Source organism: Manis pentadactyla, chromosome 2, assembly GCF_030020395.1.
Source record: "Manis pentadactyla isolate mManPen7 chromosome 2, mManPen7.hap1, whole genome shotgun sequence".
In the NCBI taxonomy this organism is placed as follows: domain Eukaryota; kingdom Metazoa; phylum Chordata; class Mammalia; order Pholidota; family Manidae; genus Manis; species Manis pentadactyla.
In genome coordinates this window covers 221,010,370-221,138,847 of record NC_080020.1, presented here as the reverse complement: position 1 = coordinate 221,138,847, position 128,478 = coordinate 221,010,370, and the positions used below count along the sequence as shown (strand labels likewise).

The window sequence follows — 128,478 nt, the reverse complement described above, 5'->3', positions numbered from 1 at the left end:
TGGCTCAAAGCTTCACACAAACCCGGTACTCAACAGTTGTCCAGCTGATGGCAATTTTTTGCAATTTTAATGTTCTCTCTTTTCTTTTTCTTATTTTATTTACCAAAGAAAAGCAGTGAGTAAACAGATTAGATTTTTTGAGACTAACACCTATTTGGGTGGATCAAATGAAAACCAGTCATTTGGCGTCCTTAATGTTGGGGTTTATTGGAGAAAGTATTGCTTTCTTCTTCTTGGCCATCATAATAGCCTATTTCCCTTTTCTCCAATCCTTTGGGGTTTTCTTTCTAATCTCTATAACATATGTGAAGAAACCGTGAAAGGTAAGACGAGGGGATAAAAAACACAGAACAATGGGGCAGGTAGCACAAAGTTTAGACGGTTAAAAACAAGTCCAAATGTATCAAAAGCACAATAAATTGAATTGTTCTTAATTTTCCTTTAAAAGATTGTGATTGTCAGCCTGGAAGAAAAACTCAGCTATGTGCTTTTTCCCTGGGCACACCAAGAAAAAAGCATATGACAAAATTGAAAATCAGAGAATAGGAAAAGATAGATGAGGGAAATTCCTCCAAAAGAAAGTTGGTGCCAGACAAACTATATTTTTAAGACAAAGAACACTAGAAAGGATAAAGAGAAACATGATATAATGTCAAAAGGTCCGGTTCACCAGGAAGATAAAACAATTCTACTCTAATATTAATATATAATCTGATAACAATTCTCACACTCATTTAAATAACCTCAAAATATATAAAGCAAAACTGAAATGAACAAACTTGGCATACTTCCATCAAGACTAGCAGTATATCAAGCACTCAAAAAAGAAAGATTTGAAAAAGTAATTGAGTGTGATTTCATAAACAGCTCATTCTTGAACAACATGGGCGTTAGGGGTACTGAACCCCTGTGTAGTCAAAATCTGAGTATAACTTATGACTTCCCAAAAACTTAACTACTAATAACCTACTACTGACCGGAAACTTTACTGTTACATAAACAGTCCATTAACACATATTTTGTATGTTATATGTACTATACATTGTATTCTTCTTTTATTCTTACAATCAAGCTAGAGAAAATGATTTTTAAGATTGTCTCAAATATCCAAAAAAATTTCCCAAAATATTTATTGGAAAAATATAAATATAAGTGGACCCAAGCAGTTCAAACCCGTGTTGGCCAAGAGTCAACAGTACTTACTTAGTATCGGGAGCTAGCACTCCGTTGGTCTCTCATGCTTCTGCAGATCCTGTGAGCACAGCTTTTGTTCTGGGTATCTGTTCAAGGATGCTTTTGTAGTGACCACGATATCAAAACAGTATCTCCCTCCAAGCTGAGGGAAAATCCATACATTGTCTAGTATAACAGAAATTGTCTAGTACCCTAAAAATAAATGTCTCCCTTGAGGGCAAAGTTTGAGCAGTTTTGCTTGCAGCCCACTATAAGAAATTGGGGTTTCCTAAGTTTGGGCTTCCTCAGTTGTGAAACAAACCAGCTGCGTGTCCAGCATCCACCTGGGCCTCCACATCACCCTGTGGGACCTGAGGGACCAGGAGAACCAGCGTAACCATGAAGCTCATGCTGCCTGCTGTGCGCAAGTAATAAAGGCTTTGCTTCTGTTCCAGGAGTCTTGGGTCTTCTGTCAGCATCCACGAAACTGTAGCAGGCAAAGTTTCTACATTGTGATAGGCTAAAATATGAGACGCTTGACAGTTCTTGATAGGTAGAACCGTGCACCCAGCAGTAGACAGTACACCATCTGCTCAAGAAATACAGGAATGTGTACAAATTACCTTGCATGCTAAGGCCACATGAAAGACATTCAATAAATGTTAGTTCCCATTCCCTCAAGCTCTCCCATCCCTCTGGCTTCCTTGAGTATCCAGCAGCCGCAGGGAAGGAATGAAGCAGGTGAACGGAACTCACAAACAAGTGCTGACACCACCTGAGAGATGGTTCTGTCCATCCCTAGCATGAAGACCTTAGGGAACTACAGTGATACAGCACCACCCCTTCTGTGTTGGCCCAGAAGCCACTGTGTGACTTTAATATTTGGTCTGAGGGAGACCATTCCCAGGAAAGCAAATATTGCATATTGATAATTAAATGTCAAGACACTTTCCTGAGGTCCCATACATATTAAATCTACATTGTTAACCTTTTCCTTTTAGCTTATTATTTAGCAATAATCTGGCTTACTAAATCATTTATAAACTCTTTTCTCCATCCTCCCTCCTTCTAGAGCTACAAAACTTAATTCATCTTGGATTAGCTCTATTTTTCCCGAAACTGGCTTCTTCAGTTTCTGTAGCATCGTCTACCACCTGTACGCTCAGACAGGGAGGAATCAGGTGTGGAAGAGCTCTAGCCTATCCCCGAAAGCTCACCTGAATTGACTGGAGCAGGTCCCCTGGTGTGCGAAAGCCTAGGCGTCTACAAAGCGCAAGGTCTGACCCCAGCTCTGCAGCCGTGCTCCAGGGCAGAGGGGGTTTAAATGGGCCAGGCTTTCAGTGGGTGGAGAGCAGGGGGCTGTTTCTCTCCTGCTGTATGTACTTTGAAAATCAGCCCAGCCCTGTGTAGTCCAGTGACATGGGTCCCTCAGTGGCTCACTGACTCTGTAAATCTTCACTTGATTGAAACAACTTTGTCCAGTTGTCACAGGATCCCAAGCTGATCTATACCACAACTCAGACTTGCAGAGAAAAGAGCTTTTTAAATTTTCTAGAGAATAGATCCAACCTTCCTCACAAGCTACTGTCTGCTGAGTAGACAGGAAAGCAAAATGCCTCTAGTCCAGTCCAGAGGCTTTGTCTGCTGTACTTACTCAGATGATTCCTCCAGACGTCCCTCAAGCAGCTGAGGCTCAGCTCTCGGCCCCCTCCTCCTGCCTCTCTGCGGCATGGCATCTGGGGTATGGATTGGAGTGGATCTGTAGCTGGTGTCCCCAGGGCAGACGGACAGGCCCTCAGACCTGCCAGGTGGCTCTGCTCCCCCCTGGTCTCACTGGTTTACCTCTGTCCTGGTCTGGCCTGGCTCCAACCACTGGAGTTCAGTGAGGTGGGGGTATGGGGAGCCCTGGAGGTCTGAGTCCAAGGCAGCCTTTGTGAGTCAGGCCTCTGGATGGCCAGGTGTTGCTAACTGTTTATTTTGCAAAGCCCAGCTGGGGCCTGTGCTGGGTGGTCTCTGATGGAGCCTACACCCAGCCTGATGTCAAACCAGAAGTCAGCTGGGCCCAGCAGCAGACCCAGGGTCCTTAGAAGCCCCACTGTCACCGAGGAAGAAGGGTATCTGAGCGGCCCTCCTGGGCTTCCTAAATCGGCTCCTTCAGCCCACCGCCACCCCCTTCCCACCCCCACTACAATCCACCTCAGAACCCCTGGGCTTCTGGCCCAGGGCATCTCAGAGCTGGTGAGTGGGCTGTGGCCCAGAAGAAACCAGCCAAGATCAGGCTGGTTCTGCCAGTTGTGGCCCTGGAGCAGAAATCCTGGCTCTCTTAAGGAGCAGAAGGTGTTCGTGGGCCTGAGTGCCATCTGGTAGGAGGTCCTCTGCCCCCAAGAAAGCCCTACCCCAGCCCCACCAGCTAGTACTGGACCCCACAATAAAGAGATGAAGCTTGTGTGTGATCATCAGCAGAGCCAGAGCACATGCACAACAAAGACGGTGGGAGGGGGAATAGAGAGATGAACAAAATCATCACACGGTCATCCCAACTCTCTGGCACGTTGCACTTGGGCTTCAGGGCCTTTGAAGGTCCGAGTCAGGCACCTCACACTGCGCTCCCATTCTCAGAAGCTCAACACACCGCAGCAGGTCTGCAGCCTCTGTCCCATGATTTGTGCTGCCTAATTCACGCTCCATTAACTCGTCTGAGCAATGCCCTCTGTCAGGCCGGCTCAGATGCTGAGAACACAGAAGTGGGTAAGACGCGGTTCCTGGCCTCAAGGGCCTTGTAATCTCACAGGGGAGACACATATACAACCAACAGTAATTACAATAATTGCTATTTTTTGTGCCAACCCTTTTACATTACATTATCTTGATTCTTTACAATGCCCTTGCGGGGTGAGTGTATTTTCAAGTCATCGATGGGGAAACTAAAGCTCACAGTGGTCAGGGCCGCTGAGATTCAAGTGGACAGCTGCCTGGCTGCTCTACTGCCTGGCGCCTCCTGGAACCACAAGGCTTGGGGCACCCTAAGGGTCTCCTCCCAGCCCTTGAGGCCTGTGGGGGAGACTGAGTCTATTCAGCTAACACTCTCAGGCACAGGCCAAAGTGGGCCCTGCCCTCCGCAGGTAACCCTGGCCTCTTGAATCATGAGAGGCCTCCTCAGGCCCCCGTGTGTTGTGCATTGGGGGAGATGTTGGGGACGGCCTCTGTCTTCTCACATGCTCGTAGGCAGAATGGGAAAGCACCTTCCCCCAGGTCTGAACGCAGCTCGGGAAAGCACAGGCTTGAGAGCAACCGGTGCCGTCCTTGGAAGTTATCTGCCCACAAAAACGTATCTTGTCCTTGAAGACGAGCCAAGACTCCTCACTCTGAAAATAGGGAGACCTTGAGGATGTGTGAAAACACCGCCCCTGCTTACCAGGCAGCTTCTAAGAAAATCAACAAGGTGCTCTGGCCCGTCCCCCCCTGAGAAGGGAAAGATGAGTATAGCACTTGGCTGAGGTCCGAGAAAGGCAGTATAAAAATAAAGGTGCTGCGCCACATCGGGGCTGCAGCCATTGTCTGTCTGCCTGTGTTGTCTGTGTTTTTTGTTCTCTCATTTCACCCAAAGAAGATGAGTGGCACGTTACACCTGGCGCCCAACGTGGGGCGTCCTCTCAGAGTGAGTTGTACATTTATTCAGCTCCACGCCTCCCCTTCAGACTGTTCGACTTCGACGGCAGGCACCGTCGGGGGGGTAGCGGCCGGAGTGGGGGAGCGCCCCGGCGGACCAGGGTGTGCTCGGGGCCTGGCAAGGCTCACCCTCAGTGAGGGGCAGGCAGAGAACCGCGGTGGGATGGGGAGGCTTGTGTGTGGACAAGGGAGGAAAAGGAAGACAGTTTCCCCCCCAAAAGACTGAATACAGGGTACAGGTAGCATTAGGGGAATTAAAATGGGGTTACCAGATTTAGCAAATAAAGAAAGGATGCCACGTTACAATGTAAGTGTCATATAAACAATGAATAATATTTTTTTGTTTTTTATACTTGATTTATATGTGAATCCCACATTTCTCCCTTATTATTATTATTATTATTATTATTTTTAATAAAATGCTGAAGTGTTAGGTAGATGCAAGATAAAGGTAGAAAACATAGTTTAGTGCTGTAAGAGGGCAAATGTAGATGATCAGGTGTGTGCCTATAGACTAAGTATTAATCCAAGCTAGACAAGGGCAACAAAACATCCACGGATGCAGAAGATTTCTCTCAAAACAGGGGGTGTGAGTTTCTAAGCCTCCCCTCTGTTGATCCCCAATTTCTCACCTGATGGCCCCCCTGCAACTGTGCCTGTCTTAGGTTGTTCCTCCCTTGAGGAATCTTACCCGTCTCTGGCTAACCAGCCGTCTTCTGGGGCCATACAGGGAAATGTAAAGTTGGTAAGTGAGAGAGAAGCAATATTCTTTGAAAAGGTTAGCTTTTTACTAATGAATAATATTTTTAAGTTAAATACTTACAGCCCTGATATTTGGGACTTACTAAAAACTCACACGTTATTTACCTGAAATTTTGCAAATCTAACTGGGCATCCTGTATTTTTTTTCTGGCAACACGAGACTAAGGACACCCAGGACTAGACACAGCAGACACCTAGGCCAGGAGGGCCCATGGGAGGGGCTGCCCCCTAGAATCTGGTAGAACTGGAGCCCCCACAGGTAGACAAAGGGCCAGAGCCAGAAATCAGCAAGACAGGAAGGAAAAGGCAGAGGTGTGGGCAAGGGAGGAGTAAATACCCACTCTCATCTCTGATCCCGACCTCAGATCTCCACTGTACCTCCCTTTAGCAAGGGTATACCTTGATGCAATATGCTGGGGGGCCTTGGCACAGAGCAGGACAGAACAGATCTAGGCAGACAGACAGACAAAATATCCAACACAGCTCACACACAGAGTGTGTGTTTCTACCTCCTTCTCTCTGGACATCAGCTATTTGCATTAAGTGAGTTACTACATCCCCCCAGTAGGACATACCAGGGCTCCCACCGCCTACAGCACCAAATCAAACCCTTCAGCATTCAAGGTGTCTTTGCCCTCTCATCTCCTGAGTGCAGCCCCTGCTCAGAGAGCTACTCCTGGGTGAACAAGGAGCTCACAGTGGCTTAACACAGCCTCAGGGGCTTTGCTTAAACTACTCTCTTGGGCAGTCGGGGAATTTAGAGCTGGAAAGGCCCTTAAGGAATCTGTTCTCACACCCATATGCGCCAGGCAGGAAACTCATGCTTGGCAAGGAGAAAGGACACACTTAAAGATACACCATCTCCAGCCAATAACCCTCCCTGGCCTTTAATGTGCAGCCACGATCTGGCCAGGAGGCCATCAAGGGCTGCCTGACCCTCATGTGGACCCGAGCCAGGGCACTCCTCTCCCCACAGGCTGCCTCATTCCAACTTGCTGCCTGTCTCCATGTTCCTTTTTGCTGACCAGCATACAAGGTTCTTTTCCTAAGCTGTGCCTTCAGCACAATGCTGGGAAAATGAATGCAATGATTTTCTTGTAAAATTATATCCTTTGATTATAGCTCAACAATTTTATCACAGTTATTAAACTAAAGATCTGCCTAATTTGGTAATTGCGGTATAATGACAAAAAAAGCAGGCTTTGGAATCAGATAACCTGAGTTTATCTTTTTTGTTTGTTTTTTTAAATGAATCTTTGTTAAATTTACTCTGGTGAAAGAAATTCTTAGTACTGCTGGAAGTGTCACACAGGATCAGGGACCCAGTGCCTGGTCCTGGTAGAATGAGGACCTTTTTGATGGATGTTTAAACTCTTGCTGTCTGCATCACTTCCCTTAAGGTACACTTGACAACATTCAAATAAAATGAACTTTTCAATATAAAGTTTGTCAATGAAAAATACAGTAAAATCACCTTGAAAATAGTTTTATTTGAGCCGGAATTTGGATGTAGACTTGGGATGATAGAACTACAGTGGGGAAGGAGATCTGTTCCAAAGAGCCCAAGTCATACAAATGTTTTATATCCTCGAGGGGACAGGCAAGAGAGATGTAACTGACAAGGGGTTTATTTACATAAAACCTGTTATGCAAAGAAAAGAGGTTGGGGCAGGGAAATTAAGGGAAAAGGAAACATTTTGCTTCTCCTTTAACAGGAATGCAGATGCAAATTGCTCAGTCTTTAACTTAATTAACAGATGATTTGGTTAGTGGGGTTTTGGTGTTGTTTTGTTTTGTCTTGTTTGGTTTTACATGGGTGTCCACTTTGAGACTCACAGATTAATGTAACCTTCAGTAGTTAGAAGTCTTCGGTGCTCCCTAGTATAATGGTCAGCTTTTCTTTGTCGCACAAGTTTATTTTAAATAAAATCCAGATTACTGAACATCTTTTTCATTTGTTTTTCTTAGAAGGAGTTGTTGATTCAAATGATTTAGAGAAGAGAGTTTTCCATGGGAGAGTTTTCTCTGGTTTTTGCTGTTCTTAACTTGGAGTCTCTGGATGACTTTTAAGGAGTCTGAACTCTTAAAACAGTACAGAGAATACTGTGTTTTGGTGCACTCTGCCGCCACCTTGGCCTCTTCCCTCTGCCCATCTGGCACACCCCGAGAGCGCGTCCCCACTGCGGCCTGCCAGCGGTCCCCACGCATGTGCCAGAGGACCAGCCTATGGGGGGAGGGTTAAAGGCACACTTTGCTGACAATATGTATCTTACATGTACCAGTTATTAATTTATGCTTGTTGATGGCGCAGCTTTCAGAATATTTCTACTTTTTAGAAACAGTTCTTTTGCTTCAAAACAGTGTTATGCAATTATCTGTTAGTGTGTATGTAATGTTGATGTATACTGAATTTCATATTCCCGAAAACAGAAGCTTTTTAAAAAATCACAGAACATCTGGTGCAGTATGTCCCCGTTTCCTAGTTCAGCTTTCACCTATTTGCCTCAGGAACAATAGTCAGGGCACAGTGGGGCCACCCGGCCTACGCCTTTCCAAAAGGTTATCTCTTCCCTCCCTCCTTCTGCACCCCACCACCACCCACACACACACATCAGCAGCTTTGACGACAAAGTTCAGATGCACCCATACACGATCCTTGATGCGTTAATAGCATTCCAGTTTTCCCCAAGAAAATATTATATTATAGGTAACCATATTACATTTGCAGGATCTCAATGTCCTTTTTTGGTGCTGGAGGAAAGAAGGGAGGGGTGGGGGAAGGCAGGCAGGCTCTGTGCTAAAGGTGAATTGAAGCTTTCACCGCCGGTATCAGAAGCTGCTGGCAACCCTTTCCTGGTGGGGAAGTGGGGAAGCGTGCAGGGCTCAGCCTCAGGTGAGCGCAGGAGTGTGATGTCTACATGTGAGGTGTACGGGTGGGACCTACCTGGGCAGGTCCCAAGGTTCCCTCTGCTCTGCTCGGGCCGCCAGCCTCCTCCTGCCCTTTCCCCCTCTTGAGAGCCTCATAGTGCTCCAACCCCACCTCCTCCTTGGGGCTTTGTCTGACACTTCCCTTCCTTCCTCTGTTATGGTCACTTCCTGTCATCTGCTGGGACCTTTAAGATGACAGACGGCAGGCCTAGCCCTGAGACGGTATGAAGGATGTTGTCAAGGGCAGAACAAGTGAAGGAGTATATTATAGGGCCCATACTGGGAAGGCCCCGGCTGGAGAGGAACCACAGATGGCAGATCGCTGGCAGCCAGCGTAAGTATCACGTGACGGGCAGCTGCAAGGAATCAGAGCAGCTGCCCCGCTCAGGCAGAGGGAAGGGACTCAACGGTGCATTTCGGCACACTGTGATTTTTTTTTTTCCTGAGGTTAAGAATGGACAGAGGAGATGCTCAAGAAATATTCTTGAATGGTTTTCTAGAGGCCGGGGGATTTCCAGGCGCTGTGAGCACCAGGAATCCAACACACAGCGTCTTGTGAAGAGAAATGGAATTCCCTCATCCAGGCTACAGAGAAAGCAATAATGTTGTCAGCATAACGTGTGTCACCATGGCCAGGGTCCCAGGCTGGTGAGGGGGTGGCTGGGTGGCTTGGCCCTGGCTTGGCCAGCAAGACTGAGCATCCATCATCCAAAGGCAGGACACTGAAGGACCTTCTCAGTCTGATTTCACTCTGCATCAAATTTTCTGAGGCTTCACCTGCCGCTTCACCTGCCACTCCCCCCCACCCCCTCACCTTCTCGCCATCCTCCCATTCTCTTCTCTGCCTGTCCTATGGTGTCTCACCGATGCCCAGGGTCACTGTCCAAAAGTACCCGGCCTCAGAGCAAGGCTGAAGTTCACCTTGAGCCCCGTGAGCCAAGCCCCGCTGCAGACTGGAAGAAGGGCGCCTTTTCAGACTTCAGCTGCCCAGACGGGACTCCTGTTCTGACATTCACGAAAGTACTGTGTGTGCCACCCTGAGGCCAGGCTGGCAGTATTCCCTGCGGAGCCAGGCTAGCTAGTGGTGCTTGCCACTGGCACCGTGACCCACTTGGGATGTGTTGTCAGAAAGGTTCAGCTGCCTTTGTCAGGCAGCCCTGCCAGTGCTGGACGCCCAGCCATCACTCCAAGAGCCCACCAGACAGGCTCTCCATGAGGCACGGTTCCAAAACCACATTCTTTCAGAAAATTGCTGTTTGCCACATGCTTTCAAATCCTGAACCTCAACCACTCAGAGCCATGGTGATCATTCATTCTATTTTAACTATGGGATTAATGGCGCTGCTGAGGACTTGGGAGTCCCAGGCAAAGGACTAAATCTGAGGGCCAGTGCTCTGCTGACCTTCAGCCGTCCCTCCTCTGAGGGCTGAGGGGTTCTTACTGATTCACACCGGCCCTGCCTGGGCTGTCTTCTTGAGGAACTAATTTGCCTCAAGTTGGAATGAGCCCAGAAGACTCCTCTGCCTCCAGGCGGACAAATCTGGGGCCCTTCCCACCATTGACCCAGACAGACCCACCCACATCTGCCCCCAGTTTAGAAATAGCCTCTCGGTGTCACTTTTACAATCACAAAGAACAAGTCGGTCTTGTTTCCTTTCTCTCTTCCTTTCAGATTAAACGGTAACAACAAGCCAGAATTCTCAAGAGCACATGGAAACGGGTGTGAGCAGACACTGGCGGCTTCCTAACCAACAGCCTTCTCTGTGCCCCTCTTTCTTCCATCATGGCCAGATGTCATGAACTCAAGGACCCCTTCCCAGCCTCAGACATAAATCTTAATTCGTTTAAATCATTCATGGTCATTTCTTTCCCCTTGCCAGTGGCCTCAGCACCTCCTGACACCTGGTCTCCTAGAGCCCAGCCCGGGCACAGTCTGTTCCAGGTAGGCCCTGAGACCGTCGTGGTTCAAATGGCTCCCCTGATTTGTGTGTCTTTAATTCTTCTAAATCAATTTAATCTACCCCAAGCACTCTCACACACCCCTCCCTCCCAGAACCCCGTGGGAGCTTCGGGAGCTTACCGTCATCAGCCACCGGTTCCCCTGCTGTTCACCACTTGTTCACCCACTGACTCAGGTAATCCAGCATGGACCCTTCAGGACAGGTGGTTCTGGGATTCTGTACAATATTCCCAGTGCAGGAGTGCCTGGCAAGGCGGGAAGCCCCAGAGCCTAGGGTTCAGGGGGCCCAGGTGCACCTTGGGGCTGGTCTTTTTTCAGAGGGTTCAGGTGATCTTCTGAAGTCAAAAACATCGCGCCTCCACGCTGCTCTCAAGGGCGCCCCCTGCGGGACACTAGTGCAAGCTCTTCGTGAGCTCGGACTTTATTAATAAAGATCCATCACGCCTGCTTCACAAAATTCTCTTAGGCAAGAACATACCAAGGGTCGGGCTCCCTGCTTGAAGGGGGGAGGAGGAAACACGGGCAGAACACATTAATATCTCAACAGATTGTCCCTCTACCTTTTCCTTGGAAATCTGACTTGTTCTGTACCTGAAGGGCCCCCACCCGTAAGATGGCAAACGTCCTGCTTCTCTTCCGGGTCTTCGGTTCCCGCCGGCACCACCCGAGGCCCAATCACCTCTCGCCACCCCCCCCCAATCCCAGCACCTGGCCAATAGCCACCAGTCCCGTAGAAGTGACACCTCAATCAGCTTATGTCCCTCCCTATATAACCTAGTACTTTTCCCCAATAAAGTGGAACTCTCCGGTGAATTGCTGCTGTGTGTCGCTCCTTCCTTTCAGTACCAACTTGCCTTCTAATGAAAGGAGTGTTGTTGGGCCAGTTAGTGGAGGGCATCTTGTTGGCCAGGCCAGCAGGGTCAGAGGGCTGCCTTGGTCCTGAGGGAAGAGGAAGCCACAGTCATTTATCTTCACGTGCCAGGATTTGGGTTTTTGGATCTCTTAGGATCCCCCTACATATTCGTCTGACCCCGATGCCAAGAGCTGAGATTCAGCAGGCCCACTGGGGGCCACTCTGTGTTCCAGTGGTCCTGAGCCCTGTAGGAGAGCCTGACCTGAATCGGGATCTCTCAGGATCCCGGGGACTGCATGCACTGGTACGTAGACTATGGTGAGTGGGTGACCTCAGTAGTTGACAGGAGACCGATGGGGGACAGCATCTGAGACAGAGGTGACAGCTTCTTGGATGGGAGATATAATTGAGGCTGAAACATACAAGTATGTGGGGAGATGATGGGTAGAGGAAAATAAGCTTTGAAAAACAGCCTGTGGCCAATCACCAAGAACACTGAAGGCTGACAGAGGTGGGTGTATTTAACTTCCCATGAATTTTTATCAGTTATAATGCTCCTAAAAGGCCCTTGTCCCCAGGCCCAGCTCTCACCTTCTCCCCAGGCTTATAGCTGGTTCTTTTAGTATTTACCGCCATGCCTCTATTACATTTGTACTGACACTGTGTGATCTTCTAATTTTTAATAACATTCACTGAATTTCCACTATAGAAGATGAGGGTGCCACTCCTTCCCATTATGCATAAACATATTTCCTATCCTATGAAGTAGTCATGTTAAAATTTTAGTTAGATCAATATTTTGCCTTTACATTATTATTACTGTATCAATGAAATTGAATTATATAGTATACTGTGGTAAGTTTTTCTTTCGTATTTTTCCATTTTTTGTGAAATTAACCACTGTCCTTTGTTTAGGTTTCTAATAACTTATCATTAATGAAACCCCTAAGTATAAAATTAAACCCCAGTTTTATAAATTCTGGGGTAATTCAACCTCAGGTATCTAAACCTCCTCCCAAGATGTTCAGAAGCCCCTGGTCTCCCGCCAGTTTGCCCTCCTGGGACGACAGCCGGAAGCCCTGTCCTGCCCAGAAGACTCCCCTGGAGGCCAGTGCACAGCCATCACTGGCAGGTTGCCTTCGCCTTCTCTAGTTTAGCACTCCCTTATCTTCCCCATTTCCCCCGTATTTTGGTGAAACACATCCCCCCCCCCCCCCACCGTAGCTTCTGAGAAAAAGTACATTAGAGGTATATTTATTGACATTTGAGTATCTGGTAAAGTCTTTATCTTATCTTTGCAGTTGAGAAGTATGACACCGTTCTGATTTCTGCTTCCTTTGTACTTGATAGGATTTCCCCTCTCCCCCTCTCTGTTTCGTCCCCAGTGTTCTGAAATTTCACATTGACTCGCCTTGCTTAGGTCTCTTTTCATCCACTGTACTGAAATGGTCCCTTTCAATGTGGAAACTTTTTCCTCAGGTCTGGGAAACTGTCTTGAAATATTTCACCGATGATTTCCTCTGACAGTGAGTATTTTTTCCTACCATCCGTGTATAGATGTAAGTACCATTTCTCCCAGAACATAACCAGATTTTGTGGTCCCAGAATGTAACCAGTGAAGTGAGATTTGGGAGAAAAGCGAGTGAAGATATTCAGGTAGTTCTGTTGAAATAGGAGTCGAAGCATAAGCTTACTTTGGAAAGGAAGATCTGTGGTCTGCCTTCAGCTGCTCCTGAGGTGCTTCATGTCAGCGGGGTGTCTGGAGCCCATCTGCAAGTCCCACCTTATCAGAGCAGCGTTCCCTGAGTGGCCCATCTAAGGTATCACCCTGTCTCAGTCCATTCAGGCTGCTATACCAAAATACCAAAAACTGGGGTGGCTTATAAACAACGAACATTTGTTTTCTCACTCCTCTGAAGGCTGGAAGTCCGCGATCCCAGCACTCGGCACGTCAGTCAGGTTCTGGTGGGGGCCCTCTTGCAGCTGCATGCTGCTGACTTCTCGCTGTGTCCTCGTCTGGTGGAAGGGGCCAGAAAGCTCTCTGAGGTCCCTTTTATAAGAACACTAATCCCATTCATGAGCAGTACCCCCTCATGACTTAGGTCTTCCCAAAGGTTCCATCTCCTTTGGGGGTTAAGATTTCAACATATGATTCTGAGGGGACACAAACAGTGAGGCCAAAGTACCCCCCATCCCATGGCATTTTACTCCGCTTCATTCTACTTGCCACATTGTAGGTAGTGAATGTTTGTTGAATTGGGTCGGCTTGGATTATTTGAGCTACAACATCTTTAAAATGAGGGTTTGGACTAGAAATCTTTGGGGCCTACTAGTTCTAATGTCCCATAACTGCTAATGTGCCTGTGTGGGAGAATGACTTGTAAAACAAGAACAAAATAGAATATATAAATGTATTTGTCTGCCTATAGTTAATAAATTATTTAGCATAATGTTTATGGGAGCATGTGTCCATCAGCTGGAGGCACTAAGGGCCCCCCTGAGACCCCTGAGGGCCTGCCAGTCACAAAACCTGCACCAGGAATGGATCAACCTAGAGAAGCCAGAGATGGTGAGAAAAATGACTGCCACCTTCAAGGTCGTATTACTCCTTCCCCTCAGACCCACTGGGAATTGGCCCAGGCTATTCCCATCTTAGCCCCTCCCACTCCCATCTAGTCAGTTATCAGGCCTCCTGCATTCTGCTTCTGAGGTTTCTCCCCACCCTCGCCCCCTGCCCTCCATCCCTATGGATAGCTTTCAGCACCTCTTGCCTGACCTCCAATAACTGCTTCCTAACTCATGTCTTCCACCATGTTGTCCTCCAAAAGATCTTTACCAGCTTCAAGAGAAACCTCACACAGAAAACAGACTATCCCTTCCTACTGAAAACCTGTCGCTGCCCGCCCTCCAGAGTAGGAGAGATAAGAGAATTCCATAAATATCCACACTTCGTATGTTAGTGTCTTATGACTGATGATGCCCATTGCACCACTGTGCCATCTGATTCTCATAACAGCCCTCTGACCAGGTGGAGGTACCCTCTGAAAGATGAGAACCTGTGGCCCAGGGGACACACAACTGACCAGGGCACTCCAGGAAGCATAGGTGGAAGTCAGATCCCTGACCCAGCCAGTCCTCTTTCTGGTGATGCTCCCCTTCAAAGACTAGGTCTAATTAGCTGTTATAAAACAGTCTCAGGTATGTGTAACCACAAGGATGGGACAGATCAAACCCAAGGAAAACAGCCTGTGACATCCCAAAGCAAAGTGCCAGCTGTCAGTCCTGGCTGGTGGGGGGCCACCATACACTGGCTTCTATGGGGGTTCCATGTAGTAAGAGCATCCTTCCACCCTCACCACGACTCCGCGGGAGGTGTCAGATGCATGATGTGCCTTCCTGACCCCTCCTGAGGAGCCAGAGCAAGTGTGATCTGGGGGTGCCTGACCCCAGGCAGGACTCTTTGCCAGAGAGAAGTTGATAAACATCAGGTAGCACAAGTCCATTGGAGCACACATTGAATCAGAGAAAACACGAGAGGTAAAAATTGCATCCTTATGGACAAGACACTAAATTTTTTTTTAATATGGTGAATAAAACTGGTATTTACATGGGTAATCATGGTAACCAGCTCTAGAAAAATCTGCTGATTGGTAAGGGCGCCCTCTTGTGTTGCTGTGGTGTAATGTCAAGTTGGTGTTGGCCTTCCCTACACACTGCGTCCCTACGTTTGTCTCCTTCACGCTTGCCTGTCAGCCCACTTTGTAGGCTCTGCGGAGCACAGGCTTCTTTGGTTGGCCCTTCCTAGTTGGAACAGAAGCAGCTAGGTCTCTGAGCATGAGGGCTCCTCTGGCCAGACCAAACGTTTTGTCCCTTTACACTCCACACATTTACCCTCTTAAAAGTTATTGAGGATTCCAGTATGTCCATGTGGATTATAACTATTGATGTATACTAATATTAGAAACTAAAACTGAAATTTAAAAAAATATTTATTAATTCATTTAAAACAGCAATAATAAACCCATATTAACACAATGTTTTAGTGAAACTTGTAAAACAAACAAAAAAAATGACTTTAAAGGGCAGCATGTTTTGCAAATCTGTTTACTGCCTGTCTTAGAAGAAGAGAGCTGGGTTCTTATATCCACTTCTGCTTTCAGTCTCTTGCCATGTCACATGTCATGTGGTTTCTGGAAAACTCCACTGTGCTCGCATGAGAAAATGAGAGTGAAAAGTGTAAATAATATCTTAATATTATTATGAAAACAAATTTGACCTGGGGACCCCAGAAAAGATCTTGGGAACTTCTAAGGGACACACACCACTTTTAGAATCACTGAACTAAGAATATAAGCCTCAGGCCTGGGTACATATCTCAAGCCTAACATTTGTGTTAATGGCTATCTCTGACATCTAGTTTCCCTTATCTTTGCTATCCAATGAGCATATGCTGCACTAAAATGGGCTGGGTTCAATCTCCTGGGTCATTCTTTCTGCAGCCCTCAGCCCTGGTCTACTCTCCCCAGGTAGTGACTGGAACTAATTTCTAAGTCAGTTGTGTGACGGCTCTGCTTAACACCCTCTAATGGCTTCCCGTCTCACCTAGAACAGAACTTAAGTCTGTCAGTGGCCTTCTAGGCTGTACAGGATCTGCCCCAACCCCTCTCTGACCTCACACCACAGCCCTTTGCACCCCATGGCCCAACTGTACTAGTCTCCTCCTGTTTCTTCAACATGGCATCCTCTGACCTCAAGACCTTTGCGCTTACTGCTCCCTTTGCCTGAAACTTCTCCCTCCAGTCATTCCATGACTTATTTCCTTATTTTCTTCAGGCCTTTACTCAAAAGTCTCCTTTCAACGGAACTTTCCCTGGATACCCCATCCGTCACCTGACCCTGGCATCTTACCCTGACTGAGTTTACTCACCACATTGTAGGTGCTCAGTATTTGCTGAATTGGATTGAAAGGGATTATCTGGGCTGTAACTTCATCTTTAAAAGGAGAGGGTTGGACTAGAAATCTCAGGGTCCTACGAGTTCTAATGTCCCATAACTCTTCTTACATTCCTGTGTTGGAAAATGACCTGCAAATGAGAACAAAATAGTATCTGTAAATGTTTTTCTGTCCCCATTTACTGAATTATTTAATACCATGAATGAGAGCCCTGTTCCAGGCTCCTGACGCAGCATATGGTCCATCACAGGCACATGAACCCTAGCCATCTTGGTGTGCTGCAGGTTCTTTGGATGAGCAGAGAAAACAGATCCTGAACCTCAAGAGACAGCCCTTTACAAAAAAAAATGTAGGTGCTAGATCTGTACCCAGGCTCATGTGACCCTATTCTTAATTCAGCAGTTCTCAAAGTAGTCTGGGGCCCCTACGGAGTGCCCAAGAGCTTTGCAGGAAGCCCAGGGGCTAAAACAGGCACCAGAGGGGCTCACCTCCTCCTAGCCCTGGCGGCGGACCCTGACTCCTTTCCATGACTGCTGGCCTTCTCCTCCATTGGAGCAGCCAGACTGATCTTCATACGCTGCCCTGGGGCCTCTTCTCGCTCCCCACTAAAGCCTTCCCCTCCAAGGACTCCCTAGGGCTTTGCTGGCATTTCCATAGATTTGTTTTCAGGGCATGATGGACACATTGATGTCCCTGTACCTGGGGACACATCCTGAAGCCACCCACTACAGTTCAAATGGAACGGAAGCCTCCTGTTTCAGGTTTAAATGCATGGGGATTTTACATTACAGGTTCCAGAAGATACCCGTTTTTAAAAATCCAAATTTATGTATTTAATTATGTACCTAAAGCAAACTCAGGAAAGACAAAATGTTTATCTTGTTGTGGCTTTTGGGATTTCCCTCTGGAAGCAGAGGTGCCACCGGCCTTTCCTTTGAGAAACAACAATCCCAGGAAAAGTCCCAGCTTCTTGGTGGGGCCCTGCAGGTGGCCCTGCCCTGGACCCAAGGCCTCAGCCCTTCCACCTGAGACCTATTCTTGCTCTTCTCGGCCTCTGGAGGGCTCCTGTCCTCTAGGGATGGGACCTCCTGGGTCTCTGGTACATTCCCCGGAGAACACCCCTCTCCAGCCGCTGCCCATATTTGGCATCAGTCACTATGCTACCATTCTGTCACTTGACTCCAGGTTTGCACCGGTGACAGAGCGCAGCGCGGAAGGAAGCTGCATTGCTCAGGCCTGTGCGAAAGAGGTCTGCACGACCTGCGACCTGCGACCAGGGTGCTGCAGCGAGGAGGGCCCCCAGGGACGCGCAGTTCCCGCTGTAGCCACATGAGGGCGTGCTGGGAGAAAACCTTCGCTGCTGTGAACGCCCTGCGGGCCTCATGCTCTCTGTGGTCTGCCCAGCCACTGGACACCTTCCTCCCTCTGGGAAAGGGCTACCCTGGGTGGGCCCGACACTGCAAAGAGATAGAGCCCCTGGGGCAGGGTCCTCCCTAGATGGGACCCAGCTGGGGACCTGTGTGATGCCTGGAGACCCTTATATTTTGTCCATGCCTTCTGGAACATGGGCATCTCTGTACATTTCCAAAATGTGAGAATCTGTCCCTCTGTTGTGGGGCAGCTGCATCCGGGGAGGTCTCTCCGTGTGAACTAGGTGAACCTCAACCTGGAAGGGGTAAGTTTCTTGACTCTGGTGTACGAGTGTAGGTAACGAAGGAATTCATTAAAGTGAGAGTGGCAGTGAATGGCAGCAGCCATGCAGGCAGCAGAGAGCAAAGAAGAACAGAGGGAGGAAAGGGAAGCTCACTGAACTCCTGCTCAGCACGGGGCAGATCCCTTGCCAACTCCTGAAGCCAGGGTCACCTGGCATCCAGGGTCTGCTTGAATCTGCATGGTGTGGGAACCAAATACCTACCACCCCAGGATTTGGGGGAGCCACAGAGCACTGGGTGGAGTGAGATTACATTCTGAGAACTTCCCAGAGGCAAAGAAAGGAGGTTTTCAGGCAGGCTGCTAAAGAGCCTGATCATACAGCTGCAGACCTGTCCCAGTCACCCAGGCGACAGGAACTTGCAAGCCCATATGAGACACCTCAGTTGCCCCTCCCTGCTTATCTGAAGTAAATTAGAGAAAGAAGAAGGCTAGTGCTTAAGTCGAGAAAATTGAATGAAATGGCAAAGTAACAAAGATGCTTACCACTGGAAGAGCACAGAGACAAAAAGCAGGACGTTGAGCAGTGAGAGGGCTTTATTGGCAAAGTACATGCTCAAAGAAAGAGGAATGCAGGCAACCTCAGAGATGAAGCACACTTAAAACTTAGAATCTGAGTCTTTTGAGGATTTCAAGAATGGGGTAAGGGCAGGAGGCAGGGGAGTAAGTATAGGCTTGGCATGAGATCTCATGAGGTCTCTCTCCGAGAGACATTATGTCATTATTCATAATCAGCCCTCTAGATATTCCGTAAGATAAACTTAACACAAGGAATTTCTTGATCCTCTTCTTCTCCAAGGTAGTGGTTACCCTTACACAGTGGAAACATACCATTTAGAAGTGCTTGTCCTGCTTTAAGATAGGATAGGTTATTGACTGATTACCATAAAATGTGTTAGGAATCTTACTTCCTAACTCCCTGGTTTTTAAAATGGAATCTTTGACTTAAGATGGGGTCCCTCCTGTTCTTACTATACTATTTACATCTCAGCGTTTTTTTCATCATAGGCAGGAAACATTAATCATGATGCTTGATCCATGTCCCTGCTCTGCTTCACCCCCACCCTGGCCCTGTGCTTTGCCACTTAGCATCTGTGTGACCCCAGAAGAGTGACTGCACCATTCTAAGCCTGGATGGCCTCAACTGAGCAGAGATGCAACCATCTACTGAGAGGATTCAATAGAAGGTGAGGGCTGTGCAGCAGGCAGTGTGGGCACACCGTCTCCCCTGCTCTACTCCTGGAGGGTGGCGGTCTCTGGAGCAAGGGCCGGAATCCCCCACTGATCCTGCCTCACCAGAATCCCTAGCAGGACCACAACTGTGCAAGTGTAGTGAGTTGCCTGGTAGGCCATCAGAGCACTGGGGCCGGGTGGGAGGGAGCCAGGCATTCCGGGGTAAGGAGCATAGATCATGCACTGATTATCTGAGTGCCAGCAATGTCAGGGCATGCCAAAGGACCTTCCAGGGCCTGCCTTGGGAACTGGGAGTACCGCATTTCTGGGGACATCTCTAGCTTGTCCTCCAGCTAGATTGCTTTGTCAGGGAAGGGGCACAGGGTGGGGTTTGGGAGAGAATGACTTCTCCAGGCCTCCGAGGGCAAGTCCGAAGGTGCTCCATACTGGTCATAAATTTGAAAAGAAAACTTTCTCTTTTGTTGTGTGTGCAAGAGGTGTGTGAGTTAGTGCATTCTCAGTTACTGTCGTTTGAAACCAACTTCAGGGTTATCAAATGAGAGGCTTCCTGTTTACATTTCACTTTGATAATTGCCTGTTACAACAGGCTGGAGTGACCAGGAGCCCCAGCCAGAACCCTGGAGAACGTGGGTGTCTGCAGGCTCCCTCCCCTCAAAACTAGCTCTGTCTGAGCTCAGCCTGGGCAGATGCTGGGGGAGCCGGCACCCTCCCTGCTCGGCAGATGGCCTCTCAGCCCCTCCTCCTTTCCACCGGTAAGGCCTTCACAACTGGGGCTCGCCCAGGCCCAGCGCGGACTCTGCCCTCCTGTCTCTGGCCCTGCCAAGCCCTCCTCCACCGCCCCTGCTCACTTCCTAGTGCTCTCCCACCCCCGCCCCAACTCCAGATCCCCTGGAGGAAGGCCCACTCTTCATCGGCCAGCAGTCCTCAGGGGCTCCCACTGCACGTCCCTACCTACCCATTCCCCATTTCTCTAAATGGCCCTGGGCTGGCTTTGCCCACACCTCACTCCTGCCCCATTTCTTTGGAAGCTGAGCCCTGCCCGTGTTAGCTGTGCCTCCCGCATGTGCCCGTGCAGGTCTCCCTGCAGCCTTCCCTCCTGCCTGCCCTTTGCCCTAACAGAGTGGCCACGTGGGGCCACAGCCATCCCGCCTGTACCTCCAGCCTTGCCGTGTGTTCCCTGACCTTTCTGGGCACCGACCTTTACTCCTCAGCCAGACTGTGAGCTTCCGAAGGCAGGGGAGGCTTGGCCTTCATAGCAGACCCTCTGCTGCACTGCCTGGGGCCCGAGCACATAACATGGGCCACTTAGAAAGTGCTTGCCAGGTGGACCTAAGGAGGCTGGATATGGTTAGATGGGCGCAAGGCGTGGACTGAGGCCTGTGACTGAAGGAGCAGTGGCCTCAAAGTTACATAAGTGAAAATAAACACTAATTGCAGGCAGGAAGAGAAACAGTCCTGTATAAAAAAAAATTCTTTTTTAAATAATTAAATAAGAAGGTCACTGATAGGTCGCCAGCTACAGTAACACCTCCCCCACTGGGAGCTGTTGAAATCCACGAAGGGAGCACAAGGGGGTCTCTGAGTAACCAAAATTGACATCACAAGCTCCATGCACTTTAAAAAGCTCATGCACTTCACCCAGAGTTGAACCCCTTAGTTCTACATAAGCAGGAAGCCCTGCTTCAGCGAACATGTCCAACAAATGCAGGCATCTGGTTTGCAAATCCACAACAGATTAGGAGCAACAAATCAAAGTGTCATTGAACTGCTTTGGGCTGACATTCTGACAGTACCGAGAGGTGGCAGCTGACAGCTTTAGTGCGGGATGGGACTGATGATCTATAAAGGGCTATCGTAAGGATTCACGAAGCCCGCAGCCCGGGCCACACAGAGTCACACTGACACAAGGCAGCGCCCTGCGGCTCAGTATGGCAATGCTGTTCATAGTGATTAACCCTGAGTCACGAAGAAAAGTAAATGATGTTCAGATGACTTTAAGAAGGTAAGGAAGCACCTTACTCATTTTAAGTTAGTTTCCCTCTGAAACAGTGAAAATGTATTTCAGGAAGCTTCAAAGAATACCTCCTTTGCTAGCTAGAAAACTGAGTGGAGCTTCCATTTGGGGTTTCCTGAGTGCTCTGTGAGCATACTCTTATTCAGGAGGCTCCACAATTTCTCACCACTTTAGGGATGAGGGCTGATGACTCACTGAGGGTCCCATGGCCTAAATAAAAGGGCAAGTCTCAATGCCAAGAGTCCTTGACACTTCCATCAGCTCCACTTCCCCACGGCTACCCCTCTCTCCAGGATGACTCAGCCCCCGGAGGGCTCCAGATGGGTGTTACTATCCTGATGTTGCAAAATGTCCTCCTCCTCAGCTGTTTCCCTCCCTCCTGGTCTGTCACTCCTGCAGCAGCCCAGGGCTTTCCACCTTCCTGTGTCTCCCCCATCAGCACGCCTCAGCACTAGGCATCCCACCACTGATATCAATTTCGCTCAATCCCTGTTATCTCTCCAGACTGGTTCTTCAGGAAGAGGACAGGCTGGACCCTCATGCCACCAGCACCTCTAACCCAGAGTCAGCCACTTACCAGGGGACAGGATGACAGAGCAGGCTCTAGGGCCAAACTTCCTGGGTTCAGATTCCAGCTCTGATACTTGCTGTGTAATCTTGGGATAGTTACTTAATCTCTCTGTGTCGTGGTTTCCTCATCTGTAAAATGCAGATAATAATAATACTTAGCTCACAGCATCGTTCAGGCTATCAAACAAGTTAACTTGTGCAAATAGCTTAAAACTGTGCCTGGCACTTAGTAAGCATTTGTCAAATATCAATTGTTATTGTAATGCAAGGCGATTTGCATATGTCATCTCCATAACCTGTCTCAAATATTTTTTTTAGAGTAAGACTGGCTAGAAAGAATCTCAGATTGTCACAGCAATCCTGAAAGGTGGGTATGAGCTCTTCCTTTTTGTAGCTGAGGCTCTGGAAGCACAGAAAAGGAAAGTGACTGACTTGAGGACAGAGTGCCAGGAGGTGGCAGAATTGGCATTCGCACCTAGGTGCTGTGGTCTGAATGTTTGTGTCTCCCTAGCCTATCAGGAGGTGGGGGCTTCCGGAAATGATTAGGTCATGAGGACTCTGCCCACATGACTGGGATTAGTGCCCCTATGAAAGTGAACCCAGAGAGCTAACTGGTCCCTTCCACCATGTTAGGTTACAGCTGGAAGGCACCAGCGGTGCCCCATAAGACAGGCCCCTGGCAGACACCGAATCTACTGGCACCATGATCTTGGACTTCACAGCCTCCAGAATGGTGAGAAATAAGTGTTTGTTGTGTATAAGCCACCCAGTCTCTGGTGTTTTGTTGTATCGTCTTGAACAGACTGAGACCTTGAGCCTACCTGACATCTGAGTCATGACCTCTCCAGGACACCATGACTGCCTCTCAGTAGGGATGGTCAAGACAATCACTTCCTTGAGAAAGCGAGTAAGAGTCGTCTTACTGCTTCTGAAAACTGGAATGCCTGCTTTCAGATCCTGCCTGGAGAGGCTGAATCACCCAGATATTACAAAATCTCAGCACCTAAGAAGGAAAGTTTGGGAGGCTGGAGTATACTTCCAGTTTTCAATAGCAGAGAAGCTTGAGATTGAAAGACAGTCCATTTCCACTGTCCATGAGGGTTCTGGCGATCTATTGCTATGAACCCAGTCACTTCAAATCATAGTGGCTTAAAACACAACTATAATCATTTTATTATCTCTCACAGTTGGCTGGGCTCAGCCAGGTGGACCTCACGCAGCGTCCTTCATGCAGCTAAGTCAGAGAATGGCTGAGGCCAGGGTCTTCTAGAAAGCCTCCTCCCTCACATGGCTGGAGGCTAATGCTAGTGGTCGGCTGGGACCTAATGGGAGCCGTCTGCCAGAGCACTGCATGGGGCCTCCTCGGCAGCCTAGGCTTCCTCACAGCATGGCGGCTGGATTCCAAGAGCAAGAGTCCCAGGAGAAAAAGGTGGGAGTGTGTGGCATTTTTCTGACCTAGCTTTGAAAGTCACATAGTATCACTTCTGCAGCGATATGTGCTCATCAAAGTGACAAAGACCTACTCAAGTTCAAGGAAAGGGGACCTAGACCACTACTCAATGGGAGGAGTGTTAAGAAAAGCACATAAGTTGGAATATACCATGGGAGCCATCTTTGAAAAATACAATTTGATGCATGGCATGCTTTCCTGGAAGAACTTTCCATTTGAAGGGAAAGTTAACAAGTGGCCAATGGAGGCTCTGACAAGGACCCCTCCCTGTAGTCATGTCTGACGTCAGCTCCTTCAGGGAATGGGCGACAAGAGGCAACAGGATTTACTGTTCGGCCAAAGCTGTCATTGAAATAGGATTAGGGCTGCAGTGACTTCATCATCCGGACTGTCCTAATAACATGTAATTTGCAGCCATGCTGTGACCAGCAAAGCCGCTAGGGCATGTGAGTAGAATTGCCTGGCCACCTCCGGGACAAGTCCATTTGCTGGAAATCTTGCAGACCCCTGCCCTTGTCCACCAGCAGATGGTTCTTTATCCTTCCCAAGGATTAAGTCCCCAGCCAGGGAGCTCTGGAAATCCAGGCAAACCAGTTGAGGGCTCCCCTGCCGGAGAGTAGGGCCCGGCTCCCAGGCGACCTATGCCCAATCTCCAGGCCAGCTCGATGCCCATGCACAGTCCAGTCTGACGGGCCCCATAAAGGGATGGCTACTAAGATGTGGAGCACGAGCTGCAGGATGGTGCAGAGACCTCCCACCCCAGCTGGCCCGTCCATTTCTCCAAGGCTCCCTCACCAGCCAGCTGCTGGCATCCTCTGGTCTCGCACCTCCAGCTCCGGGCCCTGCCGCAAGAAGGCAGAAGCACAGCCTTGTCCTAACCCAGGCGGCCATGGTGCTCCTGTGCAGACCCTCCCTCCCACCTGGGGTTGCTCTGGGCCCTTCCCTTTCTGGCCTGAGCAGTGAGAGGTGGGGCTGGCCTCCCACCAGGGCTCGTGTTATGAGACCTTCCTGTCGCTGGGGCCATGGGGTGAGGCTTCAAGGGAACAGACGGTCCGAGCTGGGGCAGGGGTCAGGCCCCTGGGGGCAGTGGCTGCAGCAGCTAGATGTGATGTCAGTGCTCAAGGCTGCCTCTTTTCCTCCTGCAGAAGCTCATCCCCTGTGACCTTCCTGATTCAATAGGCTGTTCCCTATCTAGTGAATGGTCCCTGAGTGCAGCTCCCCACCTGTGAATCTCAGTTCAGAGCAGCAATGAAATCAGAAGTTTCTGAAAGTCCTGGGTGACTACAGCCAGAACATCCAGATTTAGAGAAAGATTACTAACGACCGCCACCATTTACTGAGCATTTACTGCACGCCAAGTCCAACACCAGGTGCCTCATCTCAGTATTTAACCTTCACGATGACCCATTTTACAGATGAGAAAACAGGCTAGGAGAAGTTAAATCAATTTGTGTTATAGCAGCAAATGTTGGAGCCACTATATGAATCCAGATCTGTCTGTTTGCAAACTCCTCAGTGGAAGCCATGTATTTCTAACACATCCTGGGCCTCATCAGGCAGCCCCTGAATCCATAAAATAACCTACCCTGGGAGCCTGCCATTCCATCCCCAATTCCCTTTGTATGGAACAGAACCAGAGCTGGGGGCAAGGGGGACAGGGAGAGGACAGGGAGAGTGGGCAGCAGGCTGGTGAGAGGAGGGCCGTCCACCATGGGCCCCGCTGGGCCTGCCGTGGAGGGGAGCGCAGCCTCAGACACCCAAGGTCCAAAAGGGAGAGGACTCCACAGGCTAGCAGAGGCGCTGCTGTCTGTTTTGACAGCTTAGCCAGCCCCTGGGGGAAGGGCCGCTCCCTGAGACTGCCCCTGAGATAGGGCCTCACCTTCTCCTTCCCCGCAGGAAGGACCTCTCTGCACGGGAAGGGCATGGACTTTAGGGTCAAGTCCCTGGTCAGCCACTTCCTAGCCATGTGACCTCAGGAAAGTCACTTAACCTCTCTGGGCCCATTTCCTCCTTGTGAGTGGGGATAATGATACCCATCTGACTGCTTTGAGATGTTGGACACAAACCTCTCAGCGCCCAGCCCTTGGGAGACCCAGTGAGGCTGGTGTTACTGTCCTGGCCCCTTGGAGGGCAGGACACCGCGGTCAGATTGACTAAGCCCAGGTCAGAGTATGGAAATGCTGCCCCACGAGAGCCCAGCTCAGTTATCAGGACTTCTGGTGCAAACATGGTTGGGGTCCCGACAGGGACTCCCAGACTGGCTGGTGCTCAGGAGAGACACCCCTCAGCCTGCAAAGAGCAGCCACTGCCTTGGGGTGCCCTGAGGAGGTTTGGATCAGAGGGGAGGAGAGGGTGCTGCGGGAGCAGGAAGGATGGGTCCAGGGAAGGCAAGGAAGCAGGGCCGCCCCAGTCAGCAGGCCCCGATGGAAGCAGAGGCTGGGAGGTGGACTTGGCCCAGCAGGAGCAGCTGGCTGGGGCAGCAATGGACAAGAGAATGGCTTTGGAAGCCCAGGTCCAACTCCAGGCAAGGGCTCCGTGCTCTGGGGACAAGGGGCAGGTGGGGGGAGCCACCAGCCAAGGCTGGCTCCTGGGGGTGGTAGGTGTCATTGCCTACGTCTTCTCAGGTAATTCTCACAACCACATCCCACTTTTACAGAGGAGACCCTCAGGCTCAGAGATAGTAAGCGGCTTGGCCCCAGGCCTCAGTTAGCCAGGATTTGAACCCAGGTGTGTCCACCACTTTCCACCGAAACAGGCAGAGAGAGAGAAAGTGAGTGGGCCCAGTAGGGCAAGACCTTGTTTGTGAAGAACCCAGCCCAAGGGATCTGTGTGTGTGAGCTGGCAAGAGTGCCCTGCCCTCACCTGGGTGCCCAGCGGGCTGGGAGCTCTGGGTTCCCTGCAGCCTTGGCCTCGGGCACTGGAGCAGCCAGGCCACACCGAGAATTTCTGGCAGAACAGGCCCACTTGCTGCCCTCTGCCTGCCAGGACTGCAGTCTTGCCCTCAGATAAGCTCGCCAACCCTGACTCCTGTCCCCACATTCAAGTCACTGATGGGTCACCCTGGCCATCACCCTCTCTCCTGATGGGCTGGTGTTGTCCCTGTGAGAGGTGGGGTTGGCACCGGATGTGGGCCCTGCTGCCACAGCTCACGGGAATGAGGGAACTCCCATGGATCCCCTCAGCCACTGCACGGCAGCCTTGGCAGCCACATAGAGGAATGAGTGACCTAGAAGGGGCTGCAGAGGGTCACCTGAGGTCTGGTTTGCCTGGCAGTGTCCATCCAAGGCCGCCTGGTGTTTGCCTCTGGATAGCTCCCCTCCACGGCCACTTGCCCCAGCAGGGCCCAGCAGGGCATAAAGGCCATGTTCCCGCACTACTCGGGCTGGCATCCAGCCAGGCCCCAGTCAGCCCCTCTCACGGCCGAACCAGCCCTGAGCCTGGTGCACCTTAGGGTTTGGTCTGAGGGGAATCCGTTTCAGTTACCAGCCAAGAGGACTCACACAATCAAGGCCTCTATTTCCCAAAAAGCCCCACACTCACAGCACGGGCCCTGGTCAGACCTGCAGTCTCCTCCCATCCAGGCAACCCCGTGGGGGCTCCTGGTGAAAATGGAGAGGTGTCTCCTACCCACCCACACCGATGAACGAGGTCTCAAGTCCTTGACTGTGACCCCGGGTGGGGTGGGTGGTGGAGAGGGGGACTTGAACTACCTGGGGACCTAACTATGCTTCCTCATTCAATAGATGCAAGTGTGCTTGACCCTCTACTGCCTGCCAGTGCTGTGGCTGGCTTAGGGTATGAAGGCAATCAAGGTAGACCCCGCAGGCCCTGGGGATGTGACATGAGCGAGTGAGTTGTCTGGCCCCACTTTCCACACTGTCAGTGAGAAGACTGGACGAAGTCCTGCAGGCACCATCCAGCTGGTGTGAAGTCCTTGGTCACTGTGTCCTGACGTCAGCTGGGGTGGGCCTTCACCCCGGGGCTGACCAGGAGGAGAGATCCCAAGGAGCCCAAGCCCCTGGGGCTGTCTATCTTTGACCCACCCACAGCCGGTCAGAAGTTCACTACATCCACGGTTAGACCCAGAGTTGCAGATGAGGACACTCTAGGGCCTCTAAGCAGTTGCTTGGCTGGACAAAGCTGACGGTCAAAGACGAGCAGAACTCTCATGGGCCTCCCCCAAGGGGCTCTTGCCTCGCCACAGCCAGGTTAAATAAGGCCGGGCTCCCTGGCCTCCCATCCACCAGGGCCATGGAGGCAGGCCCTGAAGAGTCTGAGCTCCTTGGAAGTGTCCAGATGAAGCTTTCCAATGGGAAGCCATGCAAGGGCTCAGCCAGCAGGCGAAGGCAGCTGATCCAGGCCTCCCGACAAGGTGGAGCAGACAGGCCAACTCAAAGAAGTGCAGCTATGGCCTCCATGAGAAACTGGCTGTTGCCCCAGCCTCCTCCCTGCCCTCCACACCCCCGCCTTGCCTGCCACAGCCCTCACCCTTCCACAGGAGGCCACTGGTGAGCCAAGCCCCTCCACACGCGTGTGAAGGTGCCGGGGTGAGGCCCAGAAGGCACAGGGTTCTCGGGCATGGGAGGGGCAGGGTCCCCAGAGAGCAGGACTGGGGGCTGTCAGGGTGGAGCAAGGTGGAATGACCCGCCCAGAGGGACCTGCCGTGGCCAGCTCAGGGGAGGTGCCCAGAAGCCTGCACAGGGCCTCCACGGGGTGGGGGCGAGCCCTGCCCTCGGGGTGCCGGGACCTCTCAGACCCTGAGCAAATCACCAAGCTTGTCAGAGCCTGAGAAGCAGGTAAGCCAATGAGATAAGACGCCGCATCAGTCAGTAATCACTCAGGCCTCATGAGTCACCTCACCTCCGGCTCGCAGGCTGCCACCTCCGGTTCCCACTGCATCACACCGTGGAGAACACGCAAGTGACTGCTGGGGGCTCTTCCAGCTGGGCAGCGTGAGATCCTTGGACAAGACCTTGCTGGAAAGCATGGGACAGTGGGCAGGGAGCACCCAGGATACCGAGGCAGCCGTGTGACCTCGGCAACTTCTAGCTCATCCATAAAATGGGCCAGTAGTGCCTGTCCTTCTCCAAGGCTCTGGGAGAAATCAGGTGAGCCAAAGGAAGTAGACCTGTTGGGTGAACGCAAGCTGCTGTGCACAGGTGTGTGTGTGCACGTGCGCGCGCGCACACACACACACACACAGGAGGAACTGTCTCTCCTACTGTTGGTATTATTATTTGGTCCCAGCAGTCAGTTGTTCGACTACATGCACATTCACAGTCAGGATAAAGTTCCCATGGTCACTGTTAGGGACTGAACTGTGTCTCCCAAAATTCATATGCTGAAGCCCTAACTCCAGTACCTCCGAATATGACTATATTTGGATAGAAGGTCTTTAAGGAGGTAATTAAGGTTGAATGAGTTCATGTGGGTGGGCCCTAACCCAGTCTGACCGGTGTCCTTACAAGAAGATGGGGGACACTAGGAAAGATCATGTTATGATGCAGTGAGAAGGTGCGAGGCCTCAGGAGACACCAACCCTGCTGACACCTGACACTTGAACTTTCAGCCTCCAGAACTGTGAGAAAATACGTTTTTGCTGTTCAGGCCCCCAGTCTGTGGTGCTCTGTTTTGGTGGCCTCAGGACACTAACCCAGTTTTTGAGGGCATCACCAGGCTCACCCCTGAGGCCCCCTCGCTTGTCTTGGAGGCCCCTCTAAGGCTTCCTCACAGGCAGTATTTCCTTGGACCTGGGCACCGCTGGGCAGGAGTGTGCTCCTCCCCCTGCCTTCCTGTTTGGGTTGGGGTCCCCCACGCCATCTCCTAGAGGGTAGCTCCCTCCTTGCCAGCCCCAGCTGGGCCATGTGCCCTCCCAAGTATCCCTGGCCCTCAGGGCCTCACTCTGGTTAGCAGCCTGGCAGCTGAGGCCTGCCCCCCTGCCCAGCTGCGCTTTGTTAGCCCCCCCACAGGAGCCTGGGGCCGGGCACCCCTCACCTGCACCACTTCTGGGCCTCAGGCCACTGGGTCTTACTGTTCCTCACAGCTCCGGTCAGACTGAGCACCCCTTCAGGAGGGCTCAGCAAGTGCCCCTGAGGTTAGCCTCTCAGACTCCTTCCAGAAATCCACCTGAGGTCTCCGTTCCTCGCCTAGCTGACCAGGGCATTCAGGAGAATCCTGGAGACAAAGGAGAGGCGGGAACAGATGGAAGAGCAGGAGGGTGGGCATGAGGCCCGTCTCCCCTCAGGCCTGGACCCAGGGACAGGCCTTCCACGGCCCCTGCCACAAACGCAGGGCCTCCTGAGCATGACCCTCGACCGACTGACCTCCTGCCCTGCAGTCACCGGGGTGGCCATTCAGGAGCCTCACTACTGCTGGCAAGAGGCCAAAGCCTGTGTGCCAGGGTCTCGTCTGACCACCGAGGGTCATGACCGGGAAGGCCCCAGAGAAGGCAGGCAGGCTGGTGCCCACCGCCATGCCCAGAACTAGACTGACTCTAGGCCCTTTGGTCTAGACTCCAGGAGGGGAGAGGCCTGCTCTCTTTCCTCAGCCTCCAGGATGTGCTCTCTGCTTCCTGTCCTAGGAGGAACTTCCCTTGGAACTGGAGACCTTGGGCTCTGCCCAAGCTGGTCCTGACCACCCTCGCTGACCGCAGGAAGAGATGAGCGAGGGGCCGCTCAGCCTGGCCAGGTCAAAGGCAAGGGTTTTCTTCCATTGGACAGAGGATTGCTTTGATGTGTCCACGCATTCATCTGTTCAGTAAGAATTTACGAAGCGTCTTTCTGTGCCCTCTGCTGTGCTCAGCCTGGGCCCAGCGTGGGTGAGAAAGCTGTGGAGAGGACCTGTTGATTGTGTAGGGAGGGATGACTAACCTGAGGGATGAAGGGGCCCTTTCTCTGGAGGCAAGTGGGTGCCTGACAACAAAGGAGAGACACACACACACGCACCCCAATAAAACTCCTCTGAGAAGCCCTTTGCAGCTGGGCTGGGTGCAGGGCAGGCTGTGGCTGTCAGGGCCAGGACCCTGCCCCACACTGTTATCCTTGTGCTCCTGGGTACACCATACAGAAGAGGTTGCTCTGTGTCATGCTGGAGGGGAATATGGGATATGGGAAGGGCTGGGTGGGCAGGAATGAGCATTCCCTACAATGATCTCACCCCTCCATCAACTCCCAGGGAGTTCCCCCAGCCATCGAAAGGACAGACGTTTCTTGAACATGCTTGGGGCTGGCAGTGGTGGGACGGATCTCTGTTGGAAGGCCAGGACTGGCAGCGACATTGGAGGCATTTCATCCTCTCCGTCAGGCCTGACTCTAGGGTGCTCAGAGGCACGGCCCTGCCCTCTGCCTCCTCTGGGCCTGTATCTGGCTGGAGAGCAACTCCCAGTGGTGGCTGACCTCGCTCATCTAGCCAGACCTGTGAAGGGGCACCCGGCGCGGCCTTCTCCCTCTGCATCCCTGGTGTTTTCACTCTACCTTCTTCTTTGTCTTCTCCTGCCACCTCCTCTTCAGCTGATCATTTTGCCTCATGTTACACTGGGCAAACAGAAATACTGGAAGGAATCCCTTCATTCTCCTACCACCCAGACTGTAGGCCCGCTGCATCTGTAGCCATCCGCCTGCCCACCATCCCAGGTCCTATCGAAAGTCAGCTGTCCTGAGTTCTTCACCCCACCCCTCTTGCCATCTCAAGATCTTGCTCCTGAAGTTATCTTATTACCTGCTCTATCATAATTCCCCCCTCTCTACAGAATCTTTCCCATCAGTGTACATAAATGCTCTAAGAGCTCCCATCTCTTAAAATAAAAAAAAGAATCAAACCCAAACCTCTCTTCCCCCTCTAGCAGCTCCAACAGCTTGCTCCCCGGCGCCGTGAGGGTTCTCTAGGACCCCCTTCCTACGCGCTGCTCTCTCTTGCCACTCCCACTCTCTCCACACCCACCCGCTGGGCTTCCGTCACCCAGGCCCCACTAACGCTGCACTTGTCAGGGTCCCCAGTGACCTTCATACTGTTGAAGCCGGTGGTTCCTTCTCTGCCAGCTTGCTGGGTCTATGGGCAGAACTGGGATCGTTGGCTGTGGCTCTTCCTGGTGATTTGCTCTGTTCTTAGCTTCAGCAAAAACCACCTCCCTACTTTTCTTCTCTCTCTCTCTGCCTGTCTCAGGCTCCTCTGCTGGTTTCAGCTCACCTCTAGATGTTGTCATGTGTCAGGACCTGGTGGTAGACTGTCTGCTATCCTCAGACACTCTACCTCCATGACCTCATTGAGCTGTGTTGATGCCTTCTATTCCTCCATCTTCAACTTTGACCTCTCCACTGAGCTAAAGGCTCATACTACTTGTCACCTCTGTTTGTTTATCTACCAAGCATTTCAAAATTAACACAGGCAAAACCAAACGTTTGACTTCTGTCCCCACCCAATCTGGTCTTTCCCATCTTTACACCTGGCACCAGCACGCGCACTCAGTCTCTCAAGACTAGAAGGCAGCCCAGAGTCTTGCCCTTCTTTTCCTCGCCATGTGACATTCATCACCTAGTCCTATAAACTCAACTCAGTAAACTCCGTCCTCCTTTCCTCTCCATCCCCACTCTGGCCACAGGCTCGCCCACATGCTCTTGAGGGCCTCCCAACCCTCCTCTGATCCCTGCAGTCCATTCTACCACCACAGCCAGAGGGACCTGTTAAGATGTGAAATGAGATCATGTAGCCAGTTACCTGTCCACCATCCCAATCCCTATCGAAAGCCAACAGTCTATGTTATTTGAACAAAACCTAGACTCCTAGCCACGGCCTTTGATTCTTTACAAATCAGGGCCCCCACCTGCCTCTCTGACCTCAACGCTCCCCACTCCTCCTCTGTGTCAGCCTGTCCTGTTGTTCAGACTTGGGGAGCGGAGCACAGTGCTGCAGCTCTTCCCTCTGCTTGGAGTATCCTCCTGCAGACCTTCATGTCAGCCAGACACCATCTCCTTGGAAAGGCTCCCCCATCTGCATCACCTTGGCTTGTTTTCTTGATGGCACTTAACCATCACTGCGCTGATCTGTTCTGAGTATTTGTTTACTTGCTTGGTGGTTCCCTCTCCCCCTACTAAGGTGGAGGCCCCATGGCAGCAGAGGACTTCCCTATCACGTTCACTGCCACACCTCTGCGTCTAGAACAGTGCCTGGCACACTAGTGGGTGTTCAATAAATACTTGTTAAATAGATAAACAACTGGAGAAGAGGGGATAAAACCAAAGCAGAATCTAACATGATCTGAGCCCCTGGGGACTCAAACATGGAGGCATGATGGAGACAAATTGGCACTTATAATGCAACTTGATGACACTTCCATAAATGCCCGAAGAGTGCTGGGAGCCCCCTGAAGGGACGCCCACCCAGGATGTGTGACCACGCGCAGCGCAGGCTTCCTGGGTAAGTTGCGTTCAAGTTGAAGCCTCATGGATGGCAGACTGGGGCAGGGGAGATACAGGACTGTCCCTGGGGGGGAGCACGTGACAAGGAGCCAGAGGGGAGTGAGAGCACAGAGAGGGGGCTCCAGAAACAGCACCTGCAGCCCACCTGGCCTTCCCCGCTGGACAAGGGCTGTCCTGTTGGCAGCCGCACCCAGAGGGTGGCGCTCAACGTGGGGCAACTTGAAAGTCCCATACTTCCCAGTTGCAAAATACCCTACGTCACAAAACCACATGCTAATCACTCCTTAGCATAAGAACCAATCAGATCTACTAAAAATTGCCATGCTAATGAAGCACGTATAGCAGCACCAATCAGCACAGAGCATGAGAGCTATATAAGCTGGCCCCTTCGTTTAGTCTGGGTCCTGCCCGACACATTTGTTTCACAAAGAGCTGAAGAGTAAAGCTTTCTGCAGAAGAATCCTGCTGTTGTTGCGTGCTGTTCTTGCCGGCGAGGACGGGGTGTGCGACAAGTGGTGCCGAAACCCGGGAACCAGAACATCACCGGCACAGGGAGGACCCTTCAGACATCTGGAGAGGATTCAGAACTGCAGGACAGAAGAAAGCCCGGAGAGGTAAGTTCCGAGAGACGCGCTTTTAAGGGTGGTGGCTGATGGTTCTCTGTAAATAAAGAGGCACCATGGGAAACGCACCATCGTTAGTCTCAGCATTACAGGCAGTTCTCAAAGAGTGAAATTTGAAGGTCTCCGCCAAAGTTTTAGGATCATTTGTAAAAGAAGTAGACCGTGTTGCCCCCTGGTTTATCTGCTCAGGGTCCCTCTCCATCCCGAGTTGGGACAAGTTAGGGAAAGATCTTGATAGAGAAGAAGAAGAGGGACACTTGAGAGGAGGCACTAGACCACTATGGAAACTGATTAGAGCTTGCCTACAAGATGAAAAATGTGAAAAGGTGATAAAGGCAGGACAGAGAGCTTTGACAGAGATCCAAGAAAGCATGTCAGAAACGGAACGGGAGACAGAGCTAGCTCGCGGCCGAAAAAGGGCCGCTAGAACGAAAGTTAAAAAGCCCCAGAGTGAGGGAGAGAGCCCGTCCAGGGCAAAAGCGAAAGAGCCCCGAGAAGCAGGTGACGACCGCCTCGGAGAAAATAGCAAATACCCCTGGAAAGAGTTGAGGGAACTCCAACTTTCCAATAGGGAATCAGAAGATGAACTAATGTCCTCGGAAGAGGAGGAGGAGACTAGGACCGCGAAATGCGGAAGTAAGGGAACTAGCAAGGCTGAAAGGCAGACCAAAGAGAAAATGAAAGCAGGGTGCTCTCCGTCGCCCACTGCTCCGCCACCTTATGTGAATGGTACACATACTTTCTGTCACCCAGATACCATACAAGCAATTAAGCAAATGTTCCCTGTTTGAGGACAACGGGGTACGCTCCCACCAGCCCCTGAGCCATAAACAAGTTAAAGATTTAGCAGAATCCGTTCAGGCTTATGGAGTCAGTGCTAACTACACCTTAGCACAGATTGAAAGGTTGACAGAGACAGCTATGACACCTACAGATTGGCAGTATGTGACTAAAGCATGCCTTACTAGCATGGGACAATATATAGAGTGGAAAGCGTTGTGGCATGATATCAGCATGACCCAGGCACGTGCAAACGCTGCCGAAGGGCAACCCGCGTGGTCGTATGATATGTTGACAGGCCAGGGACAGTGGGTGGCCAACCAGACCGCCTTCCCCGCACAGGTGTACGCACAAATAAACGCGTGCGCTGCTAAGGCATGGAAAGCCCTCACTAACAAAGGGGAAGTGTCAGGCAATTTGACAAAGATTATCCAAGGGCCGAGCGAGCCATTTTCAGATTTCGTCGCTCGCATGATGGAGGCCGCGGGTAGAGTATTTGGGGATCAAGAGCAAGCTATGCCCCTGGTGGAGCAATTAGTATTCGAGCAGTGTACCAAAGAATGCAGGCAAGCGATAACACCCTGGAAACAGAAGGGGATGCATGCTTAGCTAAAAGCCTGCAGAGAAATAGGGGGACCACTCACCAATGCGGGCCTAGCCGCGGCTATATTACAAAGCCACAAACAAGCCAGAATTACCAATAAAAATATTAAATGTTTTCAATGTGGGAAATTAGGACATATAAAGAGAGAATGTAGAAGCCCAACTTTAGAGCACACAACCCAAAAGACCCCTGGATTATGCCCTAAGTGCAAAAAAGGCAGACATTGGGCCAATGAATGCCGATCTGTTAAAGACATAGAAGGGAAACCCTTAGAGCTGCCAAAAAACGCCCAGAGGGGCCCCCGCCGTCAGGGCCCGCAAATATATGGGGCAACCAGCACACAAGTGTCATTCGGGAGCGACAAAGCCCCCCAAGGAGAGCCACTCGAGGTTCCGCGGGATTGGACATCCGTGCCACCACCAGAATAGTGTTAACTCCACAGATGGGAGTTCAACCCATCCCCTCAGACTTTAAAGGCCCTTACCACCAGATACAGTTGGGTTGCTCTTGGGGCGCTCTTCTGCCGCCTTAAAAGGCCTTGTAGTCCACCCCGGAGTTATTGACCAAGACTATGAGGGACAAGTGAAAATTATGTGTTCAGCCCCCAGAGGTATCTACCCTATATCCCCGGGAGACCGCATAGCCCAACTCCTAGTATTGCCCAGTCTCCATGCCAATTACCCAGCCGCCACCACTGAGAGAGGAGAAGGGAGTTTCGGCTCCTCTAACTACAATTCAGCTTTCATAGCATTAGACTTATCAGACAGACCAAAATTGACCCTCAAAATAGAAGAAAAGAGTTTTGAAGGAATCCTAGACACTGGAGCAGATAAAAGTATTATCTCTGCAACCTGGTGGCCCTCCAAATGGCCTGTAACACAGTCCTCACACTCTTTACAAGGTTTAGGATATGAGTCTAGTCCTACCATTAGTGCCAAACCATTGAGATGGCAAGCGCCTGAAGGGCAAGAAGGTACCGTTACCCCTTATGTGCTCCCACTGCCAGTCAATTTGTGGGGGAGAGATGTTATGCAAGGCCTAGGCCTTAAACTCATTAATGAATACTCCACCCCTGCCCAAGGCATGATGATGGATATGGGATATATCCCTGGTAAAGGTCTAGGGAAACACCAACAGGGACGCACAGAGCCTATCCTTCCCAAAGTAAAAAATGACCGTCATGGCTTGGGTTTTTCGTAGGGGCCATTGAAGACGCCATGCCCATACCCTGGCTTACAGAGGAGGCCATATGGGTTCCTCAGTGGCCCCTATCCTCTGAGAAATTGGAAGCAGCTCACCACTTAGTACAAGAACAGCTCCAATTAGGACATTTAGAACCCTCTGTATCTCCATGGAATACGCCCATATTTATAATCAGAAAAAAGTCAGGATCATGGAGATTGCTTCATGATTTGAGAGCAGTAAATGCTCAAATGAGGCTGTTTGGACCTGTCCAGCGAGGACTGCCACTCCTCTCTGCTCTACCCAGAGAATGGAAAGTAATCATAATAGACATCAAAGATTGTTTCTTCTCTATACTCCTAAATACCAAAGATAGGGAAAGGTTTGCTTTTACCCTGCCAGCTATTAACCATGAACAACCCGACGCCAGATTTCAGTGGAAAGTCCTCCCTCAAGGGATGGCAAATAGCCCCACCATATGTCAACTGTATGTTCAGCAAGCGCTAGCACCAATCCGCGAGAACTACCCCAAACTAAAAATCATTCACTATATGGATGATATCCTTCTCTGCTCCCCACAATCAGCAGAGGTAGAAGAGGCCTATGTAAAGCTCACTAAATCCCTAGAATCATGGGGACTGAATACAGCCAGTGAGAAAGTCCAAAAGTCTAGTATTAGCAAATTCCTAGGAACCACTATTTCCACAGATGTTATTTACCCCCAAAAGCTTGAGATAAGACATGATCAGCTGCAAACCTTGAATGATTTCCAAAGACTCCTAGGAGACATTAATTGGTTGCGGCCATTTTTAAAGATACCTACCACTGACTTGAAACCACTGTTTAAAATCCTAGAGGGGGACTCACAACTAACATCTCCGCGCTCTCTTACGCCTGAGGCAGTACAAGCTATCCACAAAGTAGAGCAAGCCCTTATGACAGCACAATTGAATAGGATACAATTAAATGAACCTTTTGAGTTATGCATCCTTCCTACTCCGGGACTGCCAACTGCTGTCCTGTGGCAACAAGGCCCATTGATCTGGGTCCACCCCCAAGCCTCTCAAGTTAGAACTATAGAATATTACCCAGCTGCCATAGCCAATCTCGCTCTGAGGGGAGTAAAAAACTCATTAACACATTTTGGGAAAGCTCCAGCAACAATCATAACCCCTTACAATATGGAGCAGATACAAACATTATGTGCTATGAATGATGATTGGGCCATACTTGCTTATAGCTTCTCAGGAACCTTTGATAACCATTTCCCAAAACATCCCCTCCTCAATTTTGCCAAAACTCATCCCCTAGTGTTCCCTCGGATCACTAGCCAAACCCCGTTGCCACATGGAGAAACAGTCTACACAGATGGATCCAAGACAGGTACAGGTGCCTATGTCCATAATGGCGAAGTTGTGACAAAAAACTATACACCCAATACTCCACAGATAGTAGAATGCCATATAGTTTTGGAAGTACTACAAACCTTTCATGGACCTTTAAATATTGTGTCAGACTCTAGTTATGTTGTTAATGCAGTTAATTCCCTAGAAGTAGCTGGACTGATCAAAGCATCAAGTTCGGTAGCTACCCTGTTCAAACAAATACAATCACAATTACTCCTTAGATGCTCTCCTTTATATATGACCCACATTAGAGCACATTCAGGCCTTCCCGGGCCTATGACCCAAGGCAACCACTTAGCAGACCTTGCAACTAGAAGTATAGCTTTCCCTCTGCTAGACCCTGTCGCCACAGCTTCAAAATTCCACTCACAATTTCATGTCACTGCTGAAACACTGCGCAAGCGGTTTAGCATAACCAGAGCCGAAGCTAAGAACATTGTTCTTAGCTGCCAACACTGCTGCAGTTTTCTTCCCACACCTCATGTTGGGATCAATCCTAGAGGTATTAAGCCTTTACAGGTTTGGCAAATAGATGTGACACATATTTCTTCCTTTGGGAAGCTGAAATACGTACATGTGTCTATAGATACGTGTTCGGGAGTCATCTTTGCCTCCCCATTGTCTGGAGAGAAAGTTTCCCATGTCATTCACCACTGTCTTGAGGCTTGGAGCGCATGGGGGTTACCCCAAATCCTCAAAACAGACAATGGTCCCGCCTATACTTCTGCCAAATTTGCTCAATTTTGTCATCACATAGGAATTAAACATGTCACTGGTCTTCCTTACAACCCACAGGGTCAAGGGATTGTGGAGCGCGCGAACCGCACTCTCAAATCCTATCTAATTAAACAAAAAGGGGGAATTGAGGACATACCCCCCACACCCAAAACAGCTATAGCCCTAGCACTCTTCACTCTCAATTTTTTGAACCTGGATGCTCAAGGCCATACAGCGGCGGACCGCCATAATCAGTGGCCAAAAGACCCACAGGAACTAGTGAAATGGAAGGATGTATTATCTAACCAATGGAAAGGCCCGGATCCAATTATAATAAGATCCAGGGGAGCTGTATGTGTTTTCCCCCAGGGTGAAGAAAACCCCTTCTGGATCCCGGAACGCCTGACCAGGAAAGCCCTGAACAAAGGAGAAGGCGTCTCTGTGCCTGTGGATCCTGCTCTTGTCAATGGGAATCCTGACTCAGGGAGTACTGAGATGGGGAATATTGTCAGTCTTCCCTAAGCCCATGCCTGTTCGCTATAATGCAGCAGTTTTTCCACGCTTTTTTACTACTAACTCTAGCATGAACCTGCCTTACTTACCATTAGATTCTCTAGCAGCTTCTTTAGGAGAAAACCGAACCTTTGAAACCGATGGATCTTTGTGCTTCACCACTCGTAACCACTCAAATTGCCTGTCCCTTAAACAGCATATGTACGGGTGGTTTAGCCGTGATAGAAAATCGGGTGAATTTAGTCAGTCCTTTCGTGAGAATAAGACCTACACTTATGCAGCAGTAAGCCAAATGGTCCTTTGGATCAATGGTACATTTGTGAAACCTCCTATTAAGCAGATTAATTATAGCAACATATTCTTCCCTTACCGTCCCCGTCAACCCAAATATGCTCCCCATTGTGTGGGAGATTATGAGGGAGAGCAATGGCCCTGGACTGATTGCCAGTCACATGCAACAACCTGGGCAGATGAGGGACACAAATTTTCCTTGTCCCCAGATATGGAGGAAATTTCCGGCAGTGTTTATAGAAGGGTGGCAGAAGGAGGGGAGTTCCAACAAGATGTAGGCAGGAACCCCTTCCATAAATGGCTGCTGTGTGGAGTTAATGGCTCGTGTTCAGACCTTTCTCCCTTTATTGTCCTACAAGGGGGAGGGATTGGGATGTCTGATAGTTCCTGTACCTATGAAGCTACAAGCCCAACCTTAGATAGCAAAACTGTATACCAGGTGAATAAGACTACTTATAATATTTCATGTCAAAGAGTTGCACCAGCCCCTGGCCAATATCCACCTACTCCAGTATGCGTGTATCCCCCATTTCTATTTATCTTATCCAATAACAGTTTTGACTCTTGCTCCAATGACACCTGTTTCTTGTCTCAGTGTTGGAATATAACTGTCCATTCCAATGCTTTAGTGGCCCGCATTCCTCGCTGGGTCCCTGTCCCAGTGGATTCACCTGATTCCATGACCTTGTTTCGTGAGAAACGTGACTTTGGTGTCACTGCCGCCATAGTGGCTTTAATATCTCTGGCTGCAGTGGCTGCCACTGCAGCTGCCATAGCCTTGGACACCTCTGTTAAAGCGGCTGCAGAATTGAATAATCTTGCGGATTCAGTAGCCACTGCTCTAGACCGCCAATCCTCACTTGATGGAAAGATGAAAGGAGGAATAATGGTCCTCAATCAGCGAGTAGATCTAGTGGAAGAGCAACTAGATGTGCTCTGGCAGTTAGCCCAATTGGGATGTGAGCGAAAATTTCGCGCTCTCTGCATTACTAGCATACAATATAAAAACTTTACGCGAGCAGCTAATCTGTCACGAAGCCTGTCCCAGTATCTTTCAGGAAACTGGTCCCAAGACTTTGATGGAGCATTGGAAGAGCTACGGCGAGAAATAACCCACATCAACTCCACCCGGCTAGATATCTCCGTAGCAGAAGGACTCTCTTCCTGGTTCCACAGAGCTCTCTCCCACGTTAAAGAGTGGGCGGGCATGGCTGGGATAGGTGTATTCATGCTTGGAGGTCTCATGCTCCTACTCTGGTTGTTATGCAGGCTCCGTGCCCGACAAAGGCAAGATAAAGTAATCCTTGCTCAAGCCTTAATGGCGGTAGATATTGGCACCTCTCCCCAAGTATGGCTCAACATGCTCAATAAAGAAGCTCAGCTTTAGCTTGAGGTAGCCCTTGCACCCTGAGCCCTTGTGGCATTGCACCAGGCCCGGGTACCTTATCGCTTACCTGCAGCTTTCCCTAAGAAACTCGCGGTGCAAGAGGGTCAAAGAAAAGGTCCAAGACCCTTTGTACCAGGCGGTCCCAACGTCTGCTAGAGGATGCGAGGCAAAGCACTGCAAGAGGTTTTAGACCCCTCTGAGAGACACGCCTGACTGCATAGGGGTAGATGCCCAGAGACCCCTCTCCAAAAAGGGGGCATCAAGAAATGTTTGCTGGAGGTCAGGCCTCTATCTCCGCCTCAGCTGACAAGTTCCGTCCTGAGTTTCTATTAAACAAAAAAGGGGGAGATGTTGGCAGCCGCACCCAGAGGGTGGCGCTCAACGTGGGGCAACTTGAAAGTCCCATACTTCCCAGTTGCAAAATACCCTACGTCACAAAACCACATGCTAATCACTCCTTAGCATAAGAACCAATCAGATCTACTAAAAATTGCCATGCTAATGAAGCACGTATAGCAGCACCAATCAGCACAGAGCATGAGAGCTATATAAGCTGGCCCCTTCGTTTAGTCTGGGTCCTGCCCGACACATTTGTTTCACAAAGAGCTGAAGAGTAAAGCTTTCTGCAGAAGAATCCTGCTGTTGTTGCGTGCTGTTCTTGCCGGTGAGGATGGGGCACGCGACACTGTCCCACTTCCTCCCTGGGCTGCATATAGGAGGGGAGGCTGTCATCTGGGTCTGGCCATTCAACCCTTCATTTATTCCTTCAAAACTAACCCTGGGCTCTGATAACAAGCCAGGCCCTGTGCTAGGCACTGGGGAGGCAGAAATGAAAAGGCTGAGGCCTCTGTGATTAAAGAATCAAAGCTGAACTAGGAAGGTAAAGAAGTTTCAGCCCAAGGCCCCACCATGAGTCCCCAGCCACTCAGGGACCCTCCTGCCAGCCTTGCAGGGATTTGTCTCTGAACTGGTCTCACTGCCTGTCTTTCTGTTCGTGCATTCACACACTCGCTCACTACACACACAGGTAGACACATTCCCTCTGCTCTCATCACATGCACACACCCACACCTGGCCTCAAAACTCACACAGCTGTCCGTGTGCTCACACACCGGCGCACCCCACCCCAGGCGGTAAGCCTGGCATGCAGCTTCGCAGGACTCACACAACGCACTCCCGCCCTTGGGAGCGACCGTGCTACTTGGGAGGACCACATGTGTTCCAGAAACACTCCCTCCCCAAAACATTTATAATATTACAGACAAACTAGTATAAGGTAATGCAATCTGAACTATATATACCACATGATGGGGGCAATCCAAGCAGGCTTCTTGGAAGAGGAGAGAGAATTCGAGCTGTCTTGAAGAAACTCATGGAAAGGTGAAAATGAAGAGAAAGGAGATTTGGTTTTATTTTTTTAAGATACTAATTGAATCAGGCTCTTCTGAATACAAAAGAGAATGTGTTGATTAACTCATGAAACAAAGGGTCAGAGATGGGCTGGCTTCAGGCAGTGTTGCATCCAGAGGTTAGAATGATGTCAACAAGGTTCTTTCCCTATGTCTATTTCCCAACTGAGCTCTCCCCATGTGGGAGGCCAGAGTGATCCTAGCAATTTGAGTGGACAGCAACGGTCTTTCCGGGAGCTCCGGCCAAAAAGGCTTGGAGGACTCTCGTCTGAGATCACATGCCCATTTCTGAACCAATCCTCGTGGTCAGAGGTATGGAGTTCTCTGGCTAAGACTGAGGTATGTACCTACTTCTCTAGCAGGCCAACCCATCCAAACCACAAGGAATGGGTTTCCTAAGGGGTCTCTGTGATCAGAAATGCGGAAGGGGTTCTAGACTGATAAATCAACAGAGGCCAAATGCCCTTTCCTTAAATAACAGTTTACAGCATTCCACATTTTTAAATGCTTCCATATAATTTATCTAGTTTGCTTTCCAGAAGATAATCTTGAACCAGGCATGGTTAGCACACTCATTTTATTGTAGAGCAAGAGCACCTCCAGGCACTGAACTTGACTTTTCTGTTCTACTATGGCAGAGGCCAGAGAATCAGCTTGGAGGCCCTTGGGCTGTCCGAGGACTTCAGAGCGACAGGAGCCACACCTTGTGAGGTCAAGTGGCCTGGGCAGGGTGTGCTCGCCACAGGCGCTGCGCTCTGTGATTACTTTATTCATCTTGATGTTTCAGATGAAGTGGCCAGTTTCACCCCAGCAGGGATCACAGTGACTGAAAAACCAGTTTCCTGCCCTGTACATCCCCGCCCAGTGTTCAGACCTCTAAGACCCACTTCCTGGCTCCTTCGCCTGGTTGTCCGTAAAGGCAGTCACGCTAGGAGACCTGGCATCAGGCAGGCCGCCCAGGGCCACACCCCGGGCACCTGTGACTGCCGAGGTTGAGCTTCCTGCTCAAGTCCTCTGAGGGGGAAGACTGCCGAGGGGACAGGCCGTGGGCATGCTGGAACCCCTCCATGCTGGGCAACACAAGAAGACCATGACCCTTTCCCACCTGAGCCCTTGGGAACATTCTCCAATATTTACTATTTCTCCCAAGTCATTACCTTATCTCATGGGGCCCTTTGGAGCCTTTGACCCCATAGCTGGGTGAGGCAGGAAGGGAAAGGCTGGGGCCTGGGAGGAGAGGAATTTGCCCTCTGCTCAGTCTTGGGTCTCTAGGCACCCTGGGGGCAGCAGGCTATGCCTCCCCCAGTTGCCACTCACCAGACCCAAGCCATGTCATTGTCCCTGTGCCTGCAGCAAGCCCTCTTGTCACTGCCTCCAGTCACTTCCCACCGGCCCATCTCCTCACCAGGGAGCCTCCTTGAGATGTCAACCCCTGTGCACAGCTCCGCTGGGCTGCCTTCAGACTAAGTCAAATTCTCATCTACGACCAGAAGGGCCTTTGTAATCCTGGCCCGCCTGTCTAGCCTCATCTGTCTTTGTTCCCACCTCCCTCTGGGCTCCAGGCACAACATCCCACAGCTGTTCTCTGAGAGCTCATGCGTTAGTTCCTACAGCTGCTGTGACAAACCACTGCAGATGCAATGGCTCAAAACAGTATAGACTGATTGATTATCTTCCAGTTCTGGGAGTCAAAAGTCCAAAAACGAGTCATAAGGGCTGAAATGAAAATGCCAACGGGGCTCTGTTTCTTTTGGGAGCTCTAGGAAGGAGCCCACTCCTTACCTTTGGCCGCTTCAAAATGCTGCCTGATTCCTTGGTCCGTGGCCCCTTCCTCCACTTTCAAAGTCCGCAGCGCAGCATCTTCCGGTCTCTCTCCATGTCACATCGTCTCTCCATGATTCTGACCTCCCTGTCTCCCGCTTACAGGGCCCTGGTGATGGCATTTAGAGCCCACCCATATAATCCAGGATAATCTCATCTCAAGATCCTTAATTTAATCTAATCTGTCAAATCCCTTTCACCATATAAAGTAGCATAGTCACAGGTTCCAGGATTAGGATGTAGACATCTTTGGAGACCATTTGTCTGCCTATCACAGATCCCTCTAAGCTTTGACACGTGCAGGCCCCGCTGCACTGTGATCGACAGAATAATGGCCGACGGAGCAGTCTAAGCAACCGAAGAGCTGGCTTAGAAGATTCTTCTGCGAAAAGTCTGGCCAGCTCAAGGGGAAAGCCTTAATATTGATACTGGGGATCCCTTGAGAAATGGCACACCAGACCTCTCTCCAACAAAAATAGTGTTTGGCAAGCCCTGCCCTAGTGTGATATAAAACATGAATATTCTGCAAATGAAAATGAAACACTGTTGGAAACTAAAAAAATATGATAGCAACAATAGAAGGTTTGGAAGATAACATTGAGGAAATCTCCTAGAAATAAGGGAGGCAAAAGAAATGGAAAGTAGGAGAGAAAAGACTTAAATGATTAGAGGATTAGTCCAGGAGATCCAATATTGGGCTAATAGAAGTAACAGAGAGGAGAGCTTGGGCAAGGCAGGAAAACAGACCCAGGCCAAGTGTGACTTTGCAACATGGCTGACAGCTAGGGATGGAGATGGAATCCTACAAACTTTAAGAGGTGGTAGAAAACAGGTCACATGCCAAGGAAGAGGCGTCAGAATGGCTTTGATCATCTCATTAACAGCGCCAGGATGCAAGAACACAGAAAAGGAATATAGAAATAGTAGAGGGAAATGCTTTCCCATCTAGAACTCTCCATCTGGCCAGATGACCAGTTACGTATGAGAATTAAAGACAAGTGTAAGCACGCAATATCACAAGTAAATTCCCTCCCATGCAACCCATCTCAGGAAACTACTAAAGAACGTGCTCCCCAAAGTGAGAGCAAACTGAGGAAAAGAGAAATGAACACAAGCCAGGAGAGCAACCTGGAAAGGAGGAAGAGAGCCTGCAAGACGGGGCTGCAGTGTAGCAATGGGGAGTCCGGACCCGGGGAAAGAGAGGGGGAGACTTGGCAGGGAGAGGAGGGAGTGGGAAGGGAAGACGACCTTCTGGGATGAAGAAGTGTTTGAGGACTTCCACAGGGACGTCCAGAAAGCCAGTCGGTAGGACATGGCTGTGGGGTTTCTAAGTTTAACCCCACCTGAGAAAGAAAACACCTGCATCCCCCAGCTCTGAGACAGGTCCTGGGGGAGAGGGGAGTGGGAATAGCTCTGCCCTCCTGCCTGCTTCCGCGTGCACAGGCCTCCTAGCCCACCCTGGACCAGGCTGGGTGCTTGGGGCCTCTCCCCGTTAAGCACAGCCCACGGGTGGAGGCGGAGCAGACTGCGGGTTGAGGAGACACTGCCTCCTGCATTCCATGGATGTGGTGCCCCGGGCCACACTGCAGAGGACACGGCATGGGCCACATAGAGGCAGCCCTTCAGAGAGAGGGGGCAGTGGGAATGAACTCATTCTTTCCTCATTCAGGGCTCAGGCCCTCTGATCATAAAACCAGGACGCTGAGCAAATGGCCCCAGGTGTGTGCTCTCCCGGTTTCGCTGGGATAATAGGAACTGCAAGAGGCTGACCTGGTTTCGATGTAGGAGCTCCTGCTCTGGCAGAGTTTGGCTCTGAGGCCACAGCTTTCCGCTCCCCCCCCCACCGGCTTTCTGGAAGGGCCAGGCCATCTCCAAGGCATCAGGGAGCAGCAGCAAGAGAGCAGCCGGGCTGTTCCCACAGCTGTCCCCAGAATAGCCCCTTCCCTAGAGAAGCTCCACCAGGAAAGGTCCAGGGTGCCCAGAGAGGGGCCAGAACCTCCCTCAGGGGGGCCTCTTGCTCTCAGCCCCTTTAGGTCACTGATTATTCCACAAAGATCTAGAATCAGCTGTGGCAGGACTCTGCTGTTCTGGTCCCCAAAACTGATGCCTTTTACAGATGGGGAAGCTGAGGCCCAGAAAGGGGAGGGAGTGGTCAGCTAGTCAGTAGTGGCAGAGCCAAGACTTGGCTCAGGTTTCTGAACCTCTAGCCCCATTCTCATCCCTCTGCCTGCATGCAACAGTGCAGGAAGGACCCGTAACTTGAGCTGAGAACTTCTGGAGGTACTCCCAGGCCACTGCACTGAATGGAAGGAGCTCTCCCGGTGGGACATGTCAGGCTGAGGCTCTCAGGCCCACGTGAAATGACCTTGCGCCTCAGACTCCCCGGGGTTGTGCTTCCCTGGGAAAGCAGGAACCTGGCAGCAGATTGGAAAAGCCCACAGGGTCAGCCCACATCTTCCCATCCTGGGACAATGGGGGCCTTCCCTGCCCTGCCCTCTGCACTCAGTTCCTCCAAAGCTGCTTTCCCCATTCAGAGCTCCCCTCAGATACCCTAGGGCAGTTGCCTTTAGGTAGGAGGGAAGCCCTCCCACCTCCCTCTGCAGGCCAGAAGCCGACACCCTTCCCACCACCCAGGTTATGCCAGACTCTGTGAAGGGCCCTTATCAAACTCAGAGGGCCTCCACCTGCTTCCCCAGCCTGGCAGGTGTGTGCCTCCAGAAAGCCCACCTCCTCCAGGAAGGCAGCATGGGGAGGCCTGGATCCTAACTGGACACCTCTAGCTCTGTGATCTCAAGTCTCCTGGCTTGTGAGTGAGCTTTCTCAAGCTGTCGAGTCAGGCCGTATCCCCCTGATGCGTGGTGTCAGTTAGGACTGGAGATGCCTGCACACAGCAGGCACTTAAATCACAGTGGCTGTCATCATTAAAGATGTCTAGGAGGTCTGTTGACATACCAACCCTCAGGTTCCCAGGCACCACCCTTCCCTGGGGTCCCATGGTGCTATGGGGTCAGGCTCTGGCCTCCCTCCCTCCCCACCCATCTTAGGCAGGGTGAGAGTGAGTGAAGAGGGCCTCCCCACCCCAGCCCGTGTGAGAGACACACCCCCTGCCTTTCTGCTGCTTTATTCATCATCTGCAAAACGGGAGTAATGGACATTCATCAGCCACAGAGTGGAAAAAGGGTGCACCCAGGCTATGGGATGATGCGTGGTAATGGAAAGGAATAAAATAGTTATGTGCAACTAGATGGGCCAATCTCAAAAGCTTTATGCTAAAACTCAGCAGCTAAATGGAAAAAGACTAACACAAAAGGCTACATACTGTGGGAGTCCATGCACATGAGCTCAAGAAAGGAAGAGCTACCTAAGAGAGCAGTTTGGTGGATGCCTGAGGTGAGCAGGGGGAGCTGGCCTTGATTGCAACAGGGCATGAGGGGACTTGGGGGTGATAAAAATTGTTTGATGTTGGGAAGTACATGTCTATTTCCATTTGGTGCAATTTATCAAACTACATGCTTAAAATGGGTGAATGTAACAAAATTACACTTCAATAAAGCTAGTGGGGCAACCATCTTCCTTTTTTAAAATAGGATTTGGGGTACAACCCATATCTTGCCTGGCCACGTACACAAGGACAGATTCCTCTAATTAGAGAGAACTGTTAAGAAGTATCTAGTACTTAACAGAATGAGAAGTTGGGAAGTAGGGAAGACAAGGGAGAATTTGAAGAAATACCATACCAGCCATCATAGAACCATTGGCCTTCAACAGATAAATGGACTCAAGCCATTATACATTTATACCCTGCTTTTCTGCCTCAGTTATAACCTTGATCCCTTACCTGATATCCTCACTCCCCCTTGCTCTACCTGAAAAAAGCTTATCCATCTTTCATGAGTGATAATATTAATAAGATACTATTCTTTCTCCCCTGACCCAGTGTGGGGAAGGTGCCAGTACACTTGGGTCTCCAGCCAGGGATGCAGTGGCCCCTCCCGAGCCTTTTCCAGGCCACCAGGGCAACGAAATCCTGCTGCCCTCTGGGCCTGGCCATCCTCCTGCAGTGCAGCTGCCACTCTATCCCCAGTGTGCCCTCCTCTGCCTTCGCTGCCCCAGGAATGACAGCATCTTCCAGCAACTTTTACTTTGGAGTGTCAGCTCCTCCACATTAAGGTCGATTCTTGAAAGCTGGTGCTTTGTGCTGGCGGCTGCACTTTCTCCCCTTCCCTCTACCCCTCCCTCCAAAGCCCAGGTGAGGTAGGAGTGGAATGCTCTCTGAGTGCGTGAGGATACACGTCATGCTCAGCAATGTTCCTTCGTTCTGCTCACTTACACTGTCCAGGAGAGGGGCCCTGCTCGGTCTAACTTCTGCCCAAAGAGAACTGGTTGGGCCAAACATCTGAAAAGACCTGACCCTTTCAGCTCAGGTTAGACATGACTGGATTCCGGCTTGCGGCGGGAGCCTCTCTAGAGCCCTGTCTTCTTTCTCTCTCTCTCTGCTCCTCTCCACCTCAGCTGTCTCCCTCCCTTGTCCTCTCCCTAATGTCATTCTGTCTCCTTTACTGTCTCCTAATGTCTCTTATATATCTCCTCTCCCCTTCTTCAACCAGGAAACAAAAGAATAAAACATAATAAAATAATAAAACCCTCATGCAAATGGATACCCCTGGGCTGAGCGAATCTGAGCAGAGGAAATTATTTGATTATTTGATCTTAGGTCAAACAATGTGGGGGGACGGGGTGCGTTGCGGTCCAGAGCCTCTGGACCTGGACGTGCACCCTGCTCATCTGCTAGACTTGCCTTGTATCCTCACAGTGCCCAGCGCAGTGCCAGGCACATGGTCACCTCTCAAGAAAGGACAAGACACTTGGCACAGGTGAGGGCAGAGAGGGAAGGGGAAGAGGTCAGGGTCAGGGATGGGTCAAGGCTGGGGAGGGGCTTCAGGAGGAGGATGCTTGGGAGCCGTTCATTCCTAGTCCAGGTCTTTACGCCCGGAGGCCCCAGAGCAGAAACAAACTCTGTGTGTACACTCAGCCCACCCGCCAGAGCCCTGCACACCCAGTCAGCAGCAGCCATGGGGCTGGGGCCGGGGCCGGGGCTGGGATGGAGTCCTGGTCAGCATCAGCCTGTCTGATGCCAATTAAGACCCAGGAATCCCCTGCCCCTAACCCTGGGCTGAGATCAAAAGACCACGGCCCTCAGATGAGGGGCCCCAACCCATAAATCTGAGGGAGCCGGGGCCCCCAGCTAACAAGCTGCCCTGGCTCAGACCAGAGCCGGGTCCTGCATCCTGTTTCATTCCCGGGAGCAGCCAGCCCAGAGTGAAGGGCCAGAGGCCCTGGACCCCAGCGCACCCTGCCCCCGACAACACCCAGCTCTGCCCAGTAAATCCTGGGGTCAGTGTCCTGGAGGGTAACTGAGGCATCACACTATCCCCTGGGCGGCTCCTGCCTCTCCAGCCCCCAAGAGCCACTCTCAGTGCCCACTGTCTGGCCCCACAAGAATTTTAACCACTAACATGTGGGCTCAGGAGACTCCGGAAGAGCAAATGTCTTTACCTCCTTTGATTCCTTTCATACAGCGAGCTTTTTAAATTTTAATTTGAGGTGACCTCTGACCTAAGTTCCCATTCCCATAGATTCCAGATATTTCCTGTGCCCTCAGATAACCTCCCATGCTGGCACACCCCACCTCCCCAACCAGAAGCTCCTGCTAAGTGGCCACTGCACCCGCCACAACTGTAGCCTGCTCAGAGCACCCTCAGCCCCTGCTCCTGGTTCCCTCCAGTACCCCATCTCCTCTCCCAAGGGCCAAAGATACCTGCTGTCCACCAAACATCTCCCCAGGGCTCTGGGTCCCCACTGGGTGCCCTGCACTGTGCTAAGCTAAGCTGTGCAGAGGCTACAGAATGGGTCAGCTCCTGGCCCCACCTTCGAGGCACTGAGACCCGAAGAGAAGCAGGAACACCTCTGTGTGAAGGGGTCCCAGGACTGGAGCCCAGAGCTGAGAGGTCAGGCAGGCTCCTTGCAGGTGGGGGCTTTCCAGCAGGGCTGGCTTCCAGAAGGACCCCCAGAAGGCTCCCACGTAGCGCTCCGTCAGAGCCCAGGCAGCCATCCCCAGCGTGGCCACTCCCAACAAGTGCCTGCAGTTCTCCAGAGCCCACAGCCTGGAAGATCCAGTCAGAGCCATGGAGTGGCCCTCTGGGCCTGCCCCGTGGTCCATCAGGCGGCCTCCCGGGCTCCAAAGCCCTACCCCCCACCAGCCCCAGCCTTCTCACCAGTGGTTTGGCCATGACTCCCGTTAAAGCCTTCCCCTGGCACCCCATCCCAGCTCTGTCATTCCCAGTGACTCACGCTGCCTGCCCAGGCCCAGCTCACCACAGCTGACATCACTCTCACCCCCTGCCCTTTCCAGCAAACCCTAGTGAGCATTCTCTTTCCTCTGACCCACCTTCCTTCTCAGAGTCGAGAATGCTAGAACGGGGAAGGAACTTAGGGAGTAGCTAGGGTGGCCACCCTTTACAGCTGGGATGCCGGGACCCTAGGAGGGCTAGGAGTTCATCCTGTTCATAGGCCGTGATGCAATGGAACTTGGCTCTCTGACCTAGAGGGGCCGATCTGGGCTCCACCAGATGTCAGGGGGGCAATCGCTGCTCGACCAGGGGGGCTCTTACTCCTTCTACCTGCCCAGCAGATCCCAGAAACCACGGACCAGACTCGCCAGGGCCCATGGCTGCCCCTCAGCAGCAGGAGACCACAGGACTGCCCCAACCCCTTCCCATGGCCCAAGGCGGGTGTGGCCAGTTCTTCCTCAGAGACGTGGCTTGTTTCAGAGGAACCTAAGAACAGAAGGAAGGTGCAGGTGTAAAATCCTGCCAGGAAGAGGAGACTGAGCGGCAGCCTCACTAAGGTCCTGAGGGACAGTGGGGAAGGGGCCGTCCGAGGGCCCAGGGCTGACGAAGAGAAGCAGAGAGGAGCCAAGTTCTCAGAGTACGCCCTGTGCCTCAGGGGCAAGAACAGCCCGTGGGGCAGCAGTTTTCAAGTTGTTGGCGCTGGTCCAAGAGCATCGCCTGGGAACTGGTTAGAAATTCAGAAGGCAAATCTTCAAGCTCCACCCCAGATCTACTGATCAGACACTTGGGGTGGGGCCCCCCGCAAGTTCTCCAGCTGCTTCCGATGCACGCTTAAGTTTGAAAAACGCTGCCATAAAGAACAGCCAAAGCGGTTAGTGGGTCTGGTACTTGGCCAGCACCTGCCGGTCCTGGCCCCCAGGGGACTCACTGACGCCCCCCCCAAGCCCACTCGGCTTGCCCTTGCTGTGATCCCTTCCCACCCAATCAGTCAGGGCGTCCCAGAAGTCTGGAATGAGTCTCGTGGCCCGAGATGTGCCTGTGAGTATGGGTAGCCTCAAAGACACATGCCCTCTCCATTTGTCTGCAATGTTGCCTCTGTCCATACAAATATGGGTCTGCCTCAGTTTCCCTGCCTCACACTTCAGCTCACCGTTAGCCTTGGAAGTCTGCCCTGGACCCCAGCCCAACCCACTGGGCCCTGTACCATGCCATGAACAGGGCTGGCTTCCTCCCTGAGGCACCACATCCTGTTCCTGTACCCCCAGTGCTGGCTGACGTCATTTATGGACAACCATCCAAATGGTGCTGCAGCTGCCCAGCACCTCCGTGTACAAATGCACAGGCTGTTCACTAAACAAGGGCCACCGGTTGAGGGAGCCAATGGAGGAATAAAACCCAGCTCACATTCCACTTAGCCAAGCCAGGACCCCTATGACAAGGTGGTATTCACCAGCTAGGACACCATTTTCTGTCTTGCACAAATGCATTATATGGGCTAGTGCTAGAGTGTCATTCTGCCCTTCCCCTAAGTTTCCTCTGTTTTTTAATTGGAACCCCCTCCCCACCACCCTCCCACCCCACCACCCCACTTTTTCCATGTCTACACTAGCTGCATCTCTACTGTCTCATGTCTGCATCCACCAGAACCCACCCTTCCACACTGGCCATGCCCTTTGACATCACATGGGCCCTAATTGTCTTCTTTCTTTGAAGCGTCCTTTCTGGATCAGATCCACCTTTTTCTCTTCTCACTGCCCTTCCTCACTGACACCTCTATCATGTGTAATATGACATAATAACCAGCAGCAGAATAATGATGTAACAGTCAGCAGTAACCATTTTTGCCAATTGAAGTTTGAGGTCATTTCATTACAGCATCTCCTAAGGCATCCCATTCACAGATGTGCTGGAAAGGTCCTCCACGGGCTGCCTAAGGTTTCAGCCCCCTAACCTCTGCACATCGGGGGCTCTGGGCTCCCTCTGCCCCAGGGCAGCTCTCAGAGACTTGGAAACCATGATCCCCACTGGGGCCTTCTCTTCCTGCCCTTTTTTTTTTTTTTTTTTTTTTTTTTTTTAATAATTATTTTTTATTGAAGGGTAGTTGACACACAGTATTACATTACATGAGTTTCAAGTGTACAACACAGTGGTAGAACATTTATATACATAATTCTAGGTTCCAGCTATCACCCTACCAAGCTGTTACAATATCTTGACTATATTCCTTATGCTATACATTACATCCTGGTTACTAATTTATTTTACCATTGGAAGTCTGTCCTTTTTTTTTTTTTTTTTTTTTTTTTTTTTTGTGAGGGCATCTCTCATATTTATTGATCAAATGGTTGTTAACGACAATAAAATTCTGTATAGGGGAGTCAATGCTCAATGCACAATCATTATTCCACCCCAAGCCTAATTTTTGTCAGTCTCCAATCTTCTGAGGCATAACAAACAAGTTTTTGCATGTAGAACAAATTCTTACATAATGAATAAGTTACATAGTGAACAGTACAAGGGCAGTCATCACAGAAACTTTCGGTTTTGCTCATGCATTATGAACTCTAAACAGTCAGTTCAAATATGAATACTCATTTGGTTTTTATACTTGATTTATATGTGGATACCACATTTCTCTCTTTATTATTATTATTTTTAATAAAATGCTGAAGTGGTAGGTAGATACAAGATAAAGGTAGAAAACATAGTTTAGTGTTGTAAGAGAGCAAATGTAGATGATCAGGTGTGTGCCTGTAGACTATGTGTTAATCCAAGCTAGACAAGGGCAATAAAACATCCACGTATGCAGAAGATTTCTCTCAGAACGGGGGGGTGAGGTTCTAAGCCTCACCTCTGTTGATCCCCAATTTCTCACCTGATGGCCCCCCTGCGACTGTGCCTGTCTTAGGTTGTTCCTCCCTTGAGGAATCTTACCCGTCTCTGGCTAACCAGTCATCTTCCGGGGCCATACAGGGAAATGTGAAGTTGGTAAGTGAGAGAGAAGCCTTATTGTTTGAAAAAGTTAGCTTTTTACTTCTTTGCATATTTATGCCCTGTGGCTTCTATGCCCAGCATTTGTCTTGAGGTATCTTTACCACTTGGAAGAATTATGATACTCGGTAAATTTGATATGAGGCACGAATTCTATTTAAGGGTTGTAATTAGGAAGGAAGAAGAAAAGCTATAGAAGTAGCAGGCGGAAGAAAACATGGGAAGATTGATTATTTCTTTGATATATCTTCTTGTAGAGTAACTTCAGCATGTATAGGTTTTAAGCTACTACTTAAATTGCACACACACATTAACATAATAGGAGTATAGTTACATAACCAAGGCATATCTGTAATTACCAGCCATCTGCAGTGAAACCAAGAAAACCAGTTAGGCACCTTAGGCATTTGTGAAAACTTATCTATGATATGGTGGATATTGTCCAAATGAACTTGAACAGTCTGAGAGAAATCAGACAAATTAAAACAACCCATTCCTGGGGACTGTTCACATGCCATATGTTCTTTTAACAATAAATAGTTTGTAGTTGTAAGACTTTGGAGCGCTACAATTTGCACTTCTCCAAATTCTTGGTTGAGTTCCAACAGTATAGATCCAGTCCAATTTTGTTGTTTTACTGTATGCACAGGCCAGCTTAGATATCTCCTTCCTCATTCCCATGGCAAGTCCAGGAACTGGTGGGATGAGTGCATCTACAGCTGTAGCAGTGCGTGGATCTTTGTTGGGGTTTTTTGATGATCATCTTCTGGCATGAGTCTTCCAGAGAGTGCAGATGTTGGAAGTTCTTTTTCATATCGTATCTTAGTTCATTTTCGGGGTAGCCGAATTAGGCTTTGATCCTCTGTGTAAACACAAACAGACCCTTTGCCTACACTTTTATATGCCCTTTATACCCTTGTGTAGAACTCGTTGGAGGTTACCACACAGGAACTGCCCTTTTTTTTTTTTTTTTTTTTTGCTATCACTAATCTACACTTACATGACGAATATTATGTTTACTAGGCTCTCCCCTATACCAGGTCTCCCCTATAAACCCCTTTACAGTCACTGTCCATCAGCATAGCAAAATGTTGTAGAATCACTACTTGCCTTCTCTGTGTTGTACAGCCCTCCCTTTTCTCCTACCCCCCCATGCATGTTAATCTTAATACCCCCCTACTTCTCCCCCCCTTATCCCTCCCTACCCACCCATCCTCCCCAGTCCCTTTCCCTTTGGTACCTGTTAGTCCATTCTTGAGTTCTGTGATTCTGCTGCTGTTTTGTTCCTTCAGTTTTTCCTTTGTTCTTATATTCCACAGATAAGTGAAATCATTTGGTATTTCTCTTTCTCCGCTTGGCTTGTTTCACTGAGCATAATACCCTCCAGCTCCATCCATGTTGCTGCAAATGATTGGATTTGCCCTTTTCTTATAGCTGAGTAGTATTCCATTGTGTATATGTACCACATCTTCTTTATCCATTCATCTATTGATGGACATTTAGGTTGCTTCCAATTCTTGGCTATTGTAAATAGTGCTGCAATAAACATAGGGGTGCATCTGTCTTTCTCAAACTTGATTGCTGCATTCTTAGGGTAAATTCCTAGGAGTGGAATTCCTGGGTCAAATGGTAAGTCTGTTTTGAGCATTTTGATGTACCTCCATACTGCTTTCCACAATGGTTGAACTAACTTACATTCCCACCAGCAGTGTAGGAGGGTTCCCCTTTCTCCACAGCCTCGCCAACATTTGTTGTTGTTTGTCTTTTGGATGGCAGCCATCCTTACTGGTGTGAGGTGATACCTCATTGTAGTTTTAATTTGCATTTCTCTGATAATTAGCGATGTGGAGCATCTTTTCATGTGTCTGTTGGCCATCTGTATTTCTTTTTTGGAGAACTGTCTGTTCAGTTCCTCTGCCCATTTTTTAATTGGGTTATTTGTTTTTTGTTTGTTGAGGCGTGAGAGCTCCTTATATATTCTGGACGTCAAGCCTTTATCGGATGTGTCATTTTCAAATATATTCTCCCATACTGTAGGGATCCTTCTTGTTCTATTGATGGTGTCTTTTGCTGTACAGAAGCTTTTCAGCTTAATATAGTCCCACTTACTCATTTTTGCTGTTGTTTTCCTTGCCCGGGGAGATATGTTCAAGAAGAGGTCACTCATGTTTATGTCTAAGAGGTTTTCGCCTATGTTTTCTTCCAAGAGTTTAATGGTTTCATGGCTTACATTCAGGTCTTTGATCCATTTTGAGTTTACTTTTGTATATGGGGTTAGACAATGGTCCAGTTTCATTCTCCTACATGTAGCTGTCCAGTTTTGCCAGCACCACCTGTTGAAGAGACTGTCATTTCGCCATTGTATGTCCATGGCTCCTTTATCAAATATTAATTGACCATATATGTCTGGGTTAATGTCTGGATTCTCTAGTCTGTTCCATTGGTCTGTGGCTCTGCTCTTGTGCCAGTACCAAATTGTCTTGATTACTATGGCTTTATAGTAGAGCTTGAAGTTGGGGAGTGAGATCCCCCCTACTTTATTCTTCTTTCTCAGGATTGCTTTGGCTATTCGGGGTCTTTGGTGTTTCCATATGAATTTTTGAATTGTTTGTTCCAGTTCATTGAAGAATGTTGCTGGTAGTTTCATAGGGATTGCATCAAATCTGTATATTGCTTTGGGCAGGATGGCCATTTTAACGATATTAATTCTTCCTAGCCACGAGCATGGGATGAGTTTCCATCTGTTAGTGTCCCCTTTAATTTCTCTTAAGAGTGACTTGTAGTTTTCAGAGTATAAGTCTTTCACTTCTTTGGTTAGGTTTATTCCTAGGTATTTTATTTTTTTTGATGCAATTGTGAATGGAGTTGTTTTCCTAATTTCTCTCTCTGTTGGTTCATTGTTAGTATACAGGAAAGCCACAGATTTCTGTGTGTTGATTTTGTATCCTGCAACTTTGCTGTATTCCGATATCAGTTCTAGTAGTTTTGGGGTGGAGTCTTTAGGGTTTTTTATGTACAGTATCATGTCATCTGCAAATAGTGACAGTTTAACTTCTTCTTTACCAATCTGGATTCCTTGTATTTCTTTATTTTGTCTGATTGCCGTGGCTAGGACCTCCAGTACTATGTTAAATAACAGTGGAGAGAGTGGGCATCCCTGTCTAGTTCCCGATCTCAGAGGAAATGCTTTCAGCTTCTCGCTGTTCAATATAATGTTGGCTGTGGGTTTATCATAGATGGCCTTTATTATGTTGAGGTACTTGCCCTCTATTCCCATTTTGCTGAGAGTTTTTAACATGAATGGATGTTGAACTTTGTCAAATGCTTTTTCAGCATCTATGGAGATGATCATGTGGTTTTTGTCTTTCTTTTTGTTGATGTGGTGGATGATGTTGATGGACTTTCGAATGTTGTACCATCCTTGCATCCCTGGAATGAATCCCACTTGGTCGTGGTGTATGATCCTTTTGATGTATTTTTGAATTCGGTTTGCTAATATTTTGTTGAGTATTTTTGCATCTACGTTCATCAGGGATATTGGTCTGTAGTTTTCTTTTTTGGTGGGGTCTTTGCCTGGTTTTGGTATTAGGGTGATGTTAGCTTCATAGAATGAGTTTGGGAGTATCCCCTCCTCCTCTATTTTTTGGAAGACTTTAAGGAGAATGGGTACTATGTCTTCCCTGTATGTCTGATAAAATTCCGAGGTAAATCCATCTGGCCCGGGGGTTTTGTTCTTTGGTAGTTTTTTGATTACCTCTTCAATTTCATTGCTGGTAATTGGTCTGTTTAGATTTTCTGTTTCTTCCTGGGTCAATCTTGGAAGGTTATATTTTTCTAGGAAGTTGTCCATTTCTCCTAGGTTTCCCAGCTTGTTAGCATATAGGTTTTCATAGTATTCTCCAATAATTCTTTGCATTTCCGTGGGGTCCGTCGTGATTTTTCCTTTCTCGTTTCTGATACTGTTGATTTGTGTTGACTCTCTTTTCTTCTTAATAAGTCTGGCTAGAGGCTTATCTATTTTGTTTATTTTCTCGAAGAACCAGCTCTTGGTTTCATTGATTTTTGCAATTGTTTTATTCTTCTCAATTTTATTTATTTCTTCTCTGATCTTTATTATGTCCCTCCTTCTGCTGACCTTAGGCCTCATCTGTTCTTCTTTTTCCAATTTCGATAATTGTGACATTAGACCATTCATTTGGGATTGCTCTTCCTTTTTTAAATATGCTTGGATTGCTATATACTTTCCTCTTAAGACTGCTTTTGCTGTGTCCCACAGAAGTTGGGGCTTAGTGTTGTTGTTGTCATTTGTTTCCATATATTGCTGGATCTCCATTTTGATTTGGTCATTGATCCATTGATTATTTAGGAGCGTGTTGTTAAGCCTCCATGTGTTCGTGAGCCTCTTTGCTTTCTTTGTACAGTTTATTTCTAGTTTTATGCCTTTGTGGTCTGAAAAGTTGGTTGGTAGGATTTCAATCTTTTGGAATTTTCTGAGGCTCTTTTTGTGGCCTAGTATGTGGTCTATTCTGGAGAATGTTCCATGTGCACTTGAGAAGAATGTATATCCCACTGCTTTTGGATATAGAGTTCTATAGATGTCTATTAGGTCCATCTGCTCTACTGTGTTGTTCAGTGCTTCCGTGTCCTTACTTATTTTCTGCCCAGTGGATCTATCCTTTGGGGTGAGTGGTGTGTTGAAGTCTCCTAGAATGAATGCATTGCAGTCTATATCCCCCTTTAGTTCTGTTAGTATTTGTTTCACATATGCTGGTGCTCCTGTGTTGGGTGCATATATATTTAGAATGGTTATATCCTCTTGTTTGACTGAGCCCTTTATCATTATGTAGTGTCCTTCTTTATCTCTTGTTACTTTCTTTGTTTTGAAGTCTATTTTGTCTGATATTAGTACTGCAACCCCTGCTTTCTTCTCACTGTTGTTTGCTTGAAATATGTTTTTCCATCCCTTGACTTTTAGTCTGTACATGTCTTTGGGTTTGAGGTGAGTTTCTTGTAAGCAGCATATAGATGGGTCTTGCTTTTTTATCCATTCTGTTACTCTGTGTCTTTTGATTGGTGCATTCAACCCATTAACATTTAGGGTGACTATTGAAAGATATGTACTTATTGCCATTGCAGGCTTTAAATTCGTGGTTACCAAAGGTTCAAGGTTAGCCTCTTTAGTATCTTACTGCCTAACTTAGCTCGCTTATTGAGCTGTTATATACACTATCTGGAGATTCTTTTCTTCTCTCCCTTCTTGTTCCTCCTCCTTGATTCTTCATATGTTGGGTGTTTTGTGCTGTGCTCTTTCTAGGAGTGCTCCCATCTAGAGCAGTCCCTGTAAGATGTTCTGTAGAGGTGGTTTGTGGAAAGCAAATTCCCTCAGCTTTTGTTTGTCTGGGAATTTTTTAATCCCACCGTCATATTTGAATGATAGTCGTGCTGGATACAGTATCCTTGGTTCAAGGCCCTTCTGTTTCATTGTATTAAATATATCATGCCATTCTCTTCTGGCCTGTAGGGTTTCTGTTGAGAAATCTGACGTTAGCCTGATGGGTTTCCCTTTATAGGTGACCTTTTTCTCTCTAGCCGCCTTTAACACTCTTTCCTTGTCCTTGATCTTTGCCATTTTAATTATTATGTGTCTTGGTGTTGCCCTTCTTGGATCCTTTCTGTTGGGGGTTCTGTGTATTTCCGTGGTCTGTTTGATTACTTCCTCCCCCAGTGTGGGGAAGTTTTCAGCAATTATTTCTTCTAAGATACTTTCCATCTCTTTGCCTCTCTCTTCTTCTTCTGGGACCCCTATAATACGGATATTGCTCCTTTTAGATTGGTCACACAGTTCTCTTAATATTGTTTCATTCCTGGAGATCCTTTTGTCTCTCTCTATGTCAGCTTCTATGCGTTCCTGTTCTCTTATTTCAATTCCATCAATGGCCTCTTGCATTCTATCCATTCTGCTTATAAACCCTTCCAGAGTTTGTTTCATTTCTGCGATCTCCTTTCTGGCATCTGTGATCTCTTTCCGGACTTCATCCCATTTTTCTTGCGTATTTCTCTGCATCTCTGTCAGCATGTTTATGATTCTTATTTTGAATTCTTTGTCAGGAAGACTGGTTAGGTCTGTCTCCTTCTCTGGTGTTGTCTCTGTGATCTTTGTCTGCCTGTAGCTTTGCCTTTTCATGGTGATAGGAATAGTCTGCAGAACTGGGACGAGTGACGGCTGGAAAGACTTCCTTTCTTGTTGGTTTGTGGCCCTCCTCTCCTGGGAGAACAGCGGCCTCTAGTGGCTTGTGCTGCGCAGCTGCGCGCAGACAGGGTTTCTGCTTCCTGCCCGGCTGCTATGGAGTTAATCTCCGCTGTTGCTGTGGGCGTGGCCTGGCTCGGGCAGGTACTCCAAAATGGTGGAGTCGCGTTGGAGCAGGAGCTGCTGGGAGGCTATTTATCTCCGTAAGGGGCCTCCCTGCTCCCTGCAGCCCAGGGGTTAGGGTGCCCAGAGACCCCGGATTCCCTACCTCTGGATTAAGTGACCCGCCCTGCCCCTTTAAGACTTCCAAAAAGCACCCGCCAAAACAAAACAACGACCACAAAAAAAAACAAGAAAAAAAAATTTTTTTAATTAAAAAAAAAAATTTTTAATTAAAAAAAAAAAAGGTGGTCTTTCGTTTTTCTTTATTCTCCGGTGCCAGCCTCAGGCCTCTGCTCACCGGTCTTTCTGCCCTGTTTCCCTAATATTGGGGTCCCTGTCCCTTTAAGACTTCCAAAAAGCGCTCGCCAAAACAAAGCAGCAAAAAAGCAAAAAAAAAAAATGGTCGCGCGCTTTTCTTATGTCCTCTGTCGCCCAGCCTCCAGTGCCTGCTCACTGTTGTTGCTGCCCTGTTTTCCCAGTATCGAGGGCCCTGCGCTCTGGCCTGGATGGCTGGGGCTGGGTGTTCGGCAGCCCTGGGCTCCGTCTCCCTCCCGCTCTGCCTGCTCTTCTCCCGCTGGGAGTGGGAGTTGGGGGGAGGGGCGCTCGGCTCCCGCGGGGCCGGGGCTTGTATCTTACCCCCTTCGCGAGGCGCTGGGTTCTCTCAGGTGCGGATGTGGTCTGGATATTGTCCTGTGTCCTCTGGTCTTTATTCTAGGAAGGGTTGTCTTTGTTATATTTTCATAGATATATGTTGTTTTGGGAGGAGATTTCCGCTGCTCTACTCACGCCGCCATCTTCCGCCCCCTCTCCTCTCTTCCTGCCCTTTTAACTAGTCCACCAGAGTTCCATCTCCTCCATCACTACAAGTCAAGCTTTGTCATCTTGATTCTACTCATTGATTTTTTTCCAGACAATTGAACACAAACAAGTGTATTTTCTATTTTAACGATTTAGGATTAAGAGAAAGCTTTCCAAAATGTAATGTATTCTTCACCACCTCCTGAAACAGATAAGAGCAGACAAAATGTAGCCTTTTCTTGGGGCCTCGAGATAACAATTATTTTTTGAGCCACTACAAAAGTTTTTTTTAATAACTCAAGTAATTACATGATCACTGTAGGGAGAAAATGGAAAATACAGATACATGAAAAGAAAAGAGAATTGCTATCACCTGATATCTTACCAACCAGAGGCAATGACTAATGATTTTTCGTTGTATAACTTTCTGGACTTTTTCCTAAGCAAACACACTTCACTAGTTTGGGGCACAAATTCAGTCAATCTTGTTTATTCAATAATTGCTTCAGCTCTATATGCCCATATTAAAGGGAAGCTTTATTCCACACTGATTCCTCCAAGGAAATTGGAAGCATCCTCATTCCTAGGAGTAATTCTGATTGCAAACAGCAATCAGAGAGAAACTGGAACGTCAAGACGTCCCAGGCCCCATTGCTTCTGGCACAGCTCTACGGGGTCTCGAGGAAAACGGTCTTGCAGGAATCATGCCTCACCAAGTCTGCCCCTCACCTGGTCCTCAGAGGTGCCAAGGTCAGGCTCCAAGGTCACAGCAGGTCTTGTAGCTCACACTTCCCAAGCAGACCATGACCACGGCAGAGGCGGCTTCATCCCGGGGGAATTCTGTTCTCAGCCGCACTCCGGGCTTGGGCACACGGAGGCCCTGAGATCCAGCCAGATCACTGATTCTGACCCTGCCCGCTCTTCCTGGCACCATCCTCTTTTGGCCTGTGGTCCTCTCCTGAGCTTCATCAGAGGAATTACAACTTTGGCATGGAAGGATCTTGTCTTCACCCCTTTCTTCCCAGATGTTCCTCGGCCCCAAGCAAATTAATTCCTTGCTCCTCTATGCGGACGCCTACCAGGGCCTGCCTTTGTCAGGCCATCCAGGAAGCTGTCCTATCGTTTACCCCAGGAAATCAAAGCTCACTGGTCTGACCTGTGGATAACTAAGAGGGGCCACTCCTGGGACAGTCCCCTGAACAAAGAAGTTGGTTCTCACCAGATTGTCTAGATAGAAAAGGAGCTGATAGCAACTGCATTAAAAAGAAAGCAAAGCCTGGCCTGGTAGGCTACCTCTCAATTTGCCGCATGCCCACTCTCCAGATGAGGACATGGGGATCGCCCACTTACTTCCTGAGAGACTGAAGCGCCAGCCTCCAGCTCTGAAGGTTTTATCACAAAGCTGCTTCCTGCATATATTGATGCATCCGAAATTCCTCTCTCTCTGGAAGGAACTGAGAGTGCCCTCTGGCCCCAACCCCCAGGCCACATAACCTAGGGCTGACCCTGACCAATAGCATTACTTACTGGGCACCAGGTGCAGCTGTGGTTGCCCCTCAGGTCCCAGGCCAGAGGCAACCATGCTTTGCCCCCTGCGGCCTAGGCCTGGGAGGTGCCTCCTTGTCAGCTCAGGGGCATGGCAGGAGCCGGGCTGGCACAGCCCCTGCACTCAGTGCCCTCCTCTGCCACCACAGACGCAAGGGGTGGGCAGTTTGGTAGGCATTTATGTGTTGACGTTCTGAGATTGTTTGAGATAATGAAATACATCTTTCCGAGGCCAGGAGAAGAGGACAATGAAGGAGCCTGAGTGCATGGGCACTGCTCATTTTTCACTTGGCTTTCTCCCCTCCGCCCAGGATCCCACCTCTGCTGTGGACCACATACTGGCCCCTCTGTGCCCTGCTGCATTCTGCTGGGGAGCACAGCCCAGTGTCGGGTATCTTCCTTCCCCCACTCCAGCCGTTGGGCCTACACTTTCTGCTTTGAGGGTCAAGGGACATAGAAGGTAAAGCTCTGACCTGGTGCCACCTGCCTGGGCACCAGCCTCTGGGAAGAGGAGCACCCCATGCACAGAAGCTGACCCAAACTCTCACGCTCCTGGCCAGACACGCCCTGGGTCGGGCTGGGTGGGGCAGGTGTATATCTCGCCTGACAAGCTCTGTGAGGCAGGAGACAAAGGGAGAGAAAGGCTTGGGCGGCAGCACCTCGCACTGATGAGAAGCTGGAGGCGGAGCAGGGAACTAGGGTCTCCCCGACAGGTGGAAGCCCAGGAGGGTGGCCATCATAGCAGGGCTGGGGCAGGGCACCAAGGCAGGCTTCCTGGGCTTCTCGCAGTTCACAGAGTAGCAGAGGGACCTTTGCAAACAGCCCTCAGGGAACCTCCCTAAGAGAGGCTACCTAGGGCGCTGGGAAAGCCCCTGCCAGTCCCCGACTTCTTACCTGTAGGTGCTACAGAATTTTCACGTAGGAGACGGCCATGACGGGGGCAAAGGACGTGGCTAGGAGCAGCCTCTGCCCAGCCAAGCACACCGTTTTATTTAAATGAAAGCTTCATTTGGGGGTGATTCTCATTCTCACACTTGTCCGCCTTCTCATTTTCCCAGGTCAGCCCTCCCCAGATTCCTCTGCCTTCCTGCCTCCATCTAAGCCTGCTGCTTCCCTAATCTTCAAGCACCAATTGTATCAGGTGTTAATGTTCTGCTCCAGAACCTTCAATGACTCCCACTCGTGATGCAGCTAAATTCAAGTCCTGCATTCGAGGTCTTCTGAGTTACGGTGACCGTAGAGTCCAGTTCATCTGGGACAGTCTGGTTTATACCTGCGGCTCCGGCATAATTATTAATAGCACCTCCTCTCATGAAAAATGTCCCAGTTTGGATAACAAATGATGTGGTCAACCTGCCTACAGATCACTCCGAGCCTGATTCTCCAGGCTAATAATGTCCAACAACTGTCTCTCCTTGAATCTTGTGAGTTGGTGGTTCTTAACTCTGATTGCTCATTAGAATCACTTGAGGAGATTTTAATAAATACTGCTGCCTGGGCTCACCCTAAAGCAATTTCATTAAAACAGAATCTCTAGGGTTGGTAATTTTTTAAGCCCCCAGGCAACTCTGATATGCAGCCAGGGTTGAGAACTATTGACCCAAGAAAAACAGGTGCTCTGGGACTCTGTCCCTGAACGTACGTCAGACGTTTCTGCCCCTGACTTTTTTGGTGACTTGCTCCCACTGTCTACCATCCATTTAAGTCCCATCTGAGGGGCCAAGCCCAGCCCCAGTGCCCCTTCATCTCTCCTAAACCCTGAGCCAGAAGGGGCCTCCCCCGCTGTACCCCTCTGCCCTTTCCCTCCACAGCTACCCCGTATTATACCATCATCAGGAACCATGCTTTGCCTCCTTGATGGTCCATGAGCCCCTGGGGTAGGTAGTGTCTGGTTCATCGTTGGGGCCCCAGGACCCTGAACCAGCTTGCAGCAAAGGCCCCAGCACCTGGCTGAGTGACTGTCACCACTGGTCCTGAACTCGGGCAGCACACTTATGTCCCAGCTGGGCACCATGCTACCTCTCCAAGTTACCTTCCTTCCCCTGTGTGTGGCGTCTCATTCATTCTGCTTTGTGCCGGATGCCATCTCCCCCTTCCCCTCCTCTGAGTTCCCTGCACTACAGGAGAACCCAGCGGACTGTCTTGCACAGATACGTTACTCAGCAAATACTGATTAATAAGCAACTGATTAACAGATAAACAAAGCATAATGTGTTCATATAGTGGACTATTATTCAAGAACAAAAAATAGTGAAGTACTAACACACGCTATGATACAGGAACCCTTGGAGACATTATGCTAAGTAGAAGAAAGCCAGACATAAAACATCATAATTGATAAGATATCCTCTATATGAAATGTCCAGAATAGGCCAATCTATAGAAACAGAAAATAGATTAATGGTTGCCAGAGGATGGAAGAGGGGGAAATTGGGACTAACTGCTCATACATGCAGGGTTTCTTTTTTGGGAGGTTAGAAATGCTTTGAAGCTGGTTAGTGGGGATGGTTGCACAACCTTGTGACTACATTAAAAACCACTGAATTGTACACTTTGAAATGGTGGATTTTGTGGTATTTGTACACTTTGAAATGGTGGATTTTGTGGTATTTTAATTATATTGCAATTAAAAAGAAATTTTGCTGATGGATTTTTCCTCCTTTCCGTGTTCTCAAACATTAATATTCACTGGAATCACCTGAAATGTTTGGTAAAGGGGTGGTTTTCTGGGCTTCACCTTAGAGCTTCCGTTCAGCAGATGGGGCAGAGCCCAGGAATCTGCATTCGGGGGTGGCATTCTAAGTGCCACTTCCCCGTTCCCCAGGGGACTTGGGTCAGAGCATTTCTGAGCCAACCTCGCAACCTCAGAAGACAAATAAAATCCTTTAACCTATTATTTCAGAAAAAAAGCTGAAGATTTCAAACACAACCAAAACTTTGTTTTTAGTCTGCTTCTTATTAGAAACAGACTGGGACCCATAGAAACCCCATTAAGGGTAGGTAATGGAGTAATCATGATCACAATAAAAGAACCGAATGGAAAAACTGCCTGGCCTCCGGCAAACCACAGAAAAATTATCTTCTGCCTCCAGTGCTCTACTGAACCATTCAGATGAAAATATCCCACTAGCCACATGGGGAGCTTACTTTGGGGAAAGAGCTCAACATTAGTAAACCACTGCTCGCTGCCCCTGTCCAAATACATGCTTACAGATCCCCGCACCTACAGGGTCAAAATTCTGATATTTGTTATGTGCTCCATGACTAGGGCTTTCTTTGGGGTTACAAGGAAGCAGAATTGCAAACTGGTATTAGAAAGTAATCAAAGGGAATGTCTGTATGCAATTATTTTGTTCTGAGACCAGCTTTCAGAGGAACCGGGCCGTAAAGCCCTGAGGTCACGAGGTGTGCTCCCCAATCTACACATGCACATGACTTTGCTCCCCAAGAAACACAGAAGGCAAAGGCCTGGGTTTCTTCCTTTTTGCTTCTTTCTTGGAGGATGAAGTCTCACCCCAAGAGTTCCTAAAGGACCCTTTCCACCATGTCCCCTGGCTGGTTCTGAACCATGGCAAGAGGAAGTCTTTTTAATAACCTCTTACCCTGGAAAGTAGCAATTACTGTGATTTGAGAACAGACAACCCTTGCTTAACAGCAATTTGCTTAACAAAACTCCAAATTGAATGAGGGATAAATGAGAGGAAATGACATTAGTGATGCACGTCTGCCGAGTTCTGGTACTGTGCTGGTCAATCTCTCACACATTTTCACATTTCATTCAACAAGCCACACAACACACCCACCATGAAGGTATTATTATCCCCCACAGTACAGTGAGGAATCTGAGACTCAGAGAGGCTGTTGGCTGTGTCTCTTGGTCACAGGGTTAGTACGTGGCACTGTTCCATCAAGTAAAAGAGCTCCTCAAAGAAGGACACATAGAAAAATAAATTCTAGAGAAGGCGGGTGCCCTGTGAGTCCATCTTTTTTTTTTAATTAAAAAAAATTTTTTTGGTATCATTAATATACACTTACATGAACAACATTGTGGATACTAGATTCCCCCCATTATCAAGTCCCCACCACCCTGTGACCATCTTGGGGCGGCAAGCTTGCTAAGGCTGCTGACATCTGTTATACATGCACAAGGGAAAACAAACCCAATCTGTCAGATAACATCTGAAGCAAACAGCTCTTTGCCAAGCCAGGAAGCCGTAATCATCAGGGGGCATAAAACCAATGGGCTGTATTTGAGAATGGGACTGTCACACAGATGGGTTCCAATGATCGCACTGCTGGCATCCTCAGTCACAGGATGGGCCCCATCTGCCAGTCTCGTCTCATCTGTAGCTGCCTCTCCTTCCTCTCTGGGCTCCAGCCAAGGGGTGCGTGGCTGCTCCTTGAGAGTGCCGTTTCCCATTCTGCCTTGGGCCCTTGGCTCCCGCCCGCCCTCCGCTGTCCCACTCATGACCCCAACACTGCTCATTAACGAGGACTAGAGGGGAGCTGCATGAGGACAGGAACCTTGGCTGGCTGGTTCACCACTACATCCTTGCAGCCTCAAATAGGGCCTGGAATACAGTCAACACTCAATGAATACCTGTTGAGCAGATGAAGGAATAAAGTAATTAATAATATTTCAGACCTCAGCTTCTATCTTACTTCCTCAGTTCAGTTTTCTCTGGGTCACATCCCCCTTGTTAAACGCTCTGATTTCTGACCTACTTTTAGTAGGTCAGAGCACACACACACACACACACACACACACACACACACACACACACACATATATATTTGTGATTATTTGTCTAATATCTGACTCTCCCACAAGGCTATAAGCTCCATGAGGGCAGGGACTATACCAGTTCTGCTCACCACGATACTCTTAGTGACAGTTGTAGGTGTTCAATAAATGTACGATGGATGAATAAATGGCCAAGCAAATCTTTGAGAGGTCAAGCCTTTCTGAGGTACTATTTTCATAACAAAGTATTCAGAGAAACTGAGAAAAAAAATGGGTCAGGAATCAACAGATGAAAAAGTCAGTAATCTGATTTAAAAATTGGCAAAAGATCTGAATAGACATTTTTCCAAAGAACACATCCAAATGCACAATAAGCATGTGAAAAGGTGCTCAACGTCACTAATCATCAAGGAAGTGCAAATCAAAACCACAGTATCACCTCACAGCTGTTAGGATGGCTATTATCGAAAAGACAAAAAATAATCAATGGTGGCAAGGATGTGGAGAAAAAGGAATCCTATACACACTGTTGGTGGGAATGTAAATTGGTATGGAGATTATAGAAAAGAGCATGGGGTTTCCTCAAGAAATTAAAAAATAGAACTACCATATGATCCATCGATCCTACTTCTGGATATATATCCAAAAGAAATAAAATCAGTCTCTCAAAGAGATACCTGTGCACCCTGTTCACTAAAACATTATTCACAATAGCCCAGATAATGGGAGTAACCAGGTATCTGTTGACAGATGAATGGGTAAAGATTATATGACATATATATCATATATCTGTGGGTTTTTAATAATGGAATATTATTCATCCATTGAAAAGAAGAAATGCTGCCATTTTGCAACAACATGGATGAATCCAGAGGACACTACACTAAGTAAAATAAGTCAGACAGAGAAAAACAAAAACTATATATCACTTTGCATGTGGAATCTAAAAAAAGTCAAATTCATAGAACCAGAGTAGAGTGGTGGTTGCCGGGGGCAGAGGTGTGAGGGAAATGGGGCCATATTGGTCAAAGGATACAAACTTTTAGTTTTAAGATGAGTAAGTTCCAAGGATCTACTGTCCAGCATGGTGACTATAGTTAGCACTACCGTACTGTGTAGTTGAAAGTTGCTGACAGAGTAGATCTTAAGCGTTCTCACCAGACATACACACAAAAGGTAACTATGTGAGGTGACGGATATGTTAATTAACTTAAATTTGGTATGATAATCATTTCACAATGTGTATTTATATCAAATCATCACATTGCATACCTTAAGTATATACAATTTTATTTGTTAATTATACCTCAATAAAGTGGGAAGAAATCATGTCTAAATGGCTAATTATTTTTCTCCAGAAGTACATGTTCCTGATTTTAGAATGAAAAGCAGTGGGAAAATGCAGTTCACTTAAAAGTTTATTGCCTTGTAGCCATTTTTGATGGAGTACATGTGCCCCATTAAGTGAGGGGACCTTCATGAGATTAATTTGATGTACTGTGCATGTATTTCCTAAAGCATATGTTGGCGGGCAGAAGATGTGGGCTGTGAAAGTCTGGAGGGATGTATAAAATCTTCTTAGGAGCCAAAGGCCGTTTAGTTTTCATGGCTGCATTTGCAGGGGCTGCCTGGCAGACCCTGATGCAAACCTCAGCTGCATGGAGCAGGCTTAAAACCTGGACATGTGGAGGCCAGAGATTGGGTTGGTACAATTGTCAATTGACAAATTCCCCACAGGCCTTCTTCTCCATTTTTTTTTCAAGTTACCACTTCCTATTTGTTGACAAGAGTTCTGTCATCTGTGCCCACACAGGGACCATCTTGGCTGGGGGGTGTGCTCTCAGGCATGGGAGGCCTGGGGCCTCAGGGGGCTCCAAATACACCAGAATGCCTGGCACTGGGCAGGACTTGGAGCACAGAGCGTGCAAAATCGAGGGAACAGGGTACCCTGCAGCAGATGCTCCCTGAGGACCCAGATGCCCAATCATCCAGTACAGCTACCGGCTCCTGGGACCAGATGTCTCATTTGTCCCCTCTATTTTGGTGCTGACTTGGGGAGGGGGTGCCTTTGAAAACAAGGTAGATTTTTCTTTTTTAACCTGCTGGAGTGAGTCCTGCTGTCTTCCTTCTTCTTCTGTGTGTGAGGGGGTAGATGATATACAAAATGTAACATTTATCCTCTTAACCCTTTTAAATTTTACAATGCGGTGGCATTAAGTACATTTTCAATGCTATGCAACCATCATTTCTATCCACTTCCAGAACTTTCCACCATCCCAGAGAGAAACTCTCTGCCCATGAAACAACTCCCCAGTCCTCGTCCCTCCAGCCCCTGATAACCACCATCCTACTTTCTATCTTTATGAATTCGCCTCTTCTAAGTACATTGTGTAAGTGGAATCATACCATATTTTGTGTCTGGCTCATTTTGCTTAGCAGAATGTTTCCAAAGTCCAGCCACAATTGTGTCAGGTATCAATCTCACATCTTTTTAAGGCTGAATACTATTTCTTTATATGTATATAGCACATTTTGTTTGTCCATACATCTGTTGGTGAATATCCAGGTTGTTTCCACATTTGGGCTACTATGAATAACGCTGCTGTGAACATGGGTGTGCAAATACCTTTTCGACACCCTACTTTCAATTCTTTTGGATATAAATCCAGAAGTGGGATTGCTGGAAACATAAGGCAATTCTATTTTTAATTTTTTCTTGTTGTTGAAGTGTTAAGCAAGGTCACCAACTGGACGTGAAGTGGGGAGATGTGGGAGATGTGAGGAGAGAAAAGATACAGAATAATCTCCTTAGAAAGAGAAAACAAACAGACGAGAGAAACATTTTAGGATTCCCGGGTTGTGTTGCCTGATCCTCGGAGGTTTGCCGCCCTGAATTTAACATGGAAATGACCCCCAGGAAGGGTGTGTGTTTACATGAATGGTATCTGTCATTCACTGTGTATGACCAGCAACTTGCTTTTCCTCCTTCCAAGCAGCTGTGCACCCAGTGTTCCACAGAAGTGAGGCACTGGAGTTTACATAAGCATTCTCCCCGTGACAGACAGCAAGGTCATTTCCAGTTCTTCACTGTGATAAAGAGAAGCTGCAGAAGGACACAGGACACACAGGACTGTTTCTCTAGGGAAGGTACCAAGGTCACAGGTCAGCACGTTTTGAGGTTTTACATATTCTTTCAATTGCCCTCCACTGTGGTTCTACCAATTTATACAAGCACCAACAGAAGATGAGAATACCCAGTGTCCTCACCAGCCCTGCATCCATCAGACTTTCTATTTTGCTTGTCTGATGGAATAAAAAGTGATCCTCATCGTTTTAATTTGCACGTCCTTTATCATTAGAGATACCACATCTTACAACAGGTTTTTGTGACCATTTGGATTTCTCCTTTTGCGTATTGTCCTTTCCTATCCTCTGTCCCGTTTCCTTGTGCATTACTTTTTCATATTGATTTATAAGAGGTATTTATATTTTTAAATATTAATAGGTGGATATTGTCATTGTTGCAAATATTTTCCTTAATGGGTTGCTCATTTTCAGTTTTGTTTATGGTCTCTTTTGATGTGGTTGCATTTATTGGCTTTTGTTTTGAGTGTCTTATTTCATAAGCTTTCCCTGTCACAAATCCATACAAATAATACCTTTTCTTTTCTTTTTATTCTTTTCTAGTTGTTTTAATTAAGCTTTTAATCTTGAGATAATTGTAGATTCACATGTAGTTAAAGAAATGATATGGAGAGATCTCCTATATTGCTGACCCACTTCCCAAATGGTAATATCTTGCAAATCTGTAGTACAGTACCACAGCCGGACACTGACACTGGGGTAGGCCACGCAGAACAGCTCTCTCACCACCCAAAGCCCCTGTGTGCCCCTTTTCTAGCCACATCCACTTCCCTTTCCCTTCCCCAGCACACTGCCACCCCATCCTCAACTATGGCAACCACTCATGTGCTCCAAATTTCTATACTTTTGTCACTTCAAGAATGTTCTATAAAAGGAATCATGAAATGTGTAACTTCTGGGAATTGGCTTCTTCACTGGGCATAAGTCCTTGGAGATTCATTGGAGTTACTTTGTGTATCAAAATTGTCCCCTTTTATGGCTTGGAAGTATTCCAGGGTGTGGATGCCTACATGTTGCTTACCATTCATCTGGGGAAGAACGTTTGGGGTGTTCCCATTTTGTTGCTATTACAAAAAAGGTGCTAGGAACACTTGTCCACAGATTGTTCAAAAGCACAATTGGTAGATCCAATGATAGTTACCTGTTCAGTTTTTTTTTAAGAAGCTGCCAAACTGTTTTCCAACGGCTCTCCCATTTTATATCCCCACCTGCAAAGAGTGTAAGAGATACAATTTCTTCACAGCCTGGTCAGCCATTGATGTTGTCACTGTTTTTCATTTTAGCCATTTTGACAGATGGGTCGTGATACCTCATGTGGTTTTGACTGGCATTTTCCTAATGGCTGAGGCTGTTGAACATCTTTTCATGTGTTTATTTACTACAAGAATAGTCTCTTCAGTGACATAGCTCTCCTGGGATTTTGCCCATTTATGAATTTACGTGTTTGGTTTTTTCACTCTTCTTTGTGAGATAAGTGTTTTACAAATATTTTCTCCAGTCTTTAGCTGGTCTTTGCATCCTCTTTACTGGGTCTTTCACACAGTAAAAGTTTTTCATTTTGAGTAAGTCCAATTTATCAATTTTTCCTTTAATAATAGCATTTTTTATGTCAAAGCCAAGAACTCTGCTTAGCCCAAGATCCCGAAGATTCTCCTCCTATGTTTGTTTTTTCTAACAGTTTTATAGTTTTATGTCTCACATTTAAGTTTATGATCCATTTTTAGTTAATATTTGTATAAGGTGTGGTGTCCTTTTTTTTTGCCTATGGATTATAGTTTCCCCGGCACCATTTGTTTCAAAGGCTCTCCTTCCGCCATTGTTTATGTACTTCTATAAAAAATAAGTTGGGCACATTTGTGTGGGTCTATTTCTGGGTTTTCTGTTCTGTTCCATTGATCTGTGTCTCTCCCCCTACTAATATTACCCAGCCTTAATTAATTACTATACCTATATAATATAACATGTGGAAAATTGGGTAGAATAACTCTCAGTTAATTTTTCTTCTACACAATTGTTTTGGCTACTCTAATTCCTTTATGTTTCCATACACATTTTGGAGTAGTTTGTCTATATTTACAAAAAAATCTTATGTATTTCACAAGCTATCTCTATCACAAAACCATAAAAATAATGTTTTTTTATAACTCTTTTGTAGCTTTTAAAAAGTGTTTTGTTCTTTAAGTAATCTACAGATTTTATTATGAATGGTATGAAGTAGAGCTCAAACTTGATTTTCATTTTCTGCAGTAATTTCTCCCAACATTTTTAACCAACTATTTTTCCTCTCATTTGAAATACCAACCTTATCATATACTAAATTCCTATATGTTTAAGGGTGCATTTCTCATTCACCATTCTATTCCATTGGTCAATTTGTCTATTTATTCCTATGTCTTTTTTAATTCCATAACTTTATAGTATGTTTTGATATCTGGCAAAATATATTCCCCACCATTGTTCTTCCTTTTCAAAATGGCTTTTCTTATGCATTTTTTTCTATCATGTGAACAATAATAATAACACTGTCAATTTTATTAGAAATCACAATGACGATTGGTTTTGAACTGAATTTATAGATACTTTCTACAGTGGATATTTTCATAATATTGAGGTTTCCCAATATAGTACACACCCCTCTTTAACTGAATCTTTTTTTATGTCTGTTATTAAGTTTTACAGTTTTCTTCATATAAGTCTCTCCCATTTCTTTTTAGAACTGGTCCTAAATATTTTGTGAGCTTTAATTGTGTTACCAAGAGGATCTTTTTTCACATATATTTTCAAGCTGGCCACTGTCTATAGAAAAAAAAACCTTTTCTCAGGGATACTCACATAGGATACTAACAGGAACTTTTTTATGGAGGAAGAGGGGCCAGATGTGAGTCGTCCGTCGCCCCAAGTGCCAGGCACTGCCTGGTATGCCCTGGAAAGGGGGTGGGCAAGCAGACAGCAGAGCTCCGGGGGTACCCCTTCTGACTGCTGAGTGGGGACCCAGCTCATGGCTTTAACTTGGACCCCTCTCAGGAAGGCCCCAAGAAGACTGATCTACAGCACCCCACCCTCTGTAACGCCCCCAGCTCACCCTCCCCCACCACGTGTTCCCCAGTGCTTTGTGGCTTGTCTCTCACAGGCCAGGCCTGCTGTTCTACCTGGCTCTGTGACCAGGCCTGGTGCACGTGGGCCCAAGGGTCCCACCTGGCAAGTGGATGCCTGATCATTAAAACCATAAAAGGTCATTATGCCACCGGATTGGTAATGGGGACCAGGCTACTGATCATTCCCTAGGGACAAGGTGAGAGGTAAGAGGTGAGGATGGAGGAGCCTGGTGGGCAGGGTTAGAACAAAATTTGTAGCTTGAGCAGCAAAGGGGCCCAGGAATGCAGGAGACAACCTCCTCTAGTACCAGCACGTAAGACGATGCTCTGTGGGGAGGCCGGCCCGCAGAAGAGGGGCCTGTGAAGGAGCCTCCATGTGAGGTATGGGGTGGGGAGGAGAGGTCCGGGAACCTTGGAAGCAAGAATGCCGTGGATCCACTTTTGAGGATTCAGAGAGGGTGTGGGGAGCTTATCGTGTCTGTGACCCTTGGTTTCTGTGTTTCTGTGCTTGTCTCACTCAGGATTCGTCATGGTGTGGGTCAGAGTTCCAGCCTGTCTCGGCTGAGCCAGAGCGCCAGGGAAGGAGCCTCCATGGGGGTACAGGCTCGGTATCATGGAGGCCAGTGTAGAGGGGTCAGTGGGGAGCAGAAACAAAGAGTCCCTCAGAGGGAAGGAAGACTCAGGACTAGAATCCAACCTGTCCTTCCTCACCAGAAATACTCGTTCCAGCTGTGCCATGAAAACTCAGGGTTTCATTAGTAATGAAGAAGGCTTTTCAGCTTCTTAGCCTTGTGACCATAGCTATTGTCTCACATGACAATAGGGAAAACAACTCTACAAGATTTCTATTATACCACCCCAAACTAGAGATTTGGGGTGGTATAATAGATAATTTTTCAGTCTGTGGACATACCTTTAAATAATGGTGAATCCCATGGTAGGAAATGTACTCCTTCTACATTTTTCTTCAAAATTCTTCTAAGCACATAAGGAGAAAATCTCTCATACAAGTTGGGATGCCTTTGATGCAATAATACTCAAATTAAAAGTGAATAAAACAAGGAGGAAAACACATTATCTCACATAGCCTTTCAGGCGAAGGCAGCTTCAGGGAAGCTCAGCAGCTCTATGAGGTCATCAAAGACCCAGGTTCTTTCCATCTTTCCTTGTTATCTTCATCTTACTGGCTTGGTCGTTAGGCAAGTCCCCTCATAACTACAAATGGCTGCCTTGCACCAGGATTTGTATATATCTATGACCTTATTTAAAGACATTTAGAGTAACTTGAATCACAATTTGTTTGTTGTAAGACATACACACACAAAAAATTTTATTGAAGTGAAATTCACATAAAATGACCATTTTAAAGTGAACCATTTAGTGATTCACAAAACTGTACAATAATTGTCACTGTCCAATTACAAAATTTTCTCTTATTGTGTTAAAATATATATATATAACATTTGCCATGTTAGCATTTTTAGGTGTTCAGAACAATTGCTACTGTGTATTGTTATACAAAAACTCTCTAGCACTTTTTCATCTTGCAAAACTGAAATACTAGACCTAATGAATCACCCCTTGTTTTTCTCTCCCCCCCCCGTCCCTGGGGAGACCTTTCTAGTTTCTGTTTCTAAGAGTTTGACTGCCTTAGATATTTCACATAAATATAGGTGGAATCATACCATATTTGTCTTTTTGTAACTGGTTTATTTCACTTAGCATAATGTTTTTAGGTTCGTCATCCATGTTGTAGCATATGACACGATTTCCTTTTTTAAGGCTAAATAATTCTCTTTTATGTATATACCACATTTTTTTATCCATTCATTTTCTGATGGACATTAAGCTTGCTTCCAAGGTTTGTTTGTTTTTTAATTAGGGAGGTAAATCTTTCCCAGAAGCTTCCAGAGGTTTTAATTCAGATGTACATTGGTGACAGCTGGGCCATAACCCCTTGTTGACTGAAGGGAGGCTGGGAAAGGGAGTACAATATAGCATTTCTAGCCTTTCTCGGAGGAGGAGGACTCTTCCAGCAAGGAAGATGAGACGATGGTAGAGAACAGTATCAGCCACAGCAGGAGTCTGGACCTCTCAATCAGTGATCAAAATACCTCAGAATACCACAGCCTCCAATTTTCCAGCAGGCGAGAGTATCCAGCAGGCAATACCATGATCATATTGTGTTTAATTGTGCAACTATTATGACAATTCATAGTGCATATAAAATTTCATTTAAAAATTCTTTTTTTTAGAAAAAGGAAATTGATCTAAAGAAAAGAATTAAATAAAAAATAGTACCAGCGGTGTGCAAAAGATACGGCAAACATCCTGAAAGTAGTAAGTAAATCATCCAAGTTTGGGATGCAGTGAATTGATAAGGTTTAAATGAAATAACACATGCAAAGGCTCAGCCCAGTGCCTGGAACACAGGGAGGGCTTTCAGTGACCTGCAGCAGTAACTGTGGTTCCTTACAAGTTAAGGTGACCAAATTCAACAAATAAAATCACAGGACAGCCAGTTAAATTTGAATTTCAGATAAACAAGTAATTTTTTAGTATAAGTATATCCTATGCAATATATGGGAAATACTTGTACTAAAAAAACGACTTGTTTTTCAACAAATTCAAATTTAACTGGGCTATCTGTGACTTATCTGGCAACCCTATTCCACACACTTTCTCTGGAATGAGGAAGAGCTGGGACATAGCTTGGGGACCCTGGGATGTCACCAGGGATGCCTGCCCTCCACCAGGTAGTTGGGCAGAAGATAATGAGAGAATGTGGAATCTCCCCAAGAAGCTGGGGAACCTGTGCCCAGCAGCACCCCCAGCCCAGGGCCCTGCACCCCCAGCTCCACCCTCACTCAGCGCTAGGACTATCCCTGGACTCTCCAGCCCCTTGCTTCCCTGTCGCCCAATGGCCGTGACATGGGAGGGGACCAGAGTGGCCTGGGCAGCAAGTGTTGCTGAGGGCAGCATATCACAGATCCACAGATCGGAGGGATCTCATGAGCACACAGGAGCCTGCTGTGTGACTTTAAAGACTCACTTCAGGGACCTGGGCCCATAAACATGCAGATGAAGAGGTTTTATGAGTGTTGGGCTGGACCTGTCCCCGCCTCTTTCCCTCCCCTCTCCCTGTCTCTACTGAGCCAGGCCAGGAAACCTCTTCTGTCCATACAAGGGGGCAAGCGTGGCCCATGTGCTCCCCAAGTACAGGGGACCGCAGAGGTGTCACTCTGTAGGCACGTTGGGTCGGGGTGGGGGGTCCTTCAAATACAGATTTTCAAGCAGTCATCCACATCTCCCGGGTGATAGGACAGCATGTTGGTCTTTCCCAGAAGTATACCCAGAAGCAGGCAGGGAAATGCTGTGGTGACCGCACAGGCCCAGACACTTGATTCCACTTCCCGGAGCACCTCTGTGCTCGAATCAGACCCCTCCTAAATCTCCAGATCTCTGGGGGTGATGCTGCCTGCCAGTTACATCATGGGAAAGCTGGATTTAGATGGCATTCACTCCAGACAGCAGGAGAATATCACAGTCTTTCGGGAGAAAGGCCTCAAAAGTCTGTGGATGCTCATTTCTGGAAAATGGCCTCTTGATTCACACTGGGCCAAGAAGAAAGATTTATGAGCCCAGCGTGTCTTCTGTTTGTCCCAGTTACAGGGCGTTGCTGAGCCCTGTAACTCACACCACAGAGCAGGGAGACACAGCCACTGTCTAGTTTTTTCTCACTCGCTGCAATCCCAGTGTCTGGTGTGTGGGGGTGTCCAAAGGGTGTGTCTTTCCCACGCAGAGTGAAGTCCCTGTGCAGCCGTGAGATCCTCTTCTTCCTCTGTGGTTCTGTGGAGATATATGAGGTGCATAATAACTGTCTGCCCTGCTCAGATCTTCTGCCTCCAGCATAGCCCATCCCAACAGGGTGTGGGTGTGGGTGTGGGTGTGGGCATATGCACCCACACGTGTGTGCACATCCCCATGTCTAGCCCCACGTCTCCTGTTAGTGGTCTTACTGTTGCACACCTTACTGTCCGCCTGCTGGCATATACAGAGAGTGCCGACGTGAACCAAGTGGTCCTTCATTTCTGGGTAATGTCTCCCAGCCCCTGCAGAGGCCTTTGTGGGAAGGGTGTCATCTGGGCCCCTCAGCCTCATTCCACTCACCCCCTTCTTTCAAGGGGGCCTCTTAGGCCTCCCACTCCAACCTCTGGCTCCCACATGGCCAAGCAGCCCTTTGCTCCTGTCTCTCCTGGCAGGACACTGACCCTTTGTCCCCCAGCCACTGGTTAGTGTTGTCAGCTATGCCAGGCCATCTGTTCTCATTCCAAATTGCCCAGAGGGAGGGAGTCTGACTTTAGATTTCATAGATAGGGGTCTCCAAGATAAACAGCCCACTCACATTGCCACAATGGCCACATGTCAATGCATAGCCAGTGTGGAATTAAGCTCAGAGGCTCTAAATCTTCTTCTCGAGGTCAATGCCCCATTTATTACACTGGCGGTGCTGTGTGTAGGGATACAGGTGTTTGCCAGGCCCCAGAAAGTGGGATATGGGCAGTATGGAAAGAAAAAAATTCACCCCATGACCTGGGGACACATGGGCACCCCCAGCTTGCCCAGCCTATGGTGCCTGGTCTGAACATGAGCTACTCCCCAGCGGAGGTGGGCATGCTCGGAGAGGGCCTGTCGTCAGCCCTGCAGAGGCTGGAGGGAAGCAGGGACACGGGCTTCTCGCCAGCATCGCACTGAGAGGTAAACCCCTGCACAGCCTATGAACCCCCTCTCCCCACCCCTGACAACTCTGGCAATTCCAGGCAGAAGGTGGCCAGGAGAGGAGGACCAAGAGGAAGCAGGAGAGCCCCTTGGGAGCTCCTCCCCTGAGGACCCCCCATTCCCATGTCGAGTGATGCCCCAGGGAGAGCCGGAGCCCCAGCAGACACCATCTCTGGGCGTACCAGTGTGAACAGGGCCCCGGGAGGGCTGTCGGCCACGTGGCCAGTGGAACATCACACTCCCTCCTTTGTGACTAAAAGGCCACAGAGTCAACCCTGATTTCAGGCGACGAGCTTGCACTCCTGCCGCACCAGCTGCAGACCAAGCCAGTTCCCACAAAGGCCGGGTCCCTGTCTCAGGAGCACGCGGCTTCAGGGCCCTTCCAGCATGCGAGTGGGCACTGCAGCCTGGCCATGACCCGTAGTACAAAGCTCACCTGCTTCTCCTTCAGTGCAGCTCCGCGATCTCAGGGCAGCAACATCTTGTGATGGGGATCGGCAAGAACCCCCCCTGGAGAAAGCAAGTTGTGCAGTCATTAGGGTCGTGGCCTCCATAGTGGGGACGGACCCAGCAGCTGGGTGCTTCTGACAGGCTGCTTTTAGGTCAGTAGTTAACATTTACAGACACTTCTCCTGCAGCAAGTTAAATAGCATCTGCTCGGGCAGACATCCAGGCCCAGGGCAGGCAGGCAGATGGAGCGCCTGGCCCGGCCTGAGGCTCTGGCGGGCAGGCCTTCCTGCTGTGAAGCTCTGTGTCTAGAAGGAAATGTAGGCGGCAGCGTTGCGTGGGGGCAGGGGAAGCAGCCTGGGTTGCTTCCTTTAAGGCCTAAGAGCCTCCAACAACTCAGCCTTTTCTTCAGTAGCCTCTGCATGTGGATTCTGAGTTCTGGCTCTGGGCGAACCACCTCTGGGAAAACAGTAGTCGGAGCCGATACCGCGCGGTGGCTTGTGGGCTCAGACAGGCTGGAGGAAGAGGAAGCTCATCCACCAGCTGTGGTGGGGCCGGGGGTCAAGAAGGCTGGCTGAGCAGACAGCAGAGGTCCTGACAGTGAGCGGAGAGCGGCAGGGGGCCCAGCCCTGGGACCCTAGCCTGCAGGCCTGGCGGGGCTGGGCAGGTACTGCAGGGGGGTGGGCCCGGGATATGGGGCACAGAGTAGGACAGGGACCTCCAAATAAGGCCTGCTCTCCCCACAGCATGGGCGGGAAGGGGCCCGCACTTGGCCTCCTGCCACCTGCACATCAGGCTCTGGGGCGGCCACTCTTCCTCATGGCCACCTCCTGTCTTGTTGCCAGGCTATTCGATGAGATGCGTGGAGACCTTCAACACACATTTACTGGACACCAGCCTGTGTATTAAGCCTGTGCAGAGCTGGTCTTAGAGGTACACAGGGGAGACCCTCAGCCTCAGGGTGAGAGCACAGACCCCAAAAGGTGGAAAGGCAGGGTGCAAATCCTGCAGGGACCACCATCCACCATCACCCAGCCCAGCCTCAGGCCCCTGCTCCCCGCCTTCCTCACCCTCCCCACCCTCCCCACCCTTTCCTGGGAGCCTGGCCTGCCAACAGCCAACAGGGAAAACAACACCCTTCCTCTCAGTGCTCCTCCCATAGGGAACACACCCCCATCCCTGGAACCAGCCCACTGGCTGCGCTGGGGTGACTAACCTTCTGCACCTCCAGGAAACCCAGAGTGACTTAGCTTAGCCAAACAGATCTCTCACCAGGTGGTAACCAGGTTGTTCTGTCATGTGACCAACAATTACCCACACTGGCCCAGTTTTCAGGTCACATGTATTCAGTTTTATTGAGTGCCTACCATGTGGAAGAGATGGTGCCGGGTGGTGCTTACAGCGTCCCTTGAAGGTAAGCACGTGCTGGGTTATCAGCTAATGCTGCATAACTAATCACCCCAAAGCTAAGCCGCTTAAAACAACAGCAACATTAATTTTGCTCATGAATATGCAAAGTGAGCAGGGCTCAGCAGGGGCCAGCTTGTCTCTGCCCCACTTGGCAGCAGCTGGGGCAGCTGGAGGCTGTGGGCAGCAATCATCTGAAGCCAGTCATTTCATGCCTGGTGCCTGGCCTGGGGCACCTGGTAGCTGGGGGCAGGAGAGTTGGGGCTCCTCACACACCTCCGTCTCCTTGTAGTCATGCCTCCCGTCCCTCCAGCCAGCATGGCATCTTCTGGGCAGCCAGACTTCTCTCATGTGGGCTCAGGGCTCCTGGGGGCTGCGTGTGGGTGCAACAAAGACGGGCAGATGCTGTATCCCCCCGTCTAACCTAGAAATGGGGCCATGCAGCATCATTCCTGCCTCAGCGAATTAGAAGCATCTTACCAAAGCTGCCCATATCGAAGGAGATGACAGTTCAACTCTGCCTTTTAATGGGAAGCATGTCAAGGAATGTGTGAACATGACCATGAACATGTGTTTAACTCAGCACACGAGACAAGGGTTAGTGTCCTATTTTAGAGAGGGGCCTAGAATAAAGTGACTGCCCAGTTCACATAGTAATTCAGAAGCAGGTGAGAACTCTGAGCCCCATCTCCTGGCTCCAGGCCACACCTCCTTCTCTATACCACCTGGCTTAGTGACAAAGGTGCCACATGGCATGGAGGAGAAATTCCCCCCTTGCTCCTGACCTGGGCGGGCTCCAAGGGCCTGGAAGGAGAGCACCAGAACCCAGACCCTCAGCCGCAGCCATGCCCAGGAGTGCTGCGCCAGGGCCCTAGGGGAGACCCCCCAACACAGCATGAGGGCATCTTGGGAGGGGGGCTGAGTTCTGTATCTGGCACAGCAAGGGGCAGCCTGGTGGGTCCCGGTGCTGCTCTCCTTCTGCTCACACCTGAGGGAGGAATGCGTGCAGACACTGCAGGGTGGGGGGGCTGGCTAGGGGCAGTGAACTAGTCCTGTGAGTGAATATAATAAATAACCCCCACATCCTTGCTGTCAAGAATCACGTGTGTAGTAGGAGACATACTAGTTTGATACATAGCAAACTGGAGTGCAGCCCTGGCACTGGCCACATGGCCTTCAAGTCCTGCTCTAGCCACGTGCCCTGGTCTGTCCTTAGGGTCGGAGTGCAGTGGGATCCCACATGCACAGGATGGGGAAGGTCAGGGCTACCTGAGCAGTCTTGCTGGGTGGGACCAACCAGGAGCTGCCGGGGCGGGCCTGTGGTGTCCTTGTAGGTGAGCAGGTTTGCCCATGGGTTTTCTTTTCCCCTTTAGTTTATTTTGGGGAGGAGGCAGTGCTGAAAAAGAAGGACAGCCTTGGGTGCAAGAGGCGTGTTGCTGAGGGTGGGCGGATCACAGGACTGCGGAGAATGTGACCACCCTAGTCCCCTGCCCTCCCCTGGGCTAGCTTTTGAGGCTGTATGGAGAGGGGGCTATAGACAAAAACTGGGAAGAATTTTGTTTCATTTTATTTTCTTGAAATAAGAGCATATGAAAGCCTGGACATCAGCAGCTCACTTCCTTACGGCCTGGGTGACAAAACATGTACAGATTGAAAGGAGAGAGGACCTACCTGCATGTGTGCCCCAGCCAGTGGGACCTGATGGGAAGGTGGCCCTGCTTGGCGCCTGAAGACTGCGACCTTGGAATGCAAGAACAGAAGTGCAAGGTGCGGGTGACAAAGGTGCCAGCAGGTGGGTCAGGAGTCCCCAGGGCCTGCAGGGGGAGGAAGCTACAGCGGCGAGTGGCAGGGCTCATTCCTGAACACACCGGGGACACAATGGGGGCAGGTGGCTCTGAACGCACCAAAGTCCTGCAGCAGCGAGGACCAAGGACTGCTGGAAGTGGGGAGTCCTGCTCCTGGGGCTCATCTGTGGCCATAGACAGCGGCAGCCAGGAAGTTTCATCTCACTGGGGACATTAACAGAAGTTTTAAAAGGGGGATTTGCACAGGGAAAGAGCAAGCAAGTAAAACCTCACACTCAGTTGGGAAAGTCACATTGAACTTGGCCTTGAAGGACGGGAAAGGCTGAGACACACACACAGACAGAAGTCAGGTCATTCCTGGTGGAGGAAACACCCGATCTGGGGACATGAAAATGCTCCATTCGGAATACAGTCGCTCTGAAGTTCCTACGGGAATATGTCTCTGATAGGATGTTTTGTAGGCTTCCCTGGGGTTACTGCACCAACACCATCAAGACTGAGGTGCTAGATTGCTGCCAGCCTTCTTCTGAGGGTAGGAAATGTCCCTAAAGGCTGGCGCGAACATCCTCTGAAATGTGACTTCATTCCTGGTGTCAGAGATGGGCAGTTTGTCCTCAGACCCAATAGTAGCCTGGAGAGGTCTGGGCAGCAGGAGAGTCAGCCTGGGCCTGGGCTGAGGGGTTGTCAAAGACCCAAGGAAGACAGGCAGGGGGTGTGGGGTGGCATGGCAGCCCCCCAGGGAGAAGAAGTGGCCTCCACCTCAGACTGGGTGTGGCCTGGGCTGACCTGAGGCCCCAGGTGGGTTGGAACAGTGGGAGCCCCCTGTGTATATCTATACCTGCCTTCAGTGTGTTTGTGTCCCAGGGGTTCTTCTTTGGGGCCCAGGGAAGGCCCGGGAGTCTCAGTCCGATGGGCTGCTAAGAAGAGCCAGACAGAAGCTTCCTCTGACACTGAAAGGTGGGGGGGGCACTGAGGCACTGCTGCCAGACAGTCCCATGTGGCTTCTAAAAGGATTCTGGGAAGCTTCCACATGGTTTGCATTAAGATCTCATAAGGATTTTAGGTTCATCCACAAGAAGTATATGCAGATTCTATAAAGATTCTAAGAAATCTGAATGAGTCAAGTACTGGAGCCTGGAAGTGTGAGGTGGGTGAGCAGCTCTCAGCTGCACTGGCCCATGGCCAGCGGGCTCCCACCTCCCCTGACCTTACAAACTGTAGAGCATTTCTTTTCTGCTAGGTTCCTTCTTTTGCTCTTTATAGAACTATTTTAACGAGATTAATTAAAAAATGAATGAAAGGAAAAGCCCAGAGCAAACAGCACATAGCAACTAGGCCTGGCACGTCCTCGGACCCCAAGGTGCATCAAAGATGCCAGCAAACAAACGCACAGTGCTTGCACCCTCCCTGGGCCAGTGGCATCTGAAAGGCACCCATAATCCCTTGCTGCCCCCAGCTGGCTCCCTGCCCAAGTCAGGACTTTGTGTTTCGGCACTGGGGAGCCTGTGGAGGTTTTCGAGCAGGGAAATGACTTTTTAGACACATGCATTAGAAGGGCTCTATTTAGCCCAATGTCTTAGTGTGCCTGCCTTAGGCCCCATTTTCCTGGACAGTATCAATTTATGCCTCCTATCCTGGTTAACTCTCCATTACACTCTCAGAAGTATCCTGGTTTTACTTACTGGATATTTTATGATATTAAGGAATTATTTTTTAATTTTTTAAGATATGACAATAGCATTGTAGTTGTGTTTAAAAAAAAAAGAATTCTTATCCTTTAGAGAGACATGCTTCAATATTTATAGATGATTGTTGTCTGAGATTTGCTTCCAAATAATTCAAGGGTGGGAGCAGAGATGGAATAAGATAGGCTGAGTGATATTTGGTGGGAATTCATTATACAAGTCTGTCTATTCTTATATTTGTTTGACATTTTCTGTTATAAAAAGTATAAAAAGAAAGTGTCCCAGATTGCATAATAAATGTAGTCACTCTAGTTCAGTCACCAGGAGGCAGTTTGTCCCCAGGGGACAGTTGGCAGTGTCAGGAGACATTTTGGGTTGTCACAAGCAGAGATGGGGATGTGTGCTACTGTCATCTCATGGGTACAGGCCAGGGACACTGCTAAACACTACAGCGCAGAGCGCAGCCCCCAGAACTCAGCATTATCCAACCCAAAGTGTCAGTGGTGCTGAGATTGAGAAACCTAGGCTAGTGGAATTGTCTGCAATTTACTTTAAGGCATCACAGTACAAACAGGAGGGATGGTGTGTCTATGTGTGAGTTCACTGTAGGTCATGCTCTGGAGGCGATTAGTTAACACTTAAAGGAATTCACACTCCAGGAGTGTGGCTAACCAGCACTTCAAATACAGTTACCTAAATCTGCTCCTGAAAATTCATTAAGTAGCCTAAAAAGTGTTCTAGATCATTTGTCATTGGTGAAGTGATGTGCAAGAAATGTGTCTGGCTTGAAAGATGGAGCATGAACCTGTGTCTTTGCTTGAGCAAGATAGAAGGCTCCAGAAAAACTGGATACCTAACACTTGTGGGCTAGTGCTTGGGGTCTATTCCCATTTGATTCTGGGTCCCAATCATCGCCCAGCTCTGATAGAAGGCCTGTCTCCTGGTCCAGTCAGAAGGTGGGCTGGTCCTTAAGACAGAACATAGGCTTATCCCTAGGCACTGAGCCTTTCATGTAAGTGCTTTGGGGGTACACCTTCGGACAAAGAAAGGGGATGTCCCAGAGCTCAGTGGATGGGGCCTCATGACTGTTTTTGTGCCTACTTGCTAGTAAAGATATGTCATTGTGGTGAATCTGGTCTGAAATCTGCTTACATTGTAACATATGTCTTTGTAGGAAAAGCATCACCTGAAGATTCATAGCCCCTACTTAATCCTTGGGGACACTGATACTTACCTAGGAAACTGATAGTCACTGAAGGGCCAGGTTGGCTGAGATCAGGAGGATAATTCTGGTGGTGTGTGTGGACAGATTAGAGAGATTAGACCTTTTCACTTCATTCAGGATCTTTCTAATATCTTCCATGTCCCTCCCTGGCACCAACACCATGAATCACACCTCTTCTCACCTGGCCAGGGTCTCACCCATGTATCCCAACACCTCCATCTGGAGCTTCAGCCACAGCCAGGAACGGCCTCTGTCCTCAAGGCCTCCAAGGTGTGACCATGAACATGCAGGAGAGCTGCTCGGCTTGAGTCTGGCATCTGGGGCTGGAATTCGTCATGGCCGAGGCAGGTTTTCAGCTTCCCTTCCTATGCCTCCAGCTGTAGCCAGGCAGGAACAGGCTGCCTTGGTGTCCTAGAAAGCTGGGGGACTGGTGCTCAGGGCCACCTTTCCTGCCTGGAGCTGTGTTCCCTCATCACAGGTAGTGGCCATGTATTTAGGAGCAGGAGGACAGTCAGTGGACAGCAAGGTAGCTGGGAAGGGCCACCCAGGAAGCCCTATTTTGAGTCATCAACAGCTCAGGGGTAGTGAGTTTATCAGAACATATTCTGGGAGCTTATTTGGCTGGAGAGAGGCAGAGAGGGCAGGAGCACCCAGCTTTTGAGTCGGGGAAGGAATGGGCATCCCAGAGGGAGGATGCCCCACACCAAGGGAGGTGGAGGATTCAAAGAGAGCTTTCTAGAGCTTTCATGAGATGAACTCCACCAATTTCACCATTCTGAGGAGCCTTGATGCCCTACCTAGTCCTCAACACACATACGTGCCCCCCACCACCCGCCACGGTCCCTGGGCTGCATTACTTGGCCTCATGGTCCCTTATTTCCCAAGGTCTCAGATTACATGCCTGACATGGATTCTTCCCGGTTGCTAATCCCGTGGTGTGCTGGCTCCCACGGGGCTCCAAGGATGCTCCCAGTGGCCCAGGAGCAAGCTACCTGACTCCCCAGACTCTCCCTCAAGAGCCCCTGCAGAGGGCCAAGACCCTCCCTGGAGGTGCGTGCTCCCCTACTAGGGCTATTTAGCTGGTATTTCTAGCACAATCCCATTGCAGCTATCTTTGCCTTCATCACAGCCAGTAGCTGCTCCACGGGGAGGCTTGGGATGGGAGGGAGAAGGGGTTCAGGCCTCCCACAAACTCTACAGCTACCCTTTCCTGATAAACTATACTGCAAAAAATGGGTGTGCTGTTTCAAGGCTCTTTTCCTATCAGTTTCCACCCAGGCCCTGCCTGGCATCCTGGGGCTCCCCAGATCCCAGCCTACAGTGGCATGCATGGCACCTCCTATCTCCTCATCCATCTGGGGTTCTCTGAGCAGGGGCTGGGCTGGGTGTTGCTGATCTCTGTGTTTCTCACAGCAGAATTCAGAGCAGAACCCCCTTGCCCCATCCCCAGCCATGCCCTGGCGCTCAGAGGATGTCAGTGAGTGTGGGCAGAATTTAACTGCCTGACAAGTTCAGATTCGCATCTTTGATCTGCAAACCTGGCAGTGCTGGGTAGTAGAGAGAACTGGATTCAGGTGCAGACAGACCTGGACTTGAATCTATGCTTTGTCACTTAAACCACTGTGACCTTGGGCAGTCACTTCTCTCCCCAAGCCTGGGTATCCTCTTCTGGGAAATGGGGACACTTGTATCTAACTCACAAGGCAGCATGTGAGGAGTGATTGCACCATGTGCACAGACAGCCCAGCCCAGCACCCGTGGCCACTAGGCTTCCTCTTGGGGATTAACTGAACCCAGCAATGAGTGGTTTAGTCTTGGTTTCAGGCATTGGGCTTCCTGTTACTGGCATAGTAAGCATTTTGTATATTTCCTAATTGTCAGGACAGTCCTCTGAGGAATGCATCAATATCACCAACACCACCTTTTATGTTCCGGGAAACAGGCACAGAGGGATTATGATGCCTGGCCGAGGTCACACAGCAGGTAGGTGGTAGAGCTGTGGTTTGAACTGAGGCATTTGGGCCCTGCTGTCTCCACTGCTGAACTGCTCTGAGTTCAGGCCTTCTAAGAGAGGAAACTGACAAAGGGACATTCTTTAATTCAATCAAAAGTATTTGCCAAGTTCCTACTAAAGAATCAGGAAAGAAGGTCTTGGCCCCACCTTGGGATGCTTGCTGTGGGGTCCTGGGGAAGGGCTCCAGCCCCAGGCCTGGGAAGCTTGCTGAGACCTGGAGAAGCGGCCCAGCCTGTCACGTCTACCTCTGCAGCCCACTCGCCTGCCAGGCCGTTTGAACAATGACTAACTGCAGCGGGCAGGCCGGTGCAGGCCAGGGCGGGCAAGGCAGGTGAGCTCACCCTTTGCACAACAGCTGCCACACCCGCCTGCCCAGCTCAAGGGCGACACAGAGGGGCAGGGCCAGGCAGGCTCCCAGAAGCTGGAGAAATGGCCCTGTGAAGGACAGGGGACAGCCTGACTGGACATGAAGATGCATTCCACCCCCTACCCCACCAGCCTCAATATTCCAAAAAGGCTGGTCTGGGATGGTCTGAGAGGGGTCTTGGCTGATCCGAGGGGTCAGTCAGCCTTGCAGTGTGCCCGCTCAGGAACCACACCCTCCACCTCCCTACTGTCGCCAGGTGGCTGTGGGGGTGAGGGGGAAGGCCTGGGCCTGACTGGGCTGCCCAGCCCCTCCTCACAACATATGGGCATGGCGACCCCGAGGCTTTTCAAAGACTTTTCAGCAATAAACACAGGGTGGGCTCCTCCTGACTGACAGGGTAGGTCCCGTTTTTGTTCCAGATTCACCTGCCCAGCCTCAGGGACCGCACTGTCTGGGCCAAGTGCTTGGAGCGTCACATCCTGCTTTGTCCCTCACAGGACCCCCACCCCCACCCCGCCCACCTCCTACAACCTGGTCTGAGAAGACCTGGTCTCCTCCTCATCCTCTCAGGGCATGAGACCGCTGCCCTACACCTCCCTCCTGCCTTCTTACAGAAAACCGGTTTGTCACCGAGTCCCTGCTCTGGGCTGGAAGAGCACAGAGGACACTCCTTGCCCTCAGGAGCATAAGACCTTGTGGGGATGGGCCCCGAACAAAGGGCGGAGAATAGGTGAGAAGTTCCGTGGTGCAGGCCCGGCCCAGCAGCTGGGACGATGAACTCTCCTACGCAGCAGCACTTTCTGTGTACCAGGCCCTGTTCCAAGCAGACCATGGGTATTATTATTTTTATTCATGGGCGTCACAGAAAGATATGAAGTGGATCATTTCATGACCCCCATTGTAGCTGATGAGGGGAAAACCAAGAGAGAGAGAAACCGAGTAACTTGCCCAACGATGTAAGTAGCAGGAGCAGATTCAGACACAGGCACCTGTGCTCTCAGCCCCCACACTACGCTGCCTTTGACGCAACATAGAGGAGATGGGGAGGGCCTGGTGCAGCTTCCTAGACAGAAGGCGACGGTGTAGAGCTGGACCTGAGGTGGGAGTGGGAGTTTGTCAGAGAAGCACTTGAGGCACCCCAGACCCAGGAAGCATATCTGCAAGGCTGGGAGACCTGGGCAGCGAGCACCCCGGGGGGAGATGGAAACAGGGGTTCATGTCCTGACCCCTGCCTGGCGTGAGTCCCCCACAATGAGCCCATGTTCAAGTATTATCGGTGACATTTAAAGGCACACACTAACACCATAAAGACTGAGAAACACGGCAAAAAGCAACGCCCTGAAGCAGGAGTTGGCAAACATTTCCTGTAAAGGGCCAGATGGTAAATATTTCAGGCTTTGCAGGCCATACTTTTTTCTGTCACAGCTACTCAACTCTACTACTCAGAGCAGCACAGACAGTATGTGGACAAATAGGTGTGACTGTGTGCCAATAAAAGTTTGTTGATGGACACTGAACTGGCGCATGATTTTCAACATGCCACACACACAAAATTTTTTTGTTAAATGTTTCAATCATGTGAAATGTAAAAAGCGTTTTTAGCTTGCAGGCTATACAAAAACAGGCATGTGGGGTGTGATTTATTCCTGGCCGCAGTTTGCTGATCTCTATGCTAAGAGCTCAGAGAGGTGAGTGCATATGGAGGCTTCAGAAAACTAGTTACACAGATTGGCTGGAGCCCAGGAGTAAGGAGGGGGCTGGGCCAGGGCTGGAAGGGGCTGGGCCATTCCCACGGGGCCTCACAGGCCCTGACAGGATGTGCAGCCACAGCAGGGTCAGCCCCAGGCTTGGGCGTCAGGGTCACCAAGTCCTGGCCCTGAGATCCAGGTGTTTGCTTCTCTGAGCTTCAGTTGCTTCAGTTATAAAATGGAGCACTGGCATTGACCTTGCAAGTCCTGTGAAAGAGGCCAGCTGGGGTCACAGAGTGGCCCTTATTAATTCATACAATTGCTTTGATTATTCTCAAGGTTTTAGGCAGGTACCCACTCAGGTATGGGTTTTAGAAGCAGCCCCTGGTGGCCATGTAGAGAAGGGGTCGGCACCTGTGTCAACTTCCATTTGCCCTCCAGATCCACCCTCCATCCTTCTCTTTAAGGGCGAAGCTTGCAGGACATCCAGGTGGCTAAGTGTGCAGGTGTACCCCAGTCTCTCTGCAGCCCTTATTTTCTACCTGACCTTTAGCCATGACCTACCCAGTTCTCCCACGTGAACCATCATGCTGGGAATGGCCTGGGCACCTCAGAGAGTGGTCAGTGCATAAATGGTTGCTGGCCTTCTCTTTCCCTTTAGATGCAGAGAAAGCTCTCAGATGCATGGATTATACGGGAGGAGTGCGGGAGACACACTGATTCCCTGGGATTGGTCCAGGGGACTCCATTCCCAGAGAGGCCATGGGTTAAGTAAAGCCAGAGCAACCAGCCAGTGACACTGATGAGGAATGCTTTTGCCCAGCAGCCAGGGACGTTGAACATGAGGGAGGCACTTCCATCTGGGGGATATTTGGGTTAAATCTTCCTTTTAACCTCCCATCTCTTGTGACTGCGGAAGACAGGAGATGAGATCCCAGCTATCCTCCAGTGTGGGGCCAGGGCTTGGGGGGCCAGGGCTTGGGGGAACGGGAGAGGCCTGTCCAGGGCTTCGTCTCCTTCATAACTGGACTGCTGCTCATTCCATCATCCTTCCTAAAGCAAACACTTGATTGAATATTTCTCAGTTGAGTCACCGTTCAGTTTGCCTTCTCCCAGGAAATCAAACACACTCTGTTTTTGCCTCTTCAACATTCTGACCACAGTCATGCTTCACCCCCTCCTGGGACAGGCTTTCAGGCTCCCCTGCTCTTTCTTGCCCACGGAACCCCAGGCAATTAGAGTCTTCTCTTATATTCACTGCCTTTGAGGGGCGGGTGGTAGCCAGCTCAATACTTCTCTCCATTTGCCTACGATGAGATGAATTACCACATCTCCCTCTCCTGAAAGTCTGTCCTGCCTTCAAGCCCCTCACCCCCACCACCGCTAGCCCTAGTCCATGGGTCTGATATTCATTAATGTCTAGCCAAGGCCTGATTCAGCCACATTGCTTCACAGGCAGTGCAGGCAGCAGACACGTAATGCGTTGGGCAACCCAAGTCTGACCAACTGGTTGGTCAGGTCAGATGGCCATGCAGCTAACAGGAATAGTGGGGTGGGCTTCAGCCGGGGGAGGATGAGACAGGGCCTGGGGAACAGACCATTGCTCTGACTCACTAGGTGACACTGGAACCTTAAAAAACTCAGAAAGGCCTCTTTTCCCAGAGAGCTTTCCTGGCTCTGCCATGAGGCCTGGAACCTCTCTGCTCAGCACGCCCCAGCAAGTGCACCTGCCGGAGTCTACACTGGTGCAGGGGTTGGGGTGTGTGCACTGCTACTGGATCTTTCTTCTCTGACATGCAGGAGACTGCTGAGGACTCAGGCTTCCAGAAGACCCATTAGGCGACCAGCTATTGAACCTACACCTCACTGGGCATGCAGTAATTAACCTGTAATTCTAGGGTTCCAGCTGTGGGGTCAGGGTAGAGGATGGAATGTAATGATAGACAAGCAGTTTGATGTCTACGTTTCTGCCAATCCATTTTCAGCTCAGATTCCATGCAAGAAGCAGGTCTTCCTACCATGAAATTCCCCATTCATACTGGGGCACGCCCCACAGACTGCAGCCCCTGAGCTCAGATTGGAGCTAAGGGCCCATGTCTCACACCAGAACAGCCAGGGTGTCATAGAACTAGAGGGATGGGAAGTCTCCTTAGAAATCATTCGGTAGAGGCTTTACCTTTACGAAAGGCGAAAGGCGTGGGCATCCCAGCCCAGACAAGGATGAGCACCAGCCACTCTGATGAAGGCTTCTCAAAGGCTCCTGGGCGCAGTGAGAGTAGAGACTAAAATGATGCCACTGCCCATCCCTCAAGGTCCAGCTCACATAAGGAAGGGGGACACACGTGTCCTTACAGAGTGTGGGCTTGCTCAGCCAATCCCAGGGACCCTCTGAGGCCCGCAACAAGCCCTGACTAGAAGCCCTGGGCAGTTACACACACGGGAGTCTGGGCCCTGGGGATTCAGTATCGGGCTCCCAAGGGTGTGTTCCGATCTATTTTGCTCAATGCCCTGAGGAAGGGGGACAGGCATCAGAACGGCAATCTGACGGGAAGATTCATTTCCTGTTGGGATTCCCCAGCTCACTTCCTAAGCCTCAAGGCACCAAGAAGCCTCTGTGGCAGCAACTCAAAACAAACCTACAGGAGTCAGGGAGCCTCGATTCCCAGTGCCCAGGGCGCTCAGTAGCCTCAAGCAGCTCTACTCAGAGAAGTGTGATACCCGGGTCTCCTTCTGACCATGCACAGGACACTGTCAGAGGTCAGGAGCCCCAGGGGTCATTTGAACAGGAAGTGCTCAGGTCACATCAAATGTTCCATGTCACAAACTCCCTATTTAACCCCTTTTCAGGAAGTCGTCAGTCTCGGGGGCAGGGTGGGGGAGGGGCATAGTACTGTGACTGTCACGAGTCAGCAGCGTCCAGCCGTCCCTCTGGTCAGTGCACCTGGCTAAGGCACCCAGGGCTGGACTCCCACAGCCTCTCCCATAACGGCACAGCATGGTGACAGGGCCCCGTTGGGAGTGGCCATCACTGAACCTAAAATTAGTGGGAGCTCCAGGGAAAAGCTGAGGAGCATCTCTGACAACAGAGACCCCAGGACACTGGTGTGAGAGCCAGGGGTGCTTCTGTGTCGGGATGGTGGAGGCAGTGAGGAGAGGAGGCCTCAGCCCCTTCTCTCCCTGTGCCCTTTCCCATCTCTCTCTCCCTCTGGGTTCTCAGCCCTCCTGCTATGTCCGCAGACAGCTGCCCCTGACCTGCAGACCCACCAGGCAGACAGAATGGTGTGTCCCCAGTGTGAGAACTCCTCAGGCTATTCCTGCCTTCTTCCCAGGTCTCGACCCCACCCACTGCCCTTATGCCTGAAGAGAATCTGTGGGGGGGGGGGGGGACGAAGGCCAAGCTGCTTCCACGGATAGCCTCAGCCCTCTCCTGGAAGGCTGGAAGCTCCTGGAAGTTTCTAGAGTCACAAACAGGCCCTCCTAGCACTCCAAGATCCACCTCCACCGGGAGGCCTGCCGTGTGAGTGCTGATGGTCTGAGAATCGGAAGGCAGCTGCTGAGAAAGTCACTGGGAAAAGCAGAGGCCAGAACAGCCTGTGGGATGAGGAGGAGGGGGAGGCAGCAGGAGGCCCAGTGTCCATCCAGGGCTCGTGCTCCCCAGGAGGCTGGCTGCCTCGGTGTGTGGCCCAGCCCCCGAGCACCCCTTTTCCAGAAGGATGTCCAGGACACACATGACACTGGGGAGAGGCAGCAGGTGATCGGGGAGGCTTCCTGGACAGGACCAAGAGAGCCCCAGAAGGCCCAGGAGAAGCTGCCCCACCCGAGAGGCACTGGCTGCCCGAGCGCCCCACGGGGAGGGGGCATCCCCAGAGCTGACTGACGCTCACGGAGAGGGATGCTGGGAACCAGGGGTTAGGGGGCAGCCCCTGACTCACCAGAGCCCAAGCTGTCACAGTCCCCTGAGCCATCGTGCCCTCGGGTGGCCTGCCCTGGCCAGGGCTGTGGCCCCCACAGGGAAACCAGCACCCCCATCTGTCTGCACTGCCCAGAGAGGCCGAGGTCCAGCCCCTCATCCCCCAGGCCCACCCACCGCCAACTCATTTCTCCCACTGGACCTCAGTTTCTGAGTTTCCTATTTTTTCTTATCTCTAGACTTTTCCCTAGGGAAAAAAGTCTACCCACCCTTCCGGGATAGCCTAAAAAGTCCCTCCCTGACACCAAAGGCCCGTAGCGGGCTTCTCCCTCTTCCCTGGCTCCTGCAGGGCTGAGTCCGGCTCAGAGGGCCAAGTCCTCAGGATCTGATGTGTGTCTTCCCAGCAGAATCATGGTGTCCCTAAGGGCAAGGTGCCTATGCCAGAGGGGAGCCTGGGCTGGGCATCCTGCAGGTGCTCAGTGGGGACTCAGTGGTGCACTGACTCCGCGGCTGCAGCCCCTTGCTCCCCAACCCACTCTCCACTCTCCAGCCCGTTGGCCTCAGGGGGCTGGCCTATAAAAGCCACTGGAATCCCTGCCTGTGAGCCCAACCCCACCCCTGGCTTCTCAGGCCCTGGCCCAGCCTCTTCCAGGCTGCGCAAACCAGGGGCCTGGTCTTAGCAACTGACCACCCAGGGAGCTGTCACCTCCTTCCCGCCAGTCAGTGGCCGCCGCTCCTTTCTGTTCAAGGAACTAACTGCTGTTCTGTGAGTCAGTCACTGGGGACGAAGGGAGAGGGTGGCCTCATGTGACACTGTAGTCACGGAGGGAGGCACAGCTGCTCCTGCTTCTCCAGGGGGACATTCTCTTCCCGTGGGAGGGAGGCCCTGTCACAACATGGATGAAATGTATGTGTGGTCTAACTGGATGAGTTTCTAGAGAGCCACCCTGAGCAGCCGGAGGAGCACTGGGCTGTGAGCAAGCAGGCCGGGGGAGGGAGTGGGGGAGCTGTGTGGGTTCCCCCTCTGACTAGCAAACCACTCCCCTTCTCAACCTCAGTTTCAAGAATGTGGCCTTGTGAATCCTAAGAATCCACACAATTTTGTGACTTCCAGAAATCCATGTATGTGGAGAAGGGCCAAGAGGCTGACCATGTCCTAAAGGATCCCAGGGGGGCATGGTCCAGTAGAAGCACGTGACCCCCTCTGGCTGCAAGGAAGCTCTGGGTTCAGGGCCCAGCTCTGCTCTGACCTACACATTATGAAACTTTTTGACCTTGTTTTACAGAGGAGGGGACCCGAGGCCCAGGATGCAAGGGATACGCTCAAGATCTGGGGTGTGTCCCTGAGCCTGGCTTGCAGTGTTCTGCTCCTTCCCCAGGGGACTCACTCAAAGGGTCAATGGCCTGAAGAGGGCCAGGGTGCTGGCAAGCATGACTGACTTGCAAGGGCTGAGATGAAGTCAGCCACCTCTCATAGCCCAGCTGGCGAGGCAAGCTTCTCTACCCAGGAGCCTCTGGGACTATGCTGGAGACTCTGTGTGTCTGGGGGTGGGTGGGGGCTGGAGGGGACCACATAGCACCAGAGGGAAGCCCTACAGGGAGGGCTGGGTTGTCTCCTGGGTGGTGGCTGGGGCCGCCTGGGTCCTGTGCCTTTCATCGCCAGATGCCTGGGCCTCCCTCCCCACATGGTGCCCAGAAGGAGTGTGGGCTCACCCTCCTGGAAGCAGCTACGGCAGAGCTGTCAGCAGAGAGAGCGTGGTTAGAGTGGGTGTCAGGGAGGGCTATACCTCCCACAGCCCTCGAACTGTTTGAGGATTCTTGGCACCCCTCCCCACCCTCCAAGTCCCTCCCATCCTTTCCAGGGTGTTTATTAACCAAAGCTAGGGTGGCCTTTGTAAGGGGAAAGGCCAGAGAGGGCATAGCTGCGTGTGCAGATGAAATCCTCTCCTCTGGCCACTGGAGGGCATGTCTGGGGCCTCCAGGCACGTCTGTGCACACTGGCCACTGCACAGGAGCTCGTCTGCTTGAGGGAATTGTCCTGCTTTCTAATTGCAGTTGAGGGCATGTCTGCTCACTGTGCCATGTGCCCTCAGGGCAGGAACTGCCTGCAGGGGGTGCTGTTTCTAATGTGCACAGAGATGTTGTGTGTGCCCTGGACACCCTGAGCTGAGCCTGAGGGTCACCTGGGCAGAATTTGGGTGGCGGGATGGCTCCGAATGTAGCCAGCAGATGGAAACTCAGTTCTCAACGTGGCATCCGCCCAGTGCCAGAACATCTTTTTCCCAGTTTCCCATCACCTGGTTGGTGACTGCTGGCACTGCTAGCCAGGAGCCTAAGAGCTCTGTTGGTCAGCACCCAACCTGGGAACCCCACGGCTGCTTCTAGGTCATCCCGAACCATCCTGCGAAACCAAAGAGAAGTGCTGCCTGGTTGGAGGAGCCTCCCACCCAGATGCCCTCCTGCCCTGACAGAGCCTCCTCAGAGAAAGGTGGGTAGAGGGCCTGAGCCCAGCCCCTCCCACGGCCACCCCAGATCTCCAGGCACTAGAGCCCATGGGTCAGTTCTGATCTGAAGGGCAGGCTGGGCCAGGCCACACCCCAGTGGGCTTTGGGATAGGCCAAGTCTCCCCTTTGGGGTCTCAGACACAGCCTCCCCCTTGAACGGGGTTGGGGGAAGGAGGGGAAAGGGGAATGCATCCTTCCTGTGCTCACGAATCAACACCCCCTCCCTGCCCCCAGGACTCAGATGGGGAAGATATGGGGGACCCAGGACCTAGCATGGTTGGGCTGACACCTGTGACTTTGACAAAAAGCTTCTGCAAAAGAAGCACTCACAGATTGGCACTCAGCTGATCAGTGGGGCTCCTGCTCAGTGACCATCACTGGATCTCCAGCATCTCTTGGAGCCTAGGCCCGCGGCCCAGTAAACACTGGAACACATGGAGTGCAGGCCCTCCCACTCACTTCCAGTCCCCAAGCCCCGCCCAGCCCCAGCTCACAGCCTGGCTGGCACAGAGCCCAGGTGTTTCTCATTAAGGGTTTTACTGCAGATTCTCAGGCTCTGGCTGAAGAAGGCTGAAGGAGCTACCTACTTCTCCACCCCACCCCCAGGCTGCTCACACAGTGGGGTCAGGTGACTGAGCGGGGCCTGTCCCCTCCCACTACCCAGCTCTTCCTGGCAGCCTCCTACACTCGCCAAGAGGTCACCCAAGACCCAGCTCCTGGCTCCAAGCCCATTTCTTTCTGCCCATCCTTCATACTGCAACAGCCAGAGCATCCTTCTGTGGAGCAAAGCTAATGATCCCATGCCCTTACTTTAAAATCCACCAAAGGCTGCCCTTTCTGTCTTTGTGTCTGTTTGCTTGTTTGTTTGTTTGTTTGTTTGTTTGAACTGGCTCTGATTTGTAGCACTTGCTACTTCTCATGGTGTAAAGATTCCCACCATGGCCAATTTCAAACTAGCAATGTGCGGTCACTGAACTCAAGTGTGCGAAGAGCTCTCTCAAGGCAGGAGGGGCTCCTGTGCCCCACCACCCATACCCCCTCACCCTTGACCTACACAAAGCCCTCCTTTACCGGCCCCACATGTTCCCCCAGCCTCATCTCTCACTGCTTTCCCACCCCCGACACAGACACTGCACACCAGGTGGCAGGTGGCACCTGTGTGTCCCTGAGTGCACCTAGTACTTGCCCAAAACACCCCTCTCCCGTTCGGCCTGGTCAGTCCTTTGGTGAAACCCTGTCCAGATGGTTCCTCCTCCAGGCCGTCTTCTTTAGCTCCCCAGACTGGATTGATGCCCTTCCTCTGTGCCCCTGGAATACTGCCCTGGGACATCTGTATTATTTAATAATGCATGTCTGTCCTTGCCGTGAAACCGTGGGCCCTGCAGAAGCCAGGGCTGTGTTGCAGGGTCTCTGGTCCTGGTCCCGAAGCAGAGGAAGCCTCAGTGATTGTACTGAGTGGGAGAGATATGTGGAGTGGCATGCTCGGAGCCAGGCTCTGGGGGAACAGCTACCCCAGGGGCCCGAGGGACTCTCTTGGACCTTTCCCAGCAGAGCCCAGGGCCACCTTCTTGGCCAGCTTCCTAGGAGAGTTTCAGGACAGGGACAGAGACATGTGGCCCGTACTCATGCTCTGTTGGTGAAGAGGGCATACTCCCACCTCCTGGATCTGACATAGACCAGGTGTCACCCCTAGACTGCCCACTGGCACACAGGGGCACAGAGCTGGCTGAGGCTGGTACAGAAATGAGCTGCCACCCCCTCACAGTTGTTTGTATCCTGTGACCATGGTTTCCTGCAGGGCAGGTTATCATTATTGACTTTGGCGCCAGCACCCAGGCATTTCTGGGAGGCCACCCTTTCCCATGCCTGGGAATAGCCTCAGAGCTTGCTGGGACAGCCCTGGTCTAGAATAGCCTCCCACATCCTACCCAGGTGGTCCTTTGTGACCAGAACAGGTGAGACAGGAAGCAGCAGGGGACAGGGGAGAGCTATAGGCTTCGGAGTGAAAAAGACCTGGATTTGCACGTCAGCTTAGCCACTCAGTAGCTGTGCAGAGTAACAGCTTAGGGCCTCAGTTTCCTCATCTGTAAGGTGGTAATACCTTAGAAGGTAGGTAGTAACACCTGCCTTTCAGGGTTTTGGTAAACAGAAGAGTAACAGCCACTATTTATGGAGTGCTTGCAAAATGCTCACAGCAAAAGGCAGTTTTCGTGATAACAGTTTCACTCACTCCATCTTATGCAATCTCCCCGAAGCCCTTGGAGATAAGAGCTGTGGCCCCACTGCACAGGTGAGAAAACGGAGATTCTGAGGAGTTTTAGTCACACAGCAAGTAACATGGGTTCTGACTCCAAAGCTCCTTCTTCTGCCACTCTGCTACTCTGTGTCCCTAAGACTAGAAGGTAGGTGTATGTACGGCCTGGAACACTGTAGGCATGTAGTAGATGGTAGCTAGTATCAGTAATTATCCAAAATCCTACTATCCAGCATTAACAGGAAATGGAATTTTTAAGTCTCTTTCAAGTCTTATGCCTACCTCAAGGTAGGCACTGGCATTCAAGGCTTTCAAATGAGGAAGCTGAGGTCTGAGGAGGTGTGGGGTTCTCCGCGGTGCCCCAGCTAGTTGCGGCAGAGCCTGGTTTTGCCCTAGGTCCGTGCTTCCGGCCTGCCGCTTGCAGGGTGAGGGCTGCTCCCGGCTCCTAGGAGAAACCTTGCTTTGTCTGTGGGTGCAGGTGAGGAAGGGAGTTGGAAAGGCAGGACTGAGAAGAAAAACTGACCGTTAGCTACCTGCCTTCAACCAGTCCCCTCTTCTGTCACCGCCTTGGGGCACGTAACTGAGTCAGAATAGGGGTTGGGTGCCTGAGGCCCGTGACCTTGCACAAGTCTCTCTCTCCACACTGAGGAAAGGGGGAATGATAGTGATCCCCACAGCCCAGGGCTCTGACTGCTACAGCCCCTTGCACCCGTGGGTGGAGCCCTGTCTGGGGAGGGGCAGCCCACAAGCCTTGGGTTGCCAGCCTTGTGCTGAACTGTAGCTGCATGGTGCAGCTCAGGACAGCTACGCCCACCTCGGGACACTGGTCCTGGGCACCTTGCCGCGCACAGTGTGCTGAAGTCCCCCGCGAAAGAAGCCCTGCACTGCGTCTCATGTATTCTTAGGCCTCAAAGCTGCTCATTTGTTACACCAGGAAACAAGACTTCTCTAATAAAATCTCATGGTAGCGCATCTGATACAGCAAAACACCTTAATTTTAAAAGAGAAAAATATATAAATATTTCTTACAGTCTGAGAACCTTGTGGCACAGAGAAAAGCAGTTGATAAAATTCTTCCTCCTCCTGTGGACAATGACCACGTGCCACAGGTCTTGTCACGCACGGTTCAGGAGTGGCCAGGTTGGGCCTACCAGGAAGGCTGAGGCTGTTTCTGCACTGGGGCCTCCTGGGACCAGGTGCAAATCCTCCTGCCCTGAGCCTCAGGCTACTAGGACCACCTTCCAGGAGGGTGGGTGCTGAGGTCTACATCACCAACGCACCCAGGCCTGGTTCTCAGGACCCTGGTCCCCTGCCCTGGCAGAATCCTGAAAGGTGCAGAGGGCCCTCTCACTGTGGCCACTTCCTAGAGAAGGAACCTGAGGTCCAGAGGGAGGGAACGCTAGTTAGGCTACCCTGGGGCTCCTGACACCTAGCCAGCTCCTGGTGCTGTCACTGCTTTAACCACATCTGTCATTTCCTGCAAAGCAGCAATAGACCCAGTGCTGTCCCCATAAGATCATACTTAGTCCTCAGGACACCCTGTGAGGAAGATCACGTGACTGGTAGATGGACCAACCAGGATTTGGAGCTCAGGCATCTGGCTCTGGTCTCTCTCTTAACCACGTTATTCTAACTTCTCCATGGGCTCTGAAGGGGTAACCACATCTCCTGTTTTCCCCCAAACCACCTTCACTTTGTAGGGTAACATGGGGGCTAAGAGCCCCCATCAAGGGAAGCCCTTGAACCTGGGCTGCCTGAGTAGAAGTGCCAGTCAGAGGCCAAGGTGAGTCCTGGCCAGTCAGGGCTTGTGTCCTAGGAAGGGCTTCACAGATTCAGGATTGAAGACGTTCCTCAGCAAAGTCTCTGGAGCCCAGGCTGCCCATAGGACTCTGTGGCAGCCTGGGTGCACCACACAACCCAGCTCTGAGGCCTACTCAGGACCTCAGGCTTGCTTCCCTTCCGGTCTGCTGGTTTCAGCTCTTTGCAGCTTTTAAGGGTGGGAAACCCCAATCTGGGCTGCCCCATGTGGCTGTGCGGGCATTGCCTGGGCCAAGGAGCAAGAGGAGACTGAAACCCTGCTATCCAGGCATGAGGCTCACTGTAGGCCTGCACGATAAGGTACCTTTCTCTGACAATGGCACCATCTGCTAATGGAGCTGGGCCCCCAGCGGGAAACCTTCTCCAATTCATCAGAGGTTCTATGTAGGCCAGGTGTGGGCCGTCCCGGAGATGGACCAGTCAGTCCAAGAGTCCCGGAGCAGGTGTCTGTGGCCCTGGCCCTGGTTCCCCTCCTCACAAGTGACCTATTAACCCTTGCAGGTTCTCACAGGTACCTTCTCAGCCTCATGCAGTAGGGACCATGCTTTCTGGATCCAAAATCAGGATTTGTACTTGAAGTTTCTTGATTTATGAATCTAGAAACAAGGAAATCCATATAGTTGAAGCACATTTGGGTTTTTCTAGTTTGGGGAGATTACAGATAAAGTCACCATATCCATATGATGGAATACTACTCAACAGTAATGAGAAGCAAGCTCCTGGTAAACCCAGCGGCTTGGGTGGAGCTCAGATGCAGTCTTCTAAGTGAGAGAAGCCAGACTCAAAAGGCCCTGTGACTCCCAGTCCAGGACATCTGGGAAGGAGGAACTACTGTGACAGAAAGCAGAGCAGAGGCTGCCAAGGGGCTTCGCAAGGGGCCTGAGGGAGCTTTTGGGTGCTGGAGTTGCTCTGTATTATAATTGTGGCGGTGGTTAAAGATTGTATAATAACAACAATGAATTTTACTCTATGTCAAAAAATACCTTAGTTTAAAAAAAAAAAAGGAAAGAAATTACATTTCCTCTCCTTCCTGTTTTTCCACTCATTTTGACCTGAACATAAATTTGAACATTAATGAATTGCATTGAGTGGATATTTCCAAAGGGCCTCCTGTGTGCCAGGCCCTCTGCTCTGTGCAGAGAAGAGAGTGAGACCTGGAAGCCTGGGCTCACTCAGGGACCCCTGTCCCTCTTCAGCTGGGTCGTCAGCCCGTGCTCCCCCCCATCCCTCCCAACATGGCCTCTCAGGCCCAGTGTGCCCCTATTCCCCTTTTGGGGACTTTGGGTTACTTCAGAATAATGCTGACTGATGTGGGTCAATCAGTAACTATGTGCTGAAGTACTGGAATTTCTGAGACGTTTCCATGGTTTATGGGACCATAATATTTGAAGTGGAAACCTGGGAACCGTCCTTGACACCCGCTCCTCCTTCTCACCCACCCGTCTCATGCCCCACACAGTCAGGGAAGTGGGGCACAAACTACCAGGCAGGTGGCCCATGGGGGCTCAGGCCCAACTCTGTGGCTTATCAATACAAATCCTGTGTCACAACATCTGGGGAGGGCAGTTGGCAATGTTATTTTCACTGATCCAAAAGTGTCCTGGACTATTGTGCAAAAAATCCATCCGCTGGCTCGTCCTGACACTCTTCCTCCCTGAATGTCCCCAACCTCCCTTTCCCAAGGCCAACCGCTCGCCCCTCTCATGGGGACCACTGCGCACACCTCCCAGCTGACCAGCCCGCTGGCCCCCACACCACGGCCAGAGGGACATTTTGGAGACCAAAGCCTGACAGGGCTGCTCCCTCAAAATCATTGGCCCACACGCAACCCATGCCAATCCAAGGAAGAGACAAAGGCCCAGTAGAAAAATGGGTCAAAGAATGTGAAAAAGCAGTTCCCCTCTGAAAAAAAGAAATACAAATGGCAATGAGATATGAAATGATTCCTAAGTTTTTTTTAAATTAAGTAAACAGAAATCCAAACACCATGTGATAACCATCTCCATCTCCCAACCCAGAGGTAAAAAGAAAATGCTGCCTCATGTGGTGCATGGGAGGGGGTAAGCTCTAGGTCTCTAACACGCAGACTGGGTGTGGCAAACTGGTGAAACTTTTGGAAGAGGATGATAAAGAACATCCTCTTCGGTTCCAGAACCCACTGCTAGCAAGCACAGTGCCTGTGGTGTATACTCCTAAGCCTCCACTCTTGTCTACACCACATGACATTGTGTGATGGCTGTACGGGCAGGTTTCTTCCAGCAATATTAATAATAGCAAAAGCCTGGAAGTAAGATGCCCAGCAAGAGGGGAGAGTTGCAACTGTTTAAGGCTCCATCCATATAACTAAATGCTCTGTAGATACTGAGAACGGAGAGGACCGACTATATGTGCTAAAGTGAAACTGGGCGCACAAAGGGAGCTGCACACCTGCACATTCCTTTGGTGTAACTCTCCAAAAGCATAGACTTAGCCTCACAAGTAATATGCACGGAAAAAGTTTCTGGATGCCAAAACCTGCTAACTGAAATTGCCTTTGGTGAGAGAGACAGGTGGGGAGGAGGCTCTGGCTTTTCACCATGTCCTTTTCTGTTCTGCTTGGATTTCTAATCATGTGTATTTTAATTTTGTAAATGTCATCAACAAATATCTGGGCGGTGGGAGTTGAGGCCAATTTTGTTTTCTTCTTTATACTTTTCTGTATCAAAAAGAATCAAAATCAATGTGTTTAAATGTTGCAAAACAAACACCAGCTTTGGCTGCCCTGGGGATAAAGTCTGGCTCCTGAGCTCCCGCCGGGAGGTCCTTTGACACCAGCACCTGCTTCCCCTGGGCCCCCACCACACCGACCCCATCCACTTTCCACACCCAAGCCCCTTGCTCTCTCATACCTCTGGGCCTTTGGCAATGCTGTTCCATCTACCCAGAATACTCTGCCCTCTCTGATCACCCCTTAACTTTGCCTCCTTGTCCTCTAGCCAGACGCCAGGTGCCCGCCCATCCTCCCCACGCTGGCAGGCTTGCCTTGGCTAGCTGGCGCTTCAGCGCTCTGGCCTCACTTCTGCCACTCCAGTGCTCCTACTATGTGGTTAAGGGCCTTTCCACTGGTCAACCTTCCTTGCTACCCCACAACAGCCTTTAAGGTAAAGACAGGGCCTGGCTCACCGATGGCGGCCAGGGCCTAGCACTGTGCCTGACACATAGTAGGCTCCATAAATGGTTGCTGACTGAGCTGACAAGATGACTGCCCAAACCGAATGAGCAAAGAGCTGGCAGCCCAGCCTTCTCACTAAGGCAGGAGGGAGGGATTCCTGGGCCTGGCCCCAGACGGCGGGCCTCAGGGCCAGCTGAGGCAATCTGGGGGGGAAGGCAAAGCAACCCGCAGCCACGCCGCCTGCTCGACTCCAAGGTGGCTTTTATTTCCTCTTCTGCGAGTGCCAAGTCCCTGAACAAATATTTTCCTGGAGTGGAGGAGCAGCTTAGCTCCCAACCTTAAGTGCTGAGAACACCGCTGGATCGGGCAGGTGCCAGGAGCCGGAGGCAGAGCAGGGTCTGGCTGCAGCTGGGGAAGGAGGGCTCATCAGGGCTGCCCCGGGCAGTGCCCTCCTCCCGGCTGTCCGAGCAGGGAGCCTGCTCCTTAGCCCATCAGGCCCCGGAAGCAGCCAGCTTGCTCTGTTCAGCACAGTCATGGAGGCTCTTACCCTGGGCCTCCTTGCCCATAAATTAGAATCCTCTGGGATCCTGAAGAAAATGGAGGCCATGTGGGCCTCCCTCATTTTGGCTGAAAAAGCTACAGTGTAGTTTGAAGGAACTAATTAGAATCTCAGAAGTCCTTTTATAACCCCTTTAACTTTCTTCTTACAGAAGAACATACACAGAATCCACTCACCTTAAGTGTATAACTTGATGATTTATTTACACATATATATGCCCTTGTAATCACCACCTACATCAAGCCAGGGAACATTCCAGAGAACTTTCAAAGATAATTCCTTCATGTCCCTGCCTAGTCAATACCACACCCCCAGCAGAGGTACCACTGGCTTCTATTACCATTGATTAGTTCCACCTGTTTCTGAACTTCATATAAATGGAATTGTACAGTATGGGCTCCTCTGTGTCTGGCTTCTTGCACTAATACATTGCCCATGATATTCATCTATGTTGTATGTGTACCAATAGTGTGTCCTTTTTCACTGCTGAGTAGTATTCCATTATATGAATGTACCATGGCTTATTCATCCATTCTCCTACTGGCAGGCATTTGGGTTGTCATTTGGGTTATGATCACAAAGCTGCTGTGAACATTCTCTATGTGCCTTTGAGCAGACGTGTGCTCTCATTCTGCCTGGACCATAGGGCAGGCTTATGTTTAGCTTTAGCAGGTATTGTCACAAACAGTCCCGAAGTGTTCATGTCGACTGACATGTTTTCCAACCACGTAGGAGAGTGCCCGTCACCCCACAAGCCCTCTGATTACTCTCCACTGGTGGGTGTGTGGTGGTGTCGCACACCATTATTAAGCTTCTAAAGATGCTTGGCTTTCAGAGCAGGAAGCAGCCTCAGGTGGACACGATGAGCTTCCCAAAGGCAGAGACTCCTGTATTTGCAGCAAGCCCTTGCTGTGTGCTGGCTCACAATAAAGCATGTGCTCTCAAGAAGCACCCAGGTAGGAGGGTAGGAGGAAACCAGTGTGGAAACACATGCCTGCATGGTCAGGACGAGAGGTGCCGAGAGGATGCCGGAAGGGACGGGGCACAGAGGACTCAGTGCCTCTCCCTAGAGGAGTCTGAGCCCAGCCTTAAAGTGGAGCAGGAGCCGGGAAAGGCAGGTAAGAGCTGTGCCCGCCACAAGGCAGAGCAGGCCCGGGGCCCTCTCGCCATAGTCCGTGCAGCTCCAGGAGCCCGAGTGCCCCCTTCCCCCCTGGGCAGCCCAGTCAGGCTTCTGGCTTGAGAAGGCAGGTGGGGTGGGGCCGACAGAGAGAGGCAGACAGGTGTGCCTCTGCAGTAGTTCCCTGTGGACCCATTTCAGAGAAGCCTTCTGTCCCAGCTGCTGCTTTGGGGTCCGCCTACCGTCAGTGCCTAGCCTGGGAGTGGGATGTGAGATGATGGCCCTTTCTGCCCCCTTTCACCCTCACCCTTGACCTCACGGCAGGCACCTTTCCCCCAGGCTCCACATGAGGAGTGCACCTGTGGGAGGACAAGGTGATGCGCAGGGAAGTGGGAACAGTTTTCCCTCTTAACAAACTCTCCAAGCCAGCCCCTCCTGCCCAGCTCTCACCACACCAGCCCTTTCCTGTCCCTGGGCCTCCATCCTGCATCTGCTCCGAGGCCCTCAGGGAGGTTCAGGGCAGAGTGGCCGCCATTTTCTCACCACATTCCAGACCCGTCCCCTCCCACACCTGCCCTCACCCCGCACACACAATCAGCCTGAAGCCCCGAGTCCCTATTTTTGCCAAAGTTGTGCCTTCTTCCCCTTTTGAGAGGCCGAAGTGAATCTGTTCTTCAAGACCTAGTTCAAGTGCCACCTCTGGGCACCTCCCGTGACCCAGATGCCACGCCCGGTGAGGTGCCGTCTCCCCGCGCCAGCCCGCAGCAGCCACTCTGTTGTTGGGACTCGTCTGTCTCCCCTGGCCCACGGCATCCCCGCAAGCAGGGGGCACATTCTGTTCCGGCTGGGAAAACAGTCTTCTCCTCAGCAAAATCCAAGAGGCAGGCAGGGCAGGCAGGGCAACTTAAGGCAGAAACTGGCTGCAAATTAAGGAGGAGACGATCAAAGAGAAGATGACTTACTAGTTCAGAAAATAACTTGGAAGAACTCAGCAGAAATTCAATGAGTCCCACCATTTCCATACAATGTACAAAGCCACAAACACACACAGTGGGGCCACACTGTGGGCCTGCTTTAAAGGTGAGAATGAAATACTGCTGTGTTCTCAGGCTTTGGGGCAGGGCGGGGGAGGTCTTGGGGAAGCAGAAAAAGAGAGAAGGGGTCAAGGTCATGGGAAGTAGGGCAGCAAGCCAAGGCCTGAGGAAGGATGGACATAAACTCCTTGAAGTTGGGGTCCTGAGAAATTTGAAGATGATGTTTAAACCCATTCACATTATAGCTTCTTCACAATTAGTCTTACACACTCAGCAAAGCCTAGTTTATAACACCATCCTGTCCTGGCAGTGCCCAGGTGTGGGGGGTGACCCAGGGCAGAGGCACAGAGTAGGAATAATTAGCAGAGCGAGTGGACAGAGCAGTGGGGCGAGGGCACAGTTCAGCCTATTTGAATATGACAGGAGCTGGTAGCCCAGGAGGCTGGGGTCATGGGACCTTGCTGGTCCCACGTGAGGAGACACCCTCCTGCGGTCTTAATACCACCTTCAGCGTGTGCACGGCCCATTGTGGCTCAGGCTGTCGAAATCCCAGCTCCCCTGTTCACTGGTGTGAGACCATGGGCAAATACTTCCTCCTTATACCATGGATTTTGGCTGCAAAGTGGGGATAATTAATAGCATCCCATAGCTGGCTGAGGAGTTATAGGTAGTGAGGAAATGATCTGGGTGTCATGTCTAGCAGTGTCCCTCCCATAGTAAGCTCGGGAAAAGTATTACTATCCAAGCTTCCCCTTCTTCAACTGTGCCTCACTGTCCAGCCCAGGGACTGGCAGGAATAGGCAGTCAGCATTTTCGGTCTTTTCTGAATGACCTGAGGTCCTGTCTCAGCCCCAAACCCTTAGAGAACAATGTGTCACGCAGGGTAGAATTCACTCTGGAGCCTGCCGCCCCTGCCCCACTGGGGGTGCATGGCAGGCAAGGAATGGCCCTCCTCCTCTGCACACCCAGGACACCCCTGGGGTCTGGCATCAGGGACTGGCCCACACCTGGGGCCCCAGGCAGGGACACCTGCCATGGAGGGGCAGCTGATGATGTGGTGGGGGTCAGCAGCCAGGACAGGACTAAGGGGCGGGCAGCGAGAGGCCCTAGAACACTGGGGCTCCTGCCTCACACTAAGCTTTTTGACCCCTAAATTTTACCTGCAATTTTTTCCCAATGAGCAGACAACTCTTTTAGACCATTGGCTAGTTGGTTTTTGACAATGAGCAAACAGAATAGCTAGCAAACGTTGAGTGGGGAGGGAGCTCTCATGTCCTTGAAGAAGGGAATGATCTAGGAGAGGGGGGTGGCTGGGCAGGAGGGAGGGAGGGAGGCAGAGAGCCCTGGCGGATGGTGAAGGCTGGGCGGAGGGCTGGGGGAGGAGGGCAGGGGCGGACACAGCCCCGCCCTACAGCAGAGGAACAGCCACAGCACAGCCCAGAGCCAGCCCCCCTTCAAGGTGACAGGAAGGACACTGCCAGGCCAAGGAGGGACAAGCATCAATACGGCCCGAAATGACAAGTACCATTTATTAGTTACACGAATGGGCCCAGCCACAGGCTCGGCACCGCCCCACAGGCCAGCAGACATGAGCAGCCACGGACCCCTTGCCCACCCCTGAAGTCATATCCGGTCACACACTCTGGGCAGAAAGTCCAGTACTGAACACAGGGCCCAGGTTCCCTTCATCTGGCGGTGCGTCACTCTGAATCACAGACAGCCCCCCTCGGGTGGGGGGTGCCAACACAGCAGCTGGAAGGTTGTCAAATTAAAGCAAGGACAGGAGTTCCCAGGAGCCCTGGGCTAGGGGGCCTGTGGTCCCGGCAAAGGTGTGAGAGGACTAGCCCGGGCGTCTGAGGCAGGCCTTGGCTCCGGCGGCCTGGGGTCAGGCTGCGCCGGGGGGCGGTCACAGCTTCTTCAGCCACTTAGGAAGCCGGCGCTTGGAGCTTGGCGACAGACATTTACATCAGGTCTCATAACCTTGGCTGAACCTACCGCCCTCCAGGAGATTTCTAGCAAAGACAAAAACAACAACAAAAAAAGCCAGAGGGCCTCCGGCCCCAGAATCACTCCCACCGGAAAGAAAGGCACAGAGCTTTTAGCCAAGTTTCCTGGTACCGCTGGTGTTTAGAGGAAAGGCCGCTCACATCCACACCATGGGCACAGAGAGAAGACGTGACAGTGGTAGCGCTCACGTGATTACTTTATATTAAAGTTTATTACATTTGGAAAATCTACTGTACAGGGAAAAACCCATTGGATTAAGTAGAGTTTTGCCAAAAGCAAAAGACTATCACTCTTTGGAACATTCCTGATTTCAGCCCAAGGCAGGGCCACAGGAGCTAAGCAAAGGTGAGCCTGGTCCTTCGTGGAGCAGCTCAGTGCCAGGCGTGCCCACATCTCTCTCGTCACCTTCTAGGAGAAAGTGTCCCCCCAGAAATGGCGCCTGTGGGAGACCCTCTGGGCCCACGGCCACCCCCCACCCCACGGTCCTCCTCCGCCCCAGGCTGAGGGGTCAGGATTCAGTTCTCACACAGGCCCCAGCAGCAGCCCCAAGTCCACAGACACAGGGACGACTGCTTGAAGGAGGTGACTGCCCACGGCAGCTGGGATGGGCCAGCCCGCCGGCAGGGCCGCCCAAGACACACTTCAGACCCCGCTGCATGCGTGAGCAACAAACTCAGAGACAACACACAAACTCAGCCTATATGGTAGCTTCCAGATTTGGTTCTTCTAGTTCAAAAAAAAAAAGAAAGTCTTCTTTAGCGCTGATGCTATCTCCTCACCGTGGATTAGGGAAGATGGGGGATAACCAAATCAACTTACTTAACTTACCTCAGAAGTAACAAAGTCTACTGGGCTATGAACAAAGAAACTAGAGGAAACATGTGCAAAAACAAGTCGATATCTAAAGCAGACCTCCCCACCAAACAAAGTGAACTCAGTGGGCCCTGGACTCCTCTCCCCGCCACTCGGCAGCGCACGCCCCCAAGACGGTCCGTCTTTCCAGTAAGTGCTACGGGGGTGTCAGCCCCCAGCATCCTCCAGCCACAGTGGGCCAGCCGGCTCCAACAGGGTCTATTTTCTCTCCAGAGCTGAGAAGGCACTGCTCCACTCTGGGGAAACGGAGTCAGAACGGTGAGATGCCAGGTGCTGGCTGGGGGAGAGGTCATACGCGAGAGCGCCCCGCACCCAAGTCTCCAGGCAGAGGTTGGAGAAGCAGAGAACCCCCAGTGTGCCCCGGGACTCCGCGGGCAGGGAGCGGGCCAGCAGGGCCGGGCGGCGGTGTGGTAGCAGGGCCTGCGGTTCTTCATGGACGAGGCGGTGGGGCCTGCGAGGGGGGGCAGGGAAGCGGTCCCCATCAGGCGTAGAACTCTTCCTGCTTGCTGGGCTTCTGGTAGGCCCCGCCGTTGGCTTGCTTCGGCTCCTCCAAGGAGTAGCTGCCCTCATCCTTCTTCTTCATCCGGTACAGCATGAAACCCACCAGGCACACGGCAAAGATGAGCCCCACGAGGCCTCCGGCGATGACCCCTGGGCGGGCGGACAGAAGCCGGCTCAGCCCTGCTGGCTCCTCGGGCCAAGCCGGGGTCCCTCCCACACGGGCAGCCCCGCAGGCGGCCCTGGCTACGCTCAGCTGCACACCAGGGCTAAAGACAGCTCCCCGCCCACCCACCTGAGAGAGAACTCACCTCCCAGCACCTCCTTCCTGTCCAGGAGGCTCTGCGAGGCCCCTGTGGCCCCCTGATCCGCTGGGGGCTGATTCCGCTGGTCAGGCTCCACAGCAGTCCCGGCCGTGTTCTCTCCAGACAGGTCGAAAGTAAAGTCCTACGGGAGGGCAGGGACAGGGTCAGGCTGGCAGGGGCCACCGCCAGCAGCAGCTGGTTCCATTTCAGGCCCAGAAGCAGTTCAAGCCCTGCCCCCCCAAACGTCACCGCTGCCCTCAGCTCAGATACACCCAAACCCAGACCTCCTGGACCCCAGCTAGGCCCTTCTCGCCACATCACACTGGACCCTGGCTGGACTGTGGAAAAAAGACCATCCAAGTGATATAAAGTACACATTTTTACATGAAAAATGAGTGTAAAATGTAAAGTACAACAACCTCATAAGAGAAACACGACTTGGGAGAACTTCTGCACTCAGAACAAGAGCCTTGCTTTGCTTAAGTTTGGGAAGCCCTCTTCTCCATGATCTTGAACAACTCGCTTCAGTCCCCCTATTCAGTCTGTCCTGCCCTGGCTCAGCCCTGAAGGCAGCAGGAAGGTGGGGCCTGGGGACCCACCCTCCCAGTGGGGAGCACAGGGTGCTCCCGGGACACAGGGTGTTGGGGTGCCAGATGACCGAGCCAGGCCCCCACCCCGAAGCTCTGCTCTCCCAGGCACGAGGGCCCCACCCACCCCACATCCCAGGAAATGCAGAGGATGGCAGAGGGCACTCACCGGCTCCCCAGAGCCCTCAGGGAGCTGGGTGGAGGCTCCATCCTCAGCAGCCCTCTCGGTGGCCGAAGGACCTCCATCCTCCACGCCAGGAGGATGAGGGTCGAGCAAGCCGGGTCCTGTGGGAGCTGAAGTCTCATGGTGGTCAGGCTGTACGTCCCTGTGGGCATGGGAGGTGGCAGGTGCCTGGGCTGTGGCGGCTCTCGCTGTTGACACCCAGTGGGTGGTGGGCTGCGGTGTGGTCTCCCTGGGTGGATGGGTGATCCCCTTCTCCCGGGTGGTGAAGCCAGGCTCTAGCTCCGCCAGAACCACCCTCTCCCTCTCCTGGGGCCCCTCTCCAGCCGGCAGGATGGAGGCGGAGGGGGCAATGGTGTCCATGCCAGTGGGCTCCGGGGCCATGGGCGGGGCTGTCAGGAGCCCCATGTCCCTCCCGGTGGAGCGGGTCTGCTGTGACACGGTGGGGTCCGGCAGAGCACCTGCAGGGCAAGAAGAGAGCTTGTTGGGGTGAAGCTCAGGCTGTGAGGAGGGCCCGACTCTTCCTTTCATGAGAAGCGGTGTCCCCCAGGGTAGAACTTGCTGAGGCTACACTCAACTTTGGAAAATGAGTCAGGAAAGCCGCCCTTTTCTGTTGCACGTGCCTGGGGACAGCCCTCTTCCTGTGGCTCTGAAGCCTGCTTCCTGGGGGTGCGCAGGGCTCCTCAGGGGCCTTACTGGCTTATCCCCAGCACACGTACCTCTCTGGCCCCCTCCCTGGTCCACCTGCCCTCCCCCACAAGGCCCAGGCTCCCAAGAAGAGGGCCCTGTATCCTAACCCCCAGCTCCCAGGCCCCTGCCTAGACCACTTCTCCTGCGGATGGCACCCTGCCCGGGTCCAGAGGGCCTCATCTGGGAGGCCTCCCTGACCACCTTCAGCTCAAGATCTCGCTCCCCCAGGAAAAGGGGAAATAGGAGAGATAAGGGAACATTCACTGAAGATCTGCACCCCAGCAGGCTCTGCACTGCCTCATAGCTCCCAACTACCTTATCAAGTCAAGATATCATTTCCATTTTACGGATGAGGAATTTAAGACTTGGAGAAGTCAAACAGACTTCCTAAAGGTTGTCCACTGAGTTAAAGAGGAGAGCATGGGCTTGCAGCAGGCAGCCCGCAGGGCCTCCTGGAACCCACAACATCCCCTCCTGGTGGGGCACACCCCATTTTCTTCCCTAGTGTTGCCCTCTGGGCCCAGTCAGGGGCTGCCTGACCACCTGCCTTGGGGCGGGGCCCTCATGCCAGCTCACCTGCGCCAGAGCCAGAGAAATTGTCAGAGTCATCCCCAGAGCCATCCTGATCTTCGGGGGGCACATTTGTGGCCACAATTTGCTGGAAAAGGATCAGGAAAGGGTATGAGTGGAGGCTTGGCAGGGGACCTACTACTCCAGGGTCCCAATCCTGGACAGGTGAGTAAGCTGCCCCCAGCCCCACACACACCGCATAGGAAAGAAGCACTCGTACATGGCTCCAGGACCCCGGGCTCTGGGCAGCCCTTTGGTCGCCCACACATCCACTCATGCTATGATGGCACCCAGCCTGTTTTCTCACCCACAGGAAGGACTAGGTCCAGGCCCCCCAGGGAAAGGCAGCCAGGTACCCATCAGGCTGAGGACAGATGACGCTGATCTAAAAGGGGCTGCATCAAGGAGGCCCTACAAATGGGCTGTTGGACTGCAATGGGGGGGCCCTATGTGCAAAGAGCACCCCAGGAATACTGCCTGCCTGGCCCAGCTCCAAGAGGCCACAGGTGCCACAGTGCACACACATGCCCAGCTCCTGAGGCGAGGCCGCGCTGGCAGGAGCAGAGAGTGGGCCAGAAGAGGAAGGCCACAGCACACGCGGCTGAGCAGGCCTGTGCAGAACTGGAGTGGGGGGCATACCCGCACCCAACACCAGCTCCCCAGGACAGCAGGTAGGGAAGGGCAGACCCAGCAGCCAGGCGGTAGGAAGGGCAGTTAGGTGTGCCCTGTTCAGCAAGGAGACTGACCCAAACAACCCTGGGACACAGTCCATGTCAAGGGGGCCTCAATGTCAGAGGCCAGAACAAAGGAGAAAGAAGCAGAACAGCACAGTCCAGACACTGTGGGCTTTGGAAACCCCCAACCTCTGCCACTCACTGGATGAGTGGTTCTGGGCACATCACTAAACCCCTTACGGCCTCAGTCTCCCCACCTGTAAAACAGGGACAGTAGTATCTACATTCCAGGATCGTTGCAAAAATCAATGAGTTTATGCACATCAAGGACCTAAGAGAGTCTGACATGCAGAAGCGCCCCAGCAACCACGGCAGCTGTCCTAACTCAGGGAAGGCTGCTCAGCATGGGGAAGAGGATTTGGGGGCCTGTCTGGGAAGAGTGGGGGGCAGACGTGGGTTTCAAGAACAGAGAGGCAGGAGGAAGTCAGCTTACTGGAAGCTGTGTGCAGACCTGTCAGTGAGCAGGCCTTGCCCAAGGCTGGGCTCCAGAGAACAGGCCGCCTCGGCCCAAGAGGCCTTGCCAGGGCTGAGGCCCTTCACTCGAGCAGAGCAGAGCAGAGCAGAGACAGACAAGACTTTTGGCCTCCTGAGGCTGCCTGGGGCAGAGCTGGACCTCCAGGCTCCACTCCCAGGGGCCATGTCTTCAGACACAGGCAGAAACTAGGAGGCTAGAAATACCAGAGCTTCCTTTCAAAGTACAAAACCCAAACTGCACCTCTCACCACCCACAAGAGAAAGGTTTTGGCCCCAGAAGGGCCTGTCTGAGGTGTCGTGGCCCATCTATGACGAACAGTCATAGTCCCTGCCCACCACCCACAGTCCTGCCACATCCTGTCTGTACTGTTGCCAAATGGTGCTTCAAACAAGTATCAGTCCTGCTTCACAGAGCTTCGAATCTGCCCCTCGCCTCCCCCGAGCCTGCCCCCTTCAGTAACAAAGAGCACTGCCCATCAGGCAGGCACAGAGTGGGTACCCCCCGACCAGGCCATGGGAGACTGCTCCCAACAGGGCAGCTTGTGGGGGGCAAGCCTTCGAGGACCCCCACCCCCACTCACGGAGTCACCCATCACCTCTGCCCGCCCTCACATTCTCCAAGGAGGCCCTGGAGCCAGGCACCTTTCCCAATGCACCAACTCCCCTCCCTTGGAGAGAAAGCTTGGTGGACATGGAACAGGGGGCCGGGATCTGGCCAGACCAGCCTCAGCTGCACCGTAATGAAGGTCCATGCTACCAGAAGCCAGGGCCACAGGGCCCAGGTCCTATTTCACAGATGAGGAAACTGAGGCCTACAGAGAACTCGACAGACTGGGGATCTGGCAGTCTTGGAGGCGAATACCAGTGCGGTCAGCCTCTCTCGCCTAACCAGAGAGGCCCCAACAGGTGAGCAGTTTCCCAGGAACGGGCCTCCCTCCTGACTAGGTAAGACTTGAAATCTGCCTACTCCCTAAAAACAATTTGTTCCCGCAACTCTGCCTGGCTTATCCCTCTGCGATCTTGTTTATACAACAAGTTCTTAAGCAAACGTTTTCTCCACGGAAACCAGCTCCCAGGCCTCAGGGCCACTTTCCCCTCTCAGAGCCAATCTCCAGGAGGGGATGGGCTGTGGTGACCTCCTAAATGCCCTCCAGCTGGAACCTTCTGTGATAGCCTCAGCTCCCTGGGGTGGAAACTTGCAGAAACTGCAGAGCTGGGATCACCAGGTGCCAGCTGACTCTGGAGTTACGGGTGAAACTCCCAGTTTCATACAGCAGGCCTGCTGTGCTAAGAGCCTGTGGCTGGCTGCCTCCAAGGCAAGCCAGCAGGTACCTGTAATGGGGCCCTCTAACCTCTGCAAGTCCCAGGGAAACTCAGCTCTTCATACAACAAATCCACACCCTTGTGGTCTAAACTCACACATTCAGTGTGCTCAAAGCAACAGCCAATTTGCTCCTTCCCCATGCATAGCACAGACCCTTAGAAGCCTACTGGCCTGAGAGGCCAGGCTTGGCTCCAGTAGGGAGCGGGGCAGATGTGGCCTGGGGACAGGGAACAGGAGAGGAACTATCAGCTCATCTCCATCTCAGCCACCCTGCTCTCTTGGCCACAGCTTCTGGACTCAAGAAGTCCTACCAGCTCTTACCCGCACTGGCCACAAACAGGCCACCCTCCACAGCAACCTCCATCGGAGTGGACCTCTTGCCCTGGTAGGTCAGAGGGCCTGGGTCTGTGGTGCAGCATCCCCCCAAGACACCCTGGACAGGAAATTTCCTTGGCAGGGTCAAGGTCAGGATACCAAGTGGGCATCTCAGAGAGGTTCAAGAGAGGATGGTGGACCCGGGGGCTTCTAACTCCAGGCTGACCAGAGAAGTTGCCCATCTGCCCACTCCCCCAACCTCTGCCTCCCCATTAACCATAGCCACCAGATCCAAAGACCTGTAGTTTCCAAACCATGCCCTGAACCACTAACACACGTCACCTGCTGCTGGACAAAACACAAATCCTGCAAAAAGCATCGCCAAGTTCACAGGATCATGTTGCTTTCAAACCAACACAGGCTAAAAGGACAGTGCCGTGTGGTGGTCACAGACTGACATTAAACAGGGTCCTCAACTTCAGAACTCAGAGGACCATCATCTGGGGCTTTGGGGAGAAGAGAGTGAGAAATGTTCTGGTTGCCCTGAAGCTCCCAGACTGACCCCCGAGAGGGTAAGACCATGCTCACCCCCTTTCAGCAGTGCTGGGGGCCTCGGTGGTGCGGCAGCCTCTGCAGCATGCAGTGGAAAAGAGAGGTGTAGGTATCTGTTGGTCATGACTGTCCCGCTGTGGGACAAAAGCCCTGGCTGCTGTGCTGGAAGCTTCGGGTCCCTCAACCCGAAAGCCCTCGCAGTCACGGGGGAAGCCGAGGGTAAAGAGCTGCCTCTTGCCAGGGCTGGGTCACAGCCGTTCCCGCACAGCCAGAGGTGGTGCTGATGATGGAAAGGGCCCCCAACTTGGTCCAGGAGCCCAAGCTGTGGGTCAAAAAGCAGGCGGCCCCCATAGTCACACCTACAGGATAAATACCAGTCACCCCACCATCGAGAGCCCACTAGAGAGCAGGCATCCTCAAGGGGCTTAGAAGAGATTCACAGGCATTTTTTAAAGAAATTTTTACCCTCTTGGTTTCTTGATCAGATCTATGGATCTATGGGAACTGGGCCAGTTCCCCCACCCCCAGAAGTCCCGAGGGCTGAGGTCTCCAGGCTATAGACTCCCGGCCTTTACCCACCACCTGTGCATCAAGATGCCGAACTGGCCAAAGGTAACATCCAAACCATCGCCTGCGTCCTGCCAGGGCCTTTCTTCTCGGGGGTCCCTGAGAATCACCAGGAGACTGTTAGAGATTCAGTGTACTGGGCTCCAACCCCGAGGCTGATTCAGTGGGTTTGGGGCAGAGGCCCAGATTCTGATGTTGAACAAGCTCCCAGCTCGGCAGATTGCAGAGAACAATTGTCTGGACAGGAAAAGGCCTCATCCGGACAGGCCTGGGGGCTGGCAACTGGGGGAGGCAAGAACCCCACATGGGTCCAGTGTCCAAAGAAGAGGCACCAAATAGCAACAGAGCCCCCATAAACAAGCCCAAGGGGTCCAGTGATCCAAGAAGGGTCTGAACATTCTCTGTGCACTTCTGATGTGTCCACTCTTGGCAGACAGTACACCCACCACAGTGCCTGCCCAGTCTGCAGGAGAGCCCTCACCATGGAGCTGGGGGACCCCAGAACTTTCAGAGGCAGCACCCCTCAAGTCCTAGCAAAGAAGAGCAAGACTCTTCTATCCTGAAAAGCTGGGCTGAGCCTCTGTACCCCCTGCCTGGCTGAAGCCAGCAGGAGCAAGTGGGAGAGAATGGCTCTCCTCTTGGGGCAGGGAGTGGGGGGCATCCTGCCTGTGAGGCCAAGGGCCCAGGGAGGGAAACAGGGGCTACAGGGCTTCCGTGCTGCCTTTCAGGGGAACCTACCTGCCCGGAGGGCGGCAGAGAAAGACAATGTTGCAGAACAACCAGCCCCACTCCTGCGGCCCACCAAAAGCCCTATTGCCCTGCAACACTTTCCCTTGTCTGGGGGATCATTTGCACCCCCTCGGTTAGTCCTGGCTCACATGGCCTCGCAGGCCTGAGGGGCCAGGGAGATTAAACCTAAAGCACTTGGGATCAAGGATCTCGGGGAAAGGACAAAGCCAGGGGCCGTCAGCCAGAGGAGTCCTGACCAGGGTGGCCACCCCAGGGTGAGGTCCAGCTCTACTACACCCTTGTTGGGTGACCTGGACAGCTCTCTGCCTCTCTCTGGGCCTGCTTCCCACCTGGTTAACAGAAGGGGCTTAGGTGAAGAATGCTAAACTCCCTTAGGGCTCTGGTAGGCTGGGCTGGCACCTGGGAGCCATGGCCACAATTCCTTATCAGTGAGGCCAGAGTGGATTGAGGGTGACAAGTTAGCCCCAGACAGCCATGCCGGGCAGGGGGGAGGAGCAGGACCACAGCCCCCGGTCCAGGAAGACACCGGGCTCCCTCCTGCCCCAGGATATCACACTGGAGGCAGAGAAACCACTCTGTCTCTCTGAGGGTTTCTTTCCTAACTTGGGAGCTGCCGGGAGAGCATGCTTAGGCCACTGAGGACAGACCTTCTGGGTTCTGCCTCGAGACCCTGAGGTACCCCCCCAATCCAAGACACTCCCAGGAGGAAGGGGCGCCACCAGGGCCTGAGGGCAGCATCAGCATTTCCGGCCTGACAGGCATGGTGATTTATCAGCTCAGTGTCTCTCCACAGAGAACCAAATCAAGCCGAAACCTGCAGAAAGGGTGATGGGCTTGGCCCGGGGCCGGAAGGGCCAGGGAATGTGCAGACACGCAAAGAGGGGGCTTCTTCTGCCTCCCCCTGGAGCACCCACGCCAACCCCAACAGCGCTTCTCCTGGGCCGCTGGGCGGTGCAGCTCTCAGGGGGCCTCCTGGGCATGCAGCCCTCCCCCCAACCTCCTGCCACACGCACACCAACCCACCTCAGTTGTCCCCACCCTGCCACTCGGAGACAGACCTCATCACTCAGGATTCCAGGGTAGGGCTGGAGTGCAGGATGGCATCCGCACTTGGCTGTACAGACCTCTTTGCCATAGCATTTCCCATGGCACTGAATGCCGGGGCTTTACAGATGGGAAACTGGAGGTCAAGGTTGCAGAGCCCTTTCCTCTGCTCCATGCAGCCTCCCTGGAGAATCCCGAGTGGGCAGGGCTGTGTTGAGGGGATCCTGGCAGCCAGTGCCAGCCCTGATTCCCAAGCCAGGTCAGAGCTGCCACCAGCACCCCCATATCCATCCCTTTGCAGAGCTGGCGTCCGCCTCCCAGCCCGCGTGCCGGGACTCGTCTCAGAACAGGCCCAGCTGAGGGCTGGGTGTGGGGGCTGCAGAGCTGGAAGACCAGTTCCTCTGCTTTTCCCCACCTGCCAGGACCCAGGCGAGGCAGGGCAGGATTCCACTCAGGAGCTGAGCAGGGCTGCGTGGCTCAGCCAAGCCAGCCACCGTGCCTGGTGCTGCCCTGGGAGCCCGACAAGGGGCGGCTGCGGAAGTGACTAGCCCAGCCCAGGTCATAGCGTGGGCTGTTCCCAATTTACAGGGTGACCTTGGAGGAGCCCTGCCTCAGGTGGTGTAACAGGGGGTTCCTAGTTCCAAGGGTATGCGCCTCAAGGGGCAGCCAGGTGCAGCAGCCACAGCAGGCTGCCCCTATGAGGGGTGGTGGGCCGCAGACACGGCATTCAGCAAGGGGAGGACCCACAATGGAAGATGGGGGCTGGGGGGGCGACTCGATCACACTGGCTTGGTGTCACTGCTCTCAGCTTCCCAAGGCGGGTTACGGCCTGGCAGGATGCTGGCGATGTCCCCAGCCAAGGCTTCCAGAGCCTTGAGCCTCCCCAGCCTGGGCTGCCCTAAGGAGGCGTTCCCAAGGCCAGAAGCTCGGGGCAGGGTCGCCCAACCAGCCCCCACGAGGGGCTTCTAGAGACATCCTCCCCCTGCTCTGGCTGCAGAAAGTGTCCTCAGGTTTCACAGAGGCAGAAACGTGCACCCCAGTCAGGGCTCCAGCTGCGCGTCCAGGGGAGCACTTTATCACCCGCACCTCACCTATGGGGTTCCTAGAGCTGCAGAGTACCCCCTTTAAAACGGAGTGTCTCTGAGAAGGCTAAGGGTGTCACTCGCACTGAAGTGTCAATCAGCTGTATATGGGAAAGGGTCTAATTCCGGAACTGGGGCCCTGGGGGCAGGTAGGAGCTAGGGAAGACGGGAAAGGAGAGTGAAAGGGAGGCCAGAAGATGCCAAGCGCAAAAAAAAAAAAAGTGTCAGAATGCGGTCGCCAACCAACCCCATACCAAGAAGAAAGACTAATTAAATTCCCTTTGCTTCCACTTTGAGCCAGATATACATGGCCTCTCCTCCCACGTACAGAAGAATAACGGACCAGCCTGGGAACCCGCCCCCGGGATAAATATAATTCAGACCGAGTCGGCACTGAGGCTGCTGAAAGGCCAGAGACACAGGAAGGCAGAGAGCCCTTGACAGGGTCCCGTGGGGACCACGGCAGCGTGGAGCTGGGACTTTCTGGCCTGAATGGAGGTAGGCAGAACTTTCTGGGAAGGCCAGGTCTGCACAGGCTGGGCTTGCTCCCAGACTACTGGTGAGATCCTGGCCCAAAGAGAAGCAAACCAGCCTGGGCTGCTTTCCCATCAGCCTGCCCTCCTCCCTCTTGATGTCTGCAGGGTTCACACAGCCTCAAACATTCAGTGCTGAGCTCCCAGGCCTTTGCAGCATCTGAACACAGTAGGGCCACTTTGGCTGAAGGGAGGGGGGATATAGATGTAGTCCCAGGTGTAGAAGCCCAGTCACCCAGAAAGGGGAGGTGGCTGTACCGCCTTGCCCAGGGTTCAGGGACAGTAATGGGGTGGAAGGACCTAATGTGTCTAGGCTGGGGGTTACTTGAAAAATAGAAATACCTGAATAATGCCTTGGGAAAAGACAGTAATGGCAGCTAATATTTATTGAGTGCTATGTGCCAGGTATTGATCTGAGCACTTTACTGGAATTAATTTAATCTTCACAACAACCTTAGGCTCTAGTGCCACCCCATCTTACAGATGAGGAAACTGAGGCAAAGGGGACTTAGTCTTTCATCCAGGGGACAAAGCTGATGAAGTGCCAGAGGAAGGGCTTGAGGCCAGGCAGTCCTGCTCCAGAGAAGGCATGCTGTGGACCCCCCAACCCACAGTGACAATCATGGGACTCTTACCCTCAGGAAGAAAAGAACTGCCCTTCCCACTGGAGGCTGCATGGGGGTGGGGGGGTGCACAGGGAGGGGGACCACAGGGTAGGGGGGGAGGGGTGCCTCCCTGGGGCAACCCTCAGTCTGAAGTTCTGGGCACAGGCCCTGGCGGCTTAGCCCCTCACACAGGTGCCCCGGTGTCTGGGTTCACCAGGCCTCCTCCCACCTGGCAGCCCAGTTCCACCTCGAGTCAGGAGCCAGTCCCTGGCAGAAGCTCAGGCAGAGGCAAGCAAAGCCTGGCCTGCCAGCCAAGGCTCACATTTCTGAGAAGGGGCAAAAGCCATGTGTGCAGACCCCGTTACATCAGCACGCGGGGGTAAAACCAGCCGGCTATCTGCACGGAGTGGCTGCCTGCCCAGGCTGGGTCAGGCTGTCCTCTTTATTCCAGCTACAGGCACTGGGGGTTCTCCTCAGGGGACTTCCTAAGTAGAGGCAGCCCCGAAGCTCCTCCAGACTTGCTCCTGAGCCCAAGCAAGGAAGGGTTGTCTTCCCTACGTTATTTCACTGCATCTTTCCAAAGCCCTCTGAGGCAGGACAAGAAAATGCCAATTTACAGATTAGGAAACTGAGGCTCAGAGGCAGGTGAAAAGCAGGCCCAAGATTACACCAGGAGAAAGGGATCAAGCCCTGTAACGATGTGGGTCAGCCAGACTCCATGTCCCAGCCCCCACACACCTCTTTCTGCTCCAGCCCCAGGTGGGACTAACCAGGGCAGACCAGCCGGCGGGTTCTGGATCCCACCTCACCTGCCCAGCCCCAAGGCTTCGGGAGCCCGGACTGGGCCCCAGAACCTACCCCAAAGGTAGGCAGGCATGCACACTGAGGCCTAGGTTGCTGCCGTTAGTTACACTAGGACAAGGGGCACCCATCAGATGCTCAGCCCCTAGACGGGTTTCTAGAAGAATGGTCCTGTTCCACAGGGAGCGTGCAGGGGAGAAGGCAGGGGCTGTCTACTCTTCACACAATTCCCAGAGCCCAGGATGCCTCAGCCACTGCTCCCGACACACTACAGAGACCTCGGGGCCAGCGTCTGGGCTTGAGCCTTCCTAGACTTTACAACAAGCAAGCAAGCCTGCCCCAGGGGAACCTGCACCTCTGTTCAACCCCAAGGCCCCTGAGCCCCCAAAGTGCCTGGGGGGTGGGGAGGGGAAGGGGCAGAGGCTGAGGAGCTCACTCAGCCCAAGTGGGCCCCCATTGTCCTAGCCTGGCCTACAGCTCAGCAGGGTCTGGGCTGCCTGGAGGTCGTGCTGCCCAGACCCTCCCCACGCCCCATCCTGGAGGAGATGTGGTCACCGGGCACAGCAGCACCACACCCCAGCAGGTCTCTCTGGGAGAGGCTGGGGTGACGGCAGCCTCTGCAACAGTCTCAGAGGCTCTGAAACACCCTGCAGCCTGGGGCCCTGCGAGCCCAAACCTGATCGCATGTCTGTCTGGGACGCGCCCCAGATGGGACTCCAAGGCCCCCTAGCCTCCTGGGCAACAGGGATGCTGAGAAGCTACCAGAGAGCAAAGCCAGTGCTGTCTCTGTGTCACTACCATGGGACTGACACAGACAAGGCCCAAGCAGGTCAGGCCAGACCCCGGACATCAGCCGCCACTGTGGCCCTGGTGCCGTGGGACCGCAATGGCAGTTCTGAGGCCTCCCAGAGCCCAGCATGTGGCAGGTGGACAAGCGCACCTCCGCTTCAGAGGTTCCCTCCCACCTCCCCTCATCTCATCCACCCTGGGCCAGCCCCAGAATCCCTGGCCTGCTGAGGGGGCAGAAGGACCCGACAAAGGCTGGTGTGGCCACAGGAAATGCCAGGTAGCCACCACAGGTGGGAAAGACTGAATTCATCACCATTCTGGCAAGACAGCGCTCTTAACTGCCTTTGTAGATCAAGGGCATCCAAGAGCAGTCCCAGGGCAGGACTGGCAGCCTCTACTTCTCCCACTGCCCCATGAGGGGAAGCCCCTACCCTGACTTTCCATGGCCAGAAAAATGACAGCTTCAGCTCCTGACATAAAACTGCTGTACTGACGCAGAACTGCTGGGATAAACCCCTTTTCAGGCTGAGTGACCTCCAGTTGTCACTGCCCCTCTGGTCTGTCTGCACAGACCAACCCTCCTATCTGGTCCCAGTAATGGCCACCCTCTCTTACACGTGTCCCGGGACCAGCTGTGGACCCCCTCACCTGCTCAGGCTCTGGGCTTTAGATATGGTCAAGCCAGGGAGGGCTCATGGATACTCTCCAACTCCCAGAGCCTGAGACAGAACTCTGCTGGGCAGCAGGAGAGGCAGGCCCTGCCCAGCCACCCACCAGTCCTGTGACACATCAGATGCATGACCTAGCCATGGCCGCTCAGGCCCTCGTCCCATTTCACAGATGGGCTCACTGAGGCCAAGCGAGGCCCATGAACAAAGTCGCTGAGTAATGAAGAGGAGAGTCAGAGCTGGAAGGCAGGCTCCCGAGCCCTCCTCCATTTCACTGTACACTCCCCCTGCTCAACACATAGTGGGTGCACGGTCAGGGCTGGTTGGGTGAGTCTCAGGGGAGGACCCGTGGGCCTGGCAGCATGACTCAGCTGATGAGGGGAGAGATAAACACGTCCGCCTTCCCCACTGCCCGGACCTGCCCAACGTGGCTTCTGCTCCTGCTGATGAGCAGACCCGGGGCAGGTGGCCAGGATGCCGGGGTGTGTGCAGAGAATATCACCTGGCCTCCAGCCCCAGCTTGACCTTGCCCAGGGTCCACTATCCACCTCTGGTGGCCAGACTGAGCTCTAAATCCACCTCCTCCAAGCAGCCTGCCCTGCCTTCCCTCTTGATAACCCCTCAGGCAGCTAGTGCTCCGTCGAGTCCCCAGAAGAATAACAGTGGAGGACCCTGAGCCCCAGCAAGTCCCCCAGTGCCACCTTCACCCTTCCCAGGACCAGGTCCCTCTGCAGCTCCGTGGCTGTCAGAGCTGAAGGGAAAGGACAAACTCTTGATGGGATGGGGGACTGAGACACGGGGGGCAGTGACCTGCCCAAAGCACGCAGTTGGAAGCTAAACTGGAACTAGAAAGGACAGGTGCTCTGCTGCCCTGCTCTAGGATTTCTGAACTCAGGGACGGAGGTGTGCCAGAGCTGTAGTTAAAAAGGGAAAAGTCAGCTGGACTGGGAGGGAGGAAGATAGCTTCCTGGTTTCTGAGGAGGAAGTTCCCAAAAACTCAGACTGCAGCCTGACCAGGAGAAAAGCCCAGGGGGGATATCAAGTCAAGACACCTAGGCAGAGGTGCCTGGACACCCAAGGTGCACACAGGCACACGTGCATGCATGCTGCCTCTCTTGTTGCTGCAACCCTCAGGCGAGTCACTGAGGAGGTTTTACCAGGGCTGAGGGTCAGAGGAGGAACAGCGTCCCCATATAATCAGGCTGCTCACAGAGCCATTACCGCCAGAGGAGAGACCCTCAGAGAACCCGAGGCGAGAGAGGACCCCCCACCAAGCTCTCCAGTCGAGTCAACGGGAAGAACCACTGCGCAGCCAGCTGAGTGCAGGAGCAGGTCCAGCCCTCAGCCTTCCCCTCTCTTGACCAGATGAGCCAAGCCCCAATTCTGCCCACTGCACCCCCACCCCTGTAAGACTGTCTGCACACACACTTCAGCCCCATCAGACCCCTTGACTCCCCAACCCTGCATGGCCTGACAGGCAGCAGGAAGCCTGCCCCACACCTGCCTGTCCTCTGGGTCTCCCAGCACTAAGCCCAGGGGAGCTGATTAGGTGCAGGGGACCTTCCAGTGCAGATGCCCCACATAAGCTTCCTGAGGACAGGCAGAAGCAGTAAGATCACACAGACACAGCTGCTCTTCTGGGAGGCTGTGGGAAGGAGCTGCCTGTGTCCCATGAGTTGGAAGTTGCACATAGTTGCTGAAGTGACCCTGAGCAGAGGGTCTTGCCTCTGTGGACTCACCTCACAGCCTGTGCCCCAAACATGCCTCCCTGCGGCGAGGGATATACACGTGCATGCCATCCCTCGGGCACTCATGGCCCGCTCAGAGGGAGGTTCCAGAATGCACACTCCCCTCGAAAGCCCAACCTCTCCTGGAACAGCTGAGAGGGAAATGACGCTGTGCTAAATCCACTCCAGGGTACAAGATGCCGGTGCCAAAAGCCCTCTTTCCACAGACTCTGTTAATCCCATTGCTTCTCTCTAGACACACTCAGGCAGGTTCTCAAAGGGAGCTCTCAACCCAAGACTCAAAAATTGGTCGTTGAAAAGAAGGAAATAAGAAAATAGTTTGTTCTGCAAAACTACTGGGATTCCAGAACCAGAAATCATTTAGTGAGCAATTCCTCATGTGGCTACAGGAACTGGCATGGGAGGGGGCCAGGAAGTGCCCAACACAGGAACCAGGAATCCTGGGTTCTGGTCACACCACTGGTGTCATGGTGCCCACCTTCTAGGCTTATAAAAGGATCTACTAATTCTGCGAATGTTGCCCCAGTACCTAAGATAAAAGCCAGTGCAGGTTGGCCTGCCCTGGGGCCAAGCACAAGGGCACCTACAAACATGGAGAGTTGCCCCCGTCAGGCCATTTTGCACCAAGCCAACGACACATGGTCCTTGAATGGACACCAGTCCCCACCCTGCCCTCATAGATCCCGCTGTTTCCTGGCATAGGCTTCCTGGGAGGAACTCTGGCCTGTCCATAAGTGGCCATTGGTGAACCCAACCCAAGGCCAGGATGTTGTCTATGCTCAGATTTCGCCTAAAGGCCCTGTTCAGGCCAGCTCAGCTCAGCCCAGTCCAGCCCAAGGTCCCCCTCCATCCAAACCACACACACTCATGGTTCTCCAGGATGAAACAGCAAATACCCACAGGGCCTTGCAGGTTTCAGCCAGCCTCACACACTGGGGGCCGACAGCCCATTACTTTATTCATGCCATACCCATAGGCACACACATACATACAAATCCTCCTTTCATGTCAGCCCCTTCGGTGGGGCTCACCTCCACAGGCCTCATCAACGAAAAGGGGGCAATGACATAGGTCATAAAGGCTTGGGCTAAAGATAAAATCCGAATGTGGGAAAAGCACTGGTCACCAATAGGAGGCACACAATTACAGGTAACTCTAGTCATATCGACAGCTAACTTTCCTCTGGCACTTTCATTACCAAACACTTTCATGCATTGCTTATGAAGTGAACACCCAAATGACAAAACAAGAACAGGGAGAACAGGTACGCTGTCCGCTCTGCACGGACACCAAGACTTGGAAGCGGAGTGACTCACCTGAGATTTTGTGGTACAGCAGTGGCAGAGCTGAAACTTGGTCTGGTGCTCTACTTAATCCACAACTGTTTCTGGCCTGCCAAACAGTAGGGGTGCACTACAGTCCACACAGAACATGGCAAGGAGGTGGACAAAGGACTCCAGCTAAGGACAAGGGCCCCCACCAATCAGGATCTATATAGCAAGTTAGCCTTGCCAGGTCCAAGCTACCTGTGACTGCCAAGTCACTTACAACTCAAGCCAGGTGGGGAACTCAGAAGATGGGGTCATCAGGTGATCCCCCCAGAAGGTCATTCACATCTGTTCACTGAGCGAGCCCATGAGCACCTCCTTTGACAGCCTCTTTGTTATTCTAGGTACTATTGGGGATATTGCAGGGCCCTGGCTGGGTCCTGAAAAGCACAAAATCCATGTGTCACAGATGATGAACATTATTCAGGAGAGACCCTTACTCAGAGCTGAACACTATTGTCTTGGAAATAATTCTAACAAAGCTGATTTGCTACTTAGTTCTGCTGGAGAAGAGTGCAAATGAGAACTGAATCAAAAGCTGCCTGTTACGCTTCGGCACACAAATGTCCCTTTTGGCCGCTATCAGACAGGGATGCAAGAGGAAAAAGGGCAAACCAGAATTCAAATTGTGCCAACCTCAGGCCACCAGGCACAGGGCAAAGTGCTCTCCCAAGCTCAATAAGCCCAGAAGACAAATGCCATAACCTGATATGCTGACAACAGTAAGAACGCTGGCATTCAGACATTAAATCATGCTTAGTATTCTTTTGTTAACAGAAAAAGGGAAGTAAATATTGCAGAGAGCCTGCCCTTTTGAAGGTAATAGGGATTCTCAGGTGACTGAAAAAAACCTGGATATCAACAATACCTCTCTCCCAAGGGATTTCAGAATCCAAAATTCTGCAACAGAAAAGACTCCGCTATAAAACACTGCAGAATTCAAGATTTTCACTAACTCCTTCCAGGCCCTTTCTTCTTATCACTCTCCCCACCAATCTGGGTTAATGAGGTTTAACTGGAACCCACCGTGAGCCACAGGTAGAGGCTTACTCCACCCTCCCTTGTGGAGCTGAAGCCAGAAGTGACATCACCCCAGAAGGCTCTGGGCCCAGGCCAGGCAGTTACTGCCTCCCCCACCCCCACCCACTCCGCCAGACCCTGGGGAAATGTCTCTACTAGCCCCCATAATTAAGGCAAAAGGGGATTTTATGCCTTTCAGAAAAGAGAAAGAGAGGAAAACTGTGAAGAACTATTCCAGAGAGAAACAAAAGACCACAACACACACAAACACAGCACAGCACAGCAACCTTTTAGACAAACCTGTTCTCATCTCTTGGGAGAGGTTTTGAGCAACCTCCTGCTTCCGGTGCTCATTCAAATTCTGGCACCCAGGAGCTACCTCACTGGTCCCCAGGGGGGTTCTGACCTGCTTCCCAATAGGGCCACAGGGAACCCTGGGAGAGTGCTGGAGCTCAGCCACCTGTGGACACCTCCTTGCATTTTAGGCCATGCCTCTCTGCCTTATTTCTTTTAGGAAGTGGTCAGAGGAAGGCTCTGAGAAGGCACTTTATGCCCCCACTTTTAATCAAATATGGACACCCACTGTAAGAGGGAGAGGACAGGGTTGAGAAAGTTTAGTGTTTTCAGGCTCAACTCAACCACTTCCTCCAGGAGCCCTACCACCACCACAGCTCTAATGAGCCTCCCTCCCTTTCCTCCCGAGACTCAGCTGCCCCCAGGGCCCCGTGCATCCACATTGTATCAAAGTTTCAGGGTGAGAAATAGTACCTCATCCTGCAGCATCTGCCCCTACCCAGCACAAAATCGGGGAAACATGGTACCCAGAGAATCTGAAATCCCATCTGCCTCTTGGTGTTAACGAGTGCTCTTGGGACCCTTCTCACAGGAATGCCAGCCTCCCCGAAGGTGGCAAAGGAACCCCCACCACTCCTCCCGCTCCTAGCCAGAAGCAGGTGGACAGCCCCACGTGGGCAGGTCCCACCTTGGGCCTGGAGGGAGTGGAACAGCCAGGTGACACCAAGTGGGCCAGGGAAGCAAGCCACACCCCACCACTCTCTTCTCCAGAGTATTAACTGCGATTCAAGTTGCAATCTGAGTCCCAAAGAAGCCACAACCCTGAAGAATAAGAGAGAAGCCAGACCCCAACTTCTTGGACCCAAAAGCCAGGACTGCACTAGAGACCCAGCTCAGAAAACCTATCTGACCCCATGGCTCTCCAGATATGGCACCCCAACTCATCAGCAATTTAAGAGGCATCAGGGACACGCTCCTGGGCTTCAAAAGGCTTCCAAACCCAACAGTCAGCTGGAGGGGGCACTTCACAGATCAGCCTGGAAACCCCCTCATCTGAGCTAGACTCTTTTAAATACCCCAAAGGTCTCAATGCCTGGTAGGTACTATTATTATAGAAGGACCCGCTTTACAGAGCAGTCGCGTTGCTGAGAGAAATGTCCAGAAGCCACGTTACAACTGGAGGACCGGGCTACTTCAACCAGCCTCTTTCCCTGCCCACGTGCCTCCCTTTGCCAGGGCTGGGGAAGTGGGGCCGGCCAGATGTGGTGGCGACACTCCGCCACTTCCGGAAGGGGGAGAGCCCGTCGCTCCGCACCTCCCCTCCCCATCCCGGGGGAAGGCCCACCCAGCCCGCGGGGAGGATTCCAGCACCGGTGTGCAGGCTGGGGGTGTTCGTGGGCACCCGGCGGCCAGCGCTGACACCTGGCGGCGGCCGCGATCCCAGCCACAGCAGAGCCGGCGCTGCGGGGCGGTTCCCGGGGAAGGGTTACAGGGGCCGAGAACAAAGCGCCCCCGTTGGGGAAGGCGGGCTAGCGGACGGCGGCTGGGGCGGGAGATCACTTTCTGGAGACCCTCGGGAAGGTCTTTGTCGGCCAGATTCCTGTTTCGAGGGGACCCACTCCTCGCCAAAGGCGGATGCTGGAGTCCTACCCAAAGACCTCCCCCCAGGACCGGGCTCCACATCTGTCCCTCTTTCCCCCCGGCTCCACTGCGCGGGCCAAGGGACCCGCCTTCCCTTCGCGCGGCTCCAGCACAAAGCCAGGCCGGGGGAGGGGAAGAGCCATTCCGGGGTGCACCGGCGTTGAAGCCGCCCGCCCTGGCCGTGCCCAGCACGGGCACGCGCCTCTCCGCGGGCAGCACAACTTCAGCAGCCCAGAAGTTGGGTTCCTGCTGGTCTCCGGCGTCCTGGGACCAACTTCCCGGAACCTCTCGCTGCCAGCTTGGCCCGGGTCACCTCGGGCAGCCAACGGACAGCCGGCGGGCCTCACCTCCGCCCGCCCGCGACCCCGGCGCAGTCCTGGCCCCAGCTCCCAGGCAAACGCGCCCTCCGGCTCCCGCGCCGACGCCGCTGCGCCCAGACTTGGCTCCGCCGAAGGGGCCGGACGCCGGGGCTCGCCGGGCTGGTTTAAATTTGGGTCTGCGGGCGGGAGTTGTGGCCGCGGTCACTGCATCCTCTCGGTTCCCCGACGGGAAGCCTAGCCACAGGGATGCCCCGGGTGACCGGGTGGGAGCCGGCCACCCCGGGCGCTGCCGCAGGCTGGAGGGCTCCGACAGAAGTGGAGCAGTTTTACATAATTGAACACGGGGCCCCGGTGCAGGCTTCACTCCGCTGGGCGCACGAGCCCTCCTCCCGGAGCAGCAGAAACTACGCTGCGCCAACCGACGGCGGAGGCAATGGGGGCGGGAGCCCTGGTTTCGGGGTTTGGAGTTCCCAGGCCCGCTGGGCTAGCGCGGGAAGAAGGGAAGACCCCGTTCCCCTCCCCCTCCACGTGTCGCCGCCGGCACCACGGGTCGGCCAGCCCCGGCTCCCCGCCGCGCCCCGGGCCGCACTCACCGGGAGGGCCGGCTGCAGGCGCAGCGCCAGCGCGCAGAGCCAGAGCCAGAGCGCCGCGCGCCTCATGCTGCCCGGACCGGCGACGAGAGCGTGGGCCGGGGCTGCGCGGGTCTGGGCTGTGCGGGGCTCCGGGCCGGCTCTGCCGGTTCGCCCCGCGCGGCTCCCTCGGGCAATGTCCACCGCGCGCCTGTCTTCGGCGAGGACTGCGGGCTCTGCCGGCTGCAGTCCGCTCTCCACCGCTGGGCTCCTTTCCGCTCAGCTCAGCTCCTGCCCGCTCCTCTCCGGTGGAGCTCCGCCTTATCATAAACCCACAAGCCTTTTGCCGTTGCAAAAACTAGCCCCCCACACCCAGCTCGCCAGGTCTCGGGTCCAGCCCCAGTTCCCACCCCCTGGAGCTCCGCCCCCTGGGCCGCCCAACAGGGCCTCTCGGAACGCCCCGCCCCTGTCCCCGCCCCCTCCTGCACCGCGGGGCAGTCTCGCTTTGCTCACGAGCTGCGGTCCGGGCTGGTCGTGGCTCCCAGCGTTTCAGCTCAGCTGCTCCCTGGGGGCCGGGGCCGGGGTGCTACCCCTTCCGCCCAGGCACAGAGCATTGAGGCGCTGTCCTGGGGGGGGGGGGGGCAGTAGTTGGTCTAGGGTGGGCGCCAGTCTGCAGCGCCCTCTGGGCGTGGACACGGAGCTCACACCAGGTGCGTTGGACTCCCAAATCCGGCGGGATCACTTTCTGGGACTGTGTCGGCGGCCCCGGGGGCCCGGAGGTGAGCGGGCCTGAAACCAATCTACTCTGCGTCTCGCTTCCTCAGCACAAGTTCCCACCTGCGCTCGAGTTCTGCGGCACTCCACGAGGTGTTGGAAACTTGGGGCCTTAACTTTAAAAAGCTGGACGTGTTCAGAAGGAACTGTAAAAAAAAGAGTTTTCCTCGTGTTTCTGTAGAAGACAAAGCCCTTCACCCTTTGAGCTAAAATAAAAAATAAGTGGCTTTGCTCCCAGGTGACCTCTGGCCTGCAGATCTGAGAAGCACCCCTTGAGGTCCTGCTCCTTCGTGATTCCCTGAGAGGTCCTGGATCCGTGTTTCCATCACCAATCAGGCACCGCAGTGCAAAATGGCTCCGCAAGCCTGCCACATAGGTGTAGGGCAACCTTGAGAGAAAAGAGGAAGAGGAAGCCAGGCCCTATGAGCAATCTGGTAGGCAGGAGCAGCAGTGCCAAATGACCTTCATACCTGGACCCAGAGACCAAAGATGGCATCCTCCTCTTCCATCCTCCCCAGGCATCAGACGACGCTGGCCTTGATTGGCTGGAACTGGGAACCTAAAAACTCCCCTGAGGTGACTTGGCCTCTCAGGCAGTCTCAGTGTTTTTCT

At 51.6% G+C, this 128,478-nt stretch overlaps 1 protein-coding gene and 4 long non-coding RNA genes across 6 annotated transcripts; 2 read left to right on the top strand and 3 right to left on the bottom strand.

The window, feature by feature from the left end:
• The first annotated feature begins 4,409 nt into the window (after positions 1 to 4,409).
• On the top strand, positions 4,410 to 10,406 carry LOC118910604 (uncharacterized). Its single transcript, XR_005024070.2, has 3 exons — positions 4,410 to 4,831; positions 9,033 to 9,552; positions 10,205 to 10,406. It is a non-coding gene; the product is annotated as an uncharacterized LOC118910604 (long non-coding RNA).
• Positions 10,407 to 15,337: 4,931 nt separating this feature from the next.
• LOC118910561 (uncharacterized) lies at positions 15,338 to 43,460 on the bottom strand. Its single transcript, XR_005024033.2, has 4 exons — positions 43,345 to 43,460; positions 21,795 to 21,916; positions 16,273 to 16,429; positions 15,338 to 15,553 (listed from the first exon to the last, which is right to left on the bottom strand). It is a non-coding gene; the product is annotated as an uncharacterized LOC118910561 (long non-coding RNA).
• Positions 43,461 to 68,990: 25,530 nt separating this feature from the next.
• On the bottom strand, positions 68,991 to 78,731 carry LOC118910562 (uncharacterized). 2 transcript variants are annotated; one of them, XR_005024034.2, is made up of 4 exons: positions 77,675 to 78,731; positions 76,201 to 76,308; positions 73,373 to 73,479; positions 68,991 to 70,572 (listed from the first exon to the last, which is right to left on the bottom strand). It is a non-coding gene; the product is annotated as an uncharacterized LOC118910562 (long non-coding RNA). The 2 variants fall into 2 exon arrangements; XR_008995934.1 differs by lacking the exons at positions 68,991 to 70,572; positions 73,373 to 73,479 and having other exon boundaries at positions 74,347 to 76,308.
• Positions 78,732 to 79,040: 309 nt separating this feature from the next.
• On the top strand, positions 79,041 to 88,108 carry LOC130682632 (uncharacterized). Its single transcript, XR_008995935.1, has 4 exons — positions 79,041 to 79,099; positions 80,677 to 80,884; positions 84,693 to 84,857; positions 85,689 to 88,108. It is a non-coding gene; the product is annotated as an uncharacterized LOC130682632 (long non-coding RNA).
• Positions 88,109 to 105,732: 17,624 nt separating this feature from the next.
• Positions 105,733 to 127,460, bottom strand: SDC1 (syndecan 1). Its single transcript, XM_036881660.2, has 5 exons — positions 127,117 to 127,460; positions 109,941 to 110,022; positions 108,663 to 109,135; positions 107,913 to 108,048; positions 105,733 to 107,754 (listed from the first exon to the last, which is right to left on the bottom strand). Exons 1-5 carry the CDS (start codon positions 127,180 to 127,182, stop codon positions 107,585 to 107,587), a joined length of 927 nt encoding a protein of 308 aa, XP_036737555.2. The 5' UTR covers positions 127,183 to 127,460; the 3' UTR covers positions 105,733 to 107,584.
• Between the last annotated feature and the right edge of the window lie 1,018 nt (positions 127,461 to 128,478).

Coding starts and splice junctions, on each gene's coding strand:
- SDC1 (XM_036881660.2), bottom strand. CDS start 127,182: ATGAGGCGCGCGGCGCTCTGGCTCTGGCTCTGCGCGCTGGCGCTGCGC. Junction 108,049..108,662: donor CTGAGGGCTCTGGGGAGCCG/GTGAGTGCCCTC, acceptor GCCCTCCCGTAG/GACTTTACTTTCGACCTGTC. Junction 107,755..107,912: donor CAGGAAGGAGGTGCTGGGAG/GTGAGTTCTCTC, acceptor CCGCCCGCCCAG/GGGTCATCGCCGGAGGCCTC.